Below are 144,179 nucleotides of genomic sequence, written 5' to 3' on the forward strand. Positions count from 1 at the left end.
CTTTAGAAGACACGGACTGGTCTAACATATGGCTCACATCGAAGTCATCCTCACCCAACATCTTAGCACTGGAGACAAATTATAAAGTCCTAACTCGCTGGTACCTTGTACCCGCCAGAGTGGCAAAATATTCACCTAATACCTCAGCTCTTTGTTTTCGAGGATGCCCAGAAATAGGCACATATTTACACATATGGTGGACGTGCCCAGTAATCCAAACCTTCTGGAAGGAAGTCTTCGTGATTGCATCTAAAATATTTTAAAAAATAATACAAACAGATCCATATTTAACTTTATTTAATCTAAAACCAGAATGGTTAACACTCTCTCAATTCAAACTTATGATCCAACTAATAACGGCTGCAAAACAAACAGTGGCCAAGGCATGGAAATCTCCTACATTGGTACTAGCAGAAACAATTCACAGAATGAATAATACAATGTCCCATGCTAAGATGGTAGCCATCGATCAAAATCAAATTCCAAAATTTGAAAAACTTTGGCATCCTTGGATAAAACAACAGTTCCTGTCAAACTTCAATGACTCTGTCCTGTTGCCATGGTAACAGATTAAATGACTTACAGAGACACCCATTCTAAGGCTTCAAAGAGAACTAAAAAGAATAATAAACTGACGAGCGGGACAACCTTGTGGACCATACCTCTACCTTTCAACCCTTTTTCTTCTTTCTCTTTCCTTTTCTCCACCTTACGATTAAAGCTCATTATCAGAATTTATTTGACCTATATACACTCTACTTGTAAACAATATGTATAGTAGGTATAAATCATTTAAATACCTACAAAAGTAACTAAGGAAATGATATATATCTTTAATTTAGGTTTACGTGAACCCAATGTTTAATATTTGAAATTTCATGATATTTACCTATATAAACCCTACTGTAAAACAATGAGCTTACTTTATAGATCCTTGTAAACTTACTTTATGTATCTTTATAACATTGTATACTTAATAAACTTCTTTTGACAAGGAAAGTCATCGCAAAATTTGCAGTACTCCTCCGGCAGGGTGGAAAGTGAAGGGGTACACAAGACCTTTGCCACTTTCAGAAAAAAACATGTCTCCATTCATTGTGGCGACCAGGAAAGAACCTCAGCACAAAGCCAATCAAAAGAGGGGTTGTGCCTCTGTAACCAAGGATAACCAATAACCTCCAGAAAATGAGGTGAGAAAATGACTTGGAATTGGATTATCTCATGGTGAAGAGCCCCTACGGCCATGGTCAATGGAACAGTCTCATGAATCACATGGGTAGGCTGTAGAGGTCTCTCATCAATAGCCTCAATGGCAAGTGGTGTGGCATGAAGCTGCAGCAGAATTGGGTGCTTGGACACAAAGACACTATCTATGAACACGCCTGCAGCCCCAGAGTCAATTAGAGCCAGTATCTCGATGGATGACTCAGACCAAGAAAGGGTAACCGGTACCAGGTGCTTATCCTTCTGGATAACCGGGGACAAAACAACGCCACCTAAGGTCTGTCCCCTACAGGACCTCAAGGTGCAGGCATTTTCTGGACAGGTAGGACAAGACTTCACAAAGTGACCTGCCTGGCCACAATAAATGCACAATCTCTCCCTCCTTCTAAAGGCCCTCTCATCAGCAGAGAGACATGTGAAGCCCAACTACATGGGTTCTACCTTACTGGCAGACTCAGTACCAGGAGGTATGGGAGGTTACATAGTTACATAGTTACATAGTAGGTGAGGTTGAAAAAAGACACAAGTCCATCAAGTCCAACCTATGTGTGTGATTATGTGTCAGTATTACATTACATATCCCTGTATATTGCGGTCATTCAGGTGATTATCTAATAGTTTCTTGAAGCTATCAATGCTCCCCGCTCAGACCACCGCCTGTGGAAGGGAATTCCACATCCTTGCCGCTCTTACAGTAAAGAACCCTCTACGTAGTTTAAGGTTAAACCTCTTTTCTTCTAATTGTAATGAGTGGCCACGAGTCTTATTAAACTCTCTTCTGCGAAAAAGTTTTATCCCTATTGTGGGGTCACCAGTACAGTATTTGTAAATTGAAATCATATCCCCTCTCAAGCGTCTCTTCTCCAGAGAGAATAAGTTCAGTGCTCGCAACCTTTCCTCATAATTAAGATCCTCCAGACCCTTTATTAGCTTTGTTGCCCTTCTTTGTACTCGCTCCATTTCCAGTATGTCCCTCCTGAGGTGAGGGAGGCAAGGGTGGGACTGCAAAGCTCTGAGACAAAATTACAGGAGACTTCCGCAAGCGCTTCTTAAAAGAGGGTCTCTCTCGGAGTCTGGAGTCAATGAGGATGGCAAACGTCATCAACTTCTCCAGCTCATTGGGTATGTCTATGGGCGGTTATCTCATCTTTGATGTGATCCAAAAGATCATGAGAAAAAGCCACAAGGGCCTCATTATTCCAAACAACCTCTGTTGCCAAAGTAAGGAACTCAGTGGCGTAATCGGCAACAGTTCTCGTACCCTGTTTGGCGGACATCAGGCCTTTGGCAGCAGACGTGGAGCATGCGGGAACGTCAAATACCCTCTTAAAAGGAGCTACAAACTATGGGTAACTCTGGACAATGGGTTTTTGCGTCTCCCATAGAGGGTTTGCCCAGGCCAAGGCTCTCTCAGAAATCAAAGCTATCATGAAGCCTTCTTTGCTTCTGTCCATGGGAAATGCCTGGGGCAGCATCTCAAAGTAAATCTCAACCTGGTTGAGAAACCCTCTGCATTGAACTGGATCACCCCAAAATCGCTGGGGAAGTGGAGTAGAACCAGACATACCTCTTACAGAGGTAATATTCAAAGCAGAGCAGCAGTAGGATGGCCTGCAACACAGGTTGTACCGAAGCAGCCACAGTGGGAGGTTCCAGGTCCACAGTGCGATTCAGGAGCATGCGTAACGCTATGGCAAACTGATCCATGTGGAGATCCTGCTCATCCAATCTGGAAAAAATATTACCAACAAGTGGATTGCCTGCAACATCTGAATTCATAGCCTTTGCCTACTGTCAGGAACCATGAATCAGACAGACAGAAGTGCAGTAAAAATCACACTATTTAATAAAATGGTAAAATGGTATAAACAGAGCAAACTTAGTCAAAACATAGCCAGAGTTCGGTAACCATGATGGGTAGTCAGAACAAGCCAGAGAAACAGGAGTCCAAAGATCAGAGAAGTCAGGTGCAGCAAACAGGATCAGGAACCAGAAGGAAAGTCGGCCAAGCAAAAATCTTTTACAGGAAAACACAACAGAGAGAGTCTGGATATTTTAACCAAGGCAAAGGCACAGACAATCTGATCAAAAGAGTTTATATAACCAGTAGCTCTAGCTGATGGGCAGGAAATGAAGACCAGGTGAGTCACTGCAGAAGGAAGAGTCATTGGTAATTAACCATCAACTCAGCACAGAGCTCTGAAAAGGAAGGGCTGAGCCCAGCCCTGACAGATAGCTGCTGCTAATCCAGGACTGATTCATTTTCAGGAATGTCAGCCGGTCAATGGAGTCTGTGAACAGACACACTTTTTTTATCTGTCACAAAACCTCCGGTAGCAATGAATGCCCATTTGGAAAGCACGCTGGATGCAGGACAACCTGGCACCTCGATTGCATACTGGACAAGTTCTGGCCAGTGGTCTATTCTCATGACCCAGTAACCCAGTGGATCGTCTACTGGAAAGCTCTCCATGTCTGTTTTGTCCCTAGATAATCTTACACCATATGATACAGACGCTGCCAAATCTGACAGCCTTGGGCACTTAGGACTAAAGTATTTTTTTAAATGCATCACTTAGACAGCCCACTTCTCCACCGCTTCTCCTTTGACCAACAGAAGCCACACAAATACCTTCTCCATGAGACTGTAACCTACCAGACTCTGGAAAGGTGTTACATAAACTCTTCTATAAGGTGTCCTCAGCATATTTCATCCTGTGCTCCCTCTGCGAGGGCTGGATGAGTTCCAAGATTTTCCCATTTGTAACGGTGGTCAAGGAGGGTTGACAATCAATAATGATCTTTCTCCTTGATGCCAAGAATTCTTGGGTTCTTTCTCAGGCTTTGAAGAATCAGGGAGCCCATACACCGCAAGTTTGCAGAGGCATGAGAAGCAGAGTCCTCAGGGTCACTGAGGATTACACTATCTGGAACTGCCACCTCCCAGCCATGTACTACTTCCAATGTTTCTGGGGACTGAAAACCATCTCCTAAAGATTAACATATGTCATCCTCTGTTTAAATGCCTCCAAGACTGCCAGAATCCTCCTTCTCCTCTTGGGCATTCTGCGGCATTGCAAAGAAAGGAAAGGAAGTCCTCCTCTTCCTCCTGCTGCTCTGCTTCTAATGTCCTATCCATAATGCCAGAGTATGCTCCAGCAGAAACAAAAGAGGGATAGTATCTCTGATGCATGCATTGTCACAACAAGTCACCATCCTTGCGCCTCCTCAAATGATGACAGTACAGTGCATGCATCCTTTATAAGCAGCCATTGGCCTGGGGTAAAAAAAAGCTGAACTGCCCTCAGCCTGTCCTTGTACTCACACAGGTACTCCTTGATGTTCCTCTGCTGCATGTTCAGCCACAGCAGCATTGTCAAAGTTGACTTCCACCCGGTGGGCATGTCACAAATCAGGCAGTTTAAGGGCAGGTGGAATTTCAGCCAACGGAAAACTGGCCGTGTCTGACTGCCTGAAATGGCTACAGACTCTTCTGGCCTGCTTTAAAAGATCTTTCAAACCTGGGAACCTGTTAAAGAAACACTGCATCACCAAAGAGAGGACATTTGCCAGGCATGATACATATGTCAACTTTCCCTGTTGAAGGGCGGACAGAGGATTAGTGCCATTATCGCAGACCACCATTTCTGGCTCAAGCTGCCATGGCAACCACCTCTGGGTCTGACCATGCAGAGCTGAAAGAATCTCTGCTCTGGTGTGGCTTCTGTCCTCTAGATTGACCAGCTGAAGCACTGCATGGCATCTTTTAGTCTGACTTGTTGAATAGCTCCTTGAACGCTTAGGGGGTACTGGTGGTTCATAAGACAATTTATTGGAAGAGGGCATTGAGGAGAATGAGTGGGTAGAGCTTGTTCTGTCTCAGTAGATACCATAATTCTTTGATCTCAGTTTTATTAGAACAAGCCAGGTGAAACTACAAAATAACAGAAATAGACCTCAATAAGTATAATATTGCATACAATACAGCATACATTGCATAAACAATGATATACAGTACAAGATGCGATAGTAAAAACTTACTTTTTAAGTTCTCTAAGGGGTGATGGCGATACATGTGTTGTTTCCTGAATGTCTTCTCACAAAATGGTGGCTGGTTCACTTCCTGCTAAGATTCTACCCAGAATTCCCTGCTTGCTGACAACTTCCTTATTTACACATACAATAAACAATTAAGCAGAACTGCAGCAATACCAAAAAGGAAGGCTAGATGGAGCCTGCACACCACATATGATTGTCTTAAATAAATTACACATTTTGCATGTAAATTTAACAACACAGGTACAGATAACAAATATAAAACATCTGGTGGACAGAACACTCTCCTTCTTACAAAACATTCCAGGTGGAGCACCGGCAAGACTAGTCTTTTGCGTGAGTAACATGGCAGGTGTGAGGACCACTGGATCCTCAGAGTCACTTGAAATGGATGTCAAAGGTCTGGCGTTAATGATAGCTGTAACCTCTGCCGTAAATGTCACTAAACATTCGTGAGTAAGCCTTGAAGTTCCTACTTGTAGGAAGATAGCATCAAGAATTCTGTGGGCTATGCCTATCATTCTCTTCCAAACACCTCCCATGTGAGAAGCGTGTTGAAGATCCATGTGCAGTTTTGCTTTTCCAGCCTGGGAATGGTTTGTTTGAGAAGTGGTGCAAGCTCTGCTTTCCCCATTATGAACCCTATGTGGCATTGTCCTTTAGTGTCTATGGTTTTCAGGTAAGCTACAACAGCAATTGCTTTAACAGAAGCATCCAAAAACACACAAAGTCTTTGCATCATCAGCAGATGAGAGAGGAGCATATGGTCATGGAATTTTAAGGTTGGATAGAGCTGTTAGTGAGTCCTTCCACTCTAGTCATAGGTTCTTCTTGTCAGTGGGGGGAGGGTGGTCCCAATCTAGCGATTCTCAGGTTAAGTCTCTCAGTAGTGCTTTACCCTGGATGGTGACAGGTGCTGCAAAGCCTAAGGCTGTTTATGGTAGACAGGACACCTCTACGGGTAAAGGTTTTTTCTTCTGTATTTACTTGGAAAGTAAACGTGTCAGATCTTAATTCCCAAAGCAAATCAAGGCTGTGTTGCATGGGAAGTGAGTCTGTACTAGATCTAAGTCTTTTAACTCATTAGAATGATCTTGGACAGGAAAGGCTTCTAAAACTACTTTACTGTTGGAAGCGACCTTGTGGAGTCTTAAGTTGGAACACGCAAGCATTGCCTGAGTTCTTTTGAGGAGATTGATTGCGGCTTCATTTGTGGGTAGTGGTTTCAAGCAATCGTCTACATAGAAATCCTTGTCCACAAACTGTCTGACATCTGACCCATACTTTGACTCTCCCTAGCAGAGTGTCTGTGGCCATATATAGCAACTGCAGGGGAAGGACTGTTGCCAAATATGTGTACCCTCATGCGCTATTCTGTGATGTCTCCAGAGGGGTTGTTGTCCCTGAACCAGAGAAACCTCAGAAAGTTTTGGTGTTCTTCTTTAAGAAGAAAGCAATAGAACATTTGCTGTATGTCTGCCATGAATGCGACTGAATCCTTGTGAAAGCGAAGAAGTACTCCTAATAGTCTGTTGTTAAGGTCAGGGCCAGAGAGAAGGACATCATTTAGAGAGACACCTTCATGTTTGGCGCTGGAATCGAACACCACTCTAATCTGTCCTGGCTTCTTAGGGTGATAGACCCCAAATATAGGTAAGTAACAGCATTCCCCTGAGTCTTTGAGGTTTGGGGCTATCTCAGCATGACCATTCTGGAATATTTTCTCCATGAAGGAAAAGAAATGTTCTTTCATCTCTGGTTTCCCTTGAAGATTGTGTCTTAGGGAAGTGAGACATTTACATGCTAGTTCTCTTTTGTTAGGGAAACATTGTCTTTGTGGTCTAAAGGGAAGAGGTGCAACCCAGCTATTAGTCCCGTCTTTCTCCATACTCTTTTCCATAACTTCTAAGAAGAGCCTATCCTCATTGGACATTGCTACCTGGTTACCTTCCTTTGTTCTCTGGAACACTGTGCTTCCTAAGTTGCTTTGGTCATTGTCATAGGTATTGCTGTCACAGAGGGGACTTAGGAAGGAAGAGGTACAGGGTTGTTGTGTGGTAGCTCCTTTAAGAGGATATGATTTTGACAGGGTTGGAAAAGAGTAGGACGACCACTCTTGAGGGTACTAGTGAGCAGGTTATTAACAGATGCAGGTTTGTGTGCACCTCCCAGGCAAACATCACCTATAATGACCCACCCGAGATCCAGGTTTTGGGCATATGGGGCATTTTTAGGACCGTTGATCAGTTTTCTTACTTTGTGGACTTGCAAGATATCCCTTCCTAGGAGTAAGATTATCTGAGCCTGATCATCTAGCTCTTGTATGAGATGTGCTATGTGATTCAAGTGAGTCTGGTGAGCTGCTGCGTCTGGTGTGGGAATCTCTGATCTGTTGTCTGGTTGCACTCTATTATGGTCGGTAAGGGTAGGCATGTCTTACCATCCATTGATTCAATTTGTAGGCCCTCAGCTCTTCTCCCCGCCGTTTCCACTGTACCTGCACAAGTCCTAAGGGAGTAAGGGCTGCTGGGGCCTTTAAGGTTTAGAATGTCAAAAAACATAGATCTGGCTAGTGACTTATTACTCTGATCATCCAAGATGATGTAGAGCTTGACTGCTTTGTCTCTGTAACCTTTTGGATAAACTCTCATAAGACAGATTTTAGAGCAGGATCTGCCACCTGTACTTCCTTTGCAGACTTCAGTACACTGTGAAGTGATTACTATGATGTCTGTACTAGAGTCTTTGGTCTCCCCGCCTTGCTCCTTGTGCCTATGAACAGGTGGAAAAGTTCTTGGAGTAGGCCTTGGGTGTAGAGCTGTGTTGTGCTCTATGCTGTCACATTCTGTACATTTGACACTGACCTTACAGTCCTTGGCGAAATGTGTGGATGTAGAGCAGCATTTGTAACCGATGTTGTTCTCTTTGAGGAAAGCTTTGCAATCCTGGATGGTCTTTGTCCTGCATTTCAGAAGAGGATGTGGCATCTTATGTAGAGGGCAGAACTTAGTAGGGCCGCTGTCTTGATCCTCTGGCTGAGACTCCGCAAATCTGTGGGAGGAAATGTTAGTTTTGTGCCCTGCTACTGGAGATCTGAGTTGTTTAGGGCCAGAAGAAGTGGTATAAGATGCTGGAAAAATTAAGCTGGGGTAATCTTTCATTCCTACTTGTCTGTCTACAAAGTCCACAAACAAACTAAAGAGTGGAAAAGGCACATTGTGTTCTCGTTTGTAGTTACAGCCATGAGTAATCCATCTTTCGTGTAACTCATAGTTAATACCTCTAGCAGAGTCAAGATAAGAAAGGCCAGGTAAGTCTCCTTCTGCTTTAGCAACTTGTGACTCCATACACAGGTCACTGAATTCTCTGAGTCTTTGGTAACCGCTGCTAGGTATTTTTGGGAAGTCTTCTATCCTTTTAAACAGTGTACTCTCTATAGCCTCTGGTGAACCATACCATCTATCCATTCTGTTCCAGATGTTTGCAAGGCCTATCTCAGGGTGGTTTATATTAATGTCTCTGATCCTTTTGGCATGTTCAGCAGAATCATTGCCAAGCCACTTTACGAGGAGTACTATCTGTTCCCTGCAGGATAGATCTAGACCTTGAATGACACTCTGGAAAGAGGATTGCCCCGCCCTGTAGTGTTGAGGGCGATCACTAAATTTGACAAGTCCTTGTCCTAACTCTCTTTTGGCCAGGAACTTGGCAAAGTCTACAGTAGCCTGATTGGCATTGGGGTAGGCTGTTGGTATATTGTGGTGCGGTGTAAAGGCATACCTGGTAAAAGTCTCTTCTTTAGGAGCGCTGGGTTCAAACTTACATAAGGTTGGCAGTTCGTACCTGTTCGTTGCATACACCTTTGGAGTAAAGACTGGTGTTTGATGCTTGAATGAAGGCTGGGTACCTTGTGGAGTAGAAGGTTTGGTTGGAACTGGAAGGTCTGGAACTCTGTCAGATTTTTCTTGCTTGTAGCGGTGGGGTCCCAGGTCATCTTGTGGCTCCTTTATTTGATGTGACTCACTGACATCATATTTAATTTCTTGTTGTGGGATGCTGCTTGGGTTAAAGTGCTGGTAGACATAATCTGACGTGCGTTGTGAAGAATCTTGTTGGTACTTCTCTAGACCCGGTATGCTGCTGCCTACTCTTGGCTCATCATAGACGGCTGCTTCTAAAGCTTCTGCTTCTGCAATGGCGGCGGCAGTGTCTCTTTCTACTGCCAGCTTCTCCATGTTAGATTCTAAGAAAGCTTGCTGCAATTTAAGAGATGCTTCCTGCTGGGCTAGCTCTTCTTTCAGGCGTATTCTTTCCTTCTCTTTCTCTTGTTCCATGTGTACTCTTTCTTGCTCTCTCCATTGTTCCATGTGTACTCTTTCTTGCTTTCTCTCTTGTTCCATGTGAACTCTTTCTTGCTCTCTCTTTTGTTCCATGCATACTCTTTCTTGCTCTCTCTCTTGTTCCATGCGAACTCTTTCTTGCCCCAAGCATACTCTTTCCTTCTCTCTCTCTCGCTCCCATCTCATCTTTTCTGCATCAAGGCGGGCCTTTTCTTTTTTCATTTGCAACTCTTGGTCTGCGAATGCGGCCCTGGCTTTTGCTGCTTCAGCTTTTGAATGGGCGATAGCTGCTGCATTTGCGACAGATGACTTAGATGAGCTTGCTCGTGAACGTGTTTTGTAAGAAGATGTCCCCACTGTGAGACATGGCTGCGGGGAAGAAGCTGTCTTGCTGTATAGAGACCGCTCTAGTGTGGATGCTGCTTGACAGAATGCATCTCTGAGTAGCGTGGATGCTTGCTTCACCTGCCGCAGGCCTGCATCTTTAAGGCTTCTGACTGTATGGGTACTGCGTAGCCCCGGGCTGTACAGACTTCTGAAGTCAGCTTATCTTCCCTTCAGAGGTCAGCTTAAAAATTTCACTGTTCTGTCTCAAGGAGCAGATAGCTAAACCTTCTTATCCCAATAACTATAGATACCATATTTCTTTGATCTCAGTTTTATTAGAACAAGCCAGGTGAAACTACAAAATAACAGAAATAGACCTCAATAAGTATAATATTGCATACAATACAGCATACATTGCATAAACAATGATATACAGTGCAAGATGGGATAGTAAAAACTTACTTTTTAAGTTCTCTAGGGGGTGATGGCGATGGATAGAGAAATACATGTGTTGTTTCCTGAATGTCTTCTCACAAAATGGTGGCTGGTTCACTTCCTGCTAAGATTCTACCCAGAATTGAGCCCTGTCCTGCATTCTTCGTAGTTGCAAGCAGAGTTATCCAGTGTGCTGTGAAAGAAATACAGTATATCGTTCCTGACCATGCTTTCTGGACCATGTGTCAGCAGTAATGAGAACCTTACTGCGGACCGCCTTGCCCAACAAAGCCAAAACATTGCCTTCCACGTGATGGTACAGCGCTGGAATGGCCATATGTGCAAAGAAATAGTGACTGGGAACCTGCCATTGTGGTACAGCACATTCTGCAAATTCGAAGATGGGGGCAGGAGATGTAAAGCCAGCAATTTGGACAAGCTGGAATTTTGACACTGGACAGGTGGGTGGTAGGGAGTGTATTTCATTTTTGCTGCAGCAGCTGGGGCAGAGAAATTTGCTTGCTATACTCTACAGCTGGTGGTGGGCTGCTGGCAGACTTGTTGCAAGGACCTGTGACATCCTTTCCTATACCATCATCCCTGTCAGTGGAAGCTGCTGAGAGGTCATTATGAGCTATAGAGGGGATAGAGATGAAAGGTAAGGAGTGAGGAGGAGAAGTGTGTCCCTTTTGTGTGACTTTCGGGTACTGTTGCCAACAGGTTGAGTGGCGGGAAGTTAAATGCCTTTGCAACAATACTCAAATGGCTGTTGTTTTTGCCACACTTGTAATGAGCTTGTGGCAGAGATAGCAAATTGCAACAGTGCGATCAGCTGCACGGATGCTAAAAAAAGCCCACACAGCTGAGCTGTGGGAAGAAAATAGCTCTACAATCTGATGGAATAGGGTGGCTGCTTTATACTGTTCTATACTGTTCCATGGTGGCTGCCCCTGCAGGACATTCTGCCGTGTTGGGGTTGTGCCAACTTTCCTCTTCTTCTCTATCAGGCATCCAAGTTGAGTCAGTGACCTCCTCATCATCCCCTCCATCCTCATCATTGGAGCCAACTTGGCAATACTCTGTGGCTGGGGGAACATGACTGCCAATTTGTTGTTTATTAGTGTTCTCCCCTCTCTGTAGGCCCTTCCTCAACCTCAGAACCAACATCAGAATCAAGTAATGTCTGTGCATCCTCAAAAAGTAAGTGGCTGATGTGCCTGTGCATGATGCTGGGTCTATGGGTCTATCAGGAGTAACTGTGGACAAGGAGGTAGAATAGGCCACCCTGGAAGCTCCGGTGGACTGCAAACTAGTGTCAGCTTGGGTGATAGAGAATGAGGATGATGAGCATGGTTTAGTAAGCCAGTCCACCACCTCCTCTACTGTGGCTGGAGAGTACAGGCAACATCACTAAACATAGACAAATGTGCCTTGCCTTAGGACTGACCACATCTTTGCCTGTGGACACAGACACTGCTGGCACCCTCATAGTGGCATGGGAATGTCTGCCTCTCCTTGTTGGCCTTCCAAACATGATAGGCAGGGCTCATTACCGAAATATGATAGATAATAGGAAATGGGTGATTGGATGCACTTTATTGACAGAAAAGTGGTGTTTGGTGCACTGTAAATTGAATGAGGATTGCCACTGACAGAAATGGAAAACTATAAAAAGAATATATATATATATACATATATATATATATATATATACATATAGATATATATATAGATATCTATCTATATATCTATCTATATATATATATATATATATATATATATATATAGATATATAGATATATATATATATATATATATCTATATATATATAACAACCTGGAATTAACATGGATTGTTTGAGGATTTGCATCATTTAATTTACAGAACATGCTCACAACTTTGAAGATTTTTTTTATTATGAAGCAAACAACAAATAGGAAAAAATAGCAGAAAAAGTCATTGTGCATAACTATTCACCTCCCTAAAGTCAATACTTTGTAGAGCCACCTTTTGCGGCTATCACAGCTCCAAGTCACTTTGGATAAGTCTCTATGAACTTGCCACATCTTACCACTGGGATTTTTGACCATTCCTCCTTGCAAAACTGTTCCAGCTCCTTCAAGTTGGATGGTTTGCGCTTGTGAACAGCAATCTTTAAGTCTGACCACAGATTTTCTATTGGATTGAGGTCTGGGCTTTGACTAGGCCATTCCAACACATTTACATGTTTCCCCTTAAACCACTCAAGTGTTGCTTTAGCAGTGTGTTTGGGGTCATTGTCCTGCTGGAAGGTGAACCTCCGTCCTAGCCTCAAATAACACAGAGTGGTACAGGTTTTGCTCAAGAATATCCCTGTATTTAGCACTATCCATCTTTCCCTCAACTCTGACCAGTTTCTCAGTCCCGATTGCTGAAAAACATCCCCACAGCATGATGCTGCCACCAACATGTTTCACTGTGGGGATGGTGTTCTTTGGGTGAAGTGATGTGTTGGGTTTGCACCAGACAGCGTTTTCTTTGATGGCCAAAAAGTTCAATTTTAGTCTCATCAGACCAGAGCACCTTCCTCCGTCCATTTTGGGAGTCTCCCACATGCCTTTTCGCAAACTAAAAACGTGCCATTTTGTTTTTTGCTGAAAGTAATGGCTTTCTTCTGGCCACTCTGCCATAAAGCCCAACTCTAATGAGGGCATGGCTTATTGTCCTCCTATGTACAGATACTCCAGTCTCTGCTGTGGAACTCTGCAGCTCCTCCAGGGTTACTTTAGGTCTCTGTGCTGCCTCTCTGATTATTGCCCTCCTTGCCCGGTCTGTGAGTTTTGGTGTGCAGTCATCTCTTGGCAGGTTTGCTGTTCTGCCATGTTCTTTCCATTTGGTTATGATAGATTTGGTAGTGCTCCTAGGGATCATCAAGCCTGACTTGTATTTCTCAACAACATTGTCTCTTACTTGTTTGGAGTGATCCTTGGTCTTCATGGCAGTGTTTGCTTAGTGGTGCCTCTTGCTTAGGTGTTGCAGCCTCTGGGCCTTTCAAAAAGGTGTGTATATGTAATGGCAGATCATGTGACACTTAGATTGCACACAGGTGGACATCATTTCACTAATTATGTGACTTCTGAGGGTAATTGGTTGCACCAGAGCTTTTTATGGGCTTCATAACAAAGGGGGTGAATACATACACACATGCCAATTATCAGTTTTTTGTTTCTGAAAAATAGTTTTATGTGTATATTTTTCTAATTTTACTTCACCAACTTAGACTATTGTGTTCTGATCCATCACATATAATTCAGATTAAAAAAAAATTGAACTAAAGGCTGTAATGTAACAAAATAGCTAAAAAGCCAAGGGGCGTGAATACTTTTGCAAGGCACTGTGTGTGTATATATATATATATATATATATATATATATATATATTACTAAACAGTAATATAAACTGCGGCTGAAAATTGAAAAAAGGTGGCAGGCAGGGGACAAAAAAAAGTAGCCACCAAAAAACAAAAATGAAGTGTACTGTATATAGCAATGTATACACCACTAAATGTAATGTAATGCAGTTAAACACTGCACTAAACTGACACTACACTATACTCACACACTACACCAGTGTCTCTCAACCTTTTTCCAGTCGGGGCACCCTTGAAAAGTATTTCAGTTTTGAGGCACCCCAGTCCAAGGCTTGGTTCAGGTTACTGTGTGTCATAGAACATACGCAAAATTGTGCTTGTTCCTGACACACAGATGAATTCTTTGCTCTTTAGGGGTGGCATTCATTCTTAATAGTACCCCACACATTGGAAAACATTGGGTGCTTTTGGTGTGGTACAAGTTTAAAAAAAAGGTCGGGAACTTCTTTTCCTGCATTTTTGAAAGTAGGGAAGCCCATTGAAATGAAAGGGCTGCCCTACACACAGCATGCAGCCACACAGATGTGAACCAAGGGCTTGTTCACATGTCAGGTTGGAGGGGCTGTAAAACCACATAGTTGAGCTGTTTTTACCACCCCCAACTTCTCTCCCTTTAGCTGCAGAGGCAGCAGCTGGAGGTGTACACATGCTGTGGCTGCAGCTGGAGGTATTCCCAGGGTGAAGGGGGCTGCACTGCAACTGCCCCGCAACTATGTGCATTGCGGTGTAGTGATGCTGCATTTATGGGCTTAAAACAGGTGGTGAGGAGGCAACATATTGCCTCTTTACTGCCTGTCAAATGCCTCTGAATAGCAATTTGCGCATGGATTGCTTTTCAGAGGAGCAGCAGCCCTTGCTGCTCTCACAAACCAGCCCTACAAAAGCAGTTCTAATACAGGAATAGGGGGAGTCAGGATTAAAAGTAACACACACACACACGCACACATACATACAGACACATGCACACACACACACAAACACATGTACTCACACACACACACACACATACAGACGCATGTACATACACACATGTACACACACAGACAGAGGCACATCTAGTGAAAATGGTGCCTATGACAAGCACTGAAACTGCATCCCTGTCAAAACATTTGAAACCCATCTTTCAGATAACCTTAAAAAAAAAAAAAAGCTAACAAAACTAAAAGTCAAGCTCTTTAATCTTTCAATTAACAAATTATGGATTGGCACTGATGAACTGCACTAATGGGCACTGATAGGAAGCACTGATAGGCAGCACTGATGGGCTGCACTGATTTGCGGCATTTATGAGCACTGATGAGGCAGCACTAACACTGATAGGTGGCACTGATGAGCTGCACTGATGAGCTGCACTGATAGGTGACACTGGTACTGATAGGTGGCACTGGCACTGATGAGCTGCACTAATGAGCACTGGTAGTGATAGGCCTAGGAGGCACTGACAGCTCCCCTGCCTGCTGAGCTGCACTTATGTGCCTGACTTCCGCAGCCCCATGCAGAGGCAGAGCTTACTTGTTCTGCCTCTGTGCAGTGTCCCAGGAACCAGGAGGAAGAAGGTGAAGGCTTCTGGTGGGAGACGCTCAGGACATCTGAACATCCTTCTATGGGATCATTGATCCAACAAGCGCTTTTTGACCCCCTGAATAAGGGTGGTCGCTGGCTTTCCAGTAAGCCTTTTACCTCACTGTGGTGATGGGTATCATGTGGTCAAACAGGCTCTATATCTCATGTGGGATCTTTTTCAATAAACTCCAACCATTAGTGAACTTTTTTTTACATTTGCACTGTTGAATGATTTATTATTTGGCACTTTATATGCTATTGCACTTTATAATACAATGTGTGTTTTTTGTATTATGTTGGTCACATGTATAATCAGTATTACACAGTAGTTACAACTACTTTTGCACGTTACAGTTATCATATGCTATATTCACATATGCATTATTTTTTAATTGCTTTTTAAGCGCTGCACTTTATATTTTTACATGGTAATTGTGTGTAAAATCTCTGTATTGGGCTGATATTATGGTAGGGGCCTGGAGCTTCAGCTCCAATAGTCCCTATGTTATTCTGGCCCTGGGAAGAAGAGACCCTGGTAAGTCAGTGCCTTGCTGCCCAGCCGCTCACGAGTGCCCCATTCATATGGAGCCCATGGCACTTGCCATATGTGCCATACCCTGGATACGCCACTGCAGACAGACACTCACATGTACACACACACACAGACACATGTATAAAGCCCTTTTAAAACAAATCTAGCATAGTACCTTTCCAGTTTACTCATTCAGTTGGGTACTGCACTGTAGGAGGAAGCAGAGAGCACAGCGCACTTCCCTGCACTTTACTTTCACTTTTGAGGCTGACAGAGCTTCTTACAGTGCTGATGTACAGTTCGACAGGGGAATGGGAGATCGGGCTCATCTGACAGCCCTTCTCTCCCCTGATCCTGTGGCACACCTGAACACTTCTGATTGTGTGCAGCGGCACACTGGTTGAGAAAGGCTGCACTGCACTATACTTAATATAGCAAGTGCAGCGTTAAGTCATGAATTACAAAATGCATATATCAAAACACATGCAAGATGCATAAAAAATGTCCATGTAATATAGTGCAAAAAGTCCACATATTGAAATATTAAATGAATGTCCCACAAGTGAATGTTAATGGATGAAAAACTTGATAATAATGAATGTCCAAACCACCAGCGAATCACCTCACTCAGTATAGGCTCACCTCTAGGAATGGGACCCGGCAGCTAGGCAGGGTCAAACAGCACCTGTGATGCACCCCAGGACTTGAGGAATATCCAACACAGCTGGCTCCTAGACTTCTCCCATGATCTCCTCCTCAGTATGTCAGCAACAAAGTATATGCAGAGAGAAAATGCCAATAGTACTTGAATTGTTTTAAACACTATCAAAATATATTTAAAAATGTGCAGGGTACTCACATTGTATAGGTACTTCAGCGCACCACACTTAAGAGAGCATTGGTTTAAAATGTGTAACACAGAGCCGCATATCCAAATTCTCGGTCAGCTCCTAAAAACACTGTAGAGCCTGAATGCCTTCACCGTCCTAGCCTTTCCCCTATGCGCGTTGACACAGGGTCACGTGTCTTCCTCAGGAAGATCTCCAGAGATCCCTGAGGAAGACACGTGACCCAGTGTTTTTAGGAGCTGACCGAGTATTTGGATGTAACGCTAAAATATAAAGCTAAATGCTATTGGATGAAAGTCATTAGGTAACCAGCAGACACTTGATTACTGTCAGCAATGTAATTGAATTGTAAAACATTAATGCACATACACATGTATATCACCAAGAATCAGGATATGTATATTGGAAAAACAGGAATTAAGTTATAATTAAAATTAAATTAATAGTATCAATTGTAAGTAATAGAGGTCATTAAGAATACATAGGATAATAAATTCAACATTTGACTAATAAATTATGAATTCATGTAAAAATATGCATATATGAGAAATTATGTACATATATGAGATAATTATATGCATATATGAATAAATGAATATATGCATATATGAAATGGATACATATATGAATTAATGATTGAAAATTGAAAATAAAAATGAAAGTAAAAATAAAAATAGAAATAAAAATGAAAATAAAAATAAAAATTGAAATAATCACAAAAATAAGGATACCTGAGATAATGCAATACGGTGTATAATATATGGTATACTCCACATAATGTTACCCTTGGGTACCAGTGTTAAATGGCAAGCGTGTGTATGTATCTGGGACCCTTGGGTCTACCAGATCAACCACAAAAGTCAGAAGAAATTCAGAATGTCAGTATGAACATGCGAGAGAGCACAATTTAGTGCGCTCGTATGTACACACACATGGCAATTGTGTGTATGTGTCTGGGATTCATTGGTCTACCAGATGAAACACAATACTGGGGTCAGAAAAATTCAAATAACTATAAGTATGTACATGCAAGGGCGCACTATTAAGTGCGCACATATGTGTACACACGTGGGGGTCCCCCATTTGTGCGCATGTATCTGTGCACAAAGACAAATGGAGACTCATGTGACATGATATGTATACCTGTATGTGCAGGGCACATACGCTTTATATTGGGGTGGACCATTAGTATTCTACACATGTACTTATGCTATGCTTACTCACCACCTTGTGGAGGGAGGAAATGTATTCCCCATGTGAGGTAGTAAGAGAGCTGAAGATGAGGGTGGGAGGGTGAAGGTAGGGATAATAGGAGGAAAATAAAAGGAAAAGAAGAAGGGGAGAATGAGAGATATTGATCAATGGTAGGCCTTGGGTATATGGAGTGGCCCAGATACCTGAAATGATGCAAAAGAACATGTTAAATATATAACTATAATTGTAAAAATACTTATAATATGCACTAAGATATGAATATTAAATAACTGTATGGACCTGACTCAAGTCACTAAATCGCAGGTGAGACACAAGAGATTTCAGTACCAATTCCACGCTGTACATACCTCCTACTCCAGAGGGGTGTCAGTGTTAATTGGGAGAGGGGTGGCTTTCACCTGCAGACATTGCAAAATAGATGGAGAGGGTCGATACATTTTTCTGCATTGCATGATAGAAAATCAGGAATATGTGCTAGCGAATATTTATATTCCTCCACCGTTTAAATTAGATGTCCTGTATGATTTATTAGAGTTTATAGTAGATAAGAATAATATACCAATTATAGCAGTTGGAGATTTTAACGTGGTAATAAATAAAAAAGTAGATAGATTTCCCCCAGGTAACCAGGGACAGACGCCACAGGGAAACTGCATGAACCATTTCCTTCAGGAAGCTGGTCTATTGGATCTATGGAGAATTCGGAACCCTGCGGCATTACAATTCTCATGTTACTCGGGTTCCTATTCTTCACTTTCAAGAATAGATCTTGCATTGGGTAATGAGCAAGGCTCCCAAATAATTAAAGATATAACTTACCAACCTAGGGGTATATCAGATCATTCGTTGTTGATGATCTCGATAAATATAAAAAATAAGAAGGTGGATAGGTTATGGAAAATGAACCCAATATGGTTAGGAATAATAGAAGATAAGAACGGGATAACAACTAAGATAAATGAGTTTGTAGGGTTTAACACGGACACTACAACAAGACGAATGATGTGGGATGCTCTGAAGGCTTATTTGAGAGGTTTATTTATACAACAAGTTTCTAAAATTAAAAAATCTTCACGGGATTGGGAGGACAAGGTCAGGAAAGAGGTAATGACAGCAGAAAGAGAGTATGTGCAGGACCCAACCCCGGATAAACAAAATAAATGGGAAAATAAACAACAAATATATAAGGACGCAATGACTAGGAAATCAGAACACAAAAGATTATTTCAAAATCAAATAGTATACGGGGAGGGGGAAAGGGTGGGTAAAATGTTGGCCCATTTAGTTAGATCTGGATCCTCCCCCTCCATGATACCCGCTATTAGGATGAAGAGTGGTAAAATCTCGTCTCAGGTAGATGAGATTGTAGACACGTTTAAAAATTACTATAAAGAACTGTATACATCCAGGGGGGCCGTGGAGAGAGAGGAGTTGGATAATTATTTCGGGGATATTGTGATGCCATCCCTTACAGAGTTTGATAGACAGGCATTAGAAGCCCCAATAACTCTAGAGGAAATTAAATTAGCAGTAACAGAAATGAAAAGTCAGAAATCCCCTGCCCCTGATGGTCTCCCTGTTGAAACCTATAAAAATTATGGGATGGCGTTACTCCCGGAGCTCCTTAAAGTGTTTGAGTGGGTAAAGAAGGAGGGGGAGTTGCCCATATCAATGACAGAAGCCATAATAATAGTGCTGCATAAAGAGGGGAAAGACCCTTTAGATCCCGGGTCCTATAGACCCATCTCCCTTCTATGCTCAGATGTGAAAATTCTGTCAAAGGTTTTGGCCACTAGATTAAAGAAAATAATTAATAAACTAATTCATTCTGACCAGACTGGTTTTATACCTCAAAGATCAACCAGTAGGAATATTAGAAGGCTGTTTCTGAACCTACAGATACCAACTGAAAATACCGGCTCAAGGGCTGTGTTGATGTTAGATGTGATCAAGGCGTTTGACAGTCTTGAATGGGAGTATATATGGCGAGTAGTGAAGGAGTTCGGATTCGGGCCCTCCTACATTAGCTGGGTTAAAATTCTCTATAACAGCCCCAGGGCAAGGGTCAGAGTGAATAATATCCTTTCGGACGGATTCCGGCTTGAAAGGGGTTCCAGGCAGGGGTGCCCCCTGTCTCCTCTGATCTTTGCCCTGGCAATGGAACCAGTAGCCCTCACAGTAAGGCAGGATAGGATTATGGAAGGGTTCAGGAGAAGGGACAGAGAAGAACGAATTGCTCTATACGCGGATGATGTCCTCATTTTTCTGGGGGATACCGAGAGATCGCTTAGACAGGTGATGGACATCTTCTCGAGGTTTGGGAAACTTTCAGGTCTGACAATAAACTGGGGAAAATCGGCATTGTTACCGTTAGACCCCATTAGAAAAATCTCTTGTGTGGAAAGTATCCAAGTTAGAATTGTAGAGAAAACGAAATACCTGGGTATATGTATAACAAAGGATCCAAATGACTACATAAATAACAATTTGGTCCCTTTGTTATCCAAATTTAAGAATAAGAGTGACATATGGAAGGGACTTCCTTTATCAGTAGTGGGTAGATGCAATCTAATTAAAATGCTGTGGTTGCCCCAGTTATTATATCTGTTGCACAATTCACCAATTTGGATACAAAGGAAATGGTTCAAAAAAATTGATACACTACTAAGAGTTCTTATATGGAAATGGGGACAACCTAGAATAAGCCTCCAGAATTTACAACTGCCAACTCAGGAGGGGGGTTTGGCAGGACCGCATCCGCGTAGCTATTTTTTAGCAGCCCAATTACAACACTTGGTACTAGACACCGATCCCGAAGGGGATAAAAATGGGAGATTGGCGATGGCAGAAGCACCACATAAGACACTAGTGGAGGTCTTGGAGGCGAACTCTTTTGCCTATAGACCCCCTACGGTGAAGCTAATAATTAAAGTGTGGAAATCTACAAAAGAACTGATGGGAATGGGGGGTATAGTTAAAGGCGCCCCGCTCTGGGACAACAAGAACCTACAAGAAGTAAGATCAATAGGGAAAATAAAGAAATGGGAAAGAAAGGGAATAGTCAGCCTGGATCAACTATACAATGGTAGTTCCCTAAAAGCGTTTATGGAATTAAAAGAGGCTTATGATATACTGGATAGTTCATACTATAGCTATTTGCAAATCAAACACGCTCTAAAAGCTCTGTTTGGGGAACAAGGCCCGGTGTGGAGCACCTCCCCCATATATGAAGGATTAGGTAGGACCGGAGGTCCTAAGGGATCCATAGCGGAACTCTACCCACAGATATGCAGAAATAGTATTATAAGATCAGAAGATCTTAAGTGCAGAAGTAAGTGGGAAAAAGATCTGGGTAGAATTGTGGATGATCAATGGAAAAAGATTTTGGAGGGGGGGAATCAAGTTTCAGTTTCGCCCGCCCAGAGGATGTCATACCTAATGCTTCTACATAGAACATACTATACACCTAAAAAGCTGTTTGAATGGGGGCGGAGGGGGGATGCTAAATGCCCTAGGTGCCAAAACACCAGGGACTTGATCCACATGATCTGGAAATGCCCGAAACTCTACCGATATTGGACGGAAATATTAGATACCATAAATAAGATCTTTAAGTTATCATTAAAAATGGACCCGAAATTGTGTATCCTGGGAGTGGGGGAAAGGTTGGGAAACATTAAAAACAAAGTAGTACTAAGGTGCCTATTTCAGGCAAAGAAATTAATAGCACAGAGGTGGCAGGCAGAGAAACCCCCTTCCAAAAACGATTGGTTTAAAATGGTAACGGAAACAATATGGAAGGAAAAGGTAGTATATGCAAGGAGAGGAAACTTAAATGAATTAAAAAAAATCTGGATGCCTTGGTTAGAAGAAGTGGGTTATCCCATGTAAAGTGTATGTAGGAAGAGCTAAGATAAAGGTTGTATGATATTAAGTAAATAGGAAGGCGAGGTAGGAATGGGGGGTAATGGGGGGGAGGGTAAGATGGGGTATAGAGTGGGGTGGGAGGGGGAGTAAAAAAGGGGAAAATTGGAATAATTGTTTTCTTTTCCTTAGTGATTATTATATATATAAAAGGTTTTTGTATAAGGTGTATTTAATGATTGTTGTAAAGTGGAAACAAAACATATTTTATATATTTTTATGAAAGTTGAATAAAGATTATTTAAAATAAAAAAAAATAACTGTATGGACCTCAATTTCTTCATTGAGGCCATGGGGCATTAAAGTATTGAGGGTATAGATCCATGTCTACATAGATGCTGGAATCTTTCAGCTGTTGTGTATTTGTCTGGTATAGATTCAATGAACCATACGTGAAGAGCGAAAATGTCCTTGGAATGATGAATATTGAAGTGTCGTGACACACTGTAATGGGGACTACCCTCCTTGACTGCCCATCGGTGTTCCCCAAATCTGGCTCATAGGGCTCTGATGGTTCTGCCAACATATAGTAAACCACATGGGCAGGACAGGCAGTACACAACATGTGTTGTGTAACAGTTGAAAAATGAATTAAGGGTGAACGTTTTGTCTTTGACCACAAAGCTTTTTTTGCCATGGTGAACATGTGAACAAGTTAGGCACATAGCTTTATTACAAGGATACATACCTATTAGGGGGATTAGTGTTAGTTGCTTTAGAATAGTTTTTTTGAGGTGAGATTTTATTTTGCTAGGTGCAATTTTGCTTTTGACATTGGGTGCCCCTACAGTATGCAAACTTAGGTAATGTGGGGAGGGACATGGTTAGATGCGAATCCTGTGTTAAGATGGACCAATGTTTTTTAAAGACATTTTCCATTTTCTTATGGTTGGCGTGGTATTGTGTAATAAATCTCATGACGGGTTCCGAAGTTTTAGGATGCGGAATGGGCATGTTCTCTATATCAAAGGTAGAGCATGCCTCATCAACAAGATCGGAGGAATAACCTTTATCAAGAAATTTTGTTTTTAAGAGAAGGCTCTGTAATTTGTAGTCATCCAATCTGGTGCAATTTCATCTCAGGCAATGGAATTGACTTTTAGGGATATTTTGGACCCATCTAGGATGATGGCAACTAGTTTCATGTAAAAAGGAAATACCTGCTGTAGGTTTAGTATAGTTTTTAATGGTTATTGACTGATGGATGTGAAAGAGTTCTAAATCCAGGAAGCATATAGAGGTGGTGTCAACTACTGAGGTAAAGGTGAGACCAAAATTGTTTGTGTTGCAGTGTGCAACAAAATCTGTGACTGAACTGACTGGACCAGCTAAGATGATAAGGATGTCATTGATGTATCTTCTGTAGAAGACCAAGATGTGCAGCAAGTGGGTTATTAGCCCAAATGCTTCTGGTCTCCCACAGCCCCATGGTCAGATTAGCATAACTGGGTGCGAAGTTGGCCCCCATGGCTGTGCCTTGTTTCTGACGGTAGTAGTCCCCCTCAAACAAGAAATAGTTGTGTTCTAAACACAAATGGATGGCTAGAAGAATGAAGTCTATTTGTTGTGTATTAAGGGGGGAACTGTCATGTGAGTAGCAACTTGGCTGATTATACTGTTATTAAACCATTCTTTTAAAACATATTGCACTTAGAGGTGCCTCTTTTTGTTCTTTTATCACAAGAATACACTAACTAGCTCTCACTATCTGAGTCCTGTGCTGTCTCCACTCCAACAACACACGACAAAAGGTTCCTGTGGGAAGGAACCTTTTATAGTGTGGGGTGGGACTATGAGCATTGAGCCATGATTGGACAAAGTCATCATGACTTTGTCCAATCAGGGCTATGACAGTGCTAATCACCCTGAGTGGGCAAAGCCTTGCATCCAATTAGGGTGCAGTGCATTGTGGGGCGCTCAGCAGGCAAACAGGCGATGCTCAGGCTGAACTTATGCTCAGCCTGAACTGCTCGCCCAAAACTAATTAGAAGCATCTTGAAAAAGTGTTCACTCCACCAAAGAGATGTGCACAGCTATATCCTATAGAGAAGAAATAAACTTAGGGAGTTAGCAATTTAGATAAGTGTCTTACATTGTCAGTGGATGATGTTCCCCATCTTTGAGGATACAGCTGCAAACAGTTGGTATTGTTGCTCTAGTCATTCTTTGCCTTGGTGAGCGGTGACAGCTGTAGGGGTCTGCCAGAGCCTTAGGTGGGATTGGAGGTATCAGTCTAGGAGATAGTCTTCACAGACAAGGAAACTGGGCTATGTGAAGATTCAGCAAACTTCCCTCAGGCTCTTTGTTGCTGCTGAGGATGTTTAAAGGATTCCTTTCATCAAATTTTCATGATGAGAATTGTTTGCTTGTACACATACGCAAGTTTCTTGGACTAACGTGTTACCCTGCAAGAAGCTATTAGCAGTATTTATACTTTTTATGGGAGACATCTATTTAGGCCAGATTTGGATCAGTATACATAGAGGATTCCAGGAGAAAAAAAGTAATTTTTTATCACCTTGGTAGAAGAGTAAGACCGTATTTCATAGAATGCCTCTTCCTGCTATTGCTACTCCTGTTTCCTCAAGGCAGTCCTTCACTGCTAAGGATGAGCTCGATGTTTGAGTCGAACATATGTTTGACTCGATCATCAGGTGTTCACCCGTTCGCAGAACAACGAATATTATGGGGCATTCGCGGGAAATTTGAGCACTGTGGAACTCCCTATAATGCACTGCGAGATCTCTGTGCATTGCTATATGATAATTGGCCAAAGCATGCACCTGACCTGCATGCTTTGGCCAATTACAGCGCGCTCTGCTGAGACAGCCAGATAGATTGAGTTAGATTAAGCAGGCAGGTTATTCATTTAGTACTGAAGAAATGACACTTTGCTACAATGTAAAGTAGTGAGTGTACAGCTTGTATAACAGTGTAAATTTGCTGTCCCCTCAAAATAACTCAACACACAGCTATTAATGTCTAAACCGCTGGCAACAAAAGTGAGTACACCCCTAAGTGAAAATGACCAAATTGGGCCCAAAGTGTCAATATTTTGTGTGCCCCCCATTATTTTCCAGCACTGCCTTAACCCCCTTGGGCATGGAGTTCACCAGAGCTTCAGAGGTTGCCACTGGAGTCCTCTTCCACTCCTCCATGATGACATCACAGAGCTGGTGGATGTTAGAGACCTTGCACTCCTCCACCTCCCATTTGAGGATGTCCCACAGATGCTCAATAGGGTTTAGGTCTGGAGACATGCTTGGACAGTCCATCACCTTTACCCTCAGCTTCTTTAGCAAGGCAGTGGTCGTCTTGGAGGTGTGTTTGGGGTCGTTATCATGTTGGAATACCACCCAGCGGCCCAGTCTTCGAAGGGAAGGGGATCATGCTCGGCTTCAGTATGTCACAGTATATGTTGGCATTTATGGTTCCCTCAATGAACTGTAGCTCCCCAGTGCCGGGAGCACTCATACATGCAAACATGTGGGATTAAATCATAGTTATGACCCAGAGTATTGGTAACTGTAAGCGCAAACACACAAGTCCATATATAATAGGAGATATAAAGGGCTGAGCAACTTAGTCCATAGGGGACAGGCTGGAAGTTCAAGGGTTAAGTGGTAACCGGTAGTGTAATGAGGCCTATTGAAGGAGCAGTGGCTCCGAGCGCGTAGCCTTCTCTCAACCTCCCTGCTAGCCCTCCTCCCTGGACGATCCCTCCCCTGGATACTGAACCCGGAAGCAGATGGACGACTTGTGACGTCATGCACGCTCCACGTGTGCTCCACGCCGCCCCCTAGTTTCTTTCTGATGGCCACAGAAGGAGCTCCCGGCTGGTAATCCACCTTTTGCAGCCCAGCATCCCTGCAGTGTCACCACCACAGGATCAGAGGGAACACTGAGGACCACATACCTATACAGATGAGCCTTTTTTATGTTTTTATCCTGTAAGTGTGTTTTTACCTGGTGTCATTAAACATCATTTGTTAATACTACACTCAGGTGGCGCTTCCTTCTCTACCCCATTCTCATAGTTATGACCCAGCATACATTTCATTCTTTGCTATGGAGGTGATCTCAGAATCAGAGAGGGGAGGAGATTTCGATAAAAAGATTCTCCAGCAAGAAGCTAGATGGATCTTTAATCAAAGAGCCACCTATCTACCTGGGTTGAATACAGCCTTATCGCTCAAACCCTTTTTGTAACTATAGGCCTGTATATAGGGGATTTAATTAGTATATAATTACTCTATATGGTCATGTTTCCCCTGGCGTAAATTGTCTAAATAACATGAATGAAATATAACACAAGATTAACAGATATGCTTACTCTGTGGGAAATACTTACTGTATGACATAACAACTGATGTGTAACCAGTACCCGCACTCTGATCCTGATTTAATTTGATTATTGATGTTCCTATTTTGATATATGGTATACTTTTATGTGTACTGTATCTGATTAGTTAGTTCAGAGTATAATCATTATTTTCTGATTATTTCATCATTTTTTATCAATTACTTTATTATTTTTCCTTACCTTTCCCTTTTCTGTTTTATATCTCTCCCCCCTCACTTTTATTATTTGTATTGATTGTTGCTATGCCGGCTGACACTTTGTATTCTACACACAAAGAAGAATGTGTTTACTTATATATGTATGTTCTTTTGTTTTTTTAAATGTTTTTGGTACATCTGTATATGATAAAACAAATGTTTATACCAAACAAATTGCCCATCTACATTTGGGACTTTGGATGCTGTGCTGGACAGTGTGGCTTTCCGTGCTCCAAACTCGGTTTACTAGCCTTCTATGACTGTTGGTATTTAGTGGCGGTATTTGGGTGCCCCTGGTGGAGAGGAGGGATATCTCTCTTCTTCCCCCCTCATTCCCTTTGCACGCTCACTGTGTGTGATCATGGGAGCCTGCACATTAATGGCCGTACCATCGGTCTCTCCCCCCCAGTTAGGGCTATAGTACCTTAGTTACTTGGTATTATAGAGCTGCATATCTGCAACTAATTGATGAATATGGGCAATAATTGTACAAAATGTATAACATCTTCGCTGTTTCACACGTGACTGCAGCTTTGCATTACTATCTACCCCTTTTTCTCCTAACAATTATTATAGCTGCAACCCCTACCTAATTATTATGTTTATTGTTATGGTATGTATATGCACTATACATCCATCTAGATTTTCCAGACCTCCCCCCCTCCATTCTTACACACTTTACATTATGTATAGACTTACCAGGTCCCCACTTTCCTCTTTTTATCTAGTGTGGCTTGTTTAGGGCTATGTATAGAATTCTTTCCAAAGATTGATGAATATGTTCCACTTCATAAGTATCTGAGCTTGTAGCACATATCTTATGATATGTTGTTTCTTTATTTGTTTACGTTAGCTACTTACTAGTTAATTTGAATCGCCTAATGGCAATATTCTACTAATTTAAATCCTCAGATTATTGGTACTATCCGATTCCCTGGTAATTACGCAATCCGATACCCCCATTATCCAACCCTGCTGGATCTGACTTCCACCGGGAAGTTGCTGTAGTTGGCTTGCCCTTACGGCCGGATCCTGTGCATGGAATAATGCCACGATTGTCCATGAAAGCATCTGAAGCCTCAAATTGGGTAAGCACGCACATTTAAGCAACCAAGTGATTATTATAAAATTACGTTATTAATGATATGTTTTATGTAACCTAGATGAAATTATAGATGCATGCGGTGCCTTTGAAGAAGCAGGAATCTGCGAAACATGTCGGCCCTTCTGCATATTCAAGCATCTTGTTGTTATTTCTTGTATCAAGTATCACTTATGGTCTATATACAATGATGATTATGTGATTTTTTATGCTATTATGCAATAATAAATGTAACACTTTCTTAAACTAAACTTTACTATCTGCGTTTATCTTGGTAATAGACGTTGATGTCTCCATTAAAGATCCCATTCTCTTAGAGGAAGCATTGTCTCCCTCCTATTCTCTTAGTATTGCTTTTATTGTTATTATTATTCTTATTGTAATTTAAATTAAATTGTCCAAATCTCTGGTACATAATGGTGTAAGTGGATTTTGTGCAGACAGTGGGCAATATAGACAAATTATGGGGGCATTATAATCAAGGCTACTGATAAGGGGGTACAACTGGACCTCCTGTACTGGGCCCAGGCCTCATAAGTTTAGCAGGGGGTGCCGGTCACCAGGGGGAATAGGATTGTGGACAGGAGAGGGTGATCAGTGAAGTGGGGAGGGCAATTACTTTACCTGATCCCCTGTGTGGCACTTATTGCAGCAGCTAAAAGCTGGCAGGAGGGAGAGAAAGAGAAGCCATCCTTCAGCTGCTGGAAAGAGAATCAGACAGGGAGATCAGTTCCAGTAATTGCCCCCCCCCCCCGCTGCACTGATCACCCCCTATCAAAAATGATCTTATTCTCCCTTCTGCCCGGGCCACCCATGTGTGCCCATTTCCCCTGCACTACCAGATTCCCCTCCTGTCCTTTCCACTTGCTGCTGCAAGCACACAGGGGGATAATTTCAAGATAGGGAATGGGGGAAGGGGGGGTTGGAGCAGTAAATATGTCATATTTACCATTTACTGACCCCTTTCTTTCCTAAGTGAACACAGTGAATCTGTATCTTTTAGATTTAATGGGGTCTCTGTAAGGTAGACTGTACAGGGCCCCATGACTTCAGCAGCCCCAATTGTAATGAATGGATGCTGCATTAAAGGATTACAATATATTTTAAGTAGGAGGGAATTGCATTCACTGCTTCAGTCTTTAGTGTTTTGAGCTGCCGACAAGTGCACACTTTATTACAAGCTGGAGTGAAAGATTTCTGGCATTTTGCAGTTCACCTGTGCACATGAGCAGTGGAAAAGGAGGGTTTACATTGGAGAGATGGGACAGATGTGAGAGGGAGAGTTGGCCACTAGATGTAAATAAATGAGCAGATGTATCTCTGCAAGAGAATTAAATCTAAGAACTTTGTAAAATGTCTAGTGTATGCATATAAAATGCAGACTAGTATTTGTGAGGAGAAAAAGGCTGGTTGTAAAAAAGGATGACGGGGTATATGAGAAACTGTATTTTTAAGTGAAAGAATAAGTGAGCGGAGTGGGTACCAATAATCTGTATGTGTTAATTATATTGGATTGTGTGCATTGTTTTGAAGGCAAAGACAAATTTGTTTTTGCTCATCATATGAGGCATAACCTATGAGCTACAGTGAAACTTTAAGACGTGAGTACATTAAAAAATACAGGAGAAACATATAATAAACATGATGAAGTGCAACATGAAAATAACATGAGAAATGAATATCAATTTTTCATTGCCATTTAAAAAAAAAAAGAAGCCACAAGAAAAATGTATACTGCTTGCAAATAAAAGCACATTTTAAAAGGCTAAAATGTAACTTTTGCTATAGTAAATTCTACAGCAAAAATGAAAAAAATTCTGGGGTCCCACAAACTTCATGCCAAAGCCCTTATCCTTGATTAGGTTCTGGCACAGCACCTTTTCCCAATGATGATGTGAACAGGGGCCTCTTCCCCTCAACCCTGGGCTGGTGGTTGTGGGGGTCGGTGAATGGGACTTAAAGCGGGGGTCCACCTATCTATCGTTTTTTTTTTTTTTGAGTTCATTCACAAACTTTTCTTCTCAGCATTACATACTCACATATTGTGTGTAATATGTCCACCTGTGTCAGATTTAGTCGGAAAGAATAACTTATATTATTCACTGCAGGCAGTTTCCATCTTCATTGTGGGCATTTGAAGCCCACAAGCATTTATTTCCTGGATGTGGTGAATGCTGTGCTCCCAGCATTCACCGCTCGTTCCCGCACATGCTCAGTGGCATCCTGGGAAGCCTGAGACTAGCTCCCAGGAGTCTGGGAGAGGCTAGAAACACGCCTACTCCCACGGGAGGAGAACCAGGAAGTGCAAAGAAGAATAGAAAAATAAAAGGTAATTACGGCGATTTAAATTTTTTTAAACGGCATGTCAGCATCTAGGCAAGGAAGAGAATAAATACAGATTTTGTTCAAAATTTGGGTGGAACCCCATTTTAACAGAACCCGGAAGCCTCTTTAAAAATAATGAGGCTCCTAGATACCAACCCCCTACATTAATAATTGAGAAGTACATAGTAACCCTGCTTATTCCCTATTCATGTGCCTGGCCCCTTTCAGGACGCCGGACACATGAAATACTATGGCGGGGATGTGTATTTTGAAGCACGTGATTAGAGCCAGAGGCTCTAATAGGCTTCAAAATAGGATGGATTTGGGGTGCAGAGTACTGCGTCCCGATCCCACCCTGTTGTGTGGCATAGCAAATACATTTTTGCTATTTTCACACCAACGTTCCACCCTGCCAATCAGCAGGCAGGTCAGTGAGACCCGCCTCCTGATTGGCCATAGCATTTGGTGATCCTATTGGATGCCTAATGCTTTGGTGGAAGAGAACACATGGCGGAGAAGGAGAAGAGAGAGAAGGAGAAGAGCCACCGAGCCACCGAGAAGAGCTGCAGAGCAGAAAAGCCGCCGAGGAGGAGAGCTGCCGAGCCACCGAGGAGAGCCCCGTCACTCCAGGAGAGGAGCGGTAAGTGGCGTCGGACCAGCTGCGGGGGGGAGGTGGGTTAGTGAAGTGATGGCTGCATTTACTGGGCACAGTGGCTGCAAGTACTGGGCACAAGTGGCTGCATTTACTGGGCACAGGTGGCTGCATTTACTGGGCACAGTGGCTGCATTTACTGGATACAAGTGGCTGCAATTACTGGGCACAGTGGCTGCATTTACTGGGCACAAGAGGATGCATTTACTGGGCACAAGTGGCTGCATTTGATGGGCGCAAGTGGCTGCATTTACTGGTCATACTGGTCACAAGTGGCTGCATTTGCTGGGCACAAGTAGCTGCATTTGATGGGCAAAAGTGGTTGCATTTGATGGGCACAGTGGCTGCATTTGACGGGCACAGTGGCTGCATTTGATGGGCACAATGGCTGCAATTGATGGACACAGCGAGGATTCAATTGATGGGGGGGTCAGTATTTTTCAGTTTGTTTGCGCCCCCCAAAAAAATTTTGAGCACCAGCCGCCACTGAGATAAACGCTAATGCAGTGTACACACGACTGGACTTTCCGGCCGAATAGGTCAGATGGTCTTCCCGACGGACTTCCGGCAGACTTTCTGAATGGACAGACTTGCCTACACACAACCGGACTTTCCGGCAGACTAGGTCCGGCGGTCTTCCCGACGGAGTTACAGCAGACTTTCCGAATGAACGGACTTGCCCACACACGGACAAGTCCGTTCATTTTGAACGTGACTCAGGTATGATAGGACTAGAAATCTCCCCGCTTTTATCGGCGAGATTGACACCTTGCGGGCCCCGTAGCAGGCTATACCAGGCCCTTAGGTCTGGTATGGATTTTATGGGGAACCACCTACGCTGAAAAAAAGACATGGGGGTCCCTCCGAAATCCATACCAGACCCTTATTATAGGGGGCTCCCGAATTCCGATAAGCCCCCCGCCCGCAGACCCCGACAACCAATGGCCAGGGTTGTCAGGAAGAGGCCCTTGTCCTCATCAACATGGGAACAAGGTGCTTTGGGGGAGGGGGGCGCAGGGCGCCCCCCTCCCCCAAGGCACCCCCCCATGTTGAGGGCATGCAGCCTGGTACGGTTCAGGGGGGTGCTCGCTTGTTCCCACCCCCTTTCCTCACGGCCGGGCTGCGTGCTCAGATAGGGGTCTGGTATGGATTTTGGGGGGACCCCACCCTTTTTTTTTTTAATCCAAGGGACATTGTCGCCTCCCCCCGCGCTCGCTGCAATAGGAAAATGTGTTTTTCCTATTGCAGTGAGCGCGAGATGTAGCACCCTTTCGCCGAGAACCAGAAACATTCTCGCGGGCAGGTTCTGTAGCTGCCCTTGCGTCATATTTGGTCCGTCGTACCAGCATACAGACAAACGGACTTTCCGATAGGAACTGAGTCCGGCGGAGTTCCGGCGGGAAGATTTGAAGCAAGTTTCAAATCTAAAGTCCGTCGGATTTCTGACCAAAATGGTCCGTCTGAAGTCCGATGCAGCCCACACACGTTCAGATTGTCCGCCGCATTCGGTCTGTCGGACCAGTCCGGTCAAAAAGTCCGCCCGTGTACGCCGCTTAAGACATAGAAAAATTGTGACAAAAAAATTACAGCTGCAAAAAACTTACCATGCCTCTTACTAAATACCTTGGACTGTCTACTTTCCAAAAAGGGTCATTTGGGGGATATGTGTACTGTCCTGGCATTTTCGGACCTCAAGGCTGTCCGTACATCAGGACTGATCGATTTTCAGGGAGAGGGCGTAGCTTACATGCGCTGCTGATGAACACTTGATTGGGAGCTCCAGAGCACCGAGGGTTAATACTGCGACTGGGAATACTTACAGTGACCGTATTGTGCAATCTCACAGCCCAATCACCCCTACATCAGCCTGGCCATGACCAGAAAGCGGAGGGATGACAGGCGTACGCAAAAATTTATGGAGTTCTTCCTTTGGCCTTCTCGAGGTAGGCTCCCACTGCCACAAGCAAACACAACAGTCACTATACTGACCTTCCAGATGCACAAACAGCAGCAGAGAAGTCTTCTGGGGATGCATCACCCCACTCGCCCTCTCCTTCACCAAGTCCTCCCTGCATCAGCCTGGCCAAAGCCAGGACGAGATTGGACTGTGACCCGGCTGCTAGACTAGTGAGTCTAAGGGAATCATCCTCTCCACCCCACAACACACTGCAAGCTTCCATAGCCTCCTTAACCACTGCCAACCAGCTTGTTATGGATACCCTTTTAAAAGAAATGCTAGTATCTCTGCTGCAGTCACTACATGCTCACATTTTAAATCTGGCTCAGAGATTTCCTGCTTAAGTTTCCTCTCTAGGGGAACGTGTGAATCTTGTTGAAAACGCAGTCAGTGATATTACTTCCTGTCAGAAACCATGAAATCAGACCGAGACAGAAGTACAGTTAAATCACACTTGTTTAATAATAAAAATAAATAGAACAAACGTAGTCAAAACATAGCCAGAGTTCAGGAACTGGAATGGATAGTCAGACAAGCCAAACATCAGGGAGCCAGAGATGAGCGTAGTAAAACAGCAACCAGGATCTGGAGCCAGAAGGGATGTCAGCCAAGCAAGTCTTTTAACAGGAATGCAGGAGAGCGTCTCTGTGATGCTGACCAAGGCGAAGGCAGAGATCCTCTGGGCTGGACGGCTTAAGTAGGCAGGACTGATGAGCAGGATATCATCAACAGCTGAGTACCTGTGGAGAAATCTGAGCTGGCAATTAGCCGACAGCTGAGCGGCTAGCACAGAAAAGGAAGGGCTGAGCCAAGCCCTGACACTTCCACAGTTAATGATTTGGTGGTTGCCAATGATGACAGATTAGAGGAGAGGCAATGGCTGCAAGCAAAGATTGCTTTTCCTGGAGGATCGCTCCAGACGCAACATCTTTAAATTGTGTGGCATACCTGAATCAGTGCAGGTTCAGGACTTAAAGCAATATGCCTCTGACATGTTCAGTGCACTCCTCCCTGACCTATCACCAATTTAAATGTCTATAGATTGGATTCACTGCATCCCAAAGCTTTCATTCCTTCCAGATACAATTCCTCGGGATGTTCTCATGAGAGTACACTTCTACTCCACCAAAGAATAAACTCAGAACCCTGGGGAAACGCCCTGAACCCCACGACACCATTCAAATATACCCTGACCTAGCTAAGTTCACAATGGATCTACGAAAAAAGCTTAATATCATAACCAAGCCCCTACGCAATCATAATATTGGCTACAAGTAGAGCCACCCCACTAAGCTGATGATTGACAGGTTCAGTAGATCCTACACCATTGCCTCCTTAGAGACCGGGCTTTCTGTACTCAATGAATGGGGTATCATCCTGGACCCCCCTCTTTCAATGGGTCCTCACAGAACAGCAGGTTCAGTCCCACCCTTGTGGCACAAATCCAACCACAACTTCCACCCCGAATTCTAATGTCTCTCTTAAAAACCAATCAACGCAGCTTCCTCTTCCCTCTTAGTGCTTTGCAGATGCAGCGCTGAACCCTGATGGTCTCTTACTCCCACTCTGTGACATGCAGCTCTACACCAATAATTATTGCTGCTCAGTTCCCTTTTTTCTTTGTTAGTTTTGCAGTTTATTCTTCTATTCTTTTCACCAGTAAGCACTCCCTTACGTCTGCACTGAGACACCTACACGCCAAATTGTCATCACATGACCACTCTTCCAGCCTCCAAGTGCCCTATCCTGCCAAAGGCAAACTTTTCCTCCAAACTGTGAGTACATCTAACACCCAGCTCACCCACACTTTACCATGGGCATCAAAATAGTATCTATAAACACTAAAGGCCTTAACCATCCGGCCAAACAAGTTTCTCTCTGACAAACAGCACAGTACTTGTGTAGCAACATCATTTGTGCCCACTTTAAAGTGGATTCAATTCCTCTATGCAAACATAAGTCTTTCCCTCACACATTCCTGGCATGTAGCCCAGAAAAGAAACAAGGACTTCTATTAGCCATTAAAAACTTCACTCTACTTTTACCTGCTGGACCAAATTGTGGACTCTAATGGTCAATATATTATTTTGGCTTGCAAACTTGATTTTGTTCCATACACCCTGGTTTGCCTATACGCCCTGAATACTAAACAAATCTCATTCCTAAAGAAGCTTATGGAGAAAGTCAAGAAAATCCAAAAGGGAGCTTTGATCATGTGCAGGGACTTCAACATTACTCCCGACTACAACCTTGACACCTCTAACAGAAACCTGAGGCACACATCTCCAATGCAGTGTTTTCTCCATGACAATGACCTATACAACACGTGGAGATGCTACCACACCACCGAAAAGGACTTTACCTTCCATGCCACAACACAAAACTCGTACTCGTGGATAGACTATTTTTTGGTCGACAAGTGGCTCCTACAGGAGACCTCACACTTAAATATAGAACTCATCACGAGGTCAGACCACGCACCGATATGCCTCACAATCGACTTTACTAAACTGCAAACACTCACCAAACTATGGAGAGCCAACACCTTCATCATGAAATCCCCTCCTTATGCAAACATGTTACAGCAACAATTGAAAGAATTCTTCTTACACAATGCAGGCTTGGTGGACAGTCCAGCCACCCTATAGATGGTCCACAAAGCATATATAAGGGGGGTTTAATAAAGTTGAGCTCAATTGCAAAAAGCAGGGGGATGCAGCAGATTGACAAGATCCTTCCACAAATTGAATCCACTGAGACACTTAATAAGGCCCCACCCTCCCATACCTTTAAATTAAAACTCCTGGCGCTAAGGCAAGACCCCCACTCCTTGTTGCTCAGTTCTTTTGAAAAAACCCAAGGTAAACTCAAAGCATCCTCATACTCCACCAGCAAGATGGGTAAACGCATGGCCATGCACCTACAGGGTCAGCACAATAAAGCCAAAATCCCATTTAGCCTTCACCCCATTACCAAAGCTAAAATCATTGGCCGCTCCGCCCCCTCTACAGGTCAGCGCTCAAGTGAGTGAGGAGGCAGAAGAGCAGAGAGCTGTGACTGACATTCTACAGCTCTTTGCTCACAGAGCTCTGAAAACTGGCAATTGGCAATGTTTGATCGCTCAGTTCGCAGTGCAGAGGCTCTGGGGGACAAATGCAGCATTGGACCGATACTGCATCCACCTAGGTAAATATGAATTATTCCTTTACTTCTCTTAAATCCTTGCAATCCCTTTTTTACCAAACTTATCTGGCAAGGCAAACGACCACGAGTCACCCAAGTTCATCTCACCAAACATAGATCAGCGGAGGGTTCAGGGATTAGTAGACATCACAGATTATTAACACGCTACTGTTATAACCCAACTCAGGGAATGTTTTTTCCCTGAGGCACAATCACTCTGGGGCATGCTAGAAAGGCATTCCATTCCATCCCTAACAGAAATGTGAAACTGTGGCTGTGCAGCCTTCCTCCAAAGTCCACACTTCCTACCTGTCCCTCCCCCACCATTATAGCATCCATTAAAGTTTGGCAGGAATTTAGCTCTGCAACTTGGGAATCCACTTCCTTATCTTCCATAAAACTATGGATAATAATAGAATCGTGCTACAGCATTGGCTCAATAATGCATAATCAATTAATGATAATATCCCTAAACCATAAACAAATATAGCATGAACAAATACCCACAAATGGTGTACTCACAAATTATAAAAAGTAAAATTAATAAATGCAAAAATGTGTAATAAATTGTCCAAACATGTAATCAAACACCCGTGAAAAAATAAATGAAAAAAGAAAAAACTGCCACATTAAAAGAGTCCATCAGTATGAGAGACATATGAAATCTGTCATGACGTGGAAAATGTTGCGTGCATTCCACCACCAGTGATAAAATTTATAAACCCTCGATTTATTATAGATAAAAAAAACATGTATTGCACTCACATGTAAACAGAAAAAATGGCGCCTTTAATGTCTGGTGCCCTGGCCGGTGAACACTCAGACAAACCCGTCCTGCTGGGACATCCACGATAATTTGGCAGTTTTTTCATTTATTTTTTCACAGGTGTTTGATTACATGTTTGGACAATTTATTACACATTTTTGCATTTATTAATTTTACTTTTTATAATTTGTGAATACACCATTTGTGGGTATTTGTTCATGCTATATTTGTTTATGGTTTAGGGATATTATCATGAATTAATTATGCATTTTTGAGCCAATGCTGTAGCGCGATTCTATTATTATCCATACATTTTTTACTGTTTTTGTTGTGCAGGAGAATCGCTGTATTTTTTCACATATTCGCTAATTGTTTTAATCTTATTTATTTGTGTTATAACACAACATTTTGGTACACCTTAGCGCAGTTAGTTTTTGTTTTAGTCTTGACGGCTAGGCTAATTTGGCGGCTTAGACAGTATCTAAGGATTCTGTGTGTTTAGTGTTGACTGTTAACCTTCTGAGTTACTTCTGAGATTCCCTTTAGGAAGGGACACTGACTGTTGTATTTTATTGATACTTATTGATTGGCATCAATGAACACAGAACATAAATGGGAATTCTTCAAAAAGATTATGCAAACTCACTGCAAAGTATATTCCCATGAGCCATAAGTTTAAAAGGCTAAAAATAAAACCTATGTGGCTCACAGCCATAGTTAAAAAAGCTATAAATAATAGAATTGAGTTTTAAAAAAATCCTAAAATGAAGGAACACTATCATTGTTTAACCGGTTCCCGACCAGCCGGTGCAGTTAAACTGCAGCAGGTTGGTCTGGCTGCCCGAAGCATTGTAGCTATACATCGCACGCACGGTCAGTGGGGGGCGTGTGCGCGTGTGCCCCCCCGCCGGCCACAATCAGTCTCCAGGCCAATGAAGCCTGGACCTGGTGATTGGTCCTGGTGAATGAGATCCTTCCCCTGTCTGTGTAAGTGTAAACACTGACAGGGGAAGTGATGTCATCTCTCCTCATGTCGGTCTTTTCCGTTCCAGACCGAGGAGAGAGAACATCTAACAGTAAGTGCACAACACTACACTGACACCAGTCCACGTAGGTACACTTGCCACCCCTGGATCAACCCCCCCCAGTTAACCCCTTCACCCCCTGTCACTGTGTCACCCAGTGCAGCATTCAGATTTTTGTTTTTGATCGCTAGTGCCAGTAGCGCTAACAGTCATGACTCCAGCACTGTCGGAGGTGAATTCACTATCACAGTTAAAAAAAAGAGCATACATGCCGAAGCATGGGGGCAGGGGTGGAGGAGTGATTTGCTCATAACATTAGGGGCGGATTGCCCCCATGCTTCAGCATATATTTTTTAGGCACAGATTGCAATGTTTTATTTTTACTGTTTTATTGTATTTGCTTTGCAGGTATGGTAAGCCTGATGCTGCGTACACACGATCACACATTCCGACAACAAAATCCATGTTTTTTTTATCTGACGGATGTTGGCTCAAACTTGTCTTGCATACACACGGTCACACAAATCTTGTCGGAAATTCCGAACGTCAAGATCGCGGTGACGTACAACACGTACGAGGCACTAGAAAAGGGAAGTTCAATACCAAGTGCGCCACCCTTTGGGCTCCTTCTGCTAATCTCATGTTAGTAGAAGTTTGGTGAGAAACGATTCGCGCTTTTCAGCGTCGTGCTTTTCCGATCGTTACTGCTCTTCAGTTTGTGCTTGTGGGTTCATATCTGGTTTTCAGTGCTTGCCCCCTCAAAGCGCACGTGAGGTCCATATAAAATATATGGAGTACTTTGCAGGTAGGGGGGCCATTGATATGCCAGAAAATGTTTAATAAACATTTTAAAAATATTTTTTTTCTATTTAAACTGAAATAGTATTTCCTTTGATTTACTGCTAGTGCAAACATAATTTATTTGATACATGAGGTGACAATCTCTTCTTCAGCGAACTATTATTATGTTGTGGGTCTGCTACACACACACCTTGTTTTTGTTGTTAATGTATGTAATGCATTACTGTTAAAAATATACATCATTTTCAGCACCGTGAATGAATTTTGCAAAGTCACGAAAATGGCATGATTGTGGCAAATTATAAAGCACTGTGGGAGTTATTTACTAAAGGAAAATCCACTTTGCACTACAAGTGCACTGCAAAAGTGCACTTGAAACTGCACTTGAAAGTGCACTGAAAGTACACTTGTAGTGCAAAGTGGATTTGCTTTTTAGTAAATAACCCCCATTTCAGTGTAAACACCAACTAATGCCTCGTACACATGATCGGACATTCCGACAACGGAATCCATGGATTTTTTCCAACGGATGTTGGCTCAAACTTGTCTTGCATACACATGGTCACACAAAGTTAGTTGGAAATTCCAAACGTTAAGAACGCGGTGACGTACAGCACGTATAACGGGACTAGAAAGAGGAAGTTCAGTACCAAATGCGCCACCCTTTGGGCTCCTTCTGCTAATCTCGTTTAGTAAAAGTTTGGTGACAGACGATTCGCGCTTTTCAGCCTCCTGCTTTTCCAATCATTACTGCTCTTCAGTTTGTGCTTGTGGGTTCATATTTCTATTACGTATTTGTTTTTCAGTGCATTCTTGTCCGCTCGTTTCTGATTTTCAGCTCCGGCCTTTCTGTTTTTCAGTGCTTTCTGTTAGTTCGTTCTGACCAGCCGACCGTTTTGAAGCAATGAGGACCCTCACCCCGGACCAGAGGGTTTATAACTACTGTCTGACCAGAGCCAGAAGAGTGGTGGAGAACTTTTTTGCGATAATGACCAGCCGGTTCCGCCTATTCCTTACGCCAATCAACATGGCAGAATATAAACCTAACCATATAGTCCTTGCATGCGGCATTCTACACAACTATTTAAGGAGAAATTCAATGAACTATGTGGCCTCAGTTGGGCCTGAGGCCAGATTTCAAGAAGAAACTCTAACGGCGTTTGAAGCTGGCCGTTCTGGCTTGCCATGAGGTGACAATCTCTTCTTCAGCAAACTATTATTATGTTGTGGGTCTGCTACACACACCTTGTTTTTGTTGTTAATGTATGTAATGCATTACTGACAAAAATATTCATAATTTTGAGCACCATGAATTAATTTTGTGGAGTCATGAAAATGGCGTGATTGTGGCAAATTATAAAGCACTGTGGGAGTTATTTACTAAAGGCAAATCCACTTTGCACTCCAACACTTAAAAGTACACATGAAACTGCACTGAAAATGCACATGTAGTGCAAAGTGGATTTGCCCTTAGTAAATAACCCCCATTGCCACGGTAAACACCAACTTACTACAAAAATTGCTATTGAGCATTGAAAGTAGAAGCCACACATTGTTGAGTAGAAAACATTTTACTCAAAGCACATTCACATGTGCGTTAGAAAAGGGTTTTTGAACAAACCAACATCTTTTGTGTATATTTTTTTTCACATTGTAAAGATCCTTTTTTTGGTTAAACAGGCATGTTTCAAAGCATATTATACACAACTCAGGAACTTATAAAGTTCAACTTTGATAAAGTGAAGGCAATATCAGACATTAGTATGTCCAAACTGTGTTGATCTTGCCTTCATCAGATGGGGTGATGTCACCCCTGTAAAAGCCAAATTTTGAAGATGCACACAAATTGAGAGTCAAAATGGGGATTTCCCTCCTGATCCCATGCCTAATGTCAACATGTGCTAGTTCCCATCATGGGGGATCAATGGACGTGTTTTGAGGGTTCAACCCCTTCCTCTCACCTAATTGATTTGGGAGGAAGGGGTTGCGCCCACAAAACGTGTACATTGATATCCCCTGATGGCAAATAGCACATGTTGACACACTGTGTGCATCTTCAAAATTTGGCTTTTCTAATACTTTACAACTTTTTTTTAAATTCAAAAATACACAATAAAATGGTACAATTTTGTTATTTTTTATATTCTGCCTAAAACATCAATGATGTTCTTCATTTTTTGTTGACCGTTTATATTTTCGAAATCACGATTGCACCCCATTCTCTCCCCGATGAGGATCTGGGCACTTTCACTTGTGAAGTGAGATTCTTCTTCCACAACATCCACATCACATAAAAGAAAAAAACACACCATGTATTATAAATATGCAGGCATATATCTCTTACCTGAAGCTATGGTCTCAGACACACACCTGTTGTGGTGACAATTTTGTCCACTTCATAAACATCTCCCTCCACATCCTCTGCTTGTGTTTTGGTGACTTCCCCTTCTTTAGGAGGTGGGCGGTCCCTGGTGTCCTCCTTTTGTCACACGACAAAACACTTAATTTTTTTCAGCACTCTCTTGATTCTTCTGTACTGATCCTGCTCCCTCAATCTCAGGTCTGACCAGTGTCTCCTCAATTGATCCTTGGGTCGTTGTACCCCAAAATTCTTCTGCAGGCTCTTCACAGCTTTAGTCATGATCATGGCCTTTCTCACATTTGGGTTTGGGTAAGGTCCATGCTTCCCGTCATAGTCGGCCCTCTTCACCATCTCTACAAAGGACATATTTGAGGCCTTCAATCTCCTACGGGATCGTGAGGTTCGGGGCTCTGGCCTCTCTCCCCTACATGCACATGTTGTCTCTCCGCCATGTTCTCTCCCACTGTGCCGAAAGAGAAGGGGTGGGGAATAGACTACAAAGAACATCAGGGGTGGGTGGAGTTTCACACATGCGCAGTGTATTATAAAGCGTAACACGTGTGCGTCGTACATATGATCTGTGAGTGGAGGATGAAGTAATCTAAGCGACGATCGTTATAACGAAGGTACAATTTTAAGTTGGTGCATCAGTGGCCTATACTGCTTATAGATTGAGGCCTATATTGTGTCAAGATTAGGAGAGTTTCACCTGACATTAGGGTTTGTCTTGTGTTGTGTCTTGCAGAGAAAATGGATCTATTCCACCCTGAGGACTTTATCCCCATATTCATTGATATGTACAGGGAGCTGCCCTGTCTGTGGCAGGTAAACCACCCGTTTTATAACAATAAACCAAAGAGGAAGGCAGCGCTGGATCAATTGCTGGAACTTGTGAAGCCAGTGATCCCCACGGCAGACATCCCCTATTTGAAGGCCCTAATTGGTGGCATGAGGAGCACTTATAATAGGGAGTGCAAGAAGGTCCAGGATTCCCTGAGATCAGGAGCTGCAGCAGATGACATTTATGTACCCAGGCTGTGGTACTATGACAGACTGCATTTTCCGTCAGACCAGACTGAACCCAGGCCAGCACTCTCCAGTCTTCCTTCAAGGCTTCCTTCCCCCCCAGCTGAGGCTTCCGATGACCAACCTGGGCCTTCCAGGCAGAAACATGTGGAGGAGCTCAGCTTGAGTCAGGTATAGCATTCTTCTAAATATTTCTGTTTGTCAAATTAATGATGTTAAATATATGTTTGTTTTGATAACTAATCTGATTTCACAAAGTGTTTTACATATCAATAGACAGTAGTGGCCACAAATGACGAGAATGAAAAATGCTGGGGTCAGAACAGTCATGAGTAGAAAATTGTGTGTGATTGATTTCATACACAGGAAAGTCTCAGCCAGGAGGAGACCGTGGAAAGTGGCAGCCAGGAGGTGGCCAGGCCCAGTAACCTGCCAGAATCCCAGGTCTCTCCCCTCAGCCTGCCACAAAAAAGTGCTAGGAAGAGGAGTAACCTGAAGGAGGCAGCAATTGGCCTATTTCTGAAGGCTACTGTGGCCCTCAGAAACCCCCCCAGTGTTCAAGAGGACTACTACTACATGACAGCCTGCAAGATCCTGGAAATGGATTTTGCAGGCTGTCTCTTATGTGAGGAAGTGATGTTACAAGCCCTAAATAAGAGGTTGAGGGGCGAAATCACAAGCCAAAGCCACATTTGTGAGTTCAACCATGGTCCTCCTCCTCCACCTCCTGCCACAACTCCAACACCAGAGCCACAGCCTGGAAGGAAGCATCTAAGGAAGACAAGAGTGTGATGGCCTGGGTTCAATCTGGTCTGGCAAAAGATGCAGGCTGTGGTATGACCACAGCCTGGGGACATAGATGTCATCTGCTGTCCTGAACCGGATTGTGCTCCCTATTATAAGGACTCCTCAGGCCACCAATTTTGACTGTAAAATTATTGATGCCTGCCCTGGGGTACAAAGGCTTTGCAAATCTCACCAGTTTCTCCAGTGTTGCCTTCCTCTTTATTTTGTTATGACCCATAATAAATGGCTATTTATTTTTCACAAATACTTGCCTATGTGTTTTACTTCAAAAAGGACAGTTTGTTTGTGAGTAGGCGGGTACATTTCAAAAATACAAGGTCAAATTAACAAGGGACACCAACCAACCTCCTTGAGGTAAAAAAATACAAGATAATAATAGTGTTGTGGTAACTTGACACACAAAAGGAGAAATAATATTATGGAGAGCACTAGAAAAAAAAATGCAGATCTTTATTAAAAAAAAAAAAAACATTATTATGGAGATGTGACAAAAAACAAAATTAATATTATCCATGAGATCACGAGAAATAATAAAGAAATCAGTTTGTGAGAACTCTGTGTGAATATGAGCAGCACAACAACTTCATTCTTCTAGCATTCTAAAGAAAAAAAGAATGCGCTGCATTAAACTATTTTAAAAATTGCAGCGTGACGAATGTGCTATCTCCATTACGAATGCTAGTTTTACCAGACCGATTACTTCCATCTCGTAATTTATTCTGAGCATGCGTGGCACTTTGTGTATCAGAATTGTGTACACACGATCGGAATTTACGTGAACGGATTTTGTTGTCGGAAAATTTGAGAACCAGATCTTAAATTTTGTGCGATGGAGATTCCGATGGAAAATGTCCGATGGAGCCTACACAAGGTCGGAATTTCCGACAAAAGGCTCCCATCGAACATTTTCCATCTGAAAATCCAACTGTGTGTACAAGGCATTAGTCCAAAAAATGATATTGAGCAATGGAAGAAGAAGCCACACATTGTTGAGTAGAAAACTTTTTACTCTGTGCACATTCACATGTGCATTAGAAAATGGTTTTTGAACAAATCAACATATTTTAGTAATAACATTTTTGTTTTTGACAGTACAAATAGACTTTTTTGTTTTAAAATAGGCATGTTTAAAACCATAAAACAATACACAACTCAGGAACTTACAAAGGTCAACTTTTGCCGCGTACACACAAGCGGTATTTTTGACTGGTCCGACAGTCTATCAGATGGACTTTCGACGGACTTTCCAAGCGAACGGACTCACGCACACACGACCAGACTTTCCAGCAGAATAGGTCCGACGGTCTTCCCAACAGAATTTAAACGGAGTTATGGCATACTTCTTGACTTGCCCACACATGTCCATTTTAAACATGATGAGGTACGACCGGACTAGAAAAGGAAGTCAATCTCGCCGCTTTTATCAGCAAGATTAACACCTTGCGAGCCCTGTCGCAGAATACCAGGCGCTCAGGTCTGGTATGGATTTTAAGTGGAATCCCCTACACCGAAATAAACGGCGTGGGGGTCCCCCCAAAATCCATACCCCAGCATGCCCCGGGACATCACCCGGTGACCATGCCCCATGCCTATATAAGTCGTTGTGCACCGTGAACACAGCATTACAGCGGGAGAGAGCGTTGTGTCAACATCGGAAGAAGAGAAGAGGGAAGAAAATGATGGAGAAGACCGGGCCACTGCTAGCAAGAGAGCGGCAAAAGAGCAGAAGATAGCGGAGGAGCCCAGCAGAAGAACCAGAGAGTAGGAGAAGAACCGGAGAGCGGAGACGAGGCTGGAGAGTGGGAGAGGAACCGGACACCGGGAGAAGAGGTCAGAGAGAGTGGAGAAGTCGGAAGAGACCCCCGAAGTCGGAAGAAGACCCCCGGAGCTGCCTAATAAATTACTTTAAAAACCTGTCTAGTGTGTTTTTTAATTGACAATTTTTCCCCAGGTGAATGGGTAGGGGTACGATGTACCCCATACTCATTCACATGGGGTGGGGGGCCAGGATCTGGGGGCCCCCTTATTAAAGGGGGCTCCTGGATTCCGATAAGCCCCCCACCCGCAGACCCCAACAACCAATGGCAAGGGTTGTCGGGAAGAGGACCTTGTCCTCATCAACATGGGGACAAGTTGCTTTGGGGTGGGGGCCGCAGGGCACCCCCCTTCCCCAAAGCACCCACCCCCTTAAAATCCATACCAGACCAGGGACATTGTCACCTCCTTCTTGCGCTCGCTGCAATAGGAAAATATGTTTCTCCTATTGCAGCGAGCGCAAAATGTACAGTACCCTGTCACCGAGAACCAGTGCGATAGGATCGCGCTGGAAATATTCTCGCGGGTAGGTGCTGTAGCTGCCCTTGCATCGTATTTTGGTCTGTCCCACCAGCATACAGATGAACGGGCTTCCCGATGGGAACTGGGTCCGGTGGAGTTCCGACGGAAAGATTTTAAACATGTTTCAAATCTAAAGTCTGTCAGATTTTCGACCGAAAAGGTCCGTCGGAAGTCCGATGAAGCCCACACATGGTCGGATTGTCTGACAGATTCTGTCCGTCGGACCAGTCCGGTCAAAAAGTCCGCTCGTGTGTACAGGGCATTTGACAAAGTGAAGGCAATATCAGACATTAGAATGTCCAAACTGTGCTGCTCTTGCCTTCATCAGATGAGGTGATGTCACCCCTGTGAAAGCCAAATTTTGAAGATGCACACAAATTGAGAGTCAAAATGGGGATTTCCCACCTGATCCCATGCCTGATGTCAACATGTGCTAGCTCCCATCATGGGGGATCAATGGACGTGTTTTGGGGGTGCAACCACTTCCTCTCACCTACCTATTTAAAATGTGTGAAAATACTAAAAATAAAAAAAACTAGAATAATTTTGTGTTTTTTTTAGATTCTGCCTAAAACATCAATGATGTTTTTGAGTCTTTTTTCCACATCATTGATGTCTTCCTTAATCTTTTGTAAATCACGATTCTTCCACAACATCCACATCACCTAAAATTAAAAAACACACCATGTATTATAAATATGCCGGCATACATCTATTACCCGAGGCTGTGGTCTCAGACACTCACCTGTTGTGGTCAGTATTTCACCCACTTCATAAACCTCTCCTTCCTCCACATCTTCTGGTTGTGGTGTGGGGAATTGCTTTTCTTTCTGAGGTGGAGGGTCCCTGGTGTCCTCAGATGTCCGAGTCTTTTCTCCCCTATGTGAATAAAAAAAGGTATACTTAGCACACAGATATTTGAGGCCAGAAGTAGTAATATGAAACATTGTTTGGAAGTATCGTACAAATGTCTTTTTTGGCAGAGTTCCAAGCTGAAAACATTGATTTTTTCCCTTTCTAAAGCTGGAATACTTACCTTTTTTGTACAATTTTCACACATGGAGACACCCCTAGTATCACTGGAGAACCTGTGTGGGACATCCTAAAAAGTTTGTTCTAGTATCACACACTAGCGCTCCTTCGTCCAGATGTGTAAACAGCTGCTGAGTGTCCTCTTGTCAGAAACCATGAATCAGACCGAGACAGAAGTACAGTTAATCACACTTGTTTAATAATAATAAAAAGGTAAACAGAGTAAGCGTAGCCAGAGTTCAGTAACCGGATCGGGTAGTCAGCCAATGCAAATGTCAGATAGCCAGACATCAACGTAGTAGTACAGAAAGCAGGATCAGGAGCCAGAAGGGACATCAGCCAAGCTAGTCTTCAACAGGAACGCAGGAGAAAGTCTCTGAGATGTGACCAAAGGCGAAAGCAGAGATGAAGTGATCTGGACAGCTTTAAGTAGCCAGGAATGATGAGCAGATCATCAACAGCTGAGTCACTGTGGAGAGGAAGGAGCTGGCAATTAGCCGACAGCTGAGCGGCCAGCTCAGAGAAGGAAGGGCTGAGCCCAGCCCTGACAGTACCCCCTCCTTAATGACCCCTCCCCCTCGGAGGACCACCGGGCTTGAGAGGAAAACGGCTATGGAAATCACGGAGGAGGACAGGGGCATGTACGTCCGAGGATGAGACCCAAGAGCGTTCCTCCGGACCGTACCCCTTCCAATGCACCAGGTACTGTATGTGCCCACAGAAGCTATGGGAGTCAACAATGGATTGTATTTCATACTCCTTATGGTTCTCAACCTGTATAGGGTGAGGACGTGGCACCGAGGTGGTAAAGCGGTTGCAGACCAAAGGTTTCAATAAGGAGACATGAAACACCAACGCGTAAGCCACTGGGTTAATCCTGCAAAGGATACAGAAAGGCCCAATAAACCAAGGTGCGAGCTTCAAAGAAGGAACACGAAGTCGGAGGTTGCGAGACGACAGCCAGACTCTGTCCCCAACCTGGTAGGAAGGCGCAGGCAAGCGTCTGCGGTCAGCATGGAGTCTGTACCTATTGTTAGCATGTCACAAAGTCTCCTGGACTTGTGCCCAAGTGGAACGAAGGACACGGAGATGCTCCTCTAATGCAGGAATATTCTGCGGAACAAACAAGGCCGGCAACACGGAAGGTTGGAAACCATAGTTCGCAATAAACGGGGACAAATGGGAAGCTGAATTCAAGGCACTATTGTGAGCAAACTCTGCCCACGGTAAGAGGTCTGACCAGTTGTTATGATGGTCAGAAATATAGCAACATAGGAATTGCTCAAAGGACTGATTGGCTCGTTCTGTGGCCCCATTAGACTGTGGGTGATACGTAAAGGAGAAAGCAAGCTGAATACCAGGACACAAACTGACTACCCCTGTCTGAGACAATCACCTTGGGTAGCCCATGTAAGCGGAAGATGTCCCGAGCAAAAATAGAAGCCCGTTCCTTAGAAGTAGGCAACTTCTTGAGTGGAACACAATGTGACATTTTTGAGAACTGATCAACCACTATAAGGATAACTGTGTTGCCCTGGGAGTTGGGTAACTCCACAATGAAATCCATAGACAGGTGGGTCCAGGGCCTCTCTCCATTGGGTGTGGGTTGTAGGAGACCCACGGGAAGGTATCGTGGAGTCTTACTCTGAGCACACATGGAACAGGCAGCTATGAAGGCGGTTACATCAGCATTGTCATGGAACGTCCCACACTCCACTTGAGTGCTTCCGTCTGTTGTGGAAAATTTTATATTAATGTATTGTCATAAGTCTCCCAGTGTCTGTTCAATCGTAGCCCGCTCTAAAGAGCTGACTGGGGCAGACCAACGCTGGTTGAGATCCGTTTGGTAGTGAAAAGCTCTTTGAGGATGTAGAGAAATGTTTGTGGAGTGGGGACGTGTCCGCCAGCTAAGGGCCCCTGTGCGATGCACAGAACGATCGTCTGGTGGGGGTGTGTTCACTCTGCAAAGACATTATCGGTTTAACGAGTGTGCTCTCATGTTACCCCTGTGTGCCTGATCAACACATTTGTGGCCCAATGAGTGTACGCCTGCCGATAATCTCTCGTCCACAAAGACAGTAGAATAATCCAGGTATACATTGTTCTTTGGAACAATGTATAATAGGGATTTCTATCAACGGAAATACGGGAGTCTTTTGGGTTCTGGTTGGGGACAGGGGTAATGTTTAAAAGCCATGTGGCTTCTAAAAACATACATGCACCCTGTCTCTGCTCAGACACACCCATAAGACTCCTGTAGCCATTGTTCATTGGTTGTTGCATTTTCCTGTGTTGTTAAATCCTTATATGGTCATTGATATCCTGTGAGGTCACAAGCTTTGTAAGAGGTGTTATTGGCTGTTGGAGGCCGAACCCTCGAGCTTTGGGACCTCCTATTGATATGCTAATAAAGTGGCCCACGCAGACAGCTGAGGCTGACTGGCAGTGTGATCTTGGAACTGGAAGGACGAGGATGTGATTATTTGTAAGCATGAGGCACACACCAGAGGATGAGCTACACCAGAGGAAAGACATATATTCAAAAGGTGAGATGCATTTATATCATTAGACAAAATTGTTATTATGATTAGAAACAGGAGATTTGGCTGTGTGCAGCCAAATTTCTCTAACAGAATGGCGGGCCAGGTACTTTATGGAGCAGACAGAACCACCGTCCACATCGGTGAGAAAAGGGGGAGAATGGATCACAGTCTAGAACATTTCTTTCCGATGTGTTGGGGAGCCTCTGCTCTGCAAAAGAACACATTTTTCGTCTTTTGAAATAATGCTGGAAGTTTGATTGTATGTCTGGTGTGTGCCTGTGTGTGTGTGATTTGTATCTCAAATCTTTGTGTAAGGAGACTGTGTGTGTGTGTGTGACTGATGCTGTGTAACAAGTTTGTAATACATGTGAGAAATGGATGAATTGTAATTATTACTTATGTATGGGACAAGTAGATTACATGAGTTTTGTAAAGTGTTTGATTGACTCAAGACACAGATGGTTAGTGGACTTTGATGGTTATGAAAAGAACATGAAGGCATCACTGTTTGTACCTCTCAATGTCTTGTTCCTGTGAAAGCTGATGTGAACTGAGTTTGAGAGTAGATGGTATGTGGCAGCCGTGTGCTTGTGTTTTTTTAATGTGGTCTTTTTGTCATTGGCCATCTTGCTGTGGTCCAGATTTCATCTACCATGTGTTCCTAAGTTGTGTTTTTTCGTAACCTTAACACTTTTAAAGATTTGTCTAAGCGTTCATTTAGTATCTCAAATGTGTAATTTTGTGGGGAGAAAGTTCCTTTTGTTCTCTTGTTGTCTACCATGTGACTACGGTTGGCCATTTTCTTTTCCTTTGTGTGTGAACTTTGAAATGTTTATCCATCTTGGTCAGTTTTGGCAGGAAAATGTGCCATTTTGTTGGGGTCTGGCCTTTGTTGTGGTCACCATGTGCATTGGCTGCCATTTTGAAGACCTCTGGGCCCTCCTATAGGGGAAGCTGTTCCATTGTGTATTCCTTTGTGTGTGCAAAGCCATGTGCTTTAAGCTACAATCTGACTTCTAGGCACCATTTTGTGAATTCTATTTTTGTACTGTTTACATACTTTTCAAGGAAACTATTACGTTTTCTGTATTGAAAATTGGTTTTGAGTGAAATCTCTACTTTGCACTGAATTTAAATGGATAACAAGACTAGCTTTAACTGAGTTTTTGTACACAGCGGTGTGTGTTATTTTAATTTTTTTAATGTTTGGGAGTTTCTCAGAGGTCAATTCATTGTTTTGAGGCTTGTATCACTTTAAGCTAAGGTTTGCTAGCCTGCAGTATCCCTCCCCTCTCTTTTCCTGTACATTGATATGTAAATAAACCAGTTTGAGTGGTTTTAGAGCTGGGCACGGAGCATTTTACGTATCAACAGGAAGTTGGTGGGGGGGGGGGGGCTTGGAGTATCACACAAGCAAATTAGATTTGTACTCGGAAGGACAATGGGAAAATACTGGCGTTTGAAAGTGTTTTAAATTTAATTCCAATTGTTTTAAAGTTTATGTTTCTAGTGAAGATTTCTAATGTCTTGATAGACAAAATACGAAGCTATTTGGGGCTTTCTCTCCCCCTCCCTCTTCCTACTCAGGTGTGCAACAGGAAGTTGGTGGGAGGGGCTTGGGGTCTTTTGACTTGTGTTTGGAAGGACAAAATCATTTTTATTTTTGAATTATATTAAGGTTTATACTGTAATACAGTTTTGGGTAGAGAGCAAACAGGAGGCATCCATGTTATTGTTGTAATATCGAGGTACAGAGAGAAGCCGCAGTGTTTTGTAAAAAAAAAAAAAAAGCAGACAAAAGTGCTCTGTGTATATTCGTCTGGAGATGCAGTGTACGGTTGTACAGCACAATGTGCTTGTGTATGCATACACTGTGAGGGGTTGAGACGTAATTCGGGGGTTGATCTATGGTTGTTGGCGAATCGTTTGGCATAGTTAATAGTTTGGTTGTTAATAGAGTGGTACTCTGTAGTTCCGTGCCAAACGTGTTGGGACAACAAGCCATGGAGTTGATGCCTCGTTTTAGTGTTTCTAGTTGAGTGACTAATTTGTAGTCTGTCAATCCACCGCGTAAAAAGGCACCGGGCGGTGGTCTCCGAAATTAGTGCAAAGGTTTTCCCTGGACGCAGGAGTAAGACGATAAGCCGATTTGAATCACCATGGGCAATGGCAGTCCATGCAAGGGAAGGAATGTGAGGCTTCCCACAGTCAAACGGATGCACAAGAGCATGTGGAGTCTAGTTCTGAGGAAAAAGGCCATTAAACCCCAGAAAGATTGACATAGGTGGTCCAAGGATACTATTTTGGGTATCCCTCTGGAGTTGATGTAGCGTGACTGTGGCTTCAGAAATCTGTAATGTTGAGTGAGTTGATGGATGCGTAGTACACGTTTGTGTGATTAAAAATACACAGGCCTGTTTTTGAACTTTGTGTGGCTGGTCCATGCAAAGATTTCGAAATGCTCTCGTGCCTTTCAAATTGTATTCTTTTTCTATCGCTAAAAGAGTGAAGGCAGCATTCCATCTAGTCGTTTTTATTTTTTTTCATTTTTCGTTTTTGGGAACTATGAAATATCTCCCCCACATTTGTATCTAAATGTTTTTCTTTGTTTCATTGTTTGTATGTGGTAACAAGATGTTTTAACCTCCCGTGACAGCCCTCTTGCGTGTCGCGGCTGTTGTATTTTAGAAAAAAAAACGTATAGAGGGTTTAGTTATTATCAGTTTTGTGGAATGTCAGTAACAATTTACCAATGTACATGAATATTGTATTGTTTACCATTCTTTGAAGGATAGAGTAATAACTTTTGTTTATAAGTATCTTTTCAGGTCCAAAGAGTTTCTGGAAGTGTGTGTACAGGTGTATAAGAAGGTAAAAGTATCATAGGCTATTTCACTGTTTTATTCTGCACCATTCTAAACCCTACATGTCTTCCTCCAGTTTGTAATGAGGAGGGAAGAAAAGGGGGGATGAGAGTGGTGAGAATAACACATTTTCAAACCAACAATACTAACCACTCTAATTCTAACCAAGTTTGTGCCAAGACTGTTTTTCTTTGATAGAATTTGAATCAGCAAGCAGCAGTCTGGTGGAGTAGGCTCCCATCCCAGATGCTAAGAACCTTTTTGTCACTGGTTCCCTGTATTATATCCCAAATGGTAAGCCACGCACAGGTTATGCAGTGACCACAGTCCCGATGTCTGGGTTATTGTCATATGAGGTTTGTTTGAAGGTCAACCAAAAACAGAGTTGTACTTTCCTCATTAGCTGTCACCTACATTCTCAGATGATGTGGTGGGTGCAATCACTGTAACATGAACTTCAAAAGGTCCACCACAGGGTTCACAAGTCCATCCAGGACCCTGACACAATAACCAGTTTACATTCTTCCCAACCAGGTGACTGGGTCATTATAAAGAAGCTTGAGGGATGAGACCACGCCAGCCACTGCAAGAAGCTGATCAACCACAAAGAGTAGAGAAGTATCTTCGTTGATTTATATTTTTTTGTTTAATAAATTTTGGCAAGGGTAACGATGAAAAGCATCCCAACTAGCTAAGAAAGAGAACAGGACACATGGTCGGGTATTTAGTGTCCCAGCGATGACGGCGGTACATACTATATGTGACGTTCATATTGGTGTGAGGAGTTTTGACAGACTAGTAAAATTCAAACAGACACCTGTCAAAGGAACTTAACAAAACATTTCTAGAGGGTAAAATTAATTATAATTTTAACAATAGCTCTGGTTCTTGCCAGCTTTGGTATCGGGATAACTAGGTAGCCCACAAGTGTGCTTCAACTATAGTTTGGTATTAATGCGGATCTACAGCTTATAAGGTAATTTCCCGTAAGGCAAGAGGTTCATGTGTGCTGGTGAAACTCATCCCAGCATCTTATGTCGCAGCCGATCGCGAGGATCTGATGGCGCGAGAGAAGGTAAGAATGGCAGGGACAGCTGGAAGGGAATTGCTTGTACATGTGGGGGCTTGAGCTTATGAAACGCTTGAACAATTTCTCATCCATAGAGGATGAGATGTTTTCATATAACTGTTGAAGCTACAAGGAAGTTCCCACAGTCCAAGGGGGTTTCTGGGAATTCATAAGTAAAGATTGTTATATCTGGATCGGGGATAGTAGTGACAAAGTTCAGGCCCATATGGATAAGGTTTAGGTCCCTGCAAGGCAAAGCCAGAGCTATGGATAGTGAAGGTTTGAATCCTTTTTAAGGGTTTGGGAATCATTGGAGATTTAATTTTTATCTTGCAGCGGATCCTAGTGAAGGAAGTAGGGGTATATATACTCATGTTGTTTTTGTTTCTATTCCTTCTATATGCCATGATGAGGTGCTCCTGTTTCCTGATTGGACGTGTGACCAGGGCCTGAGCAGATGACCACATCTTCCCTGATGAGATGCCCCGAAGCCCGACCCACGTACAAGACACAGAGGATCCCAGACCGAACGGTGACTACTACAGCTCACCACGTCATCTCCAACAGAGTCTACATGTCAAGCCGTGTTTTACTTTTTATGGACTAAGAAGAAGATCAGGATTCATCGAGGGACACATGGGATCATATGACAAGAGGAGGGACTGTTGTGGAAAATTTTATATTAATGTATTGTCATAAGTCTCCCAGTGTCTGTTCAATCGTAGCCCGCTCTAAAGAGCTGTCTGGGGCAGACCAACGCTGGTTGAGATCCGTTTGGTAGTGAAAAGCTCTTTGGGGATGTAGAGAAATGTTTGTGGAGTGGGGATGTGTCCGCCAGCTAAGGGCCCCTGTGTGATGCACAGAACAATCGTCTGGTGGGAGTGTGTTCACTCTGCAAAGACATTATCGGTTTAACGAGTGTGCTCTCATGTTGTCCCTGTGTGCCTGATCAACACATTTGTGGCCCAATGAGTGTACGTCTGCCGATAATCTCTCGTCCACAAAGACAGTAGAATAATCCAGGTATACATTGTTCTCTGGAACAATGTATAAAAGGGATTTCTATCAACGGAAATACGGGAGTCTTTTGGGTTCTGGTTGGAGACAGGGTTAATGTTTGAAAGCCATGTGGCTTCTAAAAACATACATGCACCCTGTCTCTGCTCAGACACACCCATAAGACTCCTGCAGCCATTGTTCATTGGTTGTTGCATTTTCCTGTGTTGTTAAATCCTTATATGGTTATTGATATCCTGTGAGGTTACAAGCTTTGTAAGAGGTGTTATTGGCTGTTGGAGGCCGAACCCTCAAGCTTTGGGACCTCCTATTGATATGCTAATAAAGTGGCTCACGCAGACAGCTGAGGCTGGCTGGCAGTGTGATCTTAGAACTGGAAGGATGAGGATGTGATTATTTGTAAGCATGAGGCACACACCAGAGGATGAGCTACACCAGAGGAAAGACATATGATCAAAAGGTGAGATGCATTTATATCATTAGACGAAATTGTTATTATGATTAGAAACAGGAGATTTGGCTGTGTGCTCTGTGTGCAGCCAATTTTCTCTAACACGTCATATACCACTTCCTCCCAGTCTGTATACAGATATCAGATATTCCAAATGCTTCCAAGCACAAAACAAGGCAACACTTGCTTAGATGCTAACATGAACTGTTTTATTTAGAACCAGAATACAGTCTTATATACAGGAGAAGATGAGGTTCCCCCTCCTGCTCATATTACTCTAACAATACAAACGTAACCTAATTAACCTAATTAACATGAGCTAGTTTACTAAATCATTTAAACCAGACCAGATGACTCAGAGACATGACCTTTAGGACAGACTTGTGGGCACCGAGCTTTACACAGTGTCATGAATATTGGAATAGTGACTGATGCATAATGCTGGGACAGATACTGTTAGGAGATGCTGATGTAAATTCCAACACCTGTCTGTCTATTGTCTGCTAAAATGTGTATTGTAAATAAGTACTATGGGATCTAAGAGTCATTAGATCCCCATTGTTATTTGTGTTAATTAACTCTGCTAATGTGTGAAGAAGAGTCTATGTTGATTGTGATAATGTTGATTGGATTTTCTAAACTACAAGACGGCCAGTCTGGACTAACGGTCATGTCTGAGTCATCTAGGCTGTCTAAAGGGATTAGTTAATTAGCTCATGTTAATTAGGTTAATTAGGTTACAGCTGTATTGTTAGAGTAATATGAGCAGGAGGTCTGCACTTCCACTTTGAGTGTATAAAAGCCTGTATTTTGGCAAATAAAGAGAGTCCTGGTTGAACTTACATACAGCCTGCCTGGTGTTTGTTCTGAGCTACCACAACTGGGTTAGAACGGCACAGAGCTGTAGTTCTAATCCCGGAGCATTGGATGACCAAAACATTAGATGTTGCAATCTGATTCAATAGCTGCAGAGGAGTGTCGGGAAAGTGGAATCGAGCGAGCAAGGGGCTCGTTACACACAGTAACAGAGTTAATTATCACAAGTACAACCACAGGACATTTTCTCACAATAGCAGAAGCTCCAATAGGTGTCGGCCAGTCTCCTACATTGTATAGAGGACAATGTGATCAGCTCATTGACTATTCAACACACATTACCATAAACATCAACACAGAGTTAATTAGAACAAACAACAAAGAGTTGAATACCCTTAGAACCTGTGGTAAGCCAGACTAAACTCATTTACATTAAACACATTATAGCTGACATCAGACAGGTGAGTTGAGTTGATGACATCAGCATCTCCTCACAGTATGTGTCCCAACAGTATGAATCAGTCTTATCAGCAGGGGGCTGCTGGAGGAATCCCCCTTCCCTCTTCAGGGACACACATCCCAAATGATCACAGCAAGGAGTCCCCAACAGAATCAAACAACATACAATATATACATATATACACAACTGAGTCCGATTAGTACAGTTCAGACTGGATTTCTAATTCACCTCACAAAGAGTATTGTTCCATTGAAAATCCAGAAGGGCGCCAACCCATCCAGTCTCAGGAGCATCAACTTCTAGAATAAAAGGCAATGTAGGATCAGGGTGTGCCAACACAGGAGCAGAAACAAAGGCAGCCTTGAGACTCTCAAAGGCCTTAATGGACTCCAGAGACCAACTCTGTGGGTTGCCATCTTTCCTGGTCATATCAGTCAGGGGCTTGACCAGAGACGAGAAGTCACAAATAAACTTCCAATAATAGTTGGCAAAGCCAAGAAAACACTGCAGAGGATGTAAACCCATGGGTCGAGGCCACTGTAGGACCGCTGAAAGTTTCTCTGGGTCCATTGAAAAACCAGCAGTGGAAATGACATAGCCCAGGAATTTAACCTGTTCACAATGAAATTCACACTTTTCCAATTTACAATATTATTATTATTACTGTACAGGTTTTATATAGCGCCAACAGTTTGCACATCGCTTTACAACATGAGGGCACACATCAGAGGGCCCTGCTCATTAGAGCTTACAAACTAAAAAGGAAGGGTCAATTGATACAAAAGGTAATAGCTGTGAGGGATGAGCTGATGGAGGATGTAAAACAGTGTTAGTTAGAAGCAGGATAGGCTTCTTTGAAGAGAAGGGTTTTCAGGGATCACCTAAAGATGGATAGATTAGGGGACAGTTGGATAGATTGGGGTAGGTAGTTCCAAAGGATGGGAGAAGCTCTGGAGGAATCCTGGAGGTGAGCATGGGAGGAGGTGACAAGGGAGCTAGAGAGTAGGAGGTCTTGGGATGACCGAAGAGAGCGGCTTGGTTGGTATTTTGGGACTAGGTTAGTGATGTAGCTGGGGGCAGAGATATGGATGGCTTTGTAAATTATTGTTAGTACTTTTAATTTTATTCGTTAGGAGAGTGGAAGCTAGTGGAGGGATTGGCAGAGAGGGGTGGAGGACACAATAGAGATTGTTCTCTCTTAGTCTCTGAAGCACACGACAGACATCTGTGTGGTGGCTCTCCAGTGACTTGGAAAATATGAGGATATCGTTGAGATAAACCACCACAAATAACTGCAACAAATCTCGGAGGACATCGTTATTGAAATCCTGGAAAATTGCCGGAGCGTTACAAAGGCCAAAGGGCATTATGAGATACTCATAATGTATAAAGAAAAAAAGAAAGGAAAAAGCTGTGCTTTGGATAACGGAAAGAAGGTTGCTGCCTCCCCTGATAAGACTCCCCAGAGGGGGCTCAGGATAGTATACTAACAAAAAATGGGGTTAGGTGGCGTTACCTAAAAATAATTAAATAAAATAAATTAAAATAAAAACACCCTCAAGGTAACCCCCATCCGGGGTAGTCCAAAATGTGACTTAGTGTTTCCTATTAACTAGCTAAGTGCATATATAGAAGATCAACATAAGATAACGTCTGTATTTATATACGTGTGCAACTAAGTGTGACCATCAGTTACAAAGGTACCAGAACGTGCATATAAGTACTCATACCAATTACTTCTAACGTACAAGAAAAATATATGTAAATAAAACCAAACCAATATTAAATGTGATAGATATAAAACACAATAAGCTGTTATAACAAACAGTATAACAAATGGCAGGTACAGAGTGCAAAAAAAAAAAGTGCAGGTCAGTGTATATATGGAAAAAACAATATGTATAACAACAGTTCCCATACAAGTAGTATTCAGGCTGTACACATCGGTAAGACAAAAACCTTCAGCAGGTGATTGAGTGCTTGTAATATCTCCAGGTGACTTGTGTGCTCCTCCACAAGGGTCCCCACTCACCGGATCCAATCACCCCTATGGGGGTATTATGCATGTATTACTCTCTGTTAAGGTCGGTTCTACCAGGTGACTGCTAGTTGGGTCCCAGAAGCGTCTCCGGATTCAGTCAACCCTGCAGGGGTAGTACATTTATAGTTGCTCTCAGTATAAGCCGATTCGGTCAGGTGTTGTCTATATAGGTCCCAGTAGCGTCCCTTAGATCATAGATTGAATGGATAGAGCCATAGGTATATTCCTCATGTAAAGAAGAGATTAGCTCCCATAGTGTAGTAGATTGTAATAAAATCTGTTTATTAAAAAAATGTGTACAAAATATAATATAAAAAACCAAGGTAAAAACACCATACATAAAGTCCAGTCAGCATATGTGTCTAACGGCCCGCTGCATTATCTGGCGATAGGCAAGCCGTAGATGAAAATAAGGGTAAAAACACTGAGATGGGGACAGCAGCGCCCGCTGTGCTCCAACTGCGTTCCACCTTCTCGATTACCCAGAAGTGACATAGTGTGCGTTGCTCCATCATACGCATTTCGTCATAGATGTCCTCAGTGCGTCTGCAATATACTCCTCCATGGCCTTATCCTCCAAGACCGACAAAGGGTAAACCCGGCCACGAGGGGGTATGGCACCAGGTTGAAGGTCAATTGCACAATCATACGACCGGTGTGGAGGCAAAGTACCAGCTTGACCTTTGTCAAAGACATCGCTATAATCACAGTACTCCTCTGGCAGGGAGGAGAGTGAAGAGGTGTAAGGGACCTTGGTTACCTTCTGGAAGCTTCTCTCACTGCACTGTTGCGACCAGGACAGAATCTCAGCACGGAGCCATTTAAAAGAAGGGTTGTGCCTCTGTACCAAGGATAACCAATAACCAGTGGAAACTTAGGTGAGGAAATAACTTGGAATTGGATTATCCATGGTGAAGGGCCCCTACGGCCATGGACAATGGAACAGTCTCATGAGTCACATGGGCAGGCTGTAGAGGTCTTCCGTCAAGAGCCTCAACTGCAAGTGGAGTGTCACGCAGGCAGCATCAATGAACAGGCCTGCAGCCCCAGAGTCGATTAGAGCCTGTATCTCGACGGAAGACTCAGGCCAAGACAGGGTAACCGAAACCAGGGGCTTATCTTTCTGGAAAACTGGAGACAAAACAACGTCACCTAAGGTCTGTCCGTGACAGGACATCAAGGTTCGGGCGTTCCCTGGACGGGTAGGACAAGACTTCAAAAAGTGACCAGCCTGGCCACAATAAAGGCACACTCTCTCCCTCTTCCTTTCACCTCAGCTGAGGCTTCCGACATCCAACCTGGACCTTCCAGCCAGGAAGAAGTGGAGGAGCCCAGCTTGAGCCAGGTATAGCCAGGTATAGCATTGTTCAACATATTTCTTGTCAAATAATTAATGGTGTTAACTAGATGTTATTATTGATCAGTAATTTCTGCTTTTACAAAGTGTTTTACATATTAATAGACAGTAGTGGCCACAAATGATTGGGACAAGAATGAAAAATGCTGGGGTCAGAATGATAGTCTTTTCTATTTATTAACATTCAATTTGCAACAGTCATGAACTGAAAATTGTGTGTGATTGATGAACCAAAAACTAAAACTATGTCCCTTTTTCATACACAGGAAATTCTCAGCCAGGAGGAGGCTGTGGAAAGTGGCGGGGTAAGTGGCAGCCAGTAGCCTGCCCGAATCCCAGGTACCTTCCCTCCGCCTTCCAAAAAAATGTCCCAGGAAGAGGAGTAACCTGGAGGAGGCAGCACTTGGCCTATTCCAGAAGGCTACTGCGGCTCTCAGAACCCCCCCCAATAATCAAGACGACTATGCCTACATGGCAGCCTGCAAAATGCAGGAAATGGAGGAGGACCAACGCCTCTTATGTGAAGAAGTTATGTTACAAGTCGTAAATAAGGGGATGAGGGGCGAACTCACAAGCCAAAGCCACGTTTGTGAGTTCATCCATGGTCCTCCTCCACCTCCTGCCACAACTACAACACCAGAGCCTGGAAGCAAACACGGAAGGATGACAAGAAAGTGATGGCCTGGGTTCAGTCTGGTCTAACAAAAGATGCTGGCTGTTGTAAGACCACAGCCTGGGGACAGATATGTCATCTGCTGCTGTTCCTGATCTCTTGTAGTCCTGGACCGGATTGTGCTCACTATTATAAGGAGTCCTCAGGCCACCAACTTTGACTGTAAAATAATTGATGACTGCCCTGGGGTACAAAGGCTTCGCAAATTTCACCAGTTTCTCCAGCGTTGCTGTCCTCTTGTATTTTGTTATGTATGAATTCTAAACATTATTATGGAGATCTGACGAAAAAATATTCATGAGATCACAAAAAATACTAAAGAAATCAGTTTGTCAGGACCCCGTGTGAATATCAGCAGAAAAACAACTTCATTATTCTAGCATTATAAAGAAGAAGAGAATGCACTGCATTAAAAGATTTTAAAATTTGCAGCGTGACGAATGTGCTATCTCCATTACAAACGCTAGTTTTACCAGGATGAGCGCTTCCATCTTGTACTTGATTGAGAGCATGAGTGGAACTTTGTGTGTCGGAATTGTGTACACACGATCGGAATTTACGAGAACGGATTTTGTTGTCGAAAAATTTGAGATCTAGATTTCAAATTTTGTTTGTCGGAAATTCTGACGGAAAATGTCCGAAGGAGCCTAGACACGGCTGGAATTTCCAACAACAAGCTCCCATCGAACATTTGTTGTCAGAAAATCTGATTGTGTGTACGCGGCATAACTGTTATACTGTAATTTTACTTTGTTTTATTGTTAACCATCATTTGCTTAGCAGGTACGCCATTCAGCTGCAGCACTGATTTATTTATCTTGACAGCAACAGTGACAACGCTGTGTAAAAAAAAAAAGAAATTGTAATTTTCCCGAAACTTGTGCCAAAATTTAAAATATTCCATGGACTCAACATGCCTCTCAGAAAATAGCTTGAAGTGCCTTCTTTCCAAAATGGGGTCATTTAGGGGGGGTTGTGCTATCTTGTCATTTCATGGCCTCCAAAACTGTGATAGGTAGTGAGGAAGTGAAATCATCATTTTACGCCCTTAGAAAGCCTGAAGGTGGTTCTTGGATTTCGGGGTCCTGTACAGAGCTAGGCTCCCAAAAAGTCTAACATGTGTAGTATCCCCATACTCAGGAGAACCAGCAGAATGTATTTTGGGGTGCAATTTCACATATGCCCATGGCATGTTTGAGCAATAGATCATTTAGTGACAACTTTGTGCAAAAAAAAAATTGTAATTTTGCCGCATCTTGTGGCAAAATATAAAAGATTCCATGGACTCAACATGGGGGTGTCTACTTTCCAAAATGGGGTCATTTGGGGGGGTTTGTTCTATCTTGGCATTTTATGGCCTTCGAAACTGTGATAGTGAAGAGTGAAATCAAAAATTTACGCCCTTAGAAACCCTGAAGGCAGTGCTTGGGTTTCGGGGTCCTGTACGCAGCTAGGCTCCCAAAAAGTCTCACACATGAGGTATCCCCACCCATACTCAGGAGAGGCAGCAGAATGTATTTTGGGGTGTAATTCCACATATAACCATGGCATGGGTGAGCAATATATCATTTAGTGACAACTTTGTGTAATTTATTTATTTTTTTGTCATTTTTCAATCACTTGTGATAAAAAAATAAAATATTCAATGGGCTCAACATGCCTCTCAGCAATTTCCTTGGGGTGTCTACTTTCCAAAATGGGGTAATTTTTGTGGGGGGGGTTGTACTGCCCGGCCATTTTAGCACCTCAAGAAGAAATGAGATAGGCAGTCATAAACTAAAAGCTGTGTAAATTCCAGAAAATGTACCCTAGTTTGTAGATGCTATAACTTTTGCGCAAACCAATAAATATATGCTTATTCACATTTTTTTTACCAAAGACATGTGGCTGAATAAATTTTGGCCTAAATGTATGACTAAAATTGAGTTTATTAAATTTTTTTATAAAAAAAGTAGAAAATATAATTTTTTATTCAAAATTTTTGGTCTTTTTCCATTTATATTGCAAAAAAATAAACATCGCAGAGGCAATCAAATACCATCAAAAGAAATCTCTATTTATGGGAAAAAAGGACGCAAATTTTGTTTGGGTACAACATTGCATGACCACGCAATTACCAGTTAAAGCAGCACAGTGCCAAATTGTAAAAAGTGCTCCGGTCATTGAGCAGCCAAATCCTCCGGGGCTGAAGTGGTTAAATGTTACAAAGAATGTAACAGAATATGTAAAAAGAAAATCTAGGACAAAAAAATTCAAAACGAATGACAGATTGCAAAAGATAGTAGGGCAAACCCCTAAAAAAAACTTTGAATATATTAATAGTAAAAAAGGTCAGGTCAGAGCATGTAGGCCCTTTACAAAATAATCTGGAGTGGGTGACTGAAGACAAAGAAAAGGCACATTTATTAAATATTTTCTTCAGCTCTCTGTATACAAAGGAGCATGGGGAACTCACGTCTATAGTGGGGATGGTATTGATGCCTCAAATGATCCACAATGGCTCAAAGTGATATGGTCCAGAAACATTTAAACAGAATAAAGGTAGATAAAGCCCCTTGTTTAGATGGCATCCACCCACTGATTCTAAAATAATTGAGCTCTGTAATTTCAAAGCCATTGTTTATAGTTTTTTAGGGACTCGTTAATGACTTGAATAGTACCACTGGATTGGTGTAGGGTCAATGTGGTGCCTATATTTAAAAAGGTATCAACGTTTTTACCAAGTATCAACCATTTCACCGTCTGTTAAAACCTGGGTGCAACATATGGGGAATACTCTTACTCTTAAATGGTACATATACAAGCATCCGGGTAGGCTGGGCAAGTTTGAGACATTATGGGCTCCCTGGCTTGATACTCCGAGACTGAGCCATAGAGAACTCATTATGAGGAGATTTTTACAATGCCCTGGTAGCTGATTGCATCTACTGTGGTCAGTTATATTAGGGGTCTCATAGAACCCACAGGATATGGTGTTTGGTCCACTCCTTTCATACGTCCACTTGTAACTGCAACACTGTACGACCGAAGTTTAGCTGTATTAAATTGATGATATGCATAAACCACTGTTATCAATGTGATGCAACTGACTATGTAATGTTTATTGTCCTATTACATTGCACTGGACTAATGTTGTTATTTATGTTTGTGTTTCAAATTATTATTACTTGAACCTTGTTACAACCTCCTGTTTTCAACTCTGGTTTTTTAACTCACCATTTAGTCCAGTTCCAATTGGTCTAAGTTCTAGCAAGCTCAAAGATGAGCAGGCTCACAATGAGTTCTACAGAAAGGTTATATAGACTTCAAGCACCTGTGACCAATTAACCACTCCCCTTAATTAGTGGACTGAAGAAAGCAAAGAAAAAAAAGCTGTTTAAAAAGTGACAGAAAAAGGTGTTAAAAAGCTACAAGGAAAAGCCTCAAAAATAATCTAAAAATGCAACCCAGCAATCACCAGCAGTCAAAAAGCAAAACTTGTTCACACTCTCCACTCAAGGTCCCCACTGTTTATCTTCCAACCAGCAGTCTGGAATTGGCTGCTTAACAGAGCCAGCCAGTAAACTAATAGATGACTACCTACGTCCCCATGTCAAGTCCCTGAGTTCATATATTCAGGACACAGCAGACCTCTTGAGATCCTTGGATGGTGTCTGTGTTCCTCAGGAAGCATGGTTGGTGGCCACTGATGTGGATGCCCTCTACAACTCGATTACCCACGATTTGGTGGTTCGAGTTGTGGAGGGATTCATCTCTGAGTGAGGCCCTTGGGCCAGCTCATATAATAAATTTGTCTTGGAGTTGTTACGTTTTGTTTTGACCAATAACATTTTTATTTTTGATCGCTCCCATTACCTCCAGGTGCAGGGTGTAGCAATGGGGACCAAATGTGCCCCATCATACGCCAATCTGTACCTGGGGGGGTTGAGCGTGAGATTTTTTCTTCTGATGAATTTCATGACTTTTTTGAGAAGGTGCTTATCTGGCGCCGATTCATAGACAATATTTTTAATGTCTGGACAGGAACCAGGGATGCACTAAAAGTAATTTAAAGTTTGCCATAACCTGTGACCAGAAAATTATTATTTTTTTTTTATATCATGGTCTATGTTAACCCGATGGTACCATTGGCTCTTCCTTGTATAGGAAACCATCGGCTGGCAATACGATCTTACATGCCGCAAGCTCCCATCCAAAACCCCTGGTCTAGAGCATACTGTACAGTCAATATCTTTGACTAAAAAGAACTGAAGCCGCAATGAGGATTTTGAGTCTGAAGCAAGGGCTTTACAGTCTCTTCTTATTGACAGAGGTTATAGCCGATATTGCTTGAAAAAAGCTTACCAGGGGGCAGGAGGCGGAGCCTAGCAGAGCAGACATGCATTGTTAGAGCTCCACACCGCTGAGGAGAGAAGAGAAGGACAAAGTGGAGCCTGCAGGCTCAAAAGGTATCCATTTGAACCTTTTTGCCCCAGGGAACAAACTGTGAAAGTTTGGGCAGGAAATATGGTACTGGGAGGAAACCGTGGCAGAAATAAAAATCACCTCACAAAGAGCTCACAGGCACTCACTGCAGCTGAAGCAGCTCCAGTCACCTCACAAGATACAGCATCAGGGCGCTCTCACAGACAGAAAATGTCACAGCAAGACTCTCCATTTGAGTCAGATACAGAACAAATCCTCTCACAAACTTCTCCACAAGCCTCCTCAGTATCCCCAGTAATATTATTACAATTTGAAAAGATGCTTCATAAGGCTTTAAAACAAACCTCAGACCAAATAACAAAAAGCCTAACCAAAGAAATAAGAGAGCTGGGAAACCGCACCGCAGCCTTAGAAATAAAAATGGATGAAATTGAAATTACAACCCAAGAAAATATAACAGAATTGGAACAATTAAAAAAAGAGAATTTAATACTTCAAACTAAGCTTGAAGATTCCGAAAATAGAGCCAGACGTTCAAACTTGCGCATAAGGGTAATACCTGAAACTGTGACAGACCTGCAATCTACTATTACTGCTCTATTACAAGAACTAAAGCCAGATATCCCTATTGAACGTTTAGAACTGGACAGAGTACACAGAGCCCTCACAGCCAAAAAGAAAGACGGACCCCCACGTGATATAATCACAAAATTTCATTATTACAGAACGAAAGAACAAATACTAATTGCTGCAAGAGAAAAAAAGGAACTTAATTTTCAAGGACACAATTATCAATTTTTTGCTGACCTATCCCAACTTACTATTACTAAAAGACGATCCATGAAACCCCAACTAATGGAACTGCAACGCCACAACATTATGTATCAATGGGGCTTCCCCTTTTCAGTCAGATTTAACTACCAAGGTACAATTTACAGAAGCAGATCAGCAGATGAACTACAACAAACCCTTTTAAAATTAAATCTGACAGAACCCACAAGCAGCAACACTCCCACACGCAGAAGAATGGCATCATCTTCACCTTCAGGCAGCACTCAGAAAATTTCAGAACAAAATGGGAATCATCATTCTCACAAAAGAGGCCGTTATGCCACATCATCCATGGACCAAGAAGATTCAATGGACTGACATCCTAATTCCTGATATCTCTTCATTTATTATACTAAGAGATGGTTTTCTATAAAAAACCTATATTTATAACTGAATGTTACTGCATTCTGATAGTCACACACTGTGTGGGATCATGTTACATTCCAGTTATATTTCTTATTACTTCTGATTCATATAGCCTTAGAATATATAAGTGAAATAAGGAAATTCTTGTTCAGTTATATATTATCAGGTAATAACAATAGATTTATTACTTTTTAGGACAAATATGTTCAATAATCCAGAAGTAATGGAAGCTTTTTCTTTCTTTTCTTAAAACAAATATATTATTACCTAACTAGTTCCTAGAATTATGTTTTTGTTTATTCTAATCTGAAGCAATACAACCTCAATTTTATGAGTTAACATATCTAAACAGTTACATATGAATAAAATATGTAATTGTTTACTCTAAAAGGGTTAAAATCCCAAAATAATTCAAACTATCTTCATCAATACCAAAGTTGTTAACAGTACCTTTCTAACTGAATTATTTAGCCTAGGGCAAGACTAACCATATACAACCACCCTGGAATAAATAATTTCAACAAAAACTATATTCTGCACTCCAATTAATGAAACATCATTTTGATGTCTTTTGACATAGCACTTCTCTCCTGTAAGCGGAAGATCCGTGTACCCCCATTAGCCCTCCTCATTCTCCCAACCATATTATGTGGGAGTGTGACGAAGGCACTTATTCCCCTGAGAGAGATATTTATTCTCTTTCACGGGTAAATTGTGATTACTTGCAAAAAATAATTTATACAATGTATCATCTAATCTCATATGTTTTTTGTTTACTCTTTACTCCAGAATTCACTGGTTTCTTTTCTATCTATTCATCTCTTCAGTCCACACAGGTTGATCTGCGCAGTCAGCTCTGCATAACAAAAAGTAAGTCAAAACTATTTGATCTATTGCCATGGCACCACTGAATATACTTTCCCTGAATGTTCAGGGAATAAATGTCCCTCAAAAAAGGACCAAAGCCTTCCGTACTTTCCATAACAAGAAGGCTCACATAGTATGCCTCCAAGAAACACACTTCACCAAAGATTCTACTCCAAAATATATTTCTCCTTTTTATCAACAAATTTACACGGCTTCTGCCTGTACCAAGCAAAGGGGAACGCTAATTGCATTTCACCGATCCACACCATTCACCTTATCATCAGAAATTAAAGACCCAGAAGGTAGATACCTGATACTCATGGGTTATATAATGGATACAGCAATCACGGTGATTTCCTACTACGCTCCTAACAAACAACCTACACCATTCCTCTCACATATATTACAAGTGATTAATACACACAAAATAGGAACAGTGATAATGTGTGGGGATTCGAACCAGGTCCTCCTCCCATTTCTAGATAAATCACCTTTTACACCATCCAAAATAACCTCTAGATTACCTTTTTCTCAACTTCTTTCCAAATACAATCTGGTAGATTCATGGAGAGAAAGTAACCCAATGAAAAAGAAATTCACTTATTTCTCGCACCCTCATCAAACCTTCACCAGAATAGATCATATTTTTCTAACAATAGGAATGATACCAGAAATTATTGCATCAGATATAATTCCGATTCCGTGGTCTGACCATAATGCAGTATACACTACTATAGCCTCAACCATACCAAAAGCGCATGACCCAACGTGGTACTTACCAGACATAATGCTCAAACACCCACTACATCAGATGGCCATTGAACAAGCTTTAAAGGAATACATATCAATTAATAATACAACAGACATCTCCCCAATAACACTGTGGGAAGCTCATAAGCCTGTCTCGCGTGGTACAATACAAAGACAAATGGCACTATTTAAACGGGAACGCAAAAATCTAGCAAAAAAACTAGAACTCAATTTTAATGCAGCCTACATATCATTTCAAGATAATCCATCTCAGAGTACAAAATCTCATCTGGAAAAATCTAGATTGGAATACGATCTATTTCTCACTGAGTCAGTTGATAAATCCCTCAAACGCTCCAAACACAATTTCTACATGAATACAAACAAACCAGGTACATATTTGGCTCGGGCATTAAATTCAACTAACAAATCTTTCAAACCAATACGTTTGAAATTATCAAAAAATGTTTACACTTGTAATCCAGTTAAAATAGTCCATAAATTTCACTCACATCTCGCAACTTTATACAAGACAAACAATGAATTTAATCCTACAGAGGCTGAATCCTTCTTCTCAAAAATAACCTTACCTGAGTTATCTCAGAATCAAAAAAGCAGTTTGGATGAGCCTATAACTATAGATGAAGTTGCTAACGCCATAAAAGACCTAAAACTTAACAAAAGACCAGGCCCAGACGGCTACTCGGCTTTATACTATAAAACATTCTCAGAAATACTCTCTCCCATTCTCACTGAAACTTTTAACAAACTTCTAGATGGACATTCTTTTTGGCAAGAAACACTAATGGCAATTGTTTGTATGATCCCAAAACCCCTTTCTGATGATACTTCCTGTGTGAATTATCGGCCTATCTCTCTGTTAAACCTCGATATTAAATTATTAGCAAAAATAATAGCAAAACGCCTCAATAGCATTATAGGAAAATTAATACATAGAGATCAAGTAGGCTTCATGCCAAATAGACAGGCAGGCGATAATATACGCAGGGCAGTGTTATTGGCACATATTGCTAAAAAACGGAAAATCCCTTTATGTTTTCTATCTCTCGATATTAAGAGGGCATTTGACACAGTATCCTGGCAATATATGCAATATTCATTACAAAAATGGGGTTTTGGACCCCACTTTTTAACATGGATCAAAGCATTATATAATAAACCCAAAGCCTATATAAAATATGCTGGATACAAATCTGAAGCCTTTAATATCCAAAGAGGTACCCGACAGGGTTGCCCATTACCTCCCTTATTATTTGCCCTTATACTCGAACCCATGGCCCAATACATCAGAACAAACCAAACTATAACTGGCATTGAAGTAGGAGGTATTACACACAAATTATGTATATTTGCAGACGATATATTACTTTTTCTATCATCACCACAGGTCTCTGGTCCTAACTTAATACCAGCTCTTGATGGATTTGCAGCCCTATCCGGCCTTATGATTAATCCTAAGAAATGCCTAGTGCCTAATATTTCACTCACAAACATGGAATTGATCCCGGCTAGGGCTGCACTCCCATTCACATGGGCAGAAAAATCAATCCCATATCTTGGAATTCATTTAACAGCATCTCATTCTGACTTATTCTCAACCAATTATCCTCCTGTATTAAGACAGATCACAAATCTAATAAAACAATGGTCGCAACTTCCTTTATCCTGGATGGGGAAGATTAATGCAATCAAAATGACTATTCTACCCAAATTGCTTTATCTATTCAGAGTCCTCCCTATTCCAATTCCTTCCTATTTTTTGAGAATAGTACAAAATAGAGCAAATTCGTTTATATGGGGCTCTTCTAAACCACGTATACCTATACACACACTACATCTTCCCAAAAATAAAGGAGGCCTGGGATACCCTAATTTTACTAACTACTACATAGCAGCACATTTGGCCAGTCTGTCCAAATACCATGCAAAACAGGAAATCCCATTATGGGTATTTATAGAGGCTTCAGAAAATGACCCTCTATTAATATCAAATTTATTATGGCTTGATCCTAAAGACCGCTTTAAAATTGATAATCCCATAACTAAACACTTCTTATCTCTCTGGGATAAACTAAAAACCAAATATCAGTTACAATCTCCACACAATCCTCTCCTTTCTTTTATCAGAAATCCGGCTTTTTATCCGGCATGGATCTACCCAAATTCTTTTAAAGCTTGGACAACATCAGGCATTCAGACACTAAATGACTTCATAGCATCTAAATCATTCCTTTCATTCCCATCGCTTAGAGAAAAATATGATCTACCAAACTCTGAGATATTTAGATATCTCAGAGGTGGGAGGAGGACCTGGGACGAACTTTAGAAGACACGGACTGGTCTAACATATGGCTCACATCTAAGTCATCTTCACCCAACATCTTAGCACTGGAGACAAATTATAAAGTTCTAACTCGCTGGTACCTTGTACCCGCTAGAGTGGCAAAATATTCACCTAATACCTCAGCTCTTTGTTTTCGAGGATGCCCAGAAATAGGCACATATTTACACATATGGTGGACGTGCCCAGTAATCCAAACCTTCTGGAAGGAAGTCTTCGTGATTGCATCTAAAATATTTAAAAAAATAATACAACCAGATCCATATTTAACTTTACTTAATCTAAAACCGGAATGGTTAACACTCTCTCAATTCAAACTTATGATCCAACTAATAACGGCTGCAAAACAAACAGTGGCCAAGGCATGGAAATCTCCTACATTGGTACTAGCAGAAACAATTCACAGAATGAATAATACAATGTCCCATGCTAAGATGGTAGCCATCGATCAAAATCAAATTCCAAAATTTGAAAAACTTTGGCATCCTTGGATAAAACAACAGTTCCTGTCAAACTTCAATGACTCTGTCCTGTTGCCATGGTAACAGATTAAATGACTTACAGAGACACCCATTCTAAGGCTTCAAAGAGAACTAAAAAGAATAATAAACTGACGAGCGGGACAACCTTGTGGACCATACCTCTACCTTTCAACCCTTTTTCTTCTTTCTCTTTCCTTTTCTCCACCTTACGATTAAAGCTCATTATCAGAATTTATTTGACCTATATACACTCTACTTGTAAACAATATGTATAGTAGGTATAAATCATTTAAATACCTACAAAAGTAACTAAGGAAATGATATATATCTTTAATTTAGGTTTACGTGAACCCAATGTTTAATATTTGAAATTTCATGATATTTACCTATATAAACCCTACTGTAAAACAATGAGCTTACTTTATAGATCCTTGTAAACTTACTTTATGTATCTTTATAACATTGTATACTCAATAAACTTCTTTTGACAAGGAAAAAAGCTTACCATAGAGCAAAGCTAAAAGACAGAATGAATTTGATTCACTCTAAGAAATCCCAAAAAGAGGATCATAAGGTGCGGCTAATAACACGATATTTGGGGAACACAATAAAGTTCATCACATCATCCAAAAATATTGGCACCTTTTGGCCACTGATGAGGTGATGTCTAAAGTATATGAATTCATATCCTCAGATCACCTACAGGAAGTCCAGATCTTTAAAGGACCAATTGGTCCATAGTCACCTGATGTCAAAAGCAGTAGGGCAATCTCGTAGGGGCAGATCTTCTTGCGGAAAATGCAACTTCTGCAGGTCTCTGATGAACCCTGTGGAATTAGCTCTCCCAAATGGCAATATATATAAACCACATTTCTATGGCAATTGCAAGTCGATAGGGGTGGTCTACTACATGGAGTGTGAATGTAAAGCATTGTATGTAGGAAAGACCAAAAGGCCCTTTTTTCAACGAATAAGGGACCATCTTTCCCTTGTTACAAAGAAGAAAATGGAGACAACAATCAGTAGGCATATGGTATTATATCATTCCTTCCAAGCATCAAAGATGAAATTCTTTGCCCTTGAGTAGGGATGAGCTTCGCATTCGAGTCGAACCCATGTTCGACTCGAACATCGGCTGTTCGATCGTTTGCTGAATTGCGAACGTTATGGGCCGTTCGCTCCAAATTCGTGTGGAGCATCACGGCCTATAATTCACTGCGGCATCGCAGTGCATTGCTGGCTGGTGATTGGCCAAGCATGCACTATGACCCGCATGCTTCCCCAATAACATCGCCGTCAGTAGAGAGAGCTGTAATTGGCCAAAGCCAGGATGGCTTTGGCCAATTATGGCTCAGGGGGTTTAGAACATGCCCCACACTATATAAGGCCGCCTGCACGGCGGCCCTGTGTAGTGTGTTCCAGCGTGCTTAGATAGACAGAGAGACAGTGTCATTTCATTTGAGTTAGTTAGATTAGGCAGGACAGTCAGTGAGTTAGCTGCACTTACAGTGTATTGTGTATATATGCATCCCAGGTGTTGTATATATATATATATATATATATATATATATATATATATATATATATATACACTGTATTCAGTTTAGTTAGATCTGTTCCTGTTATCTTCCTACTGAGAGGCAGGCTTGTCTTATTACAGTATTTACAGCTACCTGAAGAAAATTGCTGGTGTTCTTTTTATCCTATTAGTACCACAGTCAGGCAGCTAGACTATTTACACTTAGTGTAGTGCAGCCTCCTCGCAGTGTTCAGTTAAAGCTACAAGTTAGGGTAGTGCGTCCTCCTCACAGTGTTCAACTATAACTACAAGTTAGTGTAGTGCGACCTCTGCACAGTGTTCAGCTAAAGCTACAAGTTAATGTAGTGCGTCCTCCTCACAGTGTTCAGCTAAAGCTACAAGTTAGTGTAGTGTGACCTCTGCACAGTGTTCAGCTAAAGCTACAAGTTAGTGTAGAGCGTCCTCCTCACAGTGTATAGCTAAAACTACAAGTTAGTGCAGTGCGACCTCTGCACAGTGTTCAGCTAAAGCTACAAGTTAGTGTAGTGCGTCCTCCTCACAGTGTTCAGCTAAAGCTACAAGTTAGTGTAGTGCGTCCTCCTCACAGTGTTCAGCTAAAACTACAAGTTAGTGTAGTGTGACCTCTGCACAGTGATCAGCTAAAGCTACAAGGTAGTGTAGTGCGTCCTCCTCACAGTGTTCAGCTAAAGCTACAAGTTAGTGTAGTGCGACCTCTGCACAGTGTTCAGCTAAAGCTACAAGGTAGTGTAGTGCGTCCTCCTCACAGTGTTCAGCTATAACTACAAGTTAGTGTAGTGCGACCTCTGCACAGTGTTCAGCTAAAGCTACAAGGTAGTGTAGTGCGTCCTCCTCACAGTGTTCAGCTAAAACTACAAGTTAGTGTAGTGCGACCTCTGCACAGTGTTCAGCTAAAGCTACAAGTTAGTGTAGTGCGTCCTCCACACAGTGTTCAGCTAAAACTACAAGTTAGTGTAGTGCGACCTCTGAACAGTGTTCAGCTAAAGCTACAAGTTAGTGCAGTGCGTCCTCCACACAGTGTTCAGCTAAAGCTACAAGTTAGTGTAGTGCGACCTCTGCACAGTGTTCAGCTAAAGCTACAAGTTAGTGTAGTGCGTCCTCCTCACAGTGTTCAGCTAAAGCTACAAGTTAGTGTAGTGCGTCCTCCTCACAGTGTTCAGCTAAAACTACAAGTTAGTGTAGTGTGACCTCTGCACAGTGTTCAGCTAAAGCTACAAGTTAGTGTAGTGCGTCCTCCTCACAGTGTTCAGCTAAAACTACAAGTTAGTGTAGTGCGACCTCTGCACAGTGTTCAGCTAAAGCTACAAGGTAGTGTAGTGCGTCCTCCTCACAGTGTTCAGCTATAACTACAAGTTAGTGTAGTGCGACCTCTGCACAGTGTTCAGCTAAAGCTACAAGGTAGTGTAGTGCGTCCTCCTCACAGTGTTCAGCTAAAACTACAAGTTAGTGTAGTGCGACCTCTGCACAGTGTTCAGCTAAAGCTACAAGTTAGTGTAGTGCGTCCTCCACACAGTGTTCAGCTAAAACTACAAGTTAGTGTAGTGCGACCTCTGAACAGTGTTCAGCTAAAGCTACAAGTTAGTGTAGTGCGTCCTCCACACAGTGTTCAGCTAAAGCTACAAGTTAGTGTAGTGCGACCTCTGCACAGTGTTCAGCTAAAGCTACAAGTTAGTGTAGTGCGTCCTCCTCACAGTGTTCAGCTAAAACTACAAGTTAGTGTAGTGTGACCTCTGCACAGTGTTCAGCTAAAGCTACAAGTTAGTGTAGTGCGTCCTCCTCACAGTGTTCAGCTAAAACTACAAGTTAGTGTAGTGCGACCTCTGCACAGTGTTCAGCTAAAGCTACAAGTTAGTGTAGTATGTCCACCTCACAGTGTTCAGCTAAAACTACAAGTTAGTGTAATGTGACCGCTGCACAGTGTTCAGCTAAAGCTACAAGTTAGTGTAGTGCGTCCTCTGAACAGTGTTCAGCTAAAACTACAAGTTAGTGTAGTGTGACCTCTGCACAGTGTTCAGCTAAAGCTACAAGTTAGTGTAGTGCGTCCTCCACACAGTGTTCAGCTAAAACTACAAGTTAGTGTAGTGCGACCTCTGCTCAGTGTTCAGCTAAAGCTACAAGTTAGTGTAGTGCGTCCTCCACACAGTGTTCAGCTAAAGCTACAAGTTAGTGTAGTGCAACCTCTGCACAGTGTTCAGCTAAAGCTACAAGTTAGTGTAGTGCGTCCTCCTCACAGTGTTCAGCTAAAACTACAAGTTAGTGTAGTGCGACCTCTGCACAGTGTTCAGCTAAAGCTACAAGTTAGTGTAGTGCGTCCTCCACACAGTGTTCAGCTAAAGCTACAAGTTAGTGTAGTGCGACCTCTGCACAGTGTTCAGCTAAAGCTACAAGTTAGTGTAATGCGTCCTTCTCACAGTGTTCAGCTAAAACTACAAGTTAGTGTAGTGCGACCTCTGCACAGTGTTCAGCTAAAGCTACAAGGTAGTGTAGTGCGTCCTCCTTACAGTGTTCAGCTAAAGCTACAAGTTAGTGTAGTGTGTCCTCCACACAGTGTTCAGCTAAAACTACAAGTTAGTGTAGTGCGACCTCTGCTCAGTGTTCAGCTAAAGCTACAAGTTAGTGTAGTGCGTCCTCCACACAGTGTTCAGCTAAAGCTACAAGTTAGTGTAGTGCGACCTCTGCACAGTTTTCAGCTAAAGCTACAAGTTAGTGTAGTGCGTCCTCCTCACAGTGTTCAGCTAAAGCTACAAGTTAGTGTAGTGCGTCCTCCTCACAGTGTTCAGCTAAAACTACAAGTTAGTGTAGTGTGACCTCTGCACAGTGTTCAGCTAAAGCTACAAGTTAGTGTAGTGTGTCCTCCTCACAGTGTTCAGCTAAAGCTACAAGTTAGTGTAGTGCGTCCTCCTCACAGTGTTCAGCTAAAACTACAAGTTAGTGTAGTACGACCTCTGCACAGTGTTCAGCTAAAGCTACAAGGTAGTGTAGTGCGTCCTCCTCACAGTGTTCAGCTAAAACTACAAGTTAGTGTAGTGCGACCTCTGCACAGTGTTCAGCTAAAGCTACAAGTTAGTGTAGTGCTGTCCTCCACACAGTGTTCAGCTAAAACTACAAATTAGTACAGTGCGTCCTCCTCACAGTGTTCAGCTAAAACTACAAGTTAGTGTAGTGCGTCCTCCTCACAGTGTTCAGCTAAAGCTACAAGTTAGTGTAGTGCGTCCTCCTCACAGTGTTCAGCTAAGACTACAAGTTAGTGTAGTGTGACCTCTGCACAGTGTTCAGCTAAAGCTACAAGTTAGTGTAGTGTGTCCTCTGAACAGTGTTCAGCTAAAACTACAAGTTAGTGTAGTGCAACCTCTGCACAGTGTTCAGCTAAAGCTACAAGTTAGTGTAGTGTGTCCACCTCACAGTGTTCAGCTAAAACTACAAGTTAGTGTAATGTGACCGCTGCACAGTGTTCAGCTAAAGCTACAAGTTAGTGTAGTGCGTCCTCCACACAGTGTTCAGCTAAAGCTACAAGTTAGTGTAGTGCAACCTCTGCACAGTGTTCAGCTAAAGCTACAAGTTAGTGTAGTGCGTCCTCCTCACAGTGTTCAGCTAAAACTACAAGTTAGTGTAGTGCGACCTCTGCACAGTGTTCAGCTAAAGCTACAAGTTAGTGTAGTGCGTCCTCCACACAGTGTTCAGCTAAAACTACAAGTTAGTGTAGTGCGACCTCTGGACAGTGTTCAGCTAAAGCTACAAGTTAGTGTAGTGCGTCCTCCACACAGTGTTCAGCTAAAGCTACAAGTTAGTGTAGTGCGACCTCTGCACAGTGTTCAGCTAAAGCTACAAGTTAGTGTAGTGCGTCCTCCTCACAGTGTTCAGCTAAAACTACAAGTTAGTGTAGTGTGACCTCTGCACAGTGTTCAGCTAAAGCTACAAGTTAGTGTAGTGCGTCCTCCTCACAGTGTTCAGCTAAAACTACAAGTTAGTGTAGTGCGACCTCTGCACAGTGTTCAGCTAAAGCTACAAGTTAGTGTAGTATGTCCACCTCACAGTGTTCAGCTAAAACTACAAGTTAGTGTAATGTGACCGCTGCACAGTGTTCAGCTAAAGCTACAAGTTAGTGTAGTGCGTCCTCTGAACAGTGTTCAGCTAAAACTACAAGTTAGTGTAGTGTGACCTCTGCACAGTGTTCAGCTAAAGCTACAAGTTAGTGTAGTGCGTCCTCCACACAGTGTTCAGCTAAAACTACAAGTTAGTGTAGTGCGACCTCTGCTCAGTGTTCAGCTAAAGCTACAAGTTAGTGTAGTGCGTCCTCCACACAGTGTTCAGCTAAAGCTACAAGTTAGTGTAGTGCAACCTCTGCACAGTGTTCAGCTAAAGCTACAAGTTAGTGTAGTGCGTCCTCCTCACAGTGTTCAGCTAAAACTACAAGTTAGTGTAGTGCGACCTCTGCACAGTGTTCAGCTAAAGCTACAAGTTAGTGTAGTGCGTCCTCCACACAGTGTTCAGCTAAAGCTACAAGTTAGTGTAGTGCGACCTCTGCACAGTGTTCAGCTAAAGCTACAAGTTAGTGTAATGCGTCCTTCTCACAGTGTTCAGCTAAAACTACAAGTTAGTGTAGTGCGACCTCTGCACAGTGTTCAGCTAAAGCTACAAGGTAGTGTAGGGCGTCCTCCTTACAGTGTTCAGCTAAAGCTACAAGTTAGTGTAGTGTGTCCTCCACACAGTGTTCAGCTAAAACTACAAGTTAGTGTAGTGCGACCTCTGCTCAGTGTTCAGCTAAAGCTACAAGTTAGTGTAGTGCGTCCTCCACACAGTGTTCAGCTAAAGCTACAAGTTAGTGTAGTGCGACCTCTGCACAGTTTTCAGCTAAAGCTACAAGTTAGTGTAGTGCGTCCTCCTCACAGTGTTCAGCTAAAGCTACAAGTTAATGTAGTGCGTCCTCCTCACAGTGTTCAGCTAAAACTACAAGTTAGTGTAGTGTGACCTCTGCACAGTGTTCAGCTAAAGCTACAAGATAGTGTAGTGTGTCCTCCTCACAGTGTTCAGCTAAAGCTACAAGTTAGTGTAGTGCGTCCTCCTCACAGTGTTCAGCTAAAACTACAAGTTAGTGTAGTACGACCTCTGCACAGTGTTCAGCTAAAGCTACAAGGTAGTGTAGTGCGTCCTCCTCACAGTGTTCAGCTAAAACTACAAGTTAGTGTAGTGCGACCTCTGCACAGTGTTCAGCTAAAGCTACAAGTTAGTGTAGTGCGTCCTCCACACAGTGTTCAGCTAAAACTACAAATTAGTACAGTGCGTCCTCCTCACAGTGTTCAGCTAAAACTACAAGTTAGTGTAGTGCGTCCTCCTCACAGTGTTCAGCTAAAGCTACAAGTTAGTGTAGTGCGTCCTCCTCACAGTGTTCAGCTAAGACTACAAGTTAGTGTAGTGTGACCTCTGCACAGTGTTCAGCTAAAGCTACAAGTTAGTGTAGTGTGTCCTCTGAACAGTGTTCAGCTAAAACTACAAGTTAGTGTAGTGCAACCTCTGCACAGTGTTCAGCTAAAGCTACAAGTTAGTGTAGTGTGTCCACCTCACAGTGTTCAGCTAAAACTACAAGTTAGTGTAATGTGACCGCTGCACAGTGTTCAGCTAAAGCTACAAGTTAGTGTAGTGCGTCCTCCACACAGTGTTCAGCTAAAGCTACAAGTTAGTGTAGTGCAACCTCTGCACAGTGTTCAGCTAAAGCTACAAGTTAGTGTAGTGCGTCCTCCTCACAGTGTTCAGCTAAAACTACAAGTTAGTGTAGTGCGACCTCTGCACAGTGTTCAGCTAAAGCTACAAGTTAGTGTAGTGCGTCCTCCACACAGTGTTCAGCTAAAGCTACAAGTTAGTGTAGTGCGACCTCTGCACAGTGTTCAGCTAAAGCTACAAGTTAGTGTAATGCGTCCTCCTCACAGTGTTCAGCTAAAACTACAAGTTAGTGTAGTGCGACCTCTGCACAGTGTTCAGCTAAAGCTACAAGTTAGTGTAGTGCGTCCTCCACACAGTGTTCAGCTAAAGCTACAAGTTAGTGTAGTGCGACCTCTGCACAGTGTTCAGCTAAAGCTACAAGTTAGTGTAGTGCGTCCTCCACACAGTGTTCAGCTAAAGCTACAAGTTAGTGTAGTGCGACCTCTGCACAGTGTTCAGCTAAAGCTACAAGGTAGTGTAGTGCGTCCTCCTCACAGTGTTCAGCTAAAACTACAAGTTAGTGTAGTGCGACCTCTGCACAGTGTTCAGCTAAAGCTACAAGGTAGTGTAGTGCATCCTCCTCACAGTGTTCAGCTATAACAACAAGTTAGTGTAGTGCGACCTCTGCACAGTGTTCAGCTAAAGCTACAAGGTAGTGTAGTGCGTCCTCCTCACAGTGTTCAGCTAAAACTACAAGTTAGTGTAGTGCGACTTCTGCACAGTGTTCAGCTAAAGCTACAAGTTAGTGTAGTGCGTCCTCCACACAGTGTTCAGCTAAAACTACAAGTTAGTGTAGTGCGACCTCTGCACAGTGTTCAGCTAAAGCTACAAGTTAGTGTAGTGCATCCTCCACAGAGTGTTCAGCTAAAGCTACAAGTTAGTGTAGTGCGACCTCTGCACAGTGTTCAGCTAAAGCTACAAGTTAGTGTAGTGCGTTCTCCTCACAGTGTTCAGATAAAGCTACAAGTTAGTGTAGTGCGTCCTCCACACAGTGTTCAGCTAAAGCTACAAGTTAGTGTAGTGCGACCTCTGCACAGTGTTCAGCTAAAGCTACAAGTTAGTGTAATGCGTCCTCCTCACAGTGTTCAGCTAAAACTACAAGTTAGTGTAGTGCGACCTCTGCACAGTGTTCAGCTAAAGCTACAAGTTAGTGTAGTGCGTCCTCCACACAGTGTTCAGCTAAAGCTACAAGTTAGTGTAGTGCGACCTCTGCACAGTGTTCAGCTAAAGCTACAAGTTAGTGTAGTGCGTCCTCCACACAGTGTTCAGCTAAAGCTACAAGTTAGTGTAGTGCGACCTCTGCACAGTGTTCAGCTAAAGCTACAAGGTAGTGTAGTGCGTCCTCCTCACAGTGTTCAGCTAAAACTACAAGTTAGTGTAGTGCGACCTCTGCACAGTGTTCAGCTAAAGCTACAAGGTAGTGTAGTGCATCCTCCTCACAGTGTTCAGCTATAACAACAAGTTAGTGTAGTGCGACCTCTGCACAGTGTTCAGCTAAAGCTACAAGGTAGTGTAGTGCGTCCTCCTCACAGTGTTCAGCTAAAACTACAAGTTAGTGTAGTGCGACTTCTGCACAGTGTTCAGCTAAAGCTACAAGTTAGTGTAGTGCGTCCTCCACACAGTGTTCAGCTAAAACTACAAGTTAGTGTAGTGCGACCTCTGCACAGTGTTCAGCTAAAGCTACAAGTTAGTGTAGTGCATCCTCCACAGAGTGTTCAGCTAAAGCTACAAGTTAGTGTAGTGCGACCTCTGCACAGTGTTCAGCTAAAGCTACAAGTTAGTGTAGTGCGTTCTCCTCACAGTGTTCAGATAAAGCTACAAGTTAGTGTAGTGCGTCCTCCTCACAGTGTTCAGCTAAAACTACAAGTTAGTGTAGTGTGACCTCTGCACAGTGTTCAGCTAAAGCTACAAGTTAGTGTAGTGCGTCCTCCACACAGTGTTCAGCTAAAGCTACAAGTTAGTGTAGTGCGACCTCTGCACAGTGTTCAGCTAAAGCTACAAGTTAGTGTAATGCGTCCTCCTCACAGTGTTCAGCTAAAACTACAAGTTAGTATAGTGCGACCTCTGCACAGTGTTCAGCTAAAGCTACAAGTTAGTGTAATGCGTCCTCCTCACGGTGTTCAGCTAAAACTACAAGTTAGTGTAGTGTGACCTCTGCACAGTGATCAGCTAAAGCTACAAGGTAGTGTAGTGCGTCCTCCTCACAGTGTTCAGCTAAAACTACAAGTTAGTGTAGTGCGACCTCTGCACAGTGTTCAGCTAAAGCTACAAGGTAGTGTAGTGCGTCCTCCTCACAGTGTTCAGCTATAACTACAAGTTAGTGTAGTGCGACCTCTGCACAGTGTTCAGCTAAAGCTACAAGGTAGTGTAGTGCGTCCTCCTCACAGTGTTCAGCTAAAACTACAAGTTAGTGTAGTGCAACCTCTGCACAGTGTTCAGCTAAAGCTACAAGTTAGTGTAGTGCGTCCTCCACACAGTGTTCAGCTAAAACTACAAGTTAGTGTAGTGCGACCTCTGAACAGTGTTCAGCTAAAGCTACAAGTTAGTGTAGTGCGTCCTCCACACAGTGTTCAGCTAAAGCTACAAGTTAGTGTAGTGCGACCTCTGCACAGTGTTCAGCTAAAGCTACAAGTTAGTGTAGTGCGTCCTCCTCACAGTGTTCAGCTAAAGCTACAAGTTAGTGTAGTGCGTCCTCCACACAGTGTTCAGCTAAAGCTACAAGTTAGTGTAGTGCGACCTCTGCACAGTGTTCAGCTAAAGCCACAAGTTAGTGTAGTGCGTCCTCCTCACAGTGTTCAGCTAAAGCTACAAGTTAGTGTAGTGCGTCCTCCTCACAGTGTTCAGCTAAAACTACAAGTTAGTGTAGTGTGACCTCTGCACAGTGTTCAGCTAAAGCTACAAGTTAGTGTAGTGCGTCCTCCTCACAGTGTTCAGCTAAAACTACAAGTTAGTGTAGTGCGACCTCTGCACAGTGTTCAGCTAAAGCTACAAGTTAGTGTAGTATGTCCACCTCACAGTGTTCAGCTAAAACTACAAGTTAGTGTAATGTGACCGCTGCACAGTGTTCAGCTAAAGCTACAAGTTAGTGTAGTGCGTCCTCTGAACAGTGTTCAGCTAAAACTACAAGTTAGTGTAGTGTGACCTCTGCACAGTGTTCAGCTAAAGCTACAAGTTAGTGTAGTGCGTCCTCCACACAGTGTTCAGCTAAAACTACAAGTTAGTGTAGTGCGACCTCTGCTCAGTGTTCAGCTAAAGCTACAAGTTAGTGTAGTGCGTCCTCCACACAGTGTTCAGCTAAAGCTACAAGTTAGTGTAGTGCAACCTCTGCACAGTGTTCAGCTAAAGCTACAAGTTAGTGTAGTGCGTCCTCCTCACAGTGTTCAGCTAAAACTACAAGTTAGTGTAGTGCGACCTCTGCACAGTGTTCAGCTAAAGCTACAAGTTAGTGTAGTGCGTCCTCCACACAGTGTTCAGCTAAAGCTACAAGTTAGTGTAGTGCGACCTCTGCACAGTGTTCAGCTAAAGCTACAAGTTAGTGTAATGCGTCCTTCTCACAGTGTTCAGCTAAAACTACAAGTTAGTGTAGTGCGACCTCTGCACAGTGTTCAGCTAAAGCTACAAGGTAGTGTAGTGCGTCCTCCTTACAGTGTTCAGCTAAAGCTACAAGTTAGTGTAGTGTGTCCTCCACACAGTGTTCAGCTAAAACTACAAGTTAGTGTAGTGCGACCTCTGCTCAGTGTTCAGCTAAAGCTACAAGTTAGTGTAGTGCGTCCTCCACACAGTGTTCAGCTAAAGCTACAAGTTAGTGTAGTGCGACCTCTGCACAGTTTTCAGCTAAAGCTACAAGTTAGTGTAGTGCGTCCTCCTCACAGTGTTCAGCTAAAGCTACAAGTTAATGTAGTGCGTCCTCCTCACAGTGTTCAGCTAAAACTACAAGTTAGTGTAGTGTGACCTCTGCACAGTGTTCAGCTAAAGCTACAAGATAGTGTAGTGTGTCCTCCTCACAGTGTTCAGCTAAAGCTACAAGTTAGTGTAGTGCGTCCTCCTCACAGTGTTCAGCTAAAACTACAAGTTAGTGTAGTACGACCTCTGCACAGTGTTCAGCTAAAGCTACAAGGTAGTGTAGTGCGTCCTCCTCACAGTGTTCAGCTAAAACTACAAGTTAGTGTAGTGCGACCTCTGCACAGTGTTCAGCTAAAGCTACAAGTTAGTGTAGTGCGTCCTCCACACAGTGTTCAGCTAAAACTACAAATTAGTACAGTGCGTCCTCCTCACAGTGTTCAGCTAAAACTACAAGTTAGTGTAGTGCGTCCTCCTCACAGTGTTCAGCTAAAGCTACAAGTTAGTGTAGTGCGTCCTCCTCACAGTGTTCAGCTAAGACTACAAGTTAGTGTAGTGTGACCTCTGCACAGTGTTCAGCTAAAGCTACAAGTTAGTGTAGTGTGTCCTCTGAACAGTGTTCAGCTAAAACTACAAGTTAGTGTAGTGCAACCTCTGCACAGTGTTCAGCTAAAGCTACAAGTTAGTGTAGTGTGTCCACCTCACAGTGTTCAGCTAAAACTACAAGTTAGTGTAATGTGACCGCTGCACAGTGTTCAGCTAAAGCTACAAGTTAGTGTAGTGCGTCCTCCACACAGTGTTCAGCTAAAGCTACAAGTTAGTGTAGTGCAACCTCTGCACAGTGTTCAGCTAAAGCTACAAGTTAGTGTAGTGCGTCCTCCTCACAGTGTTCAGCTAAAGCTACAAGATAGTGTAGTGTGTCCTCCTCACAGTGTTCAGCTAAAGCTACAAGTTAGTGTAGTGCGTCCTCCTCACAGTGTTCAGCTAAAACTACAAGTTAGTGTAGTGCGACTTCTGCACAGTGTTCAGCTAAAGCTACAAGTTAGTGTAGTGCGTCCTCCACACAGTGTTCAGCTAAAACTACAAGTTAGTGTAGTGCGACCTCTGCACAGTGTTCAGCTAAAGCTACAAGTTAGTGTAGTGCATCCTCCACAGAGTGTTCAGCTAAAGCTACAAGTTAGTGTAGTGCGACCTCTGCACAGTGTTCAGCTAAAGCTACAAGTTAGTGTAGTGCGTTCTCCTCACAGTGTTCAGATAAAGCTACAAGTTAGTGTAGTGCGTCCTCCTCACAGTGTTCAGCTAAAACTACAAGTTAGTGTAGTGTGACCTCTGCACAGTGTTCAGCTAAAGCTACAAGTTAGTGTAGTGCGTCCTCCACACAGTGTTCAGCTAAAGCTACAAGTTAGTGTAGTGCGACCTCTGCACAGTGTTCAGCTAAAGCTACAAGTTAGTGTAATGCGTCCTCCTCACAGTGTTCAGCTAAAACTACAAGTTAGTATAGTGCGACCTCTGCACAGTGTTCAGCTAAAGCTACAAGTTAGTGTAATGCGTCCTCCTCACGGTGTTCAGCTAAAACTACAAGTTAGTGTAGTGTGACCTCTGCACAGTGATCAGCTAAAGCTACAAGGTAGTGTAGTGCGTCCTCCTCACAGTGTTCAGCTAAAACTACAAGTTAGTGTAGTGCGACCTCTGCACAGTGTTCAGCTAAAGCTACAAGGTAGTGTAGTGCGTCCTCCTCACAGTGTTCAGCTATAACTACAAGTTAGTGTAGTGCGACCTCTGCACAGTGTTCAGCTAAAGCTACAAGGTAGTGTAGTGCGTCCTCCTCACAGTGTTCAGCTAAAACTACAAGTTAGTGTAGTGCAACCTCTGCACAGTGTTCAGCTAAAGCTACAAGTTAGTGTAGTGCGTCCTCCACACAGTGTTCAGCTAAAACTACAAGTTAGTGTAGTGCGACCTCTGAACAGTGTTCAGCTAAAGCTACAAGTTAGTGTAGTGCGTCCTCCACACAGTGTTCAGCTAAAGCTACAAGTTAGTGTAGTGCGACCTCTGCACAGTGTTCAGCTAAAGCTACAAGTTAGTGTAGTGCGTCCTCCTCACAGTGTTCAGCTAAAGCTACAAGTTAGTGTAGTGCGTCCTCCACACAGTGTTCAGCTAAAGCTACAAGTTAGTGTAGTGCGACCTCTGCACAGTGTTCAGCTAAAGCCACAAGTTAGTGTAGTGCGTCCTCCTCACAGTGTTCAGCTAAAGCTACAAGTTAGTGTAGTGCGTCCTCCTCACAGTGTTCAGCTAAAACTACAAGTTAGTGTAGTGTGACCTCTGCACAGTGTTCAGCTAAAGCTACAAGTTAGTGTAGTGCGTCCTCCTCACAGTGTTCAGCTAAAACTACAAGTTAGTGTAGTGCGACCTCTGCACAGTGTTCAGCTAAAGCTACAAGTTAGTGTAGTATGTCCACCTCACAGTGTTCAGCTAAAACTACAAGTTAGTGTAATGTGACCGCTGCACAGTGTTCAGCTAAAGCTACAAGTTAGTGTAGTGCGTCCTCTGAACAGTGTTCAGCTAAAACTACAAGTTAGTGTAGTGTGACCTCTGCACAGTGTTCAGCTAAAGCTACAAGTTAGTGTAGTGCGTCCTCCACACAGTGTTCAGCTAAAACTACAAGTTAGTGTAGTGCGACCTCTGCTCAGTGTTCAGCTAAAGCTACAAGTTAGTGTAGTGCGTCCTCCACACAGTGTTCAGCTAAAGCTACAAGTTAGTGTAGTGCAACCTCTGCACAGTGTTCAGCTAAAGCTACAAGTTAGTGTAGTGCGTCCTCCTCACAGTGTTCAGCTAAAACTACAAGTTAGTGTAGTGCGACCTCTGCACAGTGTTCAGCTAAAGCTACAAGTTAGTGTAGTGCGTCCTCCACACAGTGTTCAGCTAAAGCTACAAGTTAGTGTAGTGCGACCTCTGCACAGTGTTCAGCTAAAGCTACAAGTTAGTGTAATGCGTCCTTCTCACAGTGTTCAGCTAAAACTACAAGTTAGTGTAGTGCGACCTCTGCACAGTGTTCAGCTAAAGCTACAAGGTAGTGTAGTGCGTCCTCCTTACAGTGTTCAGCTAAAGCTACAAGTTAGTGTAGTGTGTCCTCCACACAGTGTTCAGCTAAAACTACAAGTTAGTGTAGTGCGACCTCTGCTCAGTGTTCAGCTAAAGCTACAAGTTAGTGTAGTGCGTCCTCCACACAGTGTTCAGCTAAAGCTACAAGTTAGTGTAGTGCGACCTCTGCACAGTTTTCAGCTAAAGCTACAAGTTAGTGTAGTGCGTCCTCCTCACAGTGTTCAGCTAAAGCTACAAGTTAATGTAGTGCGTCCTCCTCACAGTGTTCAGCTAAAACTACAAGTTAGTGTAGTGTGACCTCTGCACAGTGTTCAGCTAAAGCTACAAGATAGTGTAGTGTGTCCTCCTCACAGTGTTCAGCTAAAGCTACAAGTTAGTGTAGTGCGTCCTCCTCACAGTGTTCAGCTAAAACTACAAGTTAGTGTAGTACGACCTCTGCACAGTGTTCAGCTAAAGCTACAAGGTAGTGTAGTGCGTCCTCCTCACAGTGTTCAGCTAAAACTACAAGTTAGTGTAGTGCGACCTCTGCACAGTGTTCAGCTAAAGCTACAAGTTAGTGTAGTGCGTCCTCCACACAGTGTTCAGCTAAAACTACAAATTAGTACAGTGCGTCCTCCTCACAGTGTTCAGCTAAAACTACAAGTTAGTGTAGTGCGTCCTCCTCACAGTGTTCAGCTAAAGCTACAAGTTAGTGTAGTGCGTCCTCCTCACAGTGTTCAGCTAAGACTACAAGTTAGTGTAGTGTGACCTCTGCACAGTGTTCAGCTAAAGCTACAAGTTAGTGTAGTGTGTCCTCTGAACAGTGTTCAGCTAAAACTACAAGTTAGTGTAGTGCAACCTCTGCACAGTGTTCAGCTAAAGCTACAAGTTAGTGTAGTGTGTCCACCTCACAGTGTTCAGCTAAAACTACAAGTTAGTGTAATGTGACCGCTGCACAGTGTTCAGCTAAAGCTACAAGTTAGTGTAGTGCGTCCTCCACACAGTGTTCAGCTAAAGCTACAAGTTAGTGTAGTGCAACCTCTGCACAGTGTTCAGCTAAAGCTACAAGTTAGTGTAGTGCGTCCTCCTCACAGTGTTCAGCTAAAGCTACAAGATAGTGTAGTGTGTCCTCCTCACAGTGTTCAGCTAAAGCTACAAGTTAGTGTAGTGCGTCCTCCTCACAGTGTTCAGCTAAAACTACAAGTTAGTGTAGTACGACCTCTGCACAGTGTTCAGCTAAAGCTACAAGGTAGTGTAGTGCGTCCTCCTCACAGTGTTCAGCTAAAACTACAAGTTAGTGTAGTGCGACCTCTGCACAGTGTTCAGCTAAAGCTACAAGTTAGTGTAGTGCGTCCTCCACACAGTGTTCAGCTAAAACTACAAATTAGTACAGTGCGTCCTCCTCACAGTGTTCAGCTAAAACTACAAGTTAGTGTAGTGCGTCCTCCTCACAGTGTTCAGCTAAAGCTACAAGTTAGTGTAGTGCGTCCTCCTCACAGTGTTCAGCTAAGACTACAAGTTAGTGTAGTGTGACCTCTGCACAGTGTTCAGCTAAAGCTACAAGTTAGTGTAGTGTGTCCTCTGAACAGTGTTCAGCTAAAACTACAAGTTAGTGTAGTGCAACCTCTGCACAGTGTTCAGCTAAAGCTACAAGTTAGTGTAGTGTGTCCACCTCACAGTGTTCAGCTAAAACTACAAGTTAGTGTAATGTGACCGCTGCACAGTGTTCAGCTAAAGCTACAAGTTAGTGTAGTGCGTCCTCCACACAGTGTTCAGCTAAAGCTACAAGTTAGTGTAGTGCAACCTCTGCACAGTGTTCAGCTAAAGCTACAAGTTAGTGTAGTGCGTCCTCCTCACAGTGTTCAGCTAAAACTACAAGTTAGTGTAGTGCGACCTCTGCACAGTGTTCAGCTAAAGCTACAAGTTAGTGTAGTGCGTCCTCCACACAGTGTTCAGCTAAAGCTACAAGTTAGTGTAGTGCGACCTCTGCACAGTGTTCAGCTAAAGCTACAAGTTAGTGTAATGCGTCCTCCTCACAGTGTTCAGCTAAAACTACAAGTTAGTGTAGTGCGACCTCTGCACAGTGTTCAGCTAAAGCTACAAGTTAGTGTAGTGCGTCCTCCACACAGTGTTCAGCTAAAGCTACAAGTTAGTGTAGTGTGACCTCTGCACAGTGTTCAGCTAAAGCTACAAGTTAGTGTAGTGCGTCCTCCACACAGTGTTCAGCTAAAGCTACAAGTTAGTGTAGTGCGACCTCTGCACAGTGTTCAGCTAAAGCTACAAGGTAGTGTAGTGCGTCCTCCTCACAGTGTTCAGCTAAAACTACAAGTTAGTGTAGTGCGACCTCTGCACAGTGTTCAGCTAAAGCTACAAGGTAGTGTAGTGCATCCTCCTCACAGTGTTCAGCTATAACAACAAGTTAGTGTAGTGCGACCTCTGCACAGTGTTCAGCTAAAGCTACAAGGTAGTGTAGTGCGTCCTCCTCACAGTGTTCAGCTAAAACTACAAGTTAGTGTAGTGCGACTTCTGCACAGTGTTCAGCTAAAGCTACAAGTTAGTGTAGTGCGTCCTCCACACAGTGTTCAGCTAAAACTACAAGTTAGTGTAGTGCGACCTCTGCACAGTGTTCAGCTAAAGCTACAAGTTAGTGTAGTGCATCCTCCACAGAGTGTTCAGCTAAAGCTACAAGTTAGTGTAGTGCGACCTCTGCACAGTGTTCAGCTAAAGCTACAAGTTAGTGTAGTGCGTTCTCCTCACAGTGTTCAGATAAAGCTACAAGTTAGTGTAGTGCGTCCTCCTCACAGTGTTCAGCTAAAACTACAAGTTAGTGTAGTGTGACCTCTGCACAGTGTTCAGCTAAAGCTACAAGTTAGTGTAGTGCGTCCTCCTCACAGTGTTCAGCTAAAACTACAAGTTAGTGTAGTGCGACCTCTGCACAGTGTTCAGCTAAAGCTACAAGGTAGTGTAGTGCGTCCTCCTCACAGTGTTCAGCTAAAACTACAAGTTAGTGTAGTGCGACCTATGCACAGTGTTCAGCTAAAGCTACAAGTTAGTGTAGTGCGTCCTCCACACAGTGTTCAGCTAAAGCTACAAGTTAGTGTAGTGCGACCTCTGCACAGTGTTCAGCTAAAGCTACAAGTTAGTGTAATGCGTCCTCCTCACAGTGTTCAGCTAAAACTACAAGTTAGTATAGTGCGACCTCTGCACAGTGTTCAGCTAAAGCTACAAGTTAGTGTAATGCGTCCTCCTCACAGTGTTCAGCTAAAACTACAAGTTAGTGTAGTGTGACATCTGCACAGTGATCAGCTAAAGCTACAAGGTAGTGTAGTGCGTCCTCCTCACAGTGTTCAGCTAAAACTACAAGTTAGTGTAGTGCGACCTCTGCACAGTGTTCAGCTAAAGCTACAAGGTAGTGTAGTGCGTCCTCCTCACAGTGTTCAGCTATAACTACAAGTTAGTGTAGTGCGACCTCTGCACAGTGTTCAGCTAAAGCTACAAGGTAGTGTAGTGCGTCCTCCTCACAGTGTTCAGCTAAAACTACAAGTTAGTGTAGTGCAACCTCTGCACAGTGTTCAGCTAAAGCTACAAGTTAGTGTAGTGCGTCCTCCACACAGTGTTCAGCTAAAACTACAAGTTAGTGTAGTGCGACCTCTGAACAGTGTTCAGCTAAAGCTACAAGTTAGTGTAGTGCGTCCTCCACACAGTGTTCAGCTAAAGCTACAAGTTAGTGTAGTGCGACCTCTGCACAGTGTTCAGCTAAAGCTACAAGTTAGTGTAGTGCGTCCTCCTCACAGTGTTCAGCTAAAGCTACAAGTTAGTGTAGTGCGTCCTCCTCACAGTGTTCAGCTAAAACTACAAGTTAGTGTAGTGTGACCTCTGCACAGTGTTCAGCTAAAGCTACAAGTTAGTGTAGTGCGTCCTCCTCACAGTGTTCAGCTAAAACTACAAGTTAGTGTAGTGCGACCTCTGCACAGTGTTCAGCTAAAGCTACAAGTTAGTGTAGTGTGTCCACCTCACAGTGTTAAGCTAAAACTACAAGTTAGTATAATGTGACCGCTGCACAGTGTTCAGCTAAAGCTACAAGTTAGTGTAGTGCGTCCTCTGAACAGTGTTCAGCTAAAACTACAAGTTAGTGTAGTGTGACCTCTGCACAGTGTTCAGCTAAAGCTACAAGTTAGTGTAGTGCGTCCTCCACACAGTGTTCAGCTAAAACTACAAGTTAGTGTAGTGCGACCTCTGCTCAGTGTTCAGCTAAAGCTACAAGTTAGTGTAGTGCGTCCTCCACACAGTGTTCAGCTAAAGCTACAAGTTAGTGTAGTGCAACCTCTGCACAGTGTTCAGCTAAAGCTACAAGTTAGTGTAGTGCGTCCTCCTCACAGTGTTCAGCTAAAACTACAAGTTAGTGTAGTGCGACCTCTGCACAGTGTTCAGCTAAAGCTACAAGTTAGTGTAGTGCGTCCTCCACACAGTGTTCAGCTAAAGCTACAAGTTAGTGTAGTGCGACCTCTGCACAGTGTTCAACTAAAGCTACAAGTTAGTGTAATGCGTCCTCCTCACAGTGTTCAGCTAAAACTACAAGTTAGTGTAGTGCGACCTCTGCACAGTGTTCAGCTAAAGCTACAAGGTAGTGTAGTGCGTCCTCCTTACAGTGTTCAGCTAAAGCTACAAGTTAGTGTAGTGTGTCCTCCACACAGTGTTCAGCTAAAACTACAAGTTAGTGTAGTGCGACCTCTGCTCAGTGTTCAGCTAAAGCTACAAGTTAGTGTAGTGCGTCCTCCACACAGTGTTCAGCTAAAGCTACAAGTTAGTGTAGTGCGACCTCTGCATCAGCTAAAGCTACAAGTTAGTGTAGTGCGTCCTCCTCACAGTGTTCAGCTAAAGCTACAAGTTAGTGTAGTGCGTCCTCCTCACAGTGTTCAGCTAAAACTACAAGTTAGTGTAGTGTGACCTCTGCACAGTGTTCAGCTAAAGCTACAAGTTAGTGTAGTGTGTCCTCCTCACAGTGTTCAGCTAAAGCTACAAGTTAGTGTAGTGCGTCCTCCTCACAGTGTTCAGCTAAAACTACAAGTTAGTGTAGTACGACCTCTGCACAGTGTTCAGCTAAAGCTACAAGGTAGTGTAGTGCGTCCTCCTCACAGTGTTCAGCTAAAACTACAAGTTAGTGTAGTGCGACCTCTGCACAGTGTTCAGCTAAAGCTACAAGTTAGTGTAGTGCGTCCTCCACACAGTGTTCAGCTAAAACTACAAGTTAGTACAGTGCGTCCTCCTCACAGTGTTCAGCTAAAACTACAAGTTAGTGTAGTGCGTCCTCCTCACAGTGTTCAGCTAAAGCTACAAGTTAGTGTAGTGCGTCCTCCTCACAGTGTTCAGCTAAGACTACAAGTTAGTGTAGTGTGACCTCTGCACAGTGTTCAGCTAAAGCTACAAGTTAGTGTAGTGTGTCCTCTGAACAGTGTTCAGCTAAAACTACAAGTTAGTGTAGTGCAACCTCTGCACAGTGTTCAGCTAAAGCTACAAGTTAGTGTAGTGTGTCCACCTCACAGTGTTCTGCTAAAACTACAAGTTAGTGTAATGTGACCGCTGCACAGTGTTCAGCTAAAGCTACAAGTTAGTGTAGTGCGTCCTCCACACAGTGTTCAGCTAAAGCTACAAGTTAGTGTAGTGCAACCTCTGCACAGTGTTCAGCTAAAGCTACAAGTTAGTGTAGTGCGTCCTCCTCACAGTGTTCAGCTAAAACTACAAGTTAGTGTAGTGCGACCTCTGCACAGTGTTCAGCTAAAGCTACAAGTTAGTGTAGTGCGTCCTCCACACAGTGTTCAGCTAAAGCTACAAGTTAGTGTAGTGCGACCTCTGCACAGTGTTCAGCTAAAGCTACAAGTTAGTGTAATGCGTCCTCCTCACAGTGTTCAGCTAAAACTACAAGTTAGTGTAGTGCCACCTCTGCACAGTGTTCAGCTAAAGCTACAAGTTAGTGTAGTGCGTCCTCCACACAGTGTTCAGCTAAAGCTACAAGTTAGTGTAGTGTGACCTCTGCACAGTGTTCAGCTAAAGCTACAAGTTAGTGTAGTGCGCCCTCCACACAGTGTTCAGCTAAAGCTACAAGTTAGTGTAGTGCGACCTCTGCACAGTGTTCAGCTAAAGCTACAAGGTAGTGTAGTGCGTCCTCCTCACAGTGTTCAGCTAAAACTACAAGTTAGTGTAGTGCGACCTCTGCACAGTGTTCAGCTAAAGCTACAAGGTAGTGTAGTGCATCCTCCTCACAGTGTTCAGCTATAACAACAAGTTAGTGTAGTGCGACCTCTGCACAGTGTTCAGCTAAAGCTACAAGGTAGTGTAGTGCGTCCTCCTCACAGTGTTCAGCTAAAACTACAAGTTAGTGTAGTGCGACCTCTGCACAGTGTTCAGCTAAAGCTACAAGTTAGTGTAGTGCTGTCCTCCACACAGTGTTCAGCTAAAACTACAAATTAGTACAGTGCGTCCTCCTCACAGTGTTCAGCTAAAACTACAAGTTAGTGTAGTGCGTCCTCCTCACAGTGTTCAGCTAAAGCTACAAGTTAGTGTAGTGCGTCCTCCTCACAGTGTTCAGCTAAGACTACAAGTTAGTGTAGTGTGACCTCTGCACAGTGTTCAGCTAAAGCTACAAGTTAGTGTAGTGTGTCCTCTGAACAGTGTTCAGCTAAAACTACAAGTTAGTGTAGTGCAACCTCTGCACAGTGTTCAGCTAAAGCTACAAGTTAGTGTAGTGTGTCCACCTCACAGTGTTCAGCTAAAACTACAAGTTAGTGTAATGTGACCGCTGCACAGTGTTCAGCTAAAGCTACAAGTTAGTGTAGTGCGTCCTCCACACAGTGTTCAGCTAAAGCTACAAGTTAGTGTAGTGCAACCTCTGCACAGTGTTCAGCTAAAGCTACAAGTTAGTGTAGTGCGTCCTCCTCACAGTGTTCAGCTAAAACTACAAGTTAGTGTAGTGCGACCTCTGCACAGTGTTCAGCTAAAGCTACAAGTTAGTGTAGTGCGTCCTCCACACAGTGTTCAGCTAAAACTACAAGTTAGTGTAGTGCGACCTCTGGACAGTGTTCAGCTAAAGCTACAAGTTAGTGTAGTGCGTCCTCCACACAGTGTTCAGCTAAAGCTACAAGTTAGTGTAGTGCGACCTCTGCACAGTGTTCAGCTAAAGCTACAAGTTAGTGTAGTGCGTCCTCCTCACAGTGTTCAGCTAAAGCTACAAGTTAGTGTAGTGCGTCCTCCTCACAGTGTTCAGCTAAAACTACAAGTTAGTGTAGTGTGACCTCTGCACAGTGTTCAGCTAAAGCTACAAGTTAGTGTAGTGCGTCCTCCTCACAGTGTTCAGCTAAAACTACAAGTTAGTGTAGTGCGACCTCTGCACAGTGTTCAGCTAAAGCTACAAGTTAGTGTAGTATGTCCACCTCACAGTGTTCAGCTAAAACTACAAGTTAGTGTAATGTGACCGCTGCACAGTGTTCAGCTAAAGCTACAAGTTAGTGTAGTGCGTCCTCTGAACAGTGTTCAGCTAAAACTACAAGTTAGTGTAGTGTGACCTCTGCACAGTGTTCAGCTAAAGCTACAAGTTAGTGTAGTGCGTCCTCCACACAGTGTTCAGCTAAAACTACAAGTTAGTGTAGTGCGACCTCTGCTCAGTGTTCAGCTAAAGCTACAAGTTAGTGTAGTGCGTCCTCCACACAGTGTTCAGCTAAAGCTACAAGTTAGTGTAGTGCAACCTCTGCACAGTGTTCAGCTAAAGCTACAAGTTAGTGTAGTGCGTCCTCCTCACAGTGTTCAGCTAAAACTACAAGTTAGTGTAGTGCGACCTCTGCACAGTGTTCAGCTAAAGCTACAAGTTAGTGTAGTGCGTCCTCCACACAGTGTTCAGCTAAAGCTACAAGTTAGTGTAGTGCGACCTCTGCACAGTGTTCAGCTAAAGCTACAAGTTAGTGTAATGCGTCCTTCTCACAGTGTTCAGCTAAAACTACAAGTTAGTGTAGTGCGACCTCTGCACAGTGTTCAGCTAAAGCTACAAGGTAGTGTAGTGCGTCCTCCTTACAGTGTTCAGCTAAAGCTACAAGTTAGTGTAGTGTGTCCTCCACACAGTGTTCAGCTAAAACTACAAGTTAGTGTAGTGCGACCTCTGCTCAGTGTTCAGCTAAAGCTACAAGTTAGTGTAGTGCGTCCTCCACACAGTGTTCAGCTAAAGCTACAAGTTAGTGTAGTGCGACCTCTGCACAGTTTTCAGCTAAAGCTACAAGTTAGTGTAGTGCGTCCTCCTCACAGTGTTCAGCTAAAGCTACAAGTTAATGTAGTGCGTCCTCCTCACAGTGTTCAGCTAAAACTACAAGTTAGTGTAGTGTGACCTCTGCACAGTGTTCAGCTAAAGCTACAAGATAGTGTAGTGTGTCCTCCCCACAGTGTTCAGCTAAAGCTACAAGTTAGTGTAGTGCGTCCTCCTCACAGTGTTCAGCTAAAACTACAAGTTAGTGTAGTACGACCTCTGCACAGTGTTCAGCTAAAGCTACAAGGTAGTGTAGTGCGTCCTCCTCACAGTGTTCAGCTAAAACTACAAGTTAGTGTAGTGCGACCTCTGCACAGTGTTCAGCTAAAGCTACAAGTTAGTGTAGTGCGTCCTCCACACAGTGTTCAGCTAAAACTACAAATTAGTACAGTGCGTCCTCCTCACAGTGTTCAGCTAAAACTACAAGTTAGTGTAGTGCGTCCTCCTCACAGTGTTCAGCTAAAGCTACAAGTTAGTGTAGTGCGTCCTCCTCACAGTGTTCAGCTAAGACTACAAGTTAGTGTAGTGTGACCTCTGCACAGTGTTCAGCTAAAGCTACAAGTTAGTGTAGTGTGTCCTCTGAACAGTGTTCAGCTAAAACTACAAGTTAGTGTAGTGCAACCTCTGCACAGTGTTCAGCTAAAGCTACAAGTTAGTGTAGTGTGTCCACCTCACAGTGTTCAGCTAAAACTACAAGTTAGTGTAATGTGACCGCTGCACAGTGTTCAGCTAAAGCTACAAGTTAGTGTAGTGCGTCCTCCACACAGTGTTCAGCTAAAGCTACAAGTTAGTGTAGTGCAACCTCTGCACAGTGTTCAGCTAAAGCTACAAGTTAGTGTAGTGCGTCCTCCTCACAGTGTTCAGCTAAAACTACAAGTTAGTGTAGTGCGACCTCTGCACAGTGTTCAGCTAAAGCTACAAGTTAGTGTAGTGCGTCCTCCACACAGTGTTCAGCTAAAGCTACAAGTTAGTGTAGTGCGACCTCTGCACAGTGTTCAGCTAAAGCTACAAGTTAGTGTAATGCGTCCTCCTCACAGTGTTCAGCTAAAACTACAAGTTAGTGTAGTGCGACCTCTGCACAGTGTTCAGCTAAAGCTACAAGTTAGTGTAGTGCGTCCTCCACACAGTGTTCAGCTAAAGCTACAAGTTAGTGTAGTGTGACCTCTGCACAGTGTTCAGCTAAAGCTACAAGTTAGTGTAGTGCGTCCTCCACACAGTGTTCAGCTAAAGCTACAAGTTAGTGTAGTGCGACCTCTGCACAGTGTTCAGCTAAAGCTACAAGGTAGTGTAGTGCGTCCTCCTCACAGTGTTCAGCTAAAACTACAAGTTAGTGTAGTGCGACCTCTGCACAGTGTTCAGCTAAAGCTACAAGGTAGTGTAGTGCATCCTCCTCACAGTGTTCAGCTATAACAACAAGTTAGTGTAGTGCGACCTCTGCACAGTGTTCAGCTAAAGCTACAAGGTAGTGTAGTGCGTCCTCCTCACAGTGTTCAGCTAAAACTACAAGTTAGTGTAGTGCGACTTCTGCACAGTGTTCAGCTAAAGCTACAAGTTAGTGTAGTGCGTCCTCCACACAGTGTTCAGCTAAAACTACAAGTTAGTGTAGTGCGACCTCTGCACAGTGTTCAGCTAAAGCTACAAGTTAGTGTAGTGCATCCTCCACAGAGTGTTCAGCTAAAGCTACAAGTTAGTGTAGTGCGACCTCTGCACAGTGTTCAGCTAAAGCTACAAGTTAGTGTAGTGCGTTCTCCTCACAGTGTTCAGATAAAGCTACAAGTTAGTGTAGTGCGTCCTCCTCACAGTGTTCAGCTAAAACTACAAGTTAGTGTAGTGTGACCTCTGCACAGTGTTCAGCTAAAGCTACAAGTTAGTGTAGTGCGTCCTCCTCACAGTGTTCAGCTAAAACTACAAGTTAGTGTAGTGCGACCTCTGCACAGTGTTCAGCTAAAGCTACAAGGTAGTGTAGTGCGTCCTCCTCACAGTGTTCAGCTAAAACTACAAGTTAGTGTAGTGCGACCTATGCACAGTGTTCAGCTAAAGCTACAAGTTAGTGTAGTGCGTCCTCCACACAGTGTTCAGCTAAAGCTACAAGTTAGTGTAGTGCGACCTCTGCACAGTGTTCAGCTAAAGCTACAAGTTAGTGTAATGCGTCCTCCTCACAGTGTTCAGCTAAAACTACAAGTTAGTATAGTGCGACCTCTGCACAGTGTTCAGCTAAAGCTACAAGTTAGTGTAATGCGTCCTCCTCACAGTGTTCAGCTAAAACTACAAGTTAGTGTAGTGTGACCTCTGCACAGTGATCAGCTAAAGCTACAAGGTAGTGTAGTGCGTCCTCCTCACAGTGTTCAGCTAAAACTACAAGTTAGTGTAGTGCGACCTCTGCACAGTGTTCAGCTAAAGCTACAAGGTAGTGTAGTGCGTCCTCCTCACAGTGTTCAGCTATAACTACAAGTTAGTGTAGTGCGACCTCTGCACAGTGTTCAGCTAAAGCTACAAGGTAGTGTAGTGCGTCCTCCTCACAGTGTTCAGCTAAAACTACAAGTTAGTGTAGTGCAACCTCTGCACAGTGTTCAGCTAAAGCTACAAGTTAGTGTAGTGCGTCCTCCACACAGTGTTCAGCTAAAACTACAAGTTAGTGTAGTGCGACCTCTGAACAGTGTTCAGCTAAAGCTACAAGTTAGTGTAGTGCGTCCTCCACACAGTGTTCAGCTAAAGCTACAAGTTAGTGTAGTGCGACCTCTGCACAGTGTTCAGCTAAAGCTACAAGTTAGTGTAGTGCGTCCTCCTCACAGTGTTCAGCTAAAGCTACAAGTTAGTGTAGTGCGTCCTCCTCACAGTGTTCAGCTAAAACTACAAGTTAGTGTAGTGTGACCTCTGCACAGTGTTCAGCTAAAGCTACAAGTTAGTGTAGTGCGTCCTCCTCACAGTGTTCAGCTAAAACTACAAGTTAGTGTAGTGCGACCTCTGCACAGTGTTCAGCTAAAGCTACAAGTTAGTGTAGTGTGTCCACCTCACAGTGTTAAGCTAAAACTACAAGTTAGTGTAATGTGACCGCTGCACAGTGTTCAGCTAAAGCTACAAGTTAGTGTAGTGCGTCCTCTGAACAGTGTTCAGCTAAAACTACAAGTTAGTGTAGTGTGACCTCTGCACAGTGTTCAGCTAAAGCTACAAGTTAGTGTAGTGCGTCCTCCACACAGTGTTCAGCTAAAACTACAAGTTAGTGTAGTGCGACCTCTGCTCAGTGTTCAGCTAAAGCTACAAGTTAGTGTAGTGCGTCCTCCACACAGTGTTCAGCTAAAGCTACAAGTTAGTGTAGTGCAACCTCTGCACAGTGTTCAGCTAAAGCTACAAGTTAGTGTAGTGCGTCCTCCTCACAGTGTTCAGCTAAAACTACAAGTTAGTGTAGTGCGACCTCTGCACAGTGTTCAGCTAAAGCTACAAGTTAGTGTAGTGCGTCCTCCACACAGTGTTCAGCTAAAGCTACAAGTTAGTGTAGTGCGACCTCTGCACAGTGTTCAACTAAAGCTACAAGTTAGTGTAATGCGTCCTCCTCACAGTGTTCAGCTAAAACTACAAGTTAGTGTAGTGCGACCTCTGCACAGTGTTCAGCTAAAGCTACAAGGTAGTGTAGTGCGTCCTCCTTACAGTGTTCAGCTAAAGCTACAAGTTAGTGTAGTGTGTCCTCCACACAGTGTTCAGCTAAAACTACAAGTTAGTGTAGTGCGACCTCTGCTCAGTGTTCAGCTAAAGCTACAAGTTAGTGTAGTGCGTCCTCCACACAGTGTTCAGCTAAAGCTACAAGTTAGTGTAGTGCGACCTCTGCATCAGCTAAAGCTACAAGTTAGTGTAGTGCGTCCTCCTCACAGTGTTCAGCTAAAGCTACAAGTTAGTGTAGTGCGTCCTCCTCACAGTGTTCAGCTAAAACTACAAGTTAGTGTAGTGTGACCTCTGCACAGTGTTCAGCTAAAGCTACAAGTTAGTGTAGTGTGTCCTCCTCACAGTGTTCAGCTAAAGCTACAAGTTAGTGTAGTGCGTCCTCCTCACAGTGTTCAGCTAAAACTACAAGTTAGTGTAGTACGACCTCTGCACAGTGTTCAGCTAAAGCTACAAGGTAGTGTAGTGCGTCCTCCTCACAGTGTTCAGCTAAAACTACAAGTTAGTGTAGTGCGACCTCTGCACAGTGTTCAGCTAAAGCTACAAGTTAGTGTAGTGCGTCCTCCACACAGTGTTCAGCTAAAACTACAAGTTAGTACAGTGCGTCCTCCTCACAGTGTTCAGCTAAAACTACAAGTTAGTGTAGTGCGTCCTCCTCACAGTGTTCAGCTAAAGCTACAAGTTAGTGTAGTGCGTCCTCCTCACAGTGTTCAGCTAAGACTACAAGTTAGTGTAGTGTGACCTCTGCACAGTGTTCAGCTAAAGCTACAAGTTAGTGTAGTGTGTCCTCTGAACAGTGTTCAGCTAAAACTACAAGTTAGTGTAGTGCAACCTCTGCACAGTGTTCAGCTAAAGCTACAAGTTAGTGTAGTGTGTCCACCTCACAGTGTTCTGCTAAAACTACAAGTTAGTGTAATGTGACCGCTGCACAGTGTTCAGCTAAAGCTACAAGTTAGTGTAGTGCGTCCTCCACACAGTGTTCAGCTAAAGCTACAAGTTAGTGTAGTGCAACCTCTGCACAGTGTTCAGCTAAAGCTACAAGTTAGTGTAGTGCGTCCTCCTCACAGTGTTCAGCTAAAACTACAAGTTAGTGTAGTGCGACCTCTGCACAGTGTTCAGCTAAAGCTACAAGTTAGTGTAGTGCGTCCTCCACACAGTGTTCAGCTAAAGCTACAAGTTAGTGTAGTGCGACCTCTGCACAGTGTTCAGCTAAAGCTACAAGTTAGTGTAATGCGTCCTCCTCACAGTGTTCAGCTAAAACTACAAGTTAGTGTAGTGCCACCTCTGCACAGTGTTCAGCTAAAGCTACAAGTTAGTGTAGTGCGTCCTCCACACAGTGTTCAGCTAAAGCTACAAGTTAGTGTAGTGTGACCTCTGCACAGTGTTCAGCTAAAGCTACAAGTTAGTGTAGTGCGCCCTCCACACAGTGTTCAGCTAAAGCTACAAGTTAGTGTAGTGCGACCTCTGCACAGTGTTCAGCTAAAGCTACAAGGTAGTGTAGTGCATCCTCCTCACAGTGTTCAGCTAAAACTACAAGTTAGTGTAGTGCGACCTCTGCACAGTGTTCAGCTAAAGCTACAAGGTAGTGTAGTGCATCCTCCTCACAGTGTTCAGCTATAACAACAAGTTAGTGTAGTGCGACCTCTGCACAGTGTTCAGCTAAAGCTACAAGGTAGTGTAGTGCGTCCTCCTCACAGTGTTCAGCTAAAACTACAAGTTAGTGTAGTGCGACTTCTGCACAGTGTTCAGCTAAAGCTACAAGTTAGTGTAGTGCGTCCTCCACACAGTGTTCAGCTAAAACTACAAGTTAGTGTAGTGCGACCTCTGCACAGTGTTCAGCTAAAGCTACAAGTTAGTGTAGTGCATCCTCCACACAATGTTCAGCTAAAGCTACAAGTTAGTGTAGTGCGACCTCTGCACAGTGTTCAGCTAAAGCTACAAGTTAGTGTAGTGCGTTCTCCTCACAGTGTTCAGATAAAGCTACAAGTTAGTGTAGTGCGTCCTCCTCACAGTGTTCAGCTAAAACTACAAGTTAGTGTAGTGTGACCTCTGCACAGTGTTCAGCTAAAGCTACAAGTTAGTGTAGTGCGTCCTCCTCACAGTGTTCAGCTAAAACTGTAAGTTAGTGTAGTGCGACCTCTGCACAGTGTTCAGCTAAAGCTACAAGGTAGTGTAGTGCGTCCTCCTCACAGTGTTCAGCTAAAACTACAAGTTAGTGTAGTGCGACCTATGCACAGTGTTCAGCTAAAGCTACAAGTTAGTGTAGTGCGTCCTCCACACAGTGTTCAGCTAAAGCTACAAGTTAGTGTAGTGTGACCTCTGCACAGTGTTCAGCTAAAGCTACAAGTTAGTGTAGTGCGACCTCTGCACAGTTTTCAGCTAAAGCTACAAGTTAGTGTAGTGCGTCCTCCTCACAGTGTTCAGCTAAAGCTACAAGTTAGTGTAGTGCGTCCTCCTCACAGTGTTCAGCTAAAACTACAAGTTAGTGTAGTGTGACCTCTGCACAGTGTTCAGCTAAAGCTACAAGGTAGTGTAGTGCGTCCTCCTCACAGTGTTCAGCTAAAACTACAAGTTAGTGTAGTGCGACCTCTGCACAGTGTTCAGCTAAAGCTACAAGGTAGTGTAGTGCGTCCTCCTCACAGTGTTCAGCTATAACAACAAGTTAGTGTAGTGCGACCTCTGCACAGTGTTCAGCTAAAGCTACAAGGTAGTGTAGTGCGTCCTCCTCACAGTGTTCAGCTAAAACTACAAGTTAGTGTAGTGCGACTTCTGCACAGTGTTCAGCTAAAGCTACAAGTTAGTGTAGTGCGTCCTCCACACAGTGTTCAGCTAAAACTACAAGTTAGTGTAGTGCGACCTCTGCACAGTGTTCAGCTAAAGCTACAAGTTAGTGTAGTGCATCCTCCACACAGTGTTCAGCTAAAGCTACAAGTTAGTGTAGTGCGACCTCTGCACAGTGTTCAGCTAAAGCTACAAGTTAGTGTAGTGCGTTCTCCTCACAGTGTTCAGCTAAAGCTACAAGTTAGTGTAGTGCGTCCTCCTCACAGTGTTCAGCTAAAACTACAAGTTAGTGTAGTGTGACCTCTGCACAGTGTTCAGCTAAAGCTACAAGTTAGTGTAGTGCGTCCTCCTCACAGTGTTCAGCTAAAACTACAAGTTAGTGTAGTGCGACCTCTGCACAGTGTTCAGCTAAAGCTACAAGGTAGTGTAGTGCGTCCTCCTCACAGTGTTCAGCTAAAACTACAAGTTAGTGTAGTGCGACCTCTGCACACTGTTCAGCTAAAGCTACAAGTTAGTGTAGTGCGTCCTCCACACAGTGTTCAGCTAAAACTACAAGTTAGTGCAGTGCGTCCTCCTCACAGTGTTCAGCTAAAACTACAAGTTAGTGTAGTGCGTCCTCCTCACAGTGTTCAGCTAAAGCTACAAGTTAGTGTAGTGCGTCCTCCTCACAGTGTTCAGCTAAGACTACAAGTTAGTGTAGTGTGACCTCTGCACAGTGTTCAGCTAAAGCTACAAGTTAGTGTAGTGTGTCCTCCTCACAGTGTTCAGCTAAAACTACAAGTTAGTGTAGTGTGACCTCTGCACAGTGTTCAGCTAAAGCTACAAGTTAGTGTAGTGCGTCCTCCTCACAGTGTTCAGCTAAAACTACAAGTTAGTGTAGTGCGACCTCTGCACAGTGTTCAGCTAAAGCTACAAGGTAGTGTAATGCGTCCTCCTCACAGTGTTCAGCTAAAACTACAAGTTAGTGTAGTGCGACCTATGCACAGTGTTCAGCTAAAGCTACAAGTTAGTGTAGTGCGTCCTCCACACAGTGTTCAGCTAAAGCTACAAGTTAGTGTAGTGCGACCTCTGCACAGTGTTCAGCTAAAGCTACAAGTTAGTGTAATGCGTCCTCCTCACAGTGTTCAGCTAAAACTACAAGTTAGTATAGTGCGACCTCTGCACAGTGTTCAGCTAAAGCTACAAGTTAGTGTAATGCGTCCTCCTCACAGTGTTCAGCTAAAACTACAAGTTAGTGTAGTGCGACCTCTGCACAGTGTTCAGCTAAAGCTACAAGTTAGTGTAGTGCGTCCTCCTCACAGTGTTCAGCTAAAGCTACAAGTTAGTGTAGTGCGTCCTCCTCACAGTGTTCAGCTAAAACTACAAGTTAGTGTAGTGTGACCTCTGCACAGTGATCAGCTAAAGCTACAAGGTAGTGTAGTGCGTCCTCCTCACAGTGTTCAGCTAAAACTACAAGTTAGTGTAGTGCGACCTCTGCACAGTGTTCAGCTAAAGCTACAAGGTAGTGTAGTGCGTCCTCCTCACAGTGTTCAGCTATAACTACAAGTTAGTGTAGTGCGACCTCTGCACAGTGTTCAGCTAAAGCTACAAGGTAGTGTAGTGCATCCTCCTCACAGTGTTCAGCTAAAACTACAAGTTAGTGTAGTGCGACCTCTGCACAGTGTTCAGCTAAAGCTACAAGTTAGTGTAGTGCGTCCTCCACACAGTGTTCAGCTAAAACTACAAGTTAGTGTAGTGCGACCTCTGCACAGTGTTCAGCTAAAGCTACAAGTTAGTGTAGTGCGTCCTCCACACAGTGTTCAGCTAAAGCTACAAGTTAGTGTAGTGCGACCTCTGCACAGTGTTCAGCTAAAGCTACAAGTTAGTGTAGTGCGTCCTCCTCACAGGGTTCAGCTAAAGCTACAAGTTAGTGTAGTGCGTCCTCCTCACAGTGTTCAGCTAAAACTACAAGTTAGTGTAGTGTGACCTCTGCACAGTGTTCAGCTAAAGCTACAAGTTAGTGTAGTGCGTTCTCCTCACAGTGTTCAGATAAAGCTACAAGTTAGTGTAGTGCGTCCTCCTCACAGTGTTCAGCTAAAACTACAAGTTAGTGTAGTGTGACCTCTGCACAGTGTTCAGCTAAAGCTACAAGTTAGTGTAGTGCGTCCTCCTCACAGTGTTCAGCTAAAACTACAAGTTAGTGTAGTGCGACCTCTGCACAGTGTTCAGCTAAAGCTACAAGGTAGTGTAGTGCGTCCTCCTCACAGTGTTCAGCTAAAACTACAAGTTAGTGTAGTGCGACCTATGCACAGTGTTCAGCTAAAGCTACAAGTTAGTGTAGTGCGTCCTCCACACAGTGTTCAGCTAAAGCTACAAGTTAGTGTAGTGCGACCTCTGCACAGTGTTCAGCTAAAGCTACAAGTTAGTGTAATGCGTCCTCCTCACAGTGTTCAGCTAAAACTACAAGTTAGTATAGTGCGACCTCTGCACAGTGTTCAGCTAAAGCTACAAGTTAGTGTAATGCGTCCTCCTCACAGTGTTCAGCTAAAACTACAAGTTAGTGTAGTGCGACCTCTGCACAGTGTTCAGCTAAAGCTACAAGTTAGTGTAGTGTGTCCTCCTCACAGTGTTCAGCTAAAGCTACAAGTTAGTGTAGTGCGTCCTCCTCACAGTGTTCAGCTAAAACTACAAGTTAGTGTAGTGTGACCTCTGCACAGTGATCAGCTAAAGCTACAAGGTAGTGTAGTGCGTCCTCCTCACAGTGTTCAGCTAAAACTACAAGTTAGTGTAGTGCGACCTCTGCACAGTGTTCAGCTAAAGCTACAAGGTAGTGTAGTGCGTCCTCCTCACAGTGTTCAGCTATAACTACAAGTTAGTGTAGTGCGACCTCTGCACAGTGTTCAGCTAAAGCTACAAGGTAGTGTAGTGCATCCTCCTCACAGTGTTCAGCTAAAACTACAAGTTAGTGTAGTGCGACCTCTGCACAGTGTTCAGCTAAAGCTACAAGTTAGTGTAGTGCGTCCTCCACACAGTGTTCAGCTAAAACTACAAGTTAGTGTAGTGCGACCTCTGCACAGTGTTCAGCTAAAGCTACAAGTTAGTGTAGTGCGTCCTCCACACAGTGTTCAGCTAAAGCTACAAGTTAGTGTAGTGCGACCTCTGCACAGTGTTCAGCTAAAGCTACAAGTTAGTGTAGTGCGTCCTCCTCACAGGGTTCAGCTAAAGCTACAAGTTAGTGTAGTGCGTCCTCCTCACAGTGTTCAGCTAAAACTACAAGTTAGTGTAGTGTGACCTCTGCACAGTGTTCAGCTAAAGCTACAAGTTAGTGTAGTGCGTCCTCCTCACAGTGTTCAGCTAAAACTACAAGTTAGTGTAGTGCGACCTCTGCACAGTGTTCAGCTAAAGCTACAAGTTAGTGTAGTGTGTCCACCTCACAGTGTTCAGCTAAAACTACAAGTTAGTGTAATGTGACCGCTGCACAGTGTTCAGCTAAAGCTACAAGTTAGTGTAGTGCGTCCTCTGAACAGTGTTCAGCTAAAACTACAAGTTAGTGTAGTGTGACCTCTGCACAGTGTTCAGCTAAAGCTACAAGTTAGAGTAGTGCGTCCTCCACACAGTGTTCAGCTAAAACTACAAGTTAGTGTAGTGCGACCTCTGCTCAGTGTTCAGCTAAAGCTACAAGTTAGTGTAGTGCGTCCTCCACACAGTGTTCAGCTAAAGCTACAAGTTAGTGTAGTGCAACCTCTGCACAGTGTTCAGCTAAAGCTACAAGTTAGTGTAGTGCGTCCTCCTCACAGTGTTCAGCTAAAACTACAAGTTAGTGTAGTGCGACCTCTGCACAGTGTTCAGCTAAAGCTACAAGTTAGTGTAGTGCGTCCTCCACACAGTGTTCAGCTAAAGCTACAAGTTAGTGTAGTGCGACCTCTGCACAGTGTTCAGCTAAAGCTACAAGTTAGTGTAATGCGTCCTCCTCACAGTGTTCAGCTAAAACTACAAGTTAGTGTAGTGCGACCTCTGCACAGTGTTCAGCTAAAGCTACAAGGTAGTGTAGTGCGTCCTCCTTACAGTGTTCAGCTAAAGCTACAAGTTAGTGTAGTGTGTCCTCCACACAGTGTTCAGCTAAAACTACAAGTTAGTGTAGTGCAACCTCTGCTCAGTGTTCAGCTAAAGCTACAAGTTAGTGTAGTGCGTCCTCCACACAGTGTTCAGCTAAAGCTACAAGTTAGTGTAGTGCGACCTCTGCACAGTTTTCAGCTAAAGCTACAAGTTAGTGTAGTGCGTCCTCCTCACAGTGTTCAGCTAAAGCTACAAGTTAGTGTAGTGCGTCCTCCTCACAGTGTTCAGCTAAAACTACAAGTTAGTGTAGTGTGACCTCTGCACAGTGTTCAGCTAAAGCTACAAGTTAGTGTAGTGTGTCCTCCTCACAGTGTTCAGCTAAAGCTACAAGTTAGTGTAGTGCGTCCTCCTCACAGTGTTCAGCTAAAACTACAAGTTAGTGTAGTACGACCTCTGCACAGTGTTCAGCTAAAGCTACAAGGTAGTGTAGTGCGTCCTCCTCACAGTGTTCAGCTAAAACTACAAGTTAGTGTAGTGCGACCTCTGCACAGTTTTCAGCTAAAGCTACAAGTTAGTGTAGTGCGTCCTCCTCACAGTGTTCAGCTAAAGCTACAAGTTAGTGTAGTGCGTCCTCCACACAGTGTTCAGCTAAAACTACAAGTTAGTACAGTGCGTCCTCCTCACAGTGTTCAGCTAAAACTACAAGTTAGTGTAGTGCGTCCTCCTCACAGTGTTCAGCTAAAGCTACAAGTTAGTGTAGTGCGTCCTCCTCACAGTGTTCAGCTAAGACTACAAGTTAGTGTAGTGTGACCTCTGCACAGTGTTCAGCTAAAGCTACAAGTTAGTGTAGTGTGTCCTCTGAACAGTGTTCAGCTAAAACTACAAGTTAGTGTAGTGCAACCTCTGCACAGTGTTCAGCTAAAGCTACAAGTTAGTGTAGTGTGTCCACCTCACAGTGTTCAGCTAAAACTACAAGTTAGTGTAATGTGACCGCTGCACAGTGTTCAGCTAAAGCTACAAGTTAGTGTAGTGCGTCCTCCACACAGTGTTCAGCTAAAGCTACAAGTTAGTGTAGTGCAACCTCTGCAAAGTGTTCAGCTAAAGCTACAAGTTAGTGTAGTGCGTCCTCCTCACAGTGTTCAGCTAAAACTACAAGTTAGTGTAGTGCGACCTCTGCACAGTGTTCAGCTAAAGCTACAAGTTAGTGTAGTGCGTCCTCCACACAGTGTTCAGCTAAAGCTACAAGTTAGTGTAGTGCGACCTCTGCACAGTGTTCAGCTAAAGCTACAAGTTAGTGTAATGCGTCCTCCTCACAGTGTTCAGCTAAAACTACAAGTTAGTGTAGTGCCACCTCTGCACAGTGTTCAGCTAAAGCTACAAGTTAGTGTAGTGCGTCCTCCACACAGTGTTCAGCTAAAGCTACAAGTTAGTGTACTGTGACCTCTGCACAGTGTTCAGCTAAAGCTACAAGTTAGTGTAGTGCGACCTCTGCACAGTTTTCAGCTAAAGCTACAAGTTAGTGTAGTGCGTCCTCCTCACAGTGTTCAGCTAAAGCTACAAGTTAGTGTAGTGCGTCCTCCTCACAGTGTTCAGCTAAAACTACAAGTTAGTGTAGTGTGACCTCTGCACAGTGTTCAGCTAAAGCTACAAGGTAGTGTAGTGCGTCCTCCTCACAGTGTTCAGCTAAAACTACAAGTTAGTGTAGTGCGACCTCTGCACAGTGTTCAGCTAAAGCTACAAGGTAGTGTAGTGCGTCCTCCTCACAGTGTTCAGCTATAACAACAAGTTAGTGTAGTGCGACCTCTGCACAGTGTTCAGCTAAAGCTACAAGGTAGTGTAGTGCGTCCTCCTCACAGTGTTCAGCTAAAACTACAAGTTAGTGTAGTGCGACTTCTGCACAGTGTTCAGCTAAAGCTACAAGTTAGTGTAGTGCGTCCTCCACACAGTGTTCAGCTAAAACTACAAGTTAGTGTAGTGCGACCTCTGCACAGTGTTCAGCTAAAGCTACAAGTTAGTGTAGTGCATCCTCCACACAGTGTTCAGCTAAAGCTACAAGTTAGTGTAGTGCGACCTCTGCACAGTGTTCAGCTAAAGCTACAAGTTAGTGTAGTGCGTTCTCCTCACAGTGTTCAGCTAAAGCTACAAGTTAGTGTAGTGCGTCCTCCTCACAGTGTTCAGCTAAAACTACAAGTTAGTGTAGTGTGACCTCTGCACAGTGTTCAGCTAAAGCTACAAGTTAGTGTAGTGCGTCCTCCTCACAGTGTTCAGCTAAAACTACAAGTTAGTGTAGTGCGACCTCTGCACAGTGTTCAGCTAAAGCTACAAGGTAGTGTAGTGCGTCCTCCTCACAGTGTTCAGCTAAAACTACAAGTTAGTGTAGTGCGACCTCTGCACACTGTTCAGCTAAAGCTACAAGTTAGTGTAGTGCGTCCTCCACACAGTGTTCAGCTAAAACTACAAGTTAGTGCAGTGCGTCCTCCTCACAGTGTTCAGCTAAAACTACAAGTTAGTGTAGTGCGTCCTCCTCACAGTGTTCAGCTAAAGCTACAAGTTAGTGTAGTGCGTCCTCCTCACAGTGTTCAGCTAAGACTACAAGTTAGTGTAGTGTGACCTCTGCACAGTGTTCAGCTAAAGCTACAAGTTAGTGTAGTGTGTCCTCCTCACAGTGTTCAGCTAAAACTACAAGTTAGTGTAGTGTGACCTCTGCACAGTGTTCAGCTAAAGCTACAAGTTAGTGTAGTGCGTCCTCCTCACAGTGTTCAGCTAAAACTACAAGTTAGTGTAGTGCGACCTCTGCACAGTGTTCAGCTAAAGCTACAAGGTAGTGTAATGCGTCCTCCTCACAGTGTTCAGCTAAAACTACAAGTTAGTGTAGTGCGACCTATGCACAGTGTTCAGCTAAAGCTACAAGTTAGTGTAGTGCGTCCTCCACACAGTGTTCAGCTAAAGCTACAAGTTAGTGTAGTGCGACCTCTGCACAGTGTTCAGCTAAAGCTACAAGTTAGTGTAATGCGTCCTCCTCACAGTGTTCAGCTAAAACTACAAGTTAGTATAGTGCGACCTCTGCACAGTGTTCAGCTAAAGCTACAAGTTAGTGTAATGCGTCCTCCTCACAGTGTTCAGCTAAAACTACAAGTTAGTGTAGTGCGACCTCTGCACAGTGTTCAGCTAAAGCTACAAGTTAGTGTAGTGCGTCCTCCTCACAGTGTTCAGCTAAAGCTACAAGTTAGTGTAGTGCGTCCTCCTCACAGTGTTCAGCTAAAACTACAAGTTAGTGTAGTGTGACCTCTGCACAGTTATCAGCTAAAGCTACAAGGTAGTGTAGTGCGTCCTCCTCACAGTGTTCAGCTAAAACTACAAGTTAGTGTAGTGCGACCTCTGCACAGTGTTCAGCTAAAGCTACAAGGTAGTGTAGTGCGTCCTCCTCACAGTGTTCAGCTATAACTACAAGTTAGTGTAGTGCGACCTCTGCACAGTGTTCAGCTAAAGCTACAAGGTAGTGTAGTGCATCCTCCTCACAGTGTTCAGCTAAAACTACAAGTTAGTGTAGTGCGACCTCTGCACAGTGTTCAGCTAAAGCTACAAGTTAGTGTAGTGCGTCCTCCACACAGTGTTCAGCTAAAACTACAAGTTAGTGTAGTGCGACCTCTGCACAGTGTTCAGCTAAAGCTACAAGTTAGTGTAGTGCGTCCTCCACACAGTGTTCAGCTAAAGCTACAAGTTAGTGTAGTGCGACCTCTGCACAGTGTTCAGCTAAAGCTACAAGTTAGTGTAGTGCGTCCTCCTCACAGGGTTCAGCTAAAGCTACAAGTTAGTGTAGTGCGTCCTCCTCACAGTGTTCAGCTAAAACTACAAGTTAGTGTAGTGTGACCTCTGCACAGTGTTCAGCTAAAGCTACAAGTTAGTGTAGTGCGTCCTCCTCACAGTGTTCAGCTAAAACTACAAGTTAGTGTAGTGCGACCTCTGCACAGTGTTCAGCTAAAGCTACAAGGTAGTGTAGTGCGTCCTCCTCACAGTGTTCAGCTAAAACTACAAGTTAGTGTAGTGCGACCTATGCACAGTGTTCAGCTAAAGCTACAAGTTAGTGTAGTGCGTCCTCCACACAGTGTTCAGCTAAAGCTACAAGTTAGTGTAGTGCGACCTCTGCACAGTGTTCAGCTAAAGCTACAAGTTAGTGTAATGCGTCCTCCTCACAGTGTTCAGCTAAAACTACAAGTTAGTATAGTGCGACCTCTGCACAGTGTTCAGCTAAAGCTACAAGTTAGTGTAATGCGTCCTCCTCACAGTGTTCAGCTAAAACTACAAGTTAGTGTAGTGCGACCTCTGCACAGTGTTCAGCTAAAGCTACAAGTTAGTGTAGTGCGTCCTCCTCACAGTGTTCAGCTAAAGCTACAAGTTAGTGTAGTGCGTCCTCCTCACAGTGTTCAGCTAAAACTACAAGTTAGTGTAGTGTGACCTCTGCACAGTGATCAGCTAAAGCTACAAGGTAGTGTAGTGCGTCCTCCTCACAGTGTTCAGCTAAAACTACAAGTTAGTGTAGTGCGACCTCTGCACAGTGTTCAGCTAAAGCTACAAGGTAGTGTAGTGCGTCCTCCTCACAGTGTTCAGCTATAACTACAAGTTAGTGTAGTGCGACCTCTGCACAGTGTTCAGCTAAAGCTACAAGGTAGTGTAGTGCATCCTCCTCACAGTGTTCAGCTAAAACTACAAGTTAGTGTAGTGCGACCTCTGCACAGTGTTCAGCTAAAGCTACAAGTTAGTGTAGTGCGTCCTCCACACAGTGTTCAGCTAAAACTACAAGTTAGTGTAGTGCGACCTCTGCACAGTGTTCAGCTAAAGCTACAAGTTAGTGTAGTGCGTCCTCCACACAGTGTTCAGCTAAAACTACAAGTTAGTGTAGTGCGACCTCTGCACAGTGTTCAGCTAAAGCTACAAGTTAGTGTAGTGCGTCCTCCTCACAGGGTTCAGCTAAAGCTACAAGTTAGTGTAGTGCGTCCTCCTCACAGTGTTCAGCTAAAACTACAAGTTAGTGTAGTGTGACCTCTGCACAGTGTTCAGCTAAAGCTACAAGTTAGTGTAGTGTGTCCACCTCACAGTGTTCAGCTAAAACTACAAGTTAGTGTAATGTGACCGCTGCACAGTGTTCAGCTAAAGCTACAAGTTAGTGTAGTGCGTCCTCTGAACAGTGTTCAGCTAAAACTACAAGTTATTGTAGTGTGACCTCTGCACAGTGTTCAGCTAAAGCTACAAGTTAGTGTAGTGCGTCCTCCACACAGTGTTCAGCTAAAACTACAAGTTAGTGTAGTGCGACCTCTGCTCAGTGTTCAGCTAAAGCTACAAGTTAGTGTAGTGCGTCCTCCACACAGTGTTCAGCTAAAGCTACAAGTTAGTGTAGTGCAACCTCTGCACAGTGTTCAGCTAAAGCTACAAGTTAGTGTAGTGTGTCCTCCTCACAGTGTTCAGCTAAAACTACAAGTTAGTGTAGTGCGACCTCTGCACAGTGTTCAGCTAAAGCTACAAGTTAGTGTAGTGCGTCCTCCACACAGTGTTCAGCTAAAGCTACAAGTTAGTGTAGTGCGACCTCTGCACAGTGTTCAGCTAAAGCTACAAGTTAGTGTAATGCGTCCTCCTCACAGTGTTCAGCTAAAACTACAAGTTAGTGTAGTGCGACCTCTGCACAGTGTTCAGCTAAAGCTACAAGGTAGTGTAGTGCGTCCTCCTTACAGTGTTCAGCTAAAGCTACAAGTTAGTGTAGTGTGTCCTCCACACAGTGTTCAGCTAAAACTACAAGTTAGTGTAGTGCGACCTCTGCTCAGTGTTCAGCTAAAGCTACAAGTTAGTGTAGTGCGTCCTCCACACAGTGTTCAGCTAAAGCTACAAGTTAGTGTAGTGCGACCTCTGCACAGTTTTCAGCTAAAGCTACAAGTTAGTGTCGTGCGTCCTCCTCACAGTGTTCAGCTAAAGCTACAAGTTAGTGTAGTGCGTCCTCCTCACAGTGTTCAGCTAAAACTACAAGTTAGTGTAGTGTGACCTCTGCACAGTGTTCAGCTAAAGCTACAAGTTAGTGTAGTGTGTCCTCCTCACAGTGTTCAGCTAAAGCTACAAGTTAGTGTAGTGCGTCCTCCTCACAGTGTTCAGCTAAAACTACAAGTTAGTGTAGTACGACCTCTGCACAGTGTTCAGCTAAAGCTACAAGGTAGTGTAGTGCGTCCTCCTCACAGTGTTCAGCTAAAACTACAAGTTAGTGTAGTGCGACCTCTGCACAGTTTTCAGCTAAAGCTACAAGTTAGTGTAGTGCGTCCTCCTCACAGTGTTCAGCTAAAGCTACAAGTTAGTGTAGTGCGTCCTCCACACAGTGTTCAGCTAAAACTACAAGTTAGTACAGTGCGTCCTCCTCACAGTGTTCAGCTAAAACTACAAGTTAGTGTAGTGCGTCCTCCTCACAGTGTTCAGCTAAAGCTACAAGTTAGTGTAGTGCGTCCTCCTCACAGTGTTCAGCTAAGACTACAAGTTAGTGTAGTGTGACCTCTGCACAGTGTTCAGCTAAAGCTACAAGTTAGTGTAGTGTGTCCTCTGAACAGTGTTCAGCTAAAACTACAAGTTAGTGTAGTGCAACCTCTGCACAGTGTTCAGCTAAAGCTACAAGTTAGTGTAGTGTGTCCACCTCACAGTGTTCAGCTAAAACTACAAGTTAGTGTAATGTGACCGCTGCACAGTGTTCAGCTAAAGCTACAAGTTAGTGTAGTGCGTCCTCCACACAGTGTTCAGCTAAAGCTACAAGTTAGTGTAGTGCAACCTCTGCAAAGTGTTCAGCTAAAGCTACAAGTTAGTGTAGTGCGTCCTCCTCACAGTGTTCAGCTAAAACTACAAGTTAGTGTAGTGCGACCTCTGCACAGTGTTCAGCTAAAGCTACAAGTTAGTGTAGTGTGTCCACCTCACAGTGTTCAGCTAAAACTACAAGTTAGTGTAATGTGACCGCTGCACAGTGTTCAGCTAAAGCTACAAGTTAGTGTAGTGCGTCCTCTGAACAGTGTTCAGCTAAAACTACAAGTTATTGTAGTGTGACCTCTGCACAGTGTTCAGCTAAAGCTACAAGTTAGTGTAGTGCGTCCTCCACACAGTGTTCAGCTAAAACTACAAGTTAGTGTAGTGCGACCTCTGCTCAGTGTTCAGCTAAAGCTACAAGTTAGTGTAGTGCGTCCTCCACACAGTGTTCAGCTAAAGCTACAAGTTAGTGTAGTGCAACCTCTGCACAGTGTTCAGCTAAAGCTACAAGTTAGTGTAGTGTGTCCTCCTCACAGTGTTCAGCTAAAACTACAAGTTAGTGTAGTGCGACCTCTGCACAGTGTTCAGCTAAAGCTACAAGTTAGTGTAGTGCGTCCTCCACACAGTGTTCAGCTAAAGCTACAAGTTAGTGTAGTGCGACCTCTGCACAGTGTTCAGCTAAAGCTACAAGTTAGTGTAATGCGTCCTCCTCACAGTGTTCAGCTAAAACTACAAGTTAGTGTAGTGCGACCTCTGCACAGTGTTCAGCTAAAGCTACAAGGTAGTGTAGTGCGTCCTCCTTACAGTGTTCAGCTAAAGCTACAAGTTAGTGTAGTGTGTCCTCCACACAGTGTTCAGCTAAAACTACAAGTTAGTGTAGTGCGACCTCTGCTCAGTGTTCAGCTAAAGCTACAAGTTAGTGTAGTGCGTCCTCCACACAGTGTTCAGCTAAAGCTACAAGTTAGTGTAGTGCGACCTCTGCACAGTTTTCAGCTAAAGCTACAAGTTAGTGTAGTGCGTCCTCCTCACAGTGTTCAGCTAAAGCTACAAGTTAGTGTAGTGCGTCCTCCTCACAGTGTTCAGCTAAAACTACAAGTTAGTGTAGTGTGACCTCTGCACAGTGTTCAGCTAAAGCTACAAGTTAGTGTAGTGTGTCCTCCTCACAGTGTTCAGCTAAAGCTACAAGTTAGTGTAGTGCGTCCTCCTCACAGTGTTCAGCTAAAACTACAAGTTAGTGTAGTACGACCTCTGCACAGTGTTCAGCTAAAGCTACAAGGTAGTGTAGTGCGTCCTCCTCACAGTGTTCAGCTAAAACTACAAGTTAGTGTAGTGCGACCTCTGCACAGTTTTCAGCTAAAGCTACAAGTTAGTGTAGTGCGTCCTCCTCACAGTGTTCAGCTAAAGCTACAAGTTAGTGTAGTGCGTCCTCCACACAGTGTTCAGCTAAAACTACAAGTTAGTACAGTGCGTCCTCCTCACAGTGTTCAGCTAAAACTACAAGTTAGTGTAGTGCGTCCTCCTCACAGTGTTCAGCTAAAGCTACAAGTTAGTGTAGTGCGTCCTCCTCACAGTGTTCAGCTAAGACTACAAGTTAGTGTAGTGTGACCTCTGCACAGTGTTCAGCTAAAGCTACAAGTTAGTGTAGTGTGTCCTCTGAACAGTGTTCAGCTAAAACTACAAGTTAGTGTAGTGCAACCTCTGCACAGTGTTCAGCTAAAGCTACAAGTTAGTGTAGTGTGTCCACCTCACAGTGTTCAGCTAAAACTACAAGTTAGTGTAATGTGACCGCTGCACAGTGTTCAGCTAAAGCTACAAGTTAGTGTAGTGCGTCCTCCACACAGTGTTCAGCTAAAGCTACAAGTTAGTGTAGTGCAACCTCTGCAAAGTGTTCAGCTAAAGCTACAAGTTAGTGTAGTGCGTCCTCCTCACAGTGTTCAGCTAAAACTACAAGTTAGTGTAGTGCGACCTCTGCACAGTGTTCAGCTAAAGCTACAAGTTAGTGTAGTGCGTCCTCCACACAGTGTTCAGCTAAAGCTACAAGTTAGTGTAGTGCGACCTCTGCACAGTGTTCAGCTAAAGCTACAAGTTAGTGTAATGCGTCCTCCTCACAGTGTTCAGCTAAAACTACAAGTTAGTGTAGTGCCACCTCTGCACAGTGTTCAGCTAAAGCTACAAGTTAGTGTAGTGCGTCCTCCACACAGTGTTCAGCTAAAGCTACAAGTTAGTGTAGTGTGACCTCTGCACAGTGTTCAGCTAAAGCTACAAGTTAGTGTAGTGCGACCTCTGCACAGTTTTCAGCTAAAGCTACAAGTTAGTGTAGTGCGTCCTCCTCACAGTGTTCAGCTAAAGCTACAAGTTAGTGTAGTGCGTCCTCCTCACAGTGTTCAGCTAAAACTACAAGTTAGTGTAGTGTGACCTCTGCACAGTGTTCTGCTAAAGCTACAAGGTAGTGTAGTGCGTCCTCCTCACAGTGTTCAGCTAAAACTACAAGTTAGTGTAGTGCGACCTCTGCACAGTGTTCAGCTAAAGCTACAAGGTAGTGTAGTGCGTCCTCCTCACAGTGTTCAGCTATAACAACAAGTTAGTGTAGTGCGACCTCTGCACAGTGTTCAGCTAAAGCTACAAGGTAGTGTAGTGCGTCCTCCTCACAGTGTTCAGCTAAAACTACAAGTTAGTGTAGTGCGACTTCTGCACAGTGTTCAGCTAAAGCTACAAGTTAGTGTAGTGCGTCCTCCACACAGTGTTCAGCTAAAACTACAAGTTAGTGTAGTGCGACCTCTGCACAGTGTTCAGCTAAAGCTACAAGTTAGTGTAGTGCATCCTCCACACAGTGTTCAGCTAAAGCTACAAGTTAGTGTAGTGCGACCTCTGCACAGTGTTCAGCTAAAGCTACAAGTTAGTGTAGTGCGTTCTCCTCACAGTGTTCAGCTAAAGCTACAAGTTAGTGTAGTGCGTCCTCCTCACAGTGTTCAGCTAAAACTACAAGTTAGTGTAGTGTGACCTCTGCACAGTGTTCAGCTAAAGCTACAAGTTAGTGTAGTGCGTCCTCCTCACAGTGTTCAGCTAAAACTACAAGTTAGTGTAGTGCGACCTCTGCACAGTGTTCAGCTAAAGCTACAAGGTAGTGTAGTGCGTCCTCCTCACAGTGTTCAGCTAAAACTACAAGTTAGTGTAGTGCGACCTCTGCACACTGTTCAGCTAAAGCTACAAGTTAGTGTAGTGCGTCCTCCACACAGTGTTCAGCTAAAACTACAAGTTAGTGCAGTGCGTCCTCCTCACAGTGTTCAGCTAAAACTACAAGTTAGTGTAGTGCGTCCTCCTCACAGTGTTCAGCTAAAGCTACAAGTTAGTGTAGTGCGTCCTCCTCACAGTGTTCAGCTAAGACTACAAGTTAGTGTAGTGTGACCTCTGCACAGTGTTCAGCTAAAGCTACAAGTTAGTGTAGTGTGTCCTCTGAACAGTGTTCAGCTAAAACTACAAGTTAGTGTAGTGCAACCTCTGCACAGTGTTCAGCTAAAGCTACAAGTTAGTGTAGTGTGTTCACCTCACAGTGTTCAGCTAAAACTACAAGTTAGTGTGATGTGACCGCTTCACAGTGTTCAGCTAAAGCTACAAGTTAGTGTAGTGCGTCCTCTGAACAGTGTTCAGCTAAAACTACAAGTTAGTGTAGTGTGACCTCTGCACAGTGTTCAGCTAAAGCTACAAGTTAGTGTAGTGCGTCCTGTGAACAGTGTTCAGCTAAAGCTACAAGTAAGTGTAGTGCCTCCTCCTCACAGTGTTCATCTAAAACTAAAAGTTAGTGTAATGCGAGCTCTGCACAGTGTTCAGCTAAAGCTACCTGTATAAGGTTGGTGGTGTTTTCCTGATCCTATCACTACTGCAGGCCGCTAAATAAGCTACAAGTTATTTTTTTGCGAGCTCTGCACAGTGTTCACCTAAAGCTAACTGTCGAAGGTTGGTAGTGTTTTCCTGATCCTATCACTACCGCAGGCAGCTAAATAAGCTACAAGTTAGTTTTTTGCGAGCTCTGCACAGTGTTCGGCTAAAGATACCTGTAGAAGGTAGGTGGTGTTCTCATACTACAGGCAGGCAGTTGATTTTGCTAGCTGCAGTATCAGTATATATATATATATATATATATATATATATATATATATATATATATATACATATCCCAGCTTAGTGCAGCTACAGGCCATTAGTATGTCTGGAAGGCCACCAAGGAGAGGCAGATAGTCACAAGCCAATAAAAGAGGGCAAGCAGGCTCTGTGTCTAGAGGCAACAGTGCTGGTCGTGGAGACGGTGCATCCTCATCAGCACGTGGCTATGGGACAAGCTTGGCCTTTTTTTTCGGCAGCTGGCCGTGTTGAGCCGCAACATGCTGAAGACTTGGTCGAGTAAATGACCAAGCCGTCCTCATCCTCCTCATCCTCTCTCACCCATGCTCAGGGTAATTTGTCTGGCAAAGCAGCTGCCAATGCGGCCTCTTCCCTTGGCTCAATGGCATCAGTGACTCCTTCCCTAGCCCCACCATGTTCTCCTGAGGAGTCCCTCAAATTGTTTGACCACAGTGTTGGGTACATGCTCCAGGAGAATGCCCAGCGTTTAGAAGGCTCTGATGATGATACTGAGCTAGATGAAGGCAGTAACGTGGCCATGGACAGAGGGGGTGCCCAAGAAGGACAGCAGTCTGGCAGTCATGCTCCCCCTGCTGCAGCATACTGCCAGGTTTGCTCCAGTGATGAGGAGGGAGGGGATTATGAGGTCACTGACTCAACATGGGTGCCTGAGAGAGGAGGAGGAGGAGGCACATCACCAACGAGGCAGGATGCCCTCCAGGGGCCAGCCTAAGGGCAGCACACTGACTGCATCACACCCCAAAGCTCCGCATGTGCAGGGCGCTGCTGTCTCTGTGTATTATTCCAAAAGTTCTTTGGTGTGGGCCTTTTTTGAGACGAGTGCATCAGATCGCACCGCTGCTATTTGCAACATATGTCTCAAGCGTATCTCGCGTGGCCAAAACATCTCCCGCTTGGGCACCACATGCTTGACCAGACATATGTTGACCTGCCATGCAGTTCATTGGCAAGCGTATCTAAAAGACCCACACCAAATAACAAAGAGGACCTCTCCTTGCTCCTCATCAGCTGAGATCTCCAACCCCACTATACCTTCAGTCCTCTCTGAGACCTGCACTGAGAGGAATGAAGGTGTAGAATTAGGTGTGTCACAACCAAGTACTTGTGGGCAATCTGCTTTCGGTACACCGACGTCAGATTGTACCAGGCAAATTTCCCTGCCCCAGCTGCTGCACCACCGAAAGAAGTTTGCTCCCAGCCATCCACATGCCCAGCGGTTGAATGCTAGCTTGGCAAAATTGCTAGCACTTCAACTGCTGCCTTTTCAGTTGGTAGACTCTGCCCCCTTCCATGAGTTTGTGGAATGTGCGGTTCCTCAGTGGCAGGTACCCAAACGCCACTTTTTCTCACGGAAGGCGATTCCGGCTCTCTACCGGCATGTGGAAGGCAATGTCTTGGCCTCGCTAGACAGGACGGTCAGCGGTAAGGTGCATATTACCTCTGACTCATGGTCCAGCAGGCATGGACAGGGATGTTACCTAAGTTTCACCGTGCATTGGGTCACTCTGCTGGCAGCTGGGAAGGATGCAGGACAAGGTGCAGTAGTGTTGGAGGTTGTTCCGCCACCACGTCTCCAAAATGCCACTACTAATGAATGTGACACACCTCTCTCCTCCACCCCCTCCTCTTCTTCTTCCTCCATGGCCTCTTCCTGTGCTTTGTCCTCGGAACCAGCAGTGCTCCGTAGCCGTTCAAGGGGCTACGCAAGTATGCAGGCCAAAAGATGCCATGCGGTGCTTGAACTGGTGTGCTTGGGGGACAGGAGCCACACTGGGGCAGAGGTTCTGTCAGCTCTGCAGGGGCAGGTTCAGAGGTGGTTGACACCACGCCAACTTAAGGCAGGAATGGTGGTTTGCGACAATGGCACCAACCTCCTCTCTGTCCTCCGACAGGGACAAATGACCCATGTGCCCTGTTTGGCTCACGTCCTTAACTTGGTGGTGCAGCGGTTCTTGGGCAGGTACCTGGGCTTACAGGATGACCTGAGACAGGCCAGAAAAGTCTGTGTGCATTTCTGCCGGTCATATAATGCCAGTGCTCGGCTGGCAGACCTCCAAAAGGAGTTTAACCTGCCCAAAAACCACCTAATCTGTGACATGCCCACCAGGTGGAACTCAACGTTGGCCATGCTGCAGCGGCTGCACACGCAGCAGAGGGCCATCAATGAGTACCTGTGCGACTATGGCACCAGGACAGGGTCAGGGGAGCTTGTTTTTTTCCCCACGCTAGTGGGCCATGATCAGGGATGCATGCACTGTCCTGTCACCATTTGAGGAGGCCACGAGGATGGTGAGTAATGACAGTGCATGCATCAGTGACACTGTCCCCCTTGTCCACCTGTTGGAGCACACGCTGAGTGGAATAATGGACAGGGCACTTGAGGCAGAACAGAGGCAGGAAGAGGAGGACTTCCTTAGCTCTCAAGGCCCCCTTTATCCAGACAGTGGATAAAGGACGAGGAGGAGGAGGAGGATTGTGTCAGTATGGAGGTGGAGCCTGGCACTCAGCATCAGCAGCAGTCTTTAAGGGATCAGTCCCAAGAAACACATGGACTTGTACGTGGCTGGAAGGAGATGGCTGCGGACCATGTCGTCCTTAATGACCCACAGGACTCCGGACTGAATGCCTCAGCAAACCTACGCTGCATGGCCTCCCTGATCCTGCAAAGCCTGCGTAAGGATCCTCGTATTCGTGGTATCAAGGAGAAGGACCAATACTGGCTGGCAACCCTCCTTAAACCACGTTACAAGGGTAAGGTTGCGGACCTTATCTTGCCAACGCAGAGGGAGCAGAGGATGAAACATCTTTGGGAGGCCTTGCAGAAAGGTCTGTGCAACGCGTTCCCGAGACTGGGAGGTTACAAACTCCTGTTTCTGGACAACGTGTTGCTGAGGCTTCGGTCAGTCAAAGAAGGAGCGGTGGAGAAGGTGGCCGTCTGACCGATGCGTTCAGACAATTTTTTGGTCCACAGCCCCAAGGTATGATCAGTTCCAGCAACCATTGCCAGCATCTGTTTTACATGGTGCAGGAATACCTAGGGGCAAGATCTGACTTGGACACCTTTCCCACCGAAAATCCTCTGGGTTACTGGGTCTTGAGGATGGATCACTGGCCAGAGCTTGCACAGTATGCAATTGAGCTACTGGCCTGTCCTGCATCCAGCGTTCTTTCGGAACGCACATTCAGTGCTGCTGGAGGCTTTGTAACCGATCACAGGGTGCGTCTGTCCACCGACTCGGTTGATCGACTGACCTTCATAAAAATGAATCAATCTTGGATCACCACCAGCTACCAAGCACCTGATGCTGATGTAACCAAATCATTTTTTTTTAAATCTCAGATCCCTTCAAAGACTGCCTATGCTGATGCTGAGTGACTATCCTGAGTAATTATCCTCTTCCTCCTCAATGATCAAGCTGATAGCTTGTAAGAACATTTTTGGTTCTGGGCGCCACAAACAGTGCCTAAGGCCCAATTTTTCAGCCCCTGTTTAACAGGGGCGTGTAATTACAATTTTTGATGCAATACTTTGCAGCAAGGCTCGTTTCTGCGTTCCAACTAGAGTATCTGTGAGGGGTTGCAGTGTTGTAGCACCAGCACCAGTGCCTAAAGCCCAATTTTTCAGCCCCTGTTTAACAGGGGCATGTAATTACAATTCTTGATCTAATATTTCACAGGAGGTCCCGTTTCTGCACCCACCAAGAGTGAGTGATGACTTACAGTGTTGTGGCACTAGCACCACCACCACCAAAGGCCCAATCTTTCTGCCCCTGTTCAACAGGGGCATGTAATTACAATTCTTGATCTAATATTTCACAGTAGGGCCCTGTGAGGGCTTACAGTGTTGTGGCCACAACAATACCTAAGGCCCAAATTTCTGCTGAGTATATAGGGCAGGCCCCTACTTTCAAACATCCAACTTACAAACGACTCCTACTTGCAAACGGAAGGAGACAACAGGAAATGAGATGAAATCTACCCCTAGGAAGGGAAATTCTCTCCTGTAAGAGTTAATATGGGAAAAATGTTTCTCCTTTCCACTGATGCTTTATTACCAATCCTTGTTTCACAAAAAAAAAAAAAATTTTCAAAAAACATTTGTCATTGGGACAAAAAGTGAGATGAAATCTTCTGAAGAGGAGCACAGACAGCAAAACAAATGTCACAGGTGTGATAACCCTTCCCTATGTTTTCCAAAAAGCTTAAAATAGATTTTTTGGCTGGAGCTAAACACGTTAAAAATGTACCAGTTCAAAATTACAAACAGATTCTACTTAACAACAAACCTACAGTCCCTGTCTTGTTTGCACCGCCTGTATACTGCTGTTCAGAGTATATAGGGCCTGGTGGCCCCATGCCTTTCCTTTTTTTAATTTAGGTGTGGGGTTCCCCTTAATATCCATACAAGACCCAAAGGGCCTGGTAATGGACTGGGGGGTACCCATGCTGTTTGTCTCACTGATTTTCATCCATATTGCCAGGACCCGACATTACATTAAAGCCACAAGCAGTTTTAAATGACTTTTTTTCCTTTAAAAATGACATTTTGCGCAGGGACTGTTCTAAGCATGGGAAACACGCGCCACTTTACAGGCATACTATAGTACCCCAGGTATGATATTTAAAGGAATATTTCACTTTTTTTTTTACTTTAAGCATCATTAAAATCACTGCTCCCGAAAAAACGGCCGTTTTAAAAACTTTTTTTTGCATTGATACATGTCCCCTGGGGCAGGACCCGGGTCCCCAAACACTTTTTAGGACAATACCATGCAAATTAGCCTTTAAAATGATCACTTTTGATTTTGAACATTCGAGTCCCATAGACATCAATGGGGTACTAACGTTCGTATGAATTTTCGGTCCGTTCGCAGGTTCTGGTGCGAACCAAACCGGGGGGTGTTTGTTCCATTCGTGACATCTTGACGTAATTTCCGGGCTCTCTCAGTATGTGCACTGGTGCACTAAGGCATCCTCACCCCCCATTTGGTGCCAATTTGTCTCCATAGGGAGGTGGAGAGGGATATAAAAGGATGCAGTTACAGTTAGGTTTGATGGTTCAGCAGAGGAGGGGGAGAAAATATTGTGGGGTCTCTCATTGCAGGTAATTATGCTACATTGGAGGTATTGGTTATTGGCTTTTATCCTTAGCTGATCGGAGACATAAATGTGTTGATTTGGTTATTTGTTCTTGATTCAAAAAGGTGGTCTCTGATCTGTTGGAGCTTTAAGAAAAAAACCTTTATTTCTGTCCTCCATTCCCCTCCTGGTTTCTTCACCTATCCGAGAAGGGAATGATGGGAATTATCTGAATCTTTGGAATTTGTCATTAAGACATTTAGCACCAGGTGGACCCCTTTCCTGCCCTATCTTTGGATTAGTGGATTTTTTATCCCCTTATTGATTATCCCTTGTTCTTCCCCCATAGATGGACCATTAGTGGGCATTTGTTTATACATACACATCTCTCTCTATGGTTACACCAATTGATTCATCCCTATTAATCTGGAGCCTTCAAAATCTTTTAAAAATTATTCTTTGAATACACAGGTAATCCGTGTTTGACCTACGTTTTTGTTGTCACTTGATTTTTGCCAATTCAGAAGCCATTGGTTATGGCGAAACATGTAGAGATTCAATCAGTTTGCACCCGTTTACATATTGTATGATCATTTATTCATGTCTTCATATTGATTTTAATGTTTTCTAAATAAATGTACATATTTCTTACATTCTTCTTGTATTTGCGCACCTTTAAAATCAAAAAAACTCTTCTGATATGCTTCTTTTTTCAGGTATGTTTAGTCCCCTAGCATTGAGGGAAATTTTATTGAGGTTATCCATCCCTTATGTCCCATCTCCGGGTCTCCTAACTCCCCCAAGTCCTAACTCCTATACCCCAACTCCTCCAAGGGTCACTTTAAGCAAGTTTGCTTTAAGCACTCTGCCTATTAATTCTAGGCTATATGAGTGCTAACCTACTGGGTGAAAGTAGCCTAAGCCTGACCAGCTTGAGGGGAGCTCCCAGCAGTCTTCTTCGACTCCATTGCATTACCAAGAAAAAGAAAAAAAATTAGTTCATGCCCTTCTCAGATTATTATTATGTACTCAGATCTACCATACCTTCCCTAAAAAAAAGGGCCCATACAAAATAAGCAATGCATAACATGTTTTGTCACGGAGGGTACAAAGCAAAACAAGTGGAGGAGGAAAGAAGAGAAAAAAAAGGGGGGGAGAAGACAAAGGAAGAAGAAAAATGATTCATCGAGGGGGATAAATTATTTTCCTCCTGCATTTGATATTTAAGGGTGTATCCAAGGTACTTTAATTCTGTAAGTGCTAAATTATAATTCTTTCCCAAATCCAGCCCGGATTTAGTGGTTAGATAGGAAAAGGGGGGAAAGAGGGGAACAGACTCAGGGAATGGGGGGGGGGGGGGGAGACTGGTATAAAAAAAATAGAAAAATAAAATAAACTACCTCCAAACCTCAAAATATCTCAACTCAAGTGCAACTCTTCCTCAAACCGCCAAAGTCTTCTCCCGTATCTTAATGCTGATTCATACCAATTCCCTTCTTCCCCCAATTCTGTGTATTTCTTGGTGTTGTAGTGCTGTGGTAATTATTAATCTCATTGCATATATTGTACATATAGACCTTTTCCTACCCTTCCCCCACATGGCTATTGCTTAATTATTGTTGGAATATGTGGGTCCTATTATTTAATGTGTATCCTAACATAGTGCATTTTTCCATTTGTGTGTGCCCCATTCCCCTTAAATTTCCCCTTAAATTTTTTTTCCCTTTCCACACTCATCCCCAATTACTATCCCCAAGTTGTTATTCTAATCGTGTGATTCTTATGTTTTGAATTGTGTATCCCAATATCGCGCAAAAAAGAAAAAAAGGAAAGCCCCAACCCCCTTTGTTGCCTTTTACATTTACCATAGCTTTACATTTACCATATTTAATCTATCTGCCTGTGCCTCCTATTCATACCTCCTAAATTCCTTATTGATAATCGCCCCCATCTAATTTCTCCTATGTATTAAACTCACTTCCATTTTTCCTCCTATTAAATAGGGAGTAATTTTAGGGAGGGAACATTGGTAGGATAATAATGTGTCTAATCCAACAAGCAATATATCTATATCATAATCATAAATCAAAAAAAAAAAAAAAACTGTATAAATGCTACCGACATCTTCTTTTACCCTCAACTTTGATAATTCAATATTTGGGTATCCCCAGTCCCAAGTCCCCCCCCGTTCCCCCCTCCCTCTCCCCTCCACAAAATTTTACATGTCACGTAAAGAAAAGCGATCCATTATTAAGGTCAGCATTCAGAAAATGTTAATAACGCTATATATCCATAGGCAGTCAAAGATCTCACAATCTATCTGATCTAGTAGCCCCCATCTGCTGTTGTGGTTTTGTCTGTTTTGGGAGCATATCCGGCTGAGAGAGCATCACCCCAGCCCTTGCATGGCCTAATGTCAGTGGGAATAGCTGTAGCCAATTAGGGACCTGGAAAGGGTCTATGTTCAAAAAAGTAAAAAGTTCTGGAAGGTCGGCCTGTGAATTCCAACGTAAAGAAAGAAGTGTTCTTCCAGAGCAAAGCTCTACGTTGTAATGGGGCTCTTGATAGGTCAGGTAACAGTTTAACCTGTGCCCCCTCCAAGTCCACCATACCTGCCTCCCAGGCCTTCTGTAAAAGCATTTCTCTATGTGTAAAATTATGGAGACGGCATATCACATCTCTGGGATGGTCCGGGTCTAAACATTTGGGGCCTAATGCCCTATGTAGCCTATCCAGTTCCATGTTAATAGGTGCAGCTCCCTCCATCAACTTAAGAAAAAAAATCGCCATTACCTTTCCGTTGAGGCTGCTTTGATTTATAGTCTCTGGGAGGCCCCAGAGTCGCAGGTTGTTTTGGTGATTTCGGTCCTCCATGTCTTCTAATTGTATTTGAAAGGCTATTGCTGTTTCCATATGAGAATTCCTATCCCTCTCCAGGATACTTACCCGCTGTTCCAGGGCATTAGTTGTAATCTCATCCACTGTGTGAAGGTCTGATATTATCTGTATCTCCGTATGTACGGCTTGAAGCACTTTACGGTGGGTCTCTTCTCCCCTGCGATGTCCTCAGGTCCACTTCCTTCATAGGGAGTGGCACCACATTGTCCTGTTGAAAGAGAGCCATCTCTCCAATGCTGGCAACCGCTGGGTCGCTGGGTCTCTGGGTTGGATCCTGCTCCTATCATGATGATATGTGTAGTCTGTGTTGACTGATTCGCCAACTTACTCCCAGAACGACGTCTGTCTGTTGCCGAGAAATACTGCTGGATCTCAGCTTGTGAGTCTGTTTTGGCTGCTTTGTGGGATGTTTTAGTTTCCCACTGCTTGAGCCACTGCATACCACTATCTCCGCTATTACTAAAATAATTGACCGCTCTGGAGCTGGGAGTAGTCCAACAGCTCAGATGATGCACCTACTGCTATCCCCACTATTGCTGGGCTAACCAAGTAATCTGAAGCCAAAAAAGATCCCAGGGTATGGTTGCTGAGTGTATTGCTGTCCCTGCTATTGCTGAGAAAAGATATCTGATAATAATCTGATAATATAGAGCTGAGGAGAGGTCCAGACACACAGTCGCTGTGTGTTTCTATCTCTGCTATTACTAGAGCTAGAAAGGTCACAGGACCGGAAAGTCTGGTAATATCCAAGAGCCTGGCTGTCTGGCTGCCGTGTATGTTCCCCGCTATTGCTGGGAATGATCTAATAGCTCACCCGCCGTGTGTACCTCTATCTCTGCTATTGCTGGAATAGTCAGATGATCAGATGATCCCGAGCTGGGAGAGGTCAGAGTGCACAGCTGCAGTGTGTTGCTGTCCCCGCTATTGTTAGCAAATCCCGGAGTTTTGAGGTCTAGAGACACGTACAAGGTCAGGTAAGATCCAGCTGCTGTGCATTCCACTGTCCCCGATAATACCAGGCAGTCAAGCGGTCTAAGATCAGAGAGGTCAGCTGCCGTGCCTCTCGCTATTACTGCTCTGCTTGGACGATTAATCCATCCAGAGCCGACAGAGATCCAGGAGCTCAGCTACTCTGGGTTAATACCCAAAGGTAGCTTGAAAAGGAGAACATTTTAAAGAGGAGTGCCATTGTAAATTGTGAGCTAATTCAGCTAGAGGTAGCATCTCACTCAAGTTGTCATGTTCAGCATTAACATAAGCCCTTAGATAGGTCTTTAAATCTTGATTCACCCTTTCTGTTTGGCCATTAGATTGGGGGTGGTATCCATAAGACAGGGAATTCTTGATACCCAGATGTTTGCAAACAGCCTTCCAGAATGAAGATATCAATTGAGAACCTCTGTCACTAACAATATCGACAGGAATACCATCTAAACGAATGACATGTTCAATAATAGATAGAGCCAAGCTTGGGGCAGAAGGTAGGGCAGGCATTGGAATGAAGTGTGCTAACTTCAAAAATCTGTCTACTACAACCCAGATAGTATAAAATCCATACTAATATGGGTCCAGGGAGCACGAGGAACAGGTACTGGTTTCAGAAGACCTTGGGGAACAGATCGAGGCATTTTGATGGCCTCACAAACAGTACAAGCTTTAACAAAGGCTATTACATCCTTCTTTAGGGTAGGCCATCAAACCAAGGATTTCAGGCATAAGAAGGTCTGTTTGGTATCAGGATGTCCAGATATCCTCTGTCCATGGGCCCATTGCAAAACTTCTTTATGTAATTCTTGAGGAACATACAACGTATTATATGGAACCAAAAGATTAGAAGGTTCCGGATATTGAGCAGCCAACAAGTTCCTTTGTAAGATAGTATCCAGTTGAACAATAATTTGTGCCGGAGGAACAATATGATCCGGAGGAGCTAGAAGATTCTCGTAAGGGAATTGCCGAGACAGGGCATCGGCCTTGGTGTTCTTAGTACCCGGAACGTACGTTACAACAAAGTTAAACTGAGTGAAAAATAATGCCCAGCGCGCTTGTCTGTAATTCAGTCTTTGGGTTTTCTCCAAGTAGATCAGATTCTTATGGTTAGTTTGAGCCACAACAGGAAGTTCCATACCTTCTAATAGATAGTTTATATAATATGCTAGTTTTTATAGCTAAAAGTTCTCTATTCCCTATGTCATAGTTTTGTTCCGTGACAGACTTTCTTGGAGAAAAAGGCGACCGGATGTAGCTTGTTGGAAGTAGGTTCTCGTTGGGATAACACTGTTCCGGCACCTACTTCGGAGGCATCAACCTCCAAGAAATATTGAGCTGATGGCTGGGGATGGCGAAGAATAGGAGTGGAGCAAAAGGCAGACTTTAGGTGATAAAAAGTTCCAAAGCTTCAGGGGACCACTGAGAGCATTTGGTCCCTTTTTTAGTGAGGGCAGTAATGGGAGCCAGAATCTTGGAAAAATTCTTGATAAATTTTGGATAGTAGTTACAAAATCCAATGAAACGTATTTCTATTAACGTGGAAGGTCTAGGCCATTGTAAGATGGCATTGAGTTTCTTGGAATCCATCTGGAATCCTTCTGACAAAATTATATAACCTAAAAAGGTATTTCCGATTGTTCAAAGGAGCACTTGGAAAGTTTGACATACAACATATGATCTCTTAAAGCAGGGGTCTCAAACTGGTGGCCCTCCAGCTGTTGCAAAACTACAAGTCCCATGAGGCATTGCAAGGCTGACAGTTACAAGCATGACTCCCACAGGCAGAGGCATGATGGGACTTGTAGTTTTGCAACAGCTGGAGGACCGCCAGTTTGAGACCTCTGTCTTAAAGGTTGGAGAACAGTGCAAACATGGCAACGATGATGCTTTAAATCTTTAGAGTGAATGAGTATATCATCTAAATAGACGACAACAAAAGAGTCATGTAGATCCCTGAAAATATAATTCACAAACTCCTGGAATATGGTGGGGGGCATTGCAGAGTCCAAATGGCCTCACATGACACTCATAATGCCCCCTTCTAGTATTAAAAGCTGTCTTCCATTCCTCTCCTGCTTTGATTCTAATGAGATTATATGCAGAACGAAGGTCCAGTTTGGTAAAGATCTTTGATCCCTAGACATGGTCAAACAGCTCAGTAATTAAAGGGAGCGGATACCAATTTTTAACAGTAATACGGTTGAGAGCTCTGAAGTCAATGCAGGGTCTAAGTCCCCCATTTTTTTTCTCCACAAAAAAGGACCCTGCTCTCACAGGAGAGGAGGAAGGCCGGATGAAACCCTTCTTTAGACTGTCGTCAATGTATTCCTCCATTGCCCTTGTCTTTGCAAGGTTAAGAGGATAGGTTCTCCCCTTAGGAAGGGGAGAACTGGGAAGCAATTCAATAGCACAGTCGTAAGGGCGGTGTGGAAGGAGCCCCTCTGCTTCTTTTTCAGAAAATATGTCAGCAAACTCGGCAAAGGCATCAGGTAATTTAGGGTCTGTAGACACCTCATGAATGGATACTTTATTATGTACTATCTTTTGGAGACAGTGGACATCACAGGAAGTGCTCCAGGCAGAAATTTGACCAGAGGACCCCTCATTAGATGGGTTATGTTTACAAGGGAACCAAAGAATTACAGGGAGTCCCCTAGTTACAAACATCTGACTTACAAACGATTCCTACTTACAAATGGAGGGAGACAACAGGAAGTGAGAGGAAATCTACCCCTAGGAAGGGAAATTCACTCCTGTGAGAGCTATTATGGGGAAAAGGTACCTCCACTGATGCTTTATCACCAAGGCTTGTTTCCACAACAACCCAAAATTTTCAAAATCCAATTGTCATTGGGACAGAAAGTGAGGTGAAATCTTCTGAACAGGGACACGGATAGCTAAAACAAATGTTACAGGGGTGTTAACCCTTCCCTATGCTTTCCAAAAAGCTTAAAAATTGTTTTTTTGGCTGGAGCTACACTTAAAAAATTTACCTGTTCTGACTTACAAACAGATTCAACTTAAGAACAAACCCACAGTCCCTAACTTGTTTGTAACCCGGGGACCCCCTGTACTGGGTGTTTAGGAGACGGGATGATGTCAAATGATAAAACTTCTAGATGCAGAGCACCCAACCGGACAGAGAGAGGCTTAGCTTCATGAGTAATAAGTCCATCACCAAGAGGTTCTCCACCAAGAGTAGTTACACAGAGCGGAAGGTTTTTAGAAACAGTAGGTATCTGAAGTCTTTTAACCAGCACTGAATCTAGAAACACACCACCAGCACCAGAATCTAAAAACGCTACTGTGGAATAGCACTGATCATTCCAGGACAAGGAAATTGGATCTAAGAGTCTCTCCTGTGGAGGATTTAAGAAAGCATGACCTATTTGGGCTCCTCGATCACCAATTAAGCACGGAATTTTTTCCCGCCAAAGTGGATAAAAACGAAGGACATGACCCGGCTTCCCACAGTATGGACAGAGGCCTAGGGTCCTGCGTTTGGTACGTTCACTATTAGACAAACGCACAGCCCCTACATCCATGGGTACTTTCTCAGACCTGACAGGAGAAGATACAGTAGGGGTTAGTGATTGCCAAGGAGGAGATTTACAACCAAGTCTAAGAGGATTATAATGCCCTTGGTGCTCTCTAACTGACGTTCAGAGAAGCGAGAGTCCATCAGGATACACAAGTTGATAAAATCCTCCAGGCCCACTGGGACCTCACAGTAAGTTAATTCCTTCTTTATGTGTTCCGCTAGTCCTCTGCGGAATGAACCCTTAAGGGCACAATTATCCCAGGTGGTCTCTGCCACTAGTGTGCAAAAATCTATGGCATAGGATGCTACCGTGCGTTTACCCTGATGTAAATCGAGAATACTGGACTCAGCCGCAGACACTCTGCCTGGAACGTCAAATATTGTCTCAAAAGTCTTCATGAAAGTGGGGTAATCAGTAAATACAGAAGACTCTTTCTCAAGAAGAGGTGACACCCAGGACAATGCTCTGCCCATCAGCAAGGAAATTATAAAAGTTACCTTGGCTTGATGCAATGGTTGAGAAATCCCATGCAAATCAGAAGAGTTACTATCATACCTCTCAGGAAGAGGTATTTTAGGAGCGGGAGAACCTGGGAGGGTTAGACACGACAACAGGTTCCCTAGCCCCAGTCCTTAGATTACTAGATGCAGCAGTACTGGACCCATATGCTGTAGACAAAGAGGATAACATAGCCAAGATAGCACCTAGTTTCTTCTCCAATGACAACACACAGTTGGCCTGCTTTCCCAACCATTGTCCCTGAAGAGCGACTGCCTGCACCAACTCGCTGAGGTCCATCTGGCCCTAGTATAATGCCAGGTCTGCCAGGAGACTCTAACAATCCCTCCAGTTTCCTGACCGGTAGTCTTGTTATCCCAGGAGAAGGTGGAAGGGCAGTTGAGATCCCGCAGCCAGAAATATGGGACCTTAAAGCGGAGTTCTGCCTATTTTTTCTTTTAAGTCAGCAGCTAGGAAGTGAAGCCTTGCAACTTCACTTCCTGGGTCCCTATTGCACATGCACGACTCGTGCTGCGTGATCCCACTGGTCCCTGCTGTCTTCTGGGACCTGTGTGTCTCCCAGAAGACAGCGGGGGGGCGGAGAAGGTGCCAAAAGTGGCGTAGATACCCGCAGGTGGCTCGGCTATCAATGCCCGGAAGTGGGAGCAAAATACCTGTATTAGGCAGGTATCTGCTCCCCAAAAGGTGCCAAATGTGACACTGGAGGAGGGGAGGATTCCGAAAAGTGGAAGTTCCATTTTTGGGTGGAACTCTGCTTTAAAGAGAAGTGCAAACAGACTAAATTAAGGAACACCAAACAAACAACTCACAGTTGGTAGAGAGTGAAGTCAGTGAACCCCAATCAGAGTAATCCAAAGGAGTAGTCCAAGAGGCAAGGTCAGGAACAGGCAGAGTCGGCAACAGTGATCAGTGAAGTCCAAAAGGGGTAGTGCAAGAGGCAAGGTCGGAAACAGGCAGAGTCAGTAACAGTGATCAGCGAAGTCCAAAGGGGTTATCCAAGAAGCAGAGTCAGGGACAAGCGGAAGTCAGAAACCAGCAAAACAATATCATACACCAACAAGCAGTAATGGGAACCTATACTAGGGAAAAGACAGGAAGGGGAAGTAAAGATTTATAGGGTCACTAGATCAGGTGACTGCCTACAGCTGGTCACAGGGTGGAGCCAGCATCCAAACTCAAGGAGCAGAACATAAGAAGGATTCTACCTTAAATGAAGTTCCCTGGTGGCACAGGCAATAGGAAACCGTCCAAAGAACCCCCCAGGTCCCAAAATCGATAATCCCAGACATTGTGTGACATCAGGTTTGGTCTCCACCCAGAGACTGGTCACATTAATCACCTTGCAGGTGGACAGACAGACAAGGAGAATTCCACAGAGCTAGACGCTCCTGACATAAATATATTTGAAATTTATCAACCCTGATGTTCTGACTACCTATCTTATTTTTTGAGGCTCTAAAATGCCAAGTCAGTGCAAACACCCCACAAATTAGACAATCCAAGGTATTTAGTAAGAACCATGGTGAGTTTTTTGAAGTTGCATTGTTTTTGGCAACTTCTGTGAAACCTTTTCATTGCCTAGATCAGAGTTTCTCAACCAGGGTTCCATAAAACCACAGGGTACTCCAGAGATTGCAAGGGGGTCCTTGAGTAATGAGCAATTACTGCCTCTCAGATAAGTCCCCACAGGCAAACAATGATTTTTTTAGCTATCTATCTGTAAGGGTGTAATTCTACCCAATGATCATAGGTGTAAGGTACAGTCTTCCTACTGTCTATCACATGAATGTAGCATGAGTTGTACAGTCAGGTCCATAAATATTGGGACATCAACACAATTCTAATCTTTTTGGCTCTATACACCACCACAATGGATTTGAAATGAAACAAAAAAGATGTACTTTTTATCAGCTTTAATTTGAGGGTATTTACATCCAAATCAGGTGAACGGTGTAGGAATTACAACAGTTTGTATATGTGCCTCCCACTTTTTAAGGGACCAAAAGTGATGGGACAGATTAACAATTATCCATCAAACTTTCACTTTTTAATACTTGGTTGCAAATCCTTTGCAGTCATTCACAGCCTGAAGTCTGGAACGCATAGACATCACCAGACGCTGGGTTTCATCCCTGGTGATGCTCTGCCAGGCCTTTACTGCAACTGTCTTCAGTTCCTGCTTGTTCTTGGGGCTATTTCCCTTCAGTTTTGTCTTCAGCAAGTGAAATGCATGCTCAATCGGATTCAGGTCAGGTGATTGATTTGGCCATTGCATAACATTCCACTTCTTTCCCTTAAAAAAAGTCTTTGGTTGCTTTTGCAGTATGCTTCAGGTCATTGTCCATCTGCACTGTGAAGCGCCGTCCAATGAGTTCTGAAGCATTTTGCTGAATATGAGCAGATAATATTGCCTGAAACACTTCAGAATTCATCCTGCTGCTTTTGTCAGCAGTCACATCATCAATAAAAACAAGAGAACCAGTTTCATTGGCAGTCATACATGCCCATGCCATGACACTACCACTACCACGCTTCACTGATGAGGGGGTATGCTTTGGATCATGAGCAGTTCCTTTCCTTCTCCATACTCTTCTCTTCCCATCACTCTGGTACAAGTTGATCTTGGTCTCATCTGTCCATAGGATGTTGTTCCAGAACTGTGTAAGCTTTTTTAGATGTTGTTTGGCAAACTCTAATCTGGCCTTCCTGTTTTTGAGGCTCACCAATGGTTTACATCTTGTGGTGAACCCTCTGTATTCACTCTGGTGAAGTCTTCTCTTGAGGATCTCTTGATCCTCACCAAGGAAAGAATTCTTCAGTCATCTACCACAGTTGTTTTCCGTGGTCTTCTGGGTCTTTTGGTGTTGCTGAGCTCACCAGTGCGTTCTTTCTTTTTAAGGGTGTTCCAAACAGTTGATCTGGCCACACCTAATGTTTTGCTATCTCTCTGATGGGTTTGTTTTGATTTTCAGCCTAATGATGGCTTGCTTCACTGATAGTGACAGCTCTTTGGATCTCATATTGAGAGTTGACAGCAACAGATTCCAAATGCAAATAGCACACTTGAAATGAACTCTGGACCTTGTATCTGCTCCTTGTAAATGGGATAATGAGGGAATAACACACACCTGGCCATGGAACGGCTGAGCAGCCAACTGTCCCATTACTTTTGGTCCCTTAAAAAGTGGGAGGCACATATACAAACAGTTGTAATTCCTACACCGTTCACCTGATTTGGATGTAAATACCCTCAAATTAAAGCTGAAAGTCTGCAGTTAAAGCACATCTTTTTTTGTTTCATTTCAAATCCATTGTGGTGGTGTATAGAGCCAAAAAGATTAGAATGGTGTTGATGTCCCAATATTTATGGACCTGACTGTATATATAGTAATTTTTAGCAAGGGTTCCCTGAGACCTGAAGGTTATTTCAAGGGTTCCTCTGTGTTAAAGATGTTGAGAAAGGCTGGCTTAGATGCATAGAGGGTTTCAAAATCGGGCTTTCAAGGGGGATAAGTAATGCATCTGATTTCCTGACTACCTATCACATTTTTTATGGCCTTGAAGTGCTAGGACGGGGAAACACTCACAAAATTACCACATTCTTCAAAAGCAGACCTTCCACCATATTTAATTAGAATCATGGTGAGTATTTTAAAGATTACACAATGTTTGCAACAAGTATTTGAAAATTGAGAAAATTAAAATGTTTTTTTTTTTTCTTGCACACAACTGTCAATAATATGTTTCTCACACAAATCATTTGAATTCTTAGAATTACACCCAAAACATGTTCTGCTATTCCTCCTAAGTATGAAGATACCACGTATGTGAGACTTTTGTGCTCCACAGCGCTGGTGACCTTTGAAGCCAGATCAGGATCTGTTTGCCATGAAGTGGCTGTGTCCCCTATTCTATTGCATAGTGTAATATTTGGGAAAGAATTTCCACTGTTCCAGGAACTTTGCAGTGGGAAGGAGAAGAGTCTCGAGCCTGGACTTCCTAGTGGGACTGCCGGGGGGAACCCCAACCCCTTAGAACCAAAGGTTGATGAAAATGCTGTAGGGGTGACCCCTGATTAAAATGTGTCTTTTCCCCTAGCAGTCTGTATGGGTGAACCGGAGGTGACCCCTAAGACCCGGTGTGCCGGAGCTAGGTGGTTTCTTGGGACAACTACGGGACTGCCCAGTTACAAGATCCTACTCTTCTACAAGCCTGGAAAAATGTTAAGGTAAACAATGGGACCCCAGTAGCCCCAGATCTGGAGAATGTGTTTCCTCATATGGCCGTTAACCATGACAAGTTGTATCGGGTTGACAAAATTCAGGTTGAGGTTGTGAAACAACTCATGGTGCCTGATCCCTATATGAGGAGAGTGCTGAATTTGGCCCATATGCATCTCCTGGGTGATCATCTGGCCTATGAAAAGACCAAAGAACGTGTTGTACAGCATTTTTGGCCTGGGATACATGCTGATGTGAAAAACTATTGTGAGTCCTGCCCTGAGTGTCAAAAGGCAGCCCCTATGCCCCTTTACCGTAGCCCATTGGTGCCTTTGCCCGTGACTGAGATCCCTTTTGACTGAATTGCCATGGATCTGATAGGGCCAGTAGTTAAGTCTGCCAGAGGCTATCAGTACATCCTAGTGGTCATGGACTATGCCACCCGGTATCCTGAGGCTGTTCCCTTAAGAAACACTTCCTCCAAGACTATCGCCCAAGAGTTGTTCCACATGTTTACCGATACTGGGATTTTCCAAAGGAGGTTCTAACCGACCAAGGGACTCCCTTCATGTCAAAGGTAATGAAATAATTGTGCAAATTGTTCAATATTAAGCATTTGCATGCTTCGGTTTACCACCCTCAGACAAATGGTTTAGTAGAATGGTTTAACAAAACCCTCAAGAGTGTGCTAAAGAAGGTGGTGGCTAAAGATGGAAAAGACTGGGATGGTCTACTGCCATATCTATTGTTTGCTATTAGAGAGGTCCCCCAGTCTTCAACAGGGTTTTCACCCTTTGAACTTTTGTATGAGAGGCATCCCTGAGGGTTGCCGGATGTTGCTAAAGCTACCTGGGGGACTGAAACTACCCCCTACCGGAGTGTTATAGAGCATATCTCAGCCATGCAGGATAGAATTACTTCAGTAATGCCCCTTGTTTGAGAACACATGCAGCAAGCCCAGGAAGCATGGAGTCGAGTGTACAATAGGTTGGCGTAGGTTTGAACTTTCCATCTGGGAAATTGTGCGCTTGTTTTAGTCCCCACGGTGGAAAGTATGTATGTGTGAAGTACTGCAAAAGTCAGGGAGGTAAACTATAAGGTATATAACAAAGAAGAGGGAAGGAAACCAATGCAATAAGGTACATTACAGTACCAACCGTATTTATCCACACACTCAAAATGGGTGGAACTCAGTGACCAAAAAAGCATGAAAAATTGTGCACTGTGTCAGAAAGATGACCCAGTACTAAGTGCCACATAGATGAGCCCTGGGAAATAATTACCAGACTAATGTAGTGTTATATGATTTATTGAGAAAAGACCAAATTGTTAAAAATATAGCAGTTCCACACCTAACACTATAAACATAAAGGTCTAGATAGACAATATAAAACTGTGAATACAAATTGTGGTTAACTGCATCACCACTAAAAACCCCTGGGTCAAATTGATGTATATATATATATATATACAGTATATAAAAGGGTGCATACCAGTCCATGACTAAATTGAGGGGTTGTGTGACAGAATCAGTCAAAGGGATTGGAGAAAAGGGGAGGCAAGGACAAAAGAGCCATCTGCAGGTACAGATCATGCAAAATCCACTGGGCTATGGAAAATAATCAGAGCTGTGTGTCCACAGATTTATTATTATCCAATATATTATAATTCATTGTTGAGTAATCAAAAAGCTGCCATGATTTGCCAAAACTTTCACTGGAACACAGTAATAAATGATGATCCGTTCCAGGACAATAATACAGTTCAAAGTGAGAAAATGACAATGGTTCAGATAGCAAAGCTTGATAATACAGATGGATCAATTATCACTGCCTGTGTAGAGCTTGTAAAGGCAGCACTGTGCAGCGCAGCTGTAGACTGTTAATTAGAGCTTCCATAAACTTCCATGGGCTCTCTTCATAGCTAAAAAGCCAAATATTGGCTCCAGAGATGGCCATTCAGATAGTAAGGAGCGGAGAACCGCTATGGAGAGGACTGGGTGGCTGCTATATTAAGAGTAACAGCTTCCATGTCTTCTATGTCCGAGACAATGCAGCGGACCTGCCAACAGCGAGGTGGTGATGCTGGGTGATACTTGAGGTGGCCTCCAACATTGAGGGGAGTGACATCAACGCGTTTCACTGGGAAACCCCAGTTTCATCAGGACTAGCACCTCCTAGCTGAGGCCAGTTTAACCGGTTCCCGGATGGCTCACGCAGATATACTGCAGCACAATGGCTCTCCTGGGCAAAACCCCATATGGGTACATCCTTTCCTTTTAGAGCCGCCAGAGGGAGCGTGCGCCCCCTTCATGGCCGGGGACCTGATGCGTGCGGCCGGCGGGTGCGATCGCCGCTCGCCATGCATGAGAGCCAGCATGGAGATTTGTGTGTGTAAACACACAAATCCCTGTTCTGTCAGGGGAGAGGAGACTTATCGTTTGCTCCTACTAAGTAGGAACATCGATAGGTCTCCTCATCCAGTCAGTCCTATCCCCATACAGTTAGAACACACTTTTAACCCCTTGATTGCCTCCTAGTATTAACCTCTTCCCTACCAGTGACATTTACACAGTAATCAGTGCATTTTTATAGCACTGATTCCTGTATAAATGTCAACGGTCCCAAAAATGTGTCAAAAGTATCCGATCTGTCCGTCACAATGTTGCAGTATGGCTAAAAATCACAGATCACCGCCATTACTAGTAAAAAAAGATAAATAAATAACAAAAATGCCATTAATCTATCCCCTAGTTTGTAGACGCTATAACTTTTGGGAAAACCAATCAATATATGCTTATTGCATTTTTTTCCCCAAACATATGTAGAAGAATATATATTGGCCTAAACTGATGTAGAATTTTGTTTAAAATGTATAATGTGTGTTATTGCCTTGAGTTTTTCAATGTTGAACTTTGTAAGTTCCAGAGTTGTGTATGTTATGTTTGCAAACATGCTTGTTTATGTACTTTTCTAAAAATTTCAAGGTAAAACTTTAAAAAACAAAATGTTTTATAACGCACATGTGAATGTCCACCGAGTGAAAGGTTTTATACTCAACAATGTGTGGCTTCTTCTTTCAATGCTCAATACCACTTTTTGTATTAAGCTGGTGTTTACAGTGACAATGGGTGTTATTTAATAATGGAAAAACCACTTGGCACTACAAGTGCACTAGGAGAACCTAGGAGACAGATAAAAGAAACTCAAGCAGTAAATCAAATTAAATATTTTATCATATAATTTTTTTAAATTTAGAAAATATTTTAAAAATTTCTGGCATAGAAATGGCCCCCCTACCCATAAAATATTCAACATATTTTTCCCGCACTTCACGGGCGCTTTGGGGGGGGCAAGAAAGGACGGCCAGCTTCCAGGGCCTTCATTGCATTTTCTTGAAGTCTGGCCTCAGGTAAATCAGGTAAATCAGGCAACATAATTTGGAGCTTTTCTTTTTAAAAAGTTGTGCAGTATGCAGCAGGACAATACAATGTGGTTCAGTTTGTACTCTGCCATATTTATAGCCATTAGAAATAGGCGGAACCGGCTGCCCATTATCCCAAAGGTATTCTCCATGACTCTTTTGCCCCCTATACACAGTCGGATTTTCCGATGGAAAATGTCCGATCAGAGCGTGTTGTCAGACATTCCGAACGTGTGTGGGCTCCATCGGACATTTTCCATCGGATTTTCCGACACACAAAGTTTGAGAGCAGGCCATAAAATTTTCCGACAACAAAATCCGATCGCGTCAATTCCAACCGTGTGTGGCCTGTTCCAACGCTCAAAGTGCCACGCATGCTCAGAAGTAATTCCGAGACAGAACAGCTCGGTCGGGTAAAATTAGCGTTCAGAATAGATACATGCTGCAATGTCAAAAATAGTTTAATACAGCGCACTCTCTTCTTCTTTATAATGTGAGAAGAATGAAGTAGTTTTGCTGCTCATATTCACACAGACTTCTCACAAACTTCTTTCTTTATTATTTATGATTCACTCAATATATTTAGATTTGTCACATCTGACCAAATTTGTTTTTGGTTGTCTTTCAATTTTTTTGGTTTTCTTCCAGGCTGGTTTTGTATTTTTTTTTTTTTCAAGGCTGTGTTTTTATTGTGTTTTACTCGAAAATATTTTTGTGTGTGTTTTGTGTGTCAAGTTACCACAACACCATTGATATCTTATATTATTTAATCTGTAGGAGATTGTTTGGTGTTAGTGGCTCTTGTTAATTTCACATTGTATTTTGAAATGTGCCTGTCTCCTCACAAGCAAACTGTCCTTTTTGAAGGAAAAACACATAGGGGAGTATAATTGAACAAAAAAATCCTTTATTAAGGGCTCACAACTAAACAAAGAGGGAAGCAACTCTGGAGAAACAACTGAAATGGGTGAAGCCTTTGGCCCCCAGGGCACACATCAACTACTTTCAAGCAAAATTGGTGGCCTGAGGAGTCCATATCTAAGGGATTGCAGTCTGGTCCATAAGTCCCAGAGATCCTGAAAGCAGCAGATGACATCTGTGTCCCCAGGCTGTGGTCATACAAGAGACTGCATCTTTTGCCAGACCAGACTGAACCCAGGGCCATCACTCTCTAGTCTTCCTTCCACACTTCCTTCCATGCTGTGGCTCTGGTGGTGGAGTTGTGGCAGCAGGAGGAGGAGGAGGAGGATGGTCCAACTCAATCACGTCGGTCTTGGGTGTGATTTTGCCACTCACCCCCTTAGTTAGGACTTTATAAATAAGTTGCTCACACATGAGGCGTTGACCCTCCTGCATGCACTTCAGTTTGGTGGCAGCCATGCAGGCAAAGGCCTCTTCAGGAGTGGGTAAGGCTCTGAAGGACGCAGAAGCCTCCTGAATGAGCCTGAGCGCTGAATCCTGCATGTGAGTCGCCTTCCTCAGTCTTTTGTATGGAAGGCGGAGGGGAGGAACCTGCGATTCTGTCAGGCTGCGACTGGTCCCAGACTTCTCCTGGCTGCCACTTAGCCCCACCTCCTCCTGGCTGCCACTAACCCCTGCCTCCTCCTAGCTGCAACATTCCACAGCCTCCTCCTGGCTGAGGTCTTCCTGTGCATGAAAAAGGGACATAGTTTTAGTTTTTTATTCATCAATCACACACAATTTTCACCTCCTGACTGTTGCAAATTGAATGTTAACAAATATATCATTCTGAGCCCAGCATTTTTCATTCTTGTCCCAATTTTTTGTGCCCACTACTGTCTATTGATAAAAACACTTTTTTCAATCGGCAATTAGTGATCAATAATAACATCTAGTAAACATCATTTATTTATTGACCAGAAATCTGTAGAAGAATGGTATACCTGACTCAAGTTGGGCTCCTCCACTTCTTCCTGGCTGGAAGGCCCAGGTTGGACATCGGAAGCCTCAGCTGGGGTGGAAGGAAGAGTGGAAGGAAGAGTAGAGAGGGATTCCCTGACTTCAGTGTGGTCTGACAGAAATCGCAGTCTTTCATAGTACCACAGCCTGGGGACATAAACGTCATCTGCTGCAGCTCCTGATCTCTGGGAATCCGTGACCTTCTTGCGCTCCCTAAGATAAGTGCTCCTTAGGCCACCAATTTTGGTTTTTAAATAGGGGATGGTTGCTGTGGGGACCACCGGCGTCACCAACTCCAGCAGTTTCTCCAGCGCTGCCTGCCTCTTTTGTTTATTATTATAATGAGGATATCTCACCTGCCACAGACAGGGCAGCTCCCTGTATTTTCTATAAACAGGGGGAGGTAATTGTGGTCATTGAAGCCATCCATTTTCTCTGAAAGACACAACACAAGACAAACCCTAATGTCAGGCTAAACTCTACTAATCTTGTCACAATATAGGCCTCAATCTAGAAGCAGTATAGGCCCAAGTTTGCCTCTTACCTTCGTTATCATGATCGGCGCCTCCGATACTCCTTCCTCCGCTCACAGATCGTACGTACTACACATGCGTGTTACGCTTTATACACACTGCGCATGCGTGTAACTCCGCCCACCCCTGAAGTTCTTTCTAGTCTATTCTCCACCCCTTTTCGTTCGGCGCAGTGGGGGAAGAGCACATGGCGGAGACACAGCAGGTGCGTGCTAATTACAGCAACAAGGAGGAGGGGGAGGAAAGCCCAGAGCCTGAAACGTCTGGATCCAGAAGGAGACGATTTAAGGCCTCAAATATGTCCTTTGGCGAGATGTTGAAGTTGGTCGACATCCTGAAGAGGGCCGACTATGATGGAAAGTAGGGATGAGCCGAACACCCCCCTGTTCGGTTCGCACCAGAACATGAGAATAGGAAAAAAGTTTGTTCGAACACGCGAACACCGTTAAAGTCTATGGGACACGAACATGAATAATCAAAAGTGCTAATTTTAAAGGCTTATATGCAAGTTATTGTCATAAAAAGTGTCTGGGGACCTGGGTCCTGCCCCAGGGGACATGGATCAATGCAAAAAAAAGTTTTAAAAACGGCCGTTTTTTCAGGAGCAGTGATTTTACTAATGCTTAAAGTCAAACAATAAAAGTGTAATATCCCTTTAAATTTCGTAGCTGGGGGGTGTCTATAGTATGCCTGTAAAGGGGCGCATGTTTCCTGTGTTTAGAACAGTCTGACAGCAAAATGACATTTCAAAGAAAAAAAGTCATTTAAAACTACTCACGGCTATTGCATTGCTGGCCCGACAAAACACATAAAAGTTCATTGATAAAAACGGCATGGGAATTCCCCACAGGGGAACCCCGAACCAAAATTAAAAAAAAAAAAATGACATGGGGGTCCTCCTAAATTCCATACCAGGCCCTTCAGGTCTGATATGGATATTAAGGGGAACCCCGGTAAAAATAAAAAAAAAAAATGGCGTGGGGTCCCCCCAAAAATCCATACCAGACCCTTATCCGAGCACGCAACCTGGCAGGCCGCAGGAAAAGAGGGGGGACGAGAGAGCGCCCCCCCTCCTGAACTGTACCAGGCCACATGCCCTCAACATTGGGAGGGTGCTTTTGGGTAGCCCCCCAAAACACCTTGTCCCCATGTTGATGAGGACAAGGGCCTCATCCCCACAACCCTGGCTGGTGGTTGTGGGGGTCTGTGGGCGGGAGGCTTATCGGAATCTGGAAGCCCCCTTTAACAAGGGGACCCCCAGATCCCACCCCCCCGTGTGAAATGGTAAGGGGGTACAAAAGTATCCCTACCATTTCACTAAAAAAACTGTCAAAAATGTTAAAAATGACAAGAGACAGTTTTTGACAATTCCTTTATTTAAATGCTTCTTCTTTCTTCTTTCTTCTATCTTCCTTCATCTTCTTCTTCTTCTGGTTCTTCTGGCTCTTCTTCCTGTGTTCTCGTCCAGCATCTCCTCCGCGGTGTCTTCTATCTTCTTCTCCTCGGGTCGCTCTGCACCCATGGCATGGGGGGAGGCTCCCGCTCTTCTCTTCATCTTCTTCTCTTCTTCTCTTCTTCATCTTCTTCTCCGGGCTGCTCCGCATCCATGCTGGCATGGTGGGAGGCTCCCGCTGTGTGACGTGTCTCCTCTTCTGACGGTTTTTAAATAATGGGGGGCCACGCGGTGACCCCGCCCCCCTCTGACACACGGTGACTTGACGGGACTTCCCTGTGACGTCATGGGGAATGCCACAGGGAAGTCCCGTCATGTCCTGTGCATCAGAGGGGGGCGGGGTCACTGGGTGGCCCCCCCCGTTATTTAAGAACCGTCAGAAAAGGAGATGTGTCACACAGCGGGAGCTTCCCTCCATGCTAGCATGGATGCGGAGCGGCCCGGAGAAGAAGATGAAGAAGAGAAGAAGATGAAGAGAACAGCGGGGGCCTCCCCCCATGCCATGGGTGCGGAGCGGGCCGAGGAGAAGAAGATAGAAGGTGCCACGGAGGAGATGCTGGACGAGAACACCGGAGGAAGAACCAGAAGACCCGGAAGAACCAGAAGAAGAAGAAGAAGAAGATAAAGGAAGATAGAAGAAAGAAGAAAGAAGAAGCATTTAAATAAAGGATTTGTCAAAAACTGTCTCTTGTCATTTTTAACATTTTTTGACAGTTTTTTAGTGAAATGGTAGAGGTACTACCCCCTTACCATTTCACACGGGGGGAGGGCCGGGATCTTGGGGTCCCCTTGTTAAAGGGGGCTTCCAGATTCTGATAAGCATCCCACCCGCAGACCTCACAACCTCATCCCCACAACCCTTGCCTGGTGGTTGCGGGGATGAGGCGTTTTGGGGGGGCTACCCCAAAGCACCCTCCCAATGTTGAGGGCATGTGGCCTGGTACGGTTCAGGAGGGGGGGCGCTCTCTCGTCCCCCCCCCTCTTTTTCTGCGGCCTGACAGGTTGCATGCTCGGATAAGGGTCTGGTATGGATTTTTGGGGGGACCCCCACGCCATTTTTTTTTTATTTTGGCGCGGGGTTCCCCTTAAAGTCCATACCAGACCTGAAGGGCCTGGTATAGATTTTGAGGGGGACCCCACGCCATTTTATTTTTTACATTTTGGCCGGGGTTCCCCTTAATATCCTTACCAGACCTGAAGGGCCTGGTATGAAATTTAGGGGGACCCCACGTCATTTTTTTTAAATTTTGGTTCGGGGGTTCCCCTGTGGGGAATTCCCATGCCGTTTTATTAATGAACTTTTATGTGTATCATCGGACAGGCAATTCATTAATAGCCGCGAGTAGTTTTAAATGACTTTTTTTCCTTTGAAATGTCATTTTGCTGTCAGACTGTTCTAAACACGGGAAACATGCGCCCCTTTACAGGCATACTATAGACACCCCCCAGGTATGAAATTTAAAGGGATATTACAATCTTATTGTTTCACTTTAAGCGTTATTAAAATCACTGCTCCTGAAAAAACATCAGTTTTTAAAACTTTTTTTTGCATTGATCCTTGTCCCCTGGGGCAGGCCCCAGGTCCCCAAACACTTTTTATGACAATAACTTGCATATAAGCCTTTAAAATTAGCACTTTTGATTTCTCCCATAGACTTTTAAAGGGTGTTCCGTGGCTTTCAAATTTGCCGCGAACACCCCAAATTTTCGCTGTTCGGCGAACTTGCGAACAGCCGATGTTCGAGTCGAACATGAGTTCGTCTCGAACTCGAAGCTCATCCCTAATGGAAAGTATGGACCTTACCCCAACCCCAATGTCAGAAAGGCCAAGATAATGGTGAAAGTGATCAAGAGTCTGCACCGGAAATTCGGGGTACGACGATCGAAAGATCAGTTCAGGAAACGGTGGTCGGACCTAAAATTAAGAGAACATGAGCAGTACAGAAAGATCCGGAGAGTGCTGCAAAAAAGTAAGTAGTTGTCCAGTGTTCCTATTCTTTTTGTGTTTATTACATTCGTGCTGCTCCATGTTCTTTTCTGAACTTTTGTACAGTTTAAAATGGCAACTTTCATGTTCATGGGCACATTATTCATTCGTATCAAACATTTTTCTTTCGGACTATAAAACACCATTGTTTTTGACATATGCATTTGACCACATTTTTTAGGGGCTACTTGTATGAAACTAATTTGGTTGTGTAGATGTGTTTGTTACTAGAATGAAATGCAAACTAGATTCTGTGTAAGGAGAGGACACTCAGCAGCAGTTTTCACATCTGGACACTGGAGCACTAGTGTGGGACACAAGAACACGCTTTTTATTAGGGGGCCCACACAGGTGCTCCACTGTATACTATTGGGGGATCTCCATCTGTGAAGCTTGTACAAGACAGGTAAAGTATTGACGCTTGACAAAGGACAATACAAATTATACATCTTGGAACTCTGCCAAAATAGACAATTGTACCCCACTTCCAAGCAATGTTTCATATTTATAGTTCTGCCATCAAATATCTGTGTGCTAAGTATACCTTTTTTTGTTTCACATAGGGGAGAAAAGACTTGGAGGACACCCCTCATCCGAGGAGACCAGAGACCCCCCACCTCTGGAAGAAGGGGAAATAACCCCAACACAAGAAGAGCAGGAGGAAGAAGAGGTGGTGGAACTAGTCACCACAACAGGTGAGTGCCTGCGACCACAGGCTCAGGTAAGAGATGGATGCCGGCATATTTATAATACATGTTTTTTTTTGTTTCTCTCTTTTTAGGTGATCGTGATTTTGTGGATCCTGATCCTTTCACGTCGGAAAGTGCCCAGATACTGATTGGGGAGATCATGAGGTATAATGTTGCCTTGGAAAATATCACCAAAAACATCAATGATGTTATTAATAAAAATAAGAACATCATTGATGTTTTGGGGAGAGTTTAAAACCCCTCCAAAGCCCTTTCTTTTATGGTGTACTACAATTTTAAATTTTTTGCACAAATTGTAGAAAAGCCAAATTTTGAGGATGCACACAGTGTGCTATCTGCCATCACGGGAGATCAATGGACGCGTTTTCCTCAATAATAAAGTAGCTGTGAGGAAGGGGTTGCACACTCAAAACACGTCCCTTGATCCCCCGTGATGGCAGCTAGCACATGTTGACATTTGTAAATTGGTGTGCATCTTCAAAATTTGGCTTTTCCGGGGGTGACTTCACCCCATCTGAATGCAATATCAAACACAGTTCCTAAATACTCATGTCTGATATTGCCTTCAAGTTCTACCAAATGTGAACTTTGTAAGTTCAAGATTTGTGTCTTTCTTGTTGGTTTGAAACCTGCCTGTTTTAACTCAAATGGACATTTGTACTTTTTTCTAATGCCACCCCAAAAATTGTTATACAACAAACATGTTGGTTTGTTTTAAAAACCTTTTCTAAATGCACATGTGATTGTGCTGGTATTAAAAAGATTGTTAATCAAGAATGTGTGGATAATTGTCCCAACGCTACAACAGTTTTGTTGTGCTTCAAATGCTGCTTTATGTGACAATGGGGGTTATTTAATAAGGGCCAATCCACTTTGCACTACAAGTGCATTTTCAGTGCAGTTTCAAGTGCACTTGTAGTGCAAAGTGTCTTTGCCTTTAGTAAATAACACCCAACAGTGCTTTGTAAGGTTACACAATCACGCCATTTTCAGGACTCACCACATTTCTGTCAGGGTCAGCTAAAACAAACACAAGCAGTAAATGTCAACAAAGATTTGCTTAATTTGTTTTTTTATTTGATAAAGGTTTCACACATTGTCTGGCACATTGATGGCCCCCCTACCCGCAAAAAACTCAAGGTATCTTAGCCGTACATCAGAGGCACTGAGGGAGGGCAAGCCAGGACGGCCACTTTCAAGCGCCGTCAGGGTTGGTTTATTTCGAATTCCGGCCTCAGGCCCAACTGAGCCTGCATAGTTGGCAGAATGTTGACATAAAAAGTTATGTAGAACACAGCACGCGAGGATAATATGATTCAGTTTATACTCCGCCATATGTATGGGTGTAAGAAATAGGCGGAACTGGCTGGCCATGATTCCAAATGCGTTCTCCACCACTCTTCTGGCTCTGGCCAGCTGGTAATTAAAAACCCTCTGGTCTGGGGTGGGGGGCCTCATCGGGAATGGCCGCATAAGATGGTCCCCCAGCGCAAATGCTTCATCCGCAACAAAGACGAAAGGGAGTCCTTCCACATTGTCTTCTGGAGGTGCCAAGTCCAAGCTGCCATTCTGGAGACACCTGTAAAACTCCATCTGGGCGATCACTCCACCATCGGACATCCGGCCATTCTTCCCCACGTCCACATATCGGAACTCGTAATTAGCTGACACCACCGCCAACATCACAATACTATTGAACCCCTTATAATTATAATAGTACGACCCCGAGTTGGGTGGTGGGACGATGTGGACGTGTTTCCCATCAATTGCCCCTCCGCAGTTAGGAAAGTCCCACCGCTGGGCAAAGTGGGAGGCCACAGTCTGCCATTCCTGTGGCGTGGAAGGAAACTGTTGAGGAAAACAAAAAAATTAGTCTTTTTGCACATAAACATGATAGGATCAATAGGGAGGTAAGTACAGTGCTGCGCTAAAAAATACTAGAAAATATATATTACAATTAGCAGCTAACACACCTATAGACTCAGGTAAGGGTTAAGAATAAAAATAAAAGTGTAGCGCTATATGTATATATATCAAAAGGTCTTACATGTATAGAAACAGTGAATAAAAACCTAATCATCCCTTACAGGGCAAAAAATGCATATTGAAGTGACACTGTGTGGTTCAAAACAACAATTGAAATACAGTAAATATTAATAACCAATAATAAAGATAATAATAAATTGAGTCTGGAAAACCATACGCATTTGGCAAATCAACCACTCAAGTCCATATAAATCCAAAAAATGTGTTGATAATAACTTGTAAAAAAGAAAACCACCACCAAAAGTCTATGGGGGTTGTGCGTTGAAAATGATGGAAGTAAAGCTCCCAAATTCCCTCGTAGATGGGATTGATCACATCTGGCAGATGAGTAGATAAATAAGGAACCACAGGTGGACAGAGGGTCTAGGTGGGTGGCAGGACCATCACTGGAGCATCAAGAGGCTTACCAGAGTTTAGTGACTTGAAAAGACCTACGTCTTACAAGTCAGAGAGGCTTATTGACCAACCGGTCTGGACAAGATGACTCGTAAGATATCCTCAGCTTACAATGGGAGGAGGGGTATCACCACAGCTTTCAACATCCCTGAACGATCCAATAGGCCAAACAGATATTTCAAATACCATGCGAGAAATAAAACTCACATAGCGTGATAACGTTTAAAAAACACTAATTTATTAAAATAATAAAAGATAAACTCACATATTAGGAGATGGAAGACAGCTCAAAAAAGGTCAAATAGCGGTAATCGTGAGGGAAAGCAGATTAGACACAAAACTTCTTGGCCAATATCAAGATAACATTTATTAATGGGAATTTTTTAAAAACCAAAGTATAAGGTACACCTATCAGATTCCCCCTCCCCCTCTCATGGGCCATTTCTAACATTATGGGGGGGACTCTTGGACAGGTAACCCTCTCCACTTCATTGAGAGATGAATGTCTAAATAATGGTTATTACTTGGAACAGCCCCTCCTTAGTTACACTATTGGCAGCCCACTGGACAGGTAAGAAGTGTCATAACACAAAGATATAAATACACACTGTACACATTTGAGCACATTTGGACATTCTGCTATTACCTAGCAAGATAATAATAAGATACAAAAACTTTAAACAGTACCATTTGAAAGTATTCAGGCAGGCCCTTGCACTACATGCTTTGGGGAATTCATCCATAAATCTGACCACAAAAGAGATGGGTATAGTGTGTATGGGTTTGGCAAAGTCAACAGATAGATGATTGAGGATAGATAGAGGATTGGTATCAGCTGAGTTAGCAGTTGGGGGGAGGGAGGGTTCCAAATGATTTGGGGACCCCCAAAAAAAAGCCTCTGGCACTCTGCCAGAATTTAAAGCACAAATCACATTTAAAAACTTTTAGGGGGTATTTAGGGTAAAGCACTACTATGGAGCTGATAAAATACATTGTTAAGTGACTACATGAGGTGAATATAGGGGCAGGAGTCCATGCTGGGGAGGTAAGTGAAGGCAAATATGTATGAAGGACAAAAAAAAATAAGTATATAAAAATCCAGCATGCATGAGGACAAAGGGGACATTCACAGCATATTCCAGTCATGGTAATTAGGGAATGAGGAAAGAAATACAACATATTATCAAACATTAAATACAATAAAATGTGATATTAAAGGATAAAAATCTTACCTTAATATACTCCTTCTGCAGGACCTGTATAATGACAGAACAGGTCTCTGGGATAATGATCCCTAGAGCCTGGGGGGGAGATGCCTGTTGAGAACTTCAAGTCCTGCAGACTTCTCCCCTTCGCCACAGGGTGGCGACGAGCCTCTGCTCCGGAGTGATGGCTTGCCTCATGCAGGTATCCTGCCTGCTAACATAAGGGGTCAGCAAAGCCAAC

The sequence above is a fragment of the Aquarana catesbeiana genome, linkage group LG06 (genome assembly GCF_042186555.1).
Source record: "Aquarana catesbeiana isolate 2022-GZ linkage group LG06, ASM4218655v1, whole genome shotgun sequence".
NCBI lineage: Eukaryota > Metazoa > Chordata > Amphibia > Anura > Ranidae > Aquarana > Aquarana catesbeiana.